Source organism: Cheilinus undulatus, linkage group 6 (genome assembly GCF_018320785.1).
Source record: "Cheilinus undulatus linkage group 6, ASM1832078v1, whole genome shotgun sequence".
Classification (NCBI taxonomy): domain Eukaryota; kingdom Metazoa; phylum Chordata; class Actinopteri; order Labriformes; family Labridae; genus Cheilinus; species Cheilinus undulatus.
The window spans coordinates 51,769,580-51,913,758 of NC_054870.1; the positions used below are offsets into that span (position 1 = coordinate 51,769,580).

At 41.6% G+C, this 144,179-nt stretch overlaps 1 protein-coding gene across 6 annotated transcripts; it reads right to left on the reverse strand.

Moving 5' to 3' along the window:
• Positions 1-27,653: 27,653 nt before the first annotated feature.
• fgfr2 (fibroblast growth factor receptor 2) lies at positions 27,654-117,876 on the reverse strand. 6 transcript variants are annotated; one of them, XM_041788783.1, is made up of 18 exons: positions 117,309-117,876; positions 108,666-108,921; positions 88,053-88,310; positions 87,692-87,766; positions 79,002-79,171; positions 71,716-71,839; positions 61,298-61,488; positions 60,940-61,078; positions 54,334-54,527; positions 53,564-53,703; positions 48,042-48,163; positions 45,771-45,881; positions 45,086-45,276; positions 42,521-42,643; positions 39,253-39,323; positions 31,999-32,136; positions 31,722-31,827; positions 27,654-29,751 (listed from the first exon to the last, which is right to left on the reverse strand). In XM_041788783.1, exons 2-18 carry the CDS (start codon positions 108,844-108,846, stop codon positions 29,587-29,589), a joined length of 2,499 nt encoding a protein of 832 aa, XP_041644717.1. In that variant the 5' UTR covers positions 108,847-108,921; positions 117,309-117,876; the 3' UTR covers positions 27,654-29,586. The 6 variants fall into 6 exon arrangements, with proteins under 6 accessions (XP_041644717.1, XP_041644715.1, XP_041644716.1 ...); XM_041788781.1 differs by lacking the exon at positions 60,940-61,078 and adding an exon at positions 58,691-58,835 and having other exon boundaries at positions 117,309-117,875; XM_041788782.1 differs by having other exon boundaries at positions 54,328-54,527; positions 117,309-117,875.
• Positions 117,877-144,179: the final 26,303 nt, after the last annotated feature.

Genomic DNA, 144,179 nt, shown 5'->3' on the forward strand with positions numbered 1-144,179 from the left:
CTCAGCATGTTTGTGTAATATCGGGGGCTACCTTTGACATATTTATCTTTCAGAAAACGCTGAAGCATCGCTTCCATGTTTTATTGATAACTATGGCATCGATCGAGGACTCAGTCAGACTTTCTGCTGTAGCTCGCTCAGGAACTCGACGTCTTTGTGGAAAAGTGAGAGATGGATGAAGGTGTCAGGCCTGGAGGAGATGGATGCTCACCTGTGAGTGAACCCAGAACTCACAGAGCGCCTGAGTTTGAGCCTGCAGCACACGGTGAACTGTTTGCCCTCGCTCTCTGAGCGTGTTCAAACCTCAGCACTCCCACCACCCTGCTTTGTCTCTGAGTGAAAGAGAAACCATCATTCATGTTGCAACACTCCAGCGAGGGCGGGCGGCGGCAGAGCTGAGAGGAGGAGATCCAGAGAGGCTTCGAGGTGAGCATGATGAAGATCGGAGCTCTAATTATTGGTCCTGCCAGAACAGGACAGAGCGGCTCGTGGTGTTTCAGAGCAGCCAGGACAGGAGAGAAGCCCGCCCACTCTCTGATCACTTTTATTCAATCACATCCTCCATGTAGAGGGAAACAGAAACTTCACTTCACCCTGGCTTCAGACTTTCATCTCTGCAAAATTTCTGCAGAGAGGAGGAGGGATATACAGGAGGGCTGGGAGGTACAGGGAGTTTAACCCTTTACTTCCTGAGTCTAAAAACTGGTGATTTGGACATGTTTTGTTATTCTGGCTGTAAAATAGTCAGGAAATGCCCTAAGTCTGAGAGCTTTGCTCCCTTTTCCCAGGAGTACTTGAACTTGACTTTTCCTATTTGGTTAATGATTATTTCACATTATATGGAATTGTCAGCAGTTTAAAAGAAGAACAACACAAAAACAGATTTGTTTTTCATGGCTTTTATGAGTAGAAATGTTGTTAATGCTCATGAAGTTTTGATTTGACATTTGAAATGTGAACCTATACATGTTTAGAACAATCAGCAGTCATTTTTTCAGTCTAGGACTCTGGGTGTGCAAAACACAGTGCAAAAGATAACTATATACATAGGCAACAATTAGTGCAAATAAAGGTGGAAAAATGCATTCTCAACATTCTCAGTAACATATTGTTATTGCACATGACAGACTCGCACAAATGCCACTATCTAACTCTATTTTTTGAAAACAAAACACCACTCTCACTCGCTCTCCTTTTACTCTCTTCCTTCACTCTCCTTTCTCACTCGTCTTCTGCCAAAGCTGCTGTTCTCGCGGTGCTGTTGGACATTACCGTAATATACAGTGCTTAACAAATGTATTAGACACCTGTCATGTTTGTCTTAGAGACCATCCAGCATCATGGAGTGCTTTAATGCGGACTCTTTCATTTTCAGTCAGCTCTCCACGTTTTACCATTTTGAACAGGAATGAGGAATTTCAAACTGAATTCACCCAAATTTGAGCCGGCTCACTGGGCTTCTCTGAGAAGTCAGAAATGAATCAAGCAAAACATTCAACCACTAAAACTCATTTTTTTGTTCAGGAATGCAAGTAAATAAATATAATTTGACATATTAATCAAGAAATATTCATGTGATTTGCTATTTTTTCTGGGGGTTTTTTTGTAAATCAGTAAATTTGAAAATTCATGGATAACAATAATAATTCTATTTTAGCATTAAAAATATCATTTGGGTTAAAGAGCTTCTACATATTGGTGTATTAACCATTGCAGAAACATCAGAAATGATTTTGGTAATTACCAGTGCTGTTAATTTAGGGCAGCTGTGGCATAAACCTGACTTTGTGTGGTGGTCTAATAAATTTGTTAAGCACTATACCACACATCATATATTGCCGGAAAGCACAGATTCTCAGCTCTCTGTCAGTGTTGGAATTTTTTAGATTGAGCAAACTTTTAAGGAGTTACAGTGTTGAGAATCCGTGTGGCGGTCTCGAGATACTTCTGGTGTTTTGCTATGAATGCCCACGTCATATGGTTGTGAGTACCGTAATGAACCATATATGGGCGCATGCCCACAATTCTCAGCTTTCCAACACCTCTAGAATTTTTCTGATCGAACAAACTTTGATAGAGTTACGGTTAGAATACTCCAGACATATAAAACACAGCACTGGCGCCGGTTCAGTAGGTAAAGGGTTAACCTCTTTTCCTGCACATTTTTGCCCCTTTGTTCCACTCCAACACCCATTTTGCCACTCTCTAACCCCTTTTCATCTCTTACTCTGGCCATTTTTGCATCATTTCTGCTGGTTTTAACCCATTTTTAAAAATATATTTACTTATAATGGCTGACGAGTGAATTTCTCTAAAAACACATCAAAATCAGATCAGTCTAAAACAATTTCAATCGTAATTGTTTCTGAGATGGATTTAATGGCTGCAAACATTTGAAGCCAAGAGATACTCCTAAAACCACAACATCTTCTTTTCCTCTTTTCCTGAATTTAATGATCTTCTGGGGGCCTGACAGGGAGCTTTGGGGGGCCTGATTTGGCCCTCGGGCCGCCAGTTGATGATCAGTGCTGTATACTTATCATGTATTTTCAGCTTTAAGATTCAGAGCTGTGATTTCCGGCCCACATTGCCCAGCCCTATCCCAGTATAAAACCAGTGAGCAGAGGTTCAAACATGTCCAGAGAAAGGAACTAAACTCTGAAAGCAGATCTGAAATTGACAAATTGAGCGGAGGGGAAACGGGCGTTTGGCGTTCAGAGGAACACTGGGCTGCTTGTTCTCTGGAAAGACTGATGCAGGTGAAGGGGGGGGGGGGGTCCTGTGGTGATTTATTTTCCCGCTGATTTATACCCCGTCTGTCACCATGGTGTTGTCATGGTGATCATTCGTCACCCAGATTGTGAAAACAGCCCACCTGACAAAGGTAGGCGCCAAGAGTCAGAGCTGAAGATGAATTGAGGTTTCTGCAGGAGGCTGGAGAGTTTTGATTCATTTCGATTCATTTTAATCCAGTTTAAAATCCAAATCCACTGCAGCATTCTGACTGCATCATCTCAGGTTTAAAGACTGTAATATTATAAAGTTCAATTTTCTTTCAATGCAAAAAGAAGTAGAAACTTTCTCTTCTGTCTGCAGAAATGCTAGGATACCCTGGAGAGATAATCCTATCAGGAATCTTTTCAGGAATCTCTTCTGGATTTAGATGGTTGTTCTGACAGTTCTGCTTCTACCTTTTTAACCTAAACCTCCTCTCTCCTGCCTCGTCCTGTTTAAGCCCCTGAGAGTCGTAGTTCTCTAACCGCTCTCCTGCACAGTTTCAATTAAACATCATTTATGGCCACTCGTTTTTACGGCGTGTTTTTTACAGCCCAGTCTGTGTTTACTCGTCACAGAAACGCTGCTCGAGTGTTTTACTGCCTTCTCTGTACATTTCAATAAATCTTTATCCAGTACGTCTGCTGGCACGAAGGCTGGAGGAACTACGGATGACCACGGATGACCACAGACCACCGCTGTCAGCTAGAGATGACTGCATTAATGCTAGCAAAGCTTTTGACCTTCAATACTCGCCACACTCCCTCTACATTCTGTTATTTTAATCATTTCAGTCAGGACACTATTGCCAAACTTTACATATTTAACCATTCTATTGCAAAATGGATCTACAGCAGCGCTCATCAAGTACATCTGCACAAGGGCCAGATTTATTATTGACAGAAACTCTGGGGGCCAGACTTTCACTACACAAAAATTAAATTAATATTTTAGTATGATTTAATTATTATTGTAGTAGTATTTGTATTTTCTTTCAAACTGCAGGACATTTTAGTCATTCCCAGTGAGATCTATCCCTGTTATCTATAATGCAGCAGACATGAGGAGACAGTCCTGACAGCAGAGTTGGCTGGACCCCTGAAAATCCCAGAGAATGGACCCTCAGCAACTGTGATTTAACACCAATGTTAACTCATTTTTGACACTTTTAACTCTTTTTTGATATTTTTTGCCCCTTTTGCCTCTTTCAGCCAATTTTTGCAAGATTTTGACCCCTTTTGAACCACTTTTCCTGCATGTTTTATCCCCTCAGTGCCACTCTTTTATCCATTTTTTCAACATTTTTTGCAACTTTAAAGTAATTTTTGCCACTTTTAACCCATTTTTGATACTTTTAGCCACTTTTACCATTTTTTTTTTTTTTTGCCATTCTTACTTACTTGTTTGCACTATTTTTTTGTCATTTGTAATCAATTTTTGAGACTTTTTGCCCCTTTTTTCCCTCTTTTACCAATTTTGCCACATACTGACCTCTTTTCTCACTTTTTCTACCAATTTTTATCCCTTTGGGCCACTCCACATCCCATTTTGTCACTTACCATCCATTTTTGCTACAGTAAATTTCTGTAAAACAGATCAAATGTTAATTCATTCTAAAACTATTTGGATTATTTTTTGTTTTGGGGGTGGCTTTAAAAGCCGCAGACATTTAAAGCCAAAGGAACCTCCTAAAACCACAACATCTTCTTTTCCTCCTTTTCTGAATTTAATGATCTTTCAGCAGCCACACAGGAAGCTTTGGGGGGCCTGATACGGCCCCCGGGCCGCCAGTTGATGATCAGTGATCTACAGTTTAACTTGGTGGAAGAGGCTCTGCTCTAAAGATGCTCCCAGGTAAGTCAGCAGCATGCTTTGACTTTCCAGGGAGTGTACCGGACCTTGGGGGATCGAGCCTTTGCCATCACCGTCCCCACCCTCTGGAACTCAGTCCCCCTCCATATCAGAAACTCTGACTCTCTGCCCACCTTCAAACAATCACTCAAAACTTACCTGTTTAACAATGCATACGACTCCTAACCATTCATATTTTTCCTCCTGTCCCATTTTTGTTTTGTTTTTGTTTTTGTTTGTTCTGTAAAGCGTCTCTGAGTTTTCCTAGAAAAGCCCTATATAAGTCTGATGAATTATTATTATTATTATTATTACTAGAAACCCCCATATAGATAGATTCATTTATGACAATGTGTACTAAATACAATAAAATTAGTTCGAAAGCATTTAATCCATAGTAGCATGAATCTGAATATGAGAGTACAGCAAGTTTAAAGTGATAAAGGAGGAGGCTGGGGTGGAGGAGGTGAAGCAGCAGCAGTGTGGTGCATCAGCAGGCAGGGATTAGTGAGAAGGACGTCATATTTAAATACACCGCTGTACTGAAAGAAAGAGCTGTGATTGGCTGTTGGAGCTGGGAGGTGATAATTGGGACCAGCTGGCCGTCAGCTGATCACGGTTTGGGCGTATGACCTCTGTGTCCTGCATGAACTAACACTGAACTTCATTAATATTGCGCAAAATGTGAACAGCTTTGTTGTCAGTCTTTTTCTGCAACTTTGGGGCTGATCCAAGATTTTCTGTTCTGTGCTAACAGCATGGACTTTAGTGCAAGATATGTGCCCACAGATGGCTCTTTTTTTTTTGCAAGTAATACACTAAAGAATTTGCGTTGATGACATGCAGACGCCAGCTCAGTGCATCCACAGGCTGAGTGGCACACCAGTGGTTGTGCACTTAGATCACTAACGCCACGATGACAGAGACGGAAGAAAAATAAAATTACATTTTTCAGACTGACAACTTGTTCCTGCAGAGACATGAGGCGAACACACACCTGTGATTATTAGAGGGTCATGTGTCATTCAAAGACTGGAAACAAGGAAGAATACAACGCTCACATCTGTACCCTGCTGTTATTACTAAACCACATAAAACATTTTTACCCAGTTTGTGTGCAGTTAGCAGGGATTTCCCCTTTGGGTGTGCTCTGTGGACCTGACACAATCTTTTTGCCATTTTTGCAGCTAAAAACACACTGATCTTTAGTGGATCTGCCTCCTAGTGTGTGCCGTTTCTGTCACATCCCCTGGTTGATTCAGTTTCGTCTTTTTTATTTTTCCTCATGTTTTCCCAGTCTTGTCATTTTATTTTGTATACTAACCTCGTGTCTCTCTTCCAGATCTCTCCTTCCTGCCCATCCATACCTGTTCCCTGCGTCTGTAATCACCTCATGTGTTTCACCTGCGTGATTACATTCAGGCCTTATTTTGCTGATAGATTCCCCGTGCTTTGACCCAGTTTTTGTCCATTGATTTCTGAGTTTTGCCTGCTGTTTTTTTCTTTTACCTTTGTCTGGTCCGATTGACCTCCTGTGTACCGAACTTTTGCCTTCATTAAACACTGTTTTGGTTTTTGTTGCTGCAGTTTTACTGTTAGTACAGGAGAGCAGCTCATCAATGGCACACTAAGAAAGAGACTTCCAGTAATTAACCCTCAGGCATCGCTTTAATTTACTACCCTTTAAAGCCATTCAGGACAAAAATGTCCACCTCCAAAAATCTGCTATAAAAACTTAACAGATTAATATTTGGTTGTTTTTTGCATAAATCTCTTAAACAACTTCAGCTGTGCTCAAAACTACCAAATATTCAATCATTTTGAGGATTTTAACCCTTTAAATGTCTGTTTGATTACTTAAAGTCAATGTTTTTTATTAAAAAGAAATGTGAAAAAATGTGAAATCTTCCTTAAACCAAATGTTGGATGGCTGGAGCATTATTTCTAAATCCAGCGTGGACATGTCCATGATTAGCCAAAATATTGACTTTGATGCATTTTTAGTTTTTGTGTAGCATCAGATTTAACATTTATTACCCTTTCCAGTCATTAAGGACAAAAATGTCCACTTCCAAAAACGGCAATAAAAAAAGTATACATTCATATTTTTTTCTGCTTTATTTGGGGGCAAAATCTTTTGATCAACTTCAGTTCTTATCAAAGCAATCTATTATTGAATTATTTTTCAGGATTTTAACCCTTTAAATGCCAGTTTGATTGCAGGATGGTCATATTTGTTCTGAAAAACACACACAAAACATTAATTATTTTCCAGATAACCAAATTTTGGGGGGTGGGGGGTGTTTTTTTAAATCAGTCCTGGGTATGTCAAACATTAGCCAAAATATTGACTTTGATGCATTTTTAGTTTTTGTGTAGCATCAGATTTAAAATTGACTACAATTTCCAGTCACTGGACAAAAAGGTCCCATTGACTCTCATTCAAACCACATTTTTTTGATCTCATAACCAATGTATGATGTAGTCATGCATTCTGTAATGTCATGGTTTCATTTTTGACAAAACTAGTCAAATTTGTGATTTTTACTGTTCATCACTAAAATCAGCCATTTCCCCATCATAAGCCTATGCATGAAAAGTCTGTCATTTCATTAGTTTTTGTGCTTGTGTTATTGAGCTTATTAGGCTACTTTAAGATAGTGTTTGTATGTGTGCATGCAGGGCTTGACATTGACACCCGCCAACTAGCCAGATGCGGGTGGATTTCAGCCGTGGAGGGTAGCAGCGTGACTCTAACTAGCCACGATGGCGGGTTGAATTGATCAGCGTCACAACTAATGCTTCACTCTGAAAGTGCTTGTCTGTTAGCCCTTATGATTTAGACTTGTCACAGAGAGGCTGTTCAGCACACAAAAGCTCAAATTTCCCTCCAAAATAACTGAAAAGTGGCTGGTCTCTTCATCCATTCGTGCGTATTTTACGCAGTGCCAAGGGCTTTGATGCTGTATGACACACACAAACGCGACACTCACAGACGTATACGGACACACACTCGCACTGACGTGCTGGTTAGACTGAAGGCTTCTATCTGTTTAGGGAAAATGTTTCAGAATTTGCCGGATAAACTCAGACCTGAACTTCCTCTTTCTGCTTTAAAGAGCCTCTCTGTCCATGTGTGTCAGCGCCGTTTATGTGTGTGTGCTCTCCAGCTGTGTGTCTCTGTCACTCATGCGAGCCAGGGCGGGCGGTGTGTCTAAATATTGTTTAATTAATACTCCATCTATACTCTTTGTTTGTTGAGGGCAATCTAAATGATAAAAACCTCCGCAAAGGTGTGCATACTTTAAATGTCGTTGAAACTTTTAGACGTCTGTATACTCTGGGTTAATTATACATTTGCCATAAATCGATAATTAACGGTTATTAAAGACAAGAGAAACTCTGAAACTTTAAATAAGTTTAAATAAGTAAATGTGAGCTTCACCGGCAAACGTAAGGCATGTATTGTTTGAAGAGATATTTTAATTAGTATTTGACACACGTATGAAAAGATTTCCTCCATACAGTACAGAGCAGAGGACAGGAGAAGTTGGACACTGAATATTCTCTGGTGGAGATTTGTCAGAGTGAAAATTAGAGATGTTCTTGTAATCTGCTGTAGCTTTTTCTAATAAACAGCCGGTTACAGTATTTTAACTTTAGCATAAACTTGATATCCATGAAGAAAATAAAAATCTAAGAGTTTTGACTCTTAGATGACTGTCTCTAACAGTCTGACCCATACCTCAGTAGTGTGCTTTTTCATATGTACAGGGAGAAGTGCTTTATTAAGAGGAGAGCTGATATTGATCATATTGGTGAGGGAAAGTAGAGCACGTGTTTCATATCATACCCTTTGTACCAAATTTGGCATATAGCTCAGTTACCAAACACCAAAGTTGTGGCTAGTGGAAATACTGAGTGGCTAGTAATTTGCAAAACCACTAGCCACCGTGGCTGGTGATCGAAAAAGTTAATGTTAAGCCCTGTGTGCACGTGTGTGCATGTGTGTGTGTGCTGTTTCATGTGTCTTTGAATTAGACAGATCGACAGCTCGACTGGTAAACTTTAAAAAGCTGTTTTAAAATTTTTAGTACTTGTTTGAAATTTGCGTGACAGCATTTTAGCTTTTGGAGCACGCTGAACATAATCACCATCACTCAGGCTCCATTCTATTTAAGACTTTGGATGCACTGGGGAAACAAAAATCAGAGATAGTAGTAGATTTTTTTGTTTGTGCATAAATCAACATTAGGAGCATGACTGCAGAGGGACACCTCCACCTGCTTGTACAAATGCTGTAAAATTCAGTCAGGATATTAGGATATGTACAAAAACAGCAGAGTCTGGTTGTGGTGGGCTGTTTCCTCTCACTGTTCCATGAAAACTGAAGAATTCTGGGTAATGTTGGAGCCAGTTTTCGGGGGTTTACCCTCAGCCTGGATACCCTTCCACTGCTGCTTTTCTCATAACTGACTGTTAAATCCCTGTCAGAGCTGAGTAACTTTTTCTAAGTGAAGCGTTTTGTTCATGGCAAGGATTTTAAAAAGTCTGATACTTTGGCAGGACATCATTAGCATGCGTCAGGGTTTATGACTTCTGATGTCATCGATGACATCATCAATGTAAGACAAGACTTGAGGGAATAGAGCTGACCGACTGGGGGGAGGGAGTGTTGTGATTGGCATGAGTGGGCAGGAGGGGACGGTATGAGTCAGCTGGTTTATAAAACACACCCAGAGCTGTGAAACATGCTGGTGTAAGGAATGAACGCCACAGCGCCATGTGACATTTCAGATTAAAGACATCAGTGAGAAAGGGTTGGCATTCAGCTGCTAATGTCTGCAGGATTAGATCTACTCTAACCTGACTAATGTCTGCAGGATTCGATCTACTCTAACCTGACTAATGTCTGCAGGATTAGATCCACTCTAACCTGACTAATGTCTGCAGCATCAGATCTACTCTAACCTGACTAATGTCTGCAGGATTAGATCCACTCTAACCTGACTAATGTCTGCAGCATCAGATCTACTCTAACCTGACTAATGTCTGCAGGATCAGATCTACTCTAACCTGACTAATGTCTGCAGGATTAGATCTACTCTAACCTGACTGATGTCTGCAGGATCAGATCTACTATAACCTGACTAATGTCTGCAGGATTCGATCTACTATAACCTGACTGATGTCTGCAGGATCAGATCTACTCTAACCTGACTAATGTCTGCAGGATTAGATCCACTCTAACCTGACTAATGTCTGCAGCATCAGATCTACTCTAACCTGACTAATGTCTGCAGGATCAGATCTACTCTAACCTGACTAATGTCTGCAGGATTAGATCTACTCTAACCTGACTAATGTCTGCAGGATTAGATCTACTCTAACCTGACTAATGTCTGCAGGATTAGATCTACTCTAACCTGACTAATGTCTGCAGGATTAGATCTACTATAACCTGACTAATGTCTGCAGGATCAGATCTACTCTAACCTGACTAATGTCTGCAGGATTAGATCCACTCTAACCTGACTAATGTCTGCAGCATCAGATCTACTCTAACCTGACTAATGTCTGCAGCATCAGATCTACTCTAACCTGACTAATGTCTGCAGCATCAGATCTACTCTAACCTGACTAATGTCTGCAGCATCAGATCTACTCTAACCTGACTAATGTCTGCAGGATCAGATCTACTCTAACCTGACTAATGTCTGCAGCATCAGATCTACTCTAACCTGACTAATGTCTGCAGGATCAGATCTACTCTAACCTGACTAATGTCTGCAGGATCAGATCTACTCTAACCTGACTAATGTCTGCAGGATCAGATCTACTCTAACCTGACTAATGTCTGCAGGATCAGATCTACTCTAACCTGACTAATGTCTGCAGGATCAGATCCACTCTAACCTGACTAATGTCTGCAGGATCAGATCTACTCTAACCTGACTAATGTCTGCAGGATCAGATCTACTCTAACCTGACTAATGTCTGCAGGATCAGATCTACTCTAACCTGACTAATGTCTGCAGCATCAGATCTACTCTAACCTGACTAATGTCTGCAGGATTAGATCTACTCTAACCGGACTAATGTCTGCAGCATCAGATCTACTCTAACCTGACTAATGTCTGCAGGATTAGATCTACTCTAACCTGACTAATGTCTGCAGGATTAGATCTACTCTAACCTGACTGATGTCTGCAGGATTAGATCTACTCTAACCTGACTGATGTCTGCAGGATTAGATCTACTCTAACCTGACTGATGTCTGCAGGATTAGATCAGGCTCTTCACAAACTTTGGCCCAGTTGGAATATTCTTTGCTCCACAGCCCCTTCTGTGCTCGGCTCGGGTCTGGTGGTGGGATGACGGCTTCTTTTCTCTTCTGTTTCCGTCCTCTGTGTGCCACCCATCCACAGCTGTTTTTTGTTTCAGTTCTGATGTTTCTACTGTCTAAGGGTAATCGGTCTGCTGTTTGGATAGGACCTGCTTTTATTTTGAAAGACAATAAAGAACTTTGAGCCCATGGTCAGTGGTTGAAAATTTTTTGAAATGTGGGTCATGACTTTTCCATAAGGAGGAGGTGGGTCCTGAGGATAGACATGTTGACATTTCCCACTGTAGCGCTATCAGAAAAGTCACATCAACATACAAGACAAGAGAAGTTCTGCTCAGGTCAAATACAGGACATCCCAGCTATTGTGGGACAGTTGGAGCCTGTCCTCTTTCTCCTGGTCGACAAACAAAAGGCATCTAAACACTACTTAAAGCTGTTAGTTTAAGAGTTCCCCTCCTCTAAACAGTTTACTTCAGCTCCTCTTTTACCAGATTGTTCTCTGAGAGCGCTCAGACTAGGCAGCGTCAGCAGATAAACTCTGAGGTTCCACCACTCAATCAAGCCATGAGTGAACGTTTCAAACAGTGTTACTCAACCCTGCTCAACAAAAGAGCCAAATTGTTGAAAAATATTTTTGCAAGAGTCACAAACTAAGTAGTGAAAAGTGGCAGAAACGGCTTCAAGCAATTATAAGTGAAAGGTGGCAAAAATGGTCAAAAAGCAACAAAAATGGGCGAAAATTGGGAGGAAAAGTGGAAAAGTGGTCAAAAAGAAGCAGAAATGGGTGAGAAGTGACAAAAAATGAGTTGCAGGTGGCATAAACTGGTCCAAAAGTGGCAAAAACATGGCAACAAAAAGGAGTAAAAAGTGACCTAAATGGGCAACAAGCAGTCAAGAATGGCAAAAGTGGCCCATGACAAAGGGCAAAAATGGGATAAAAGTGGCAAAAATTAGGTAAAAAGTAGAGGAAAATGTGGTATTTAATTGCAAAAGGTAGCTTAAATGGGCAAAAATGGGGAAAAGTGGCAAAAATGGGAAAAAAAAGTGCCTAAAACAGGCAATGAAAAGAGGGAAAAAATGATTTTACTGGCAAAAGGTAGCTTAAATGGGTGAAAATGGAAAAAAAAGCGGCAAAAAGAGGACAAATTGCACCTAAAACAGGCAAAAAAAGAGGAAAAAATTGGTATTACCGACAAAAGGTAGCTTAAATGGGCAAAAATGGGATAAAAGTGGCAAAAATTGAGGAAAAAAAAGGTGGCAAATGGGCAAAAAATTGGTATTTAATGGCAAAAAGTAGCTTAAATGGGTGATTAGTGGCAAAAAGTGGTGAAAAAAGGGCAAAAAAGTTTCCCTGTTTTAAGGTTTTCTGGGTGATTGCTTTAAATTAAAGAGCTACAAGTTGAGTAGCCTATCTCTGGTTTAGAAGATCCCAGGGGGCTACAACCAGCAAACCAGTGTTAGTTTTGGCAACTATTTTTAATTTTAGTCTTAGTTTGAGTCTTTCAATGAAATGCATTTTAGTTTTAGTCACATTTTAGTCATTTCTACCCTTTTTAGTTTTAGTCTAGTTTAGGCCATAAAGTCATCACATTTTAGTCTTTACTTTTAGTCCAAGCATTTATTTTCTTGGCTCAATCTGGAACCAAATCGTGGTAGTGTGTTCTCTGCCAAACCTGGGGTCCCTGCTTTCTACAGCTGAGAGGCAGAATAGATACAGATTTATTGTTTTTAGACAGATTTACCCACAGTGGAGAAATATCACAGATTTGGAATGCCTGACAAAAACTACATTACATTTTTGTCTAGATTTAGTCATCTTGACTAAAACTAAACTTAGTTTTGTCAGTTTTAGTCATCACAGATTTATTTTTGTTGGTCTAGTTTTTGTCTTGGAAAAAAGGCTGTCAACAATAGTTTTAGTCATAGTTTTAGTCGACGAAATTAACACTGCCACATACATGCACCACAGCAAACACACACACGGACATGCACAGAAAACACACACGGACACACAGGTACACAGCTGAGTTGTTTATCCTTCCATGCAGAACCAGACATGGAGCCTTACAAGCCCCTAATCAAACAGCGGTAGCCCCCTCCCTCTGCCGAGAGCTGACCTGGTGATGAACCGTTCATTATCTGCTGCTCAAAGCAAACGCTACAACGAGGTACACACCAATACACTGCACTGATACACACTTCAACGATACACACTTCAACGATACACACTTCAACGATACACACTGCACTGACACACACTTCAACGATACACACTGCACTGACACACACTGCACGGATACACACTTTAACAATACACACTTCAACGATACACACTTCAACGATACACACTTCAACGATACACACTGCACTGACACACACTGCACTGATATACACTGCACTGAGACACACTGCACTGATACACACTGCAGGGACACACACTTCACTGACACACACTGCACGGATACACACTTCACTGATACACTACAATACACATACCATCAGAGGCAAAAACTGTGGAGGTCAAAGGTCAAGGCTGCTTGGCCTCATGTGCATCCCTTGCTTGTGAATTCAATATTTCAGGATCACTCTGAGGGATTTTCCTCAACCTTTGCATGCTCTCAATCATGGATGCACTGATGGTCAAAGGTCATTTGATTAGAAGATTTTGACCCACCACTGTCATTTAAACACCAGGTGGTACTTCATCCTAGTTTGGACCAGAACCCCAGGATCTTGTCCTTGTGTGTGATGGGGGTCGTTGATCTTTAGGGATCTTTATGGATATTTAGAGACGCACTGATTGTAAAAAAAAACAGGGCAGATAAAAAACTGATGTTTGAAATAATATTTTCAAGTTCCTGGATGCAGAAGACAGACCTCATCCTCATACTGGAAGTCACATGATTATTTTTATAGGTAGGTATCAGTGTTTGGACTAAAGGATGTGATATCTCCTCCCACTTTCACTCATGGTAGAACCGCTGTAGTCTGATGGCGGGGGGGGGGGGTTCTGTTGAGGATTAGGCTGCGGGTAAAGCGGTCACTTGGCAGCTTTGTTAAACTTTAAGTCACCCTCTGATCCCCCTCCCTCCTCGTCCTGGTTGGTGGGGGTCTTATCTCCAGTGAATGTGGGCTCCTCTGGCTTCACACAAAGCCTCGTGTTGACATTCCTGAGGGCCGAGCCTTGCGCAAACACACCAGGCCCCAGCAGATGGCCGGGCGAGGGAAGACAGGGCGAGGGAGGACGGGGCGAGGATGACGAGGAGTGACAGGAAAAGAAGGAAGAGGACATTTAGAGTGTCAGGACAGCCTTTTGACTCAATGGTTCACCGTTCCACCAGGATTCTCCGTCCTTCTTCCTGGCTGAAATCTGCGTCTTTGTAAAAACCAGCTTGTGTGTGCAGCGGCGTCCCCGTCCCCCTGAGGTGGTTCAGAGCTAATATTTGAGGGTCAATGGGTTAATCTTGGGGGCATTAGGAGACGGTGGAGGAAAAGCCCTCCAAATGAAAAACTCATTTTAGGTTTTGACCGAGCGTGGTGGGTCGTGTTTATCAGTTTCTCTGCTCCATGAGCCCTCGGGGCTTCACTAGGAAAAAATAACAGTATTTTCATTGGGTGGTAGCAGTACGAGAGAACACCAGGGCTTCTAACTGCAGTCTGTATTAATATTGAATATGTGAATTTAACCTTTAAACATGGTTTGATACGTCTTCAGCTCATCTTAGTATGAGCTATACATTTATATTTTATATCAATGACTGTAAATCTGTTTAGACAGACACATTTAGAGAAGTCAGAGGTAAATTATCGTGTGTTGGTTTGTGTACAAATGAGTAATGAGAATGGTTCATCGTTGATTGTGCTGGCGTGGGATTTAACCATTTTTACTGACCTAATATTGGATATAAAATGACAACTTCATTAAAGGGGATATATTTTATCCTTTTAAGACCAGTTTATATCGGTCTCAGAGGTCCTGGAAACATGCCTGGAAGTCTGTTGCTAAAAAACACTCCAGTTTGGATTTTGCATGTCTAAAAACCCCTCTGTTTCAGCCCTGCTCAGAATGAGCTGTTTCTTTATCTGTGGCTTTACTGAGCTGTCTGACTCCGCCCCTGGCCACGCCCCTATCAGGAAATGGATGTGGATTAATGGATGTGGCTCTCCTGATCCTTCTCTCAGAAGAGGAGGGCAGAACTTTCTTCCAAGCGGAAAGGGACAACCAAAACCTGTGGGCGGGGCTAACTCCCCATATGACATCATGAGTGGAAAATCTGAGAATCTTTATGATTCAGGGTCTGGGAGTCTACGACGCAATTTGGAGCAGTAAATGAATCGCGTTGACACCACACACATGCAGACTACTCAGACAAATAATCGTTTGTGATGAGGCTCCAGTCAGTATACGCCCCCACAATCGTCAGGGGTCAAATCTTGCCTAAAACTGGGCTTAAAATCCTGTAGCGTGTGGCTGGCCTTAATTGTGTGAACAAGGCAAGAACGGACTAGATTCAGAGGTTGAAGAGGATTCAGGTACCTGACTAGAAGCTGAAGTCCACAGGTGTCTGATGAATCATCACCAGGTGTGCAGATCCTGTTTACCAGTGATTATCCGCAGCTTGGACTCCTAACAAGCTGCAGCTGTGACCGTCCATGAGTGATGGAGGCTGAGTTAGAACTAGAGTGGGCGTGGTTAAAGTTTTGCTCCAGCAGAATTAGTGGGGATGCTGACAAGCATCCACACTATTGATATCCACGTTGGCCATCTTGAACTTTATTATTATTCTTCCTCCGCGCCGGCTATCTCCTCCTTCATACTTTGTCGTATCAATACCGTTCAAACTTCAAAAAATCACATTTTTCCGCCATTCGACTGCTATGACTTTTCTCATTTCTAACTTTTATAATTTTTGAAATATTTAACTTTGTTCAACAATGTTAAGCAGATGGCAACAATTTCACTAAATCTGCTCTTTTTTCCACTGCTCATAACTTTGGCACTGCTTGGGCTATTTTCACTATTTTACTCTCATACTCTTCAGCTTCTTGTGTAGAATTTTGTGAACTATAATACTATTTTCTACTATTTATACTTTTTGAACTATCATGCTTTTTGCTGATCAAACTTTTTCCAAATTTTGGCTCTCTCAGACGTTTTAGAGTGAGACTTAGAGTGATGACATCACCGCCAGAGTGAGAGGAGACTCTTCAAAACTAGAGGCAGCTCTGTGAACAAACTGCTCTCCTGAGACAAATATTGGCTCCAGAGAAATAATTTTAACAGCAAAATGTAGCTACACCTCTCCTCTTGCTCACAAAAAAGATTTGAGGTCAATAGGATCAACGGTTTTGGCACAGTGATCTTCAAAGCGTGACCAACTCCTCTACAGCTCCTAATCTGCAGCAATGCATTTTTTGATCAAAGACTCCTGAGTGAGAGCTTTCGGTACCACTGTTTTTAACTCACTCTTGTAGGATGATTTTTCACTTCCCACACCTAAAAAACATATCACTGCGTTCCTCAACCTCTGCTGATTCTCATGATACCTCCTTTTTTCTGCTAGCTTTCACAACAACAGCTTAAATTGACTTTGTTTGAGTGCATGTTCTGGCCACTAAACTGAGCTTTCTGTGCAGTTTCAACAGAAACTAACACAGGTGTTTCTAATTATGCTTTGATCTCAGCCTTGATTGAATAATGATGTCATGTAGGCTTTGATCACCATAGCAACCCCGGAGCCCCTACAGACACACAGATTAACTCCCCTTAACTATCACATACATGTAGCTCCACATAGCTCCCATAGTTGCTCCTATTCACCATTTTTGATGCCATTTCTCACCCATTGAAGCTACCTGTTGCAATTAAATACCACTTGCTTCCTCTTTTTAGCTTGTTTTTGCCACTATATCCTATTTTTTGCCCCTGTTTCACCATTTTTGCCACTTTTCATCCATTTAAGCTACTTTTTGCCATTAAAAAGCACCTTTTCCTACTTTTGAACCCAATTCATTTTAAAGGCTACTTTGAGGTATTCATATGCTACTTTGAGCTATTCTAGGCTACTCTGAGCTATTCTTATACTATCTTCAGCTCCTTTTAGGCTACTTTGAGCTATTCCTATGCTACTTTCAGCTATTATAGGCTACTTTAAGCTATTCTTATGCAACTTTCAGCTATTATAGGCTACTTTGAGCTATTCCTATGCTACTTTCAGCAATTATAGGATACTTTAAGCTATTCTTATACTACTTTCAGCTACTATAGGCTACTTTGAGCTATTCTTATGCTTCTCTCAGCTACATATAGGCTACTTTGAGCTATTCTTATGCAACTTTGAGCTATTCTCATGCTATCTTTAGCTCATAGTCGGCTACTTTGAGCTATTCCTATGCTACTTTCAGCTATTATAGGCTACTTTAGCTATTCTTATGCTACTTTGAGCTTTTTTAGACTTCTTTGAGCTGTTCGTATGCTACTGTCAGCTATTATAGGCTACTTTCAGCTATTCCTGTGCTACTTTTAGGCTACTTTGAGGTATTCTTATGCTACTTTGAGCTATTCTAGGCTACTCTGAGCTATTCTTATGCTATCTTCAGCTCATTTTAGGCTACTTTGAGCTATTCCTGTGCTACTTTCAGCTATTATAGTCCACTTTGTGGTATTCTTATGCTACTTTCAGCTATTAAAGGCTACTTTGAGCTATTCTTATGCTATCTTCAGCTCATTTTAGACTACTTTGAGCTATTCCTATGCTACTTTGAGCTATTATAGGCCACTTTGAGGTATTCTTATGCTACTTTGAGCTATTCTAGGCTACTTTGAGCTATTCTTATGCTATCTTCAGCTCATTTTAGGCTACTTTGAGCTATTCCTATGCTACTTTCAGCAAGTATAAGATACTTTAAGCTATTCTTATGCTACCTTCAGCTATTTTTAGGCTATGTTTTAAGCTGCTCAGAACTTTTCTTTTGCTGTTTTCAGCTATTTTGCTCTACTTTGAGCTGTGTTTGTGCTACTTTCAGCAATTTTCAGACTACTTTGACCTTTTATATAGGCCACTTTGAACTATTTTTAGGCTACTTTGAGATTTGCTTATGCTACTTCTAGCTATTATAGGCTATTTTGAGCTATTATCAGGCTACTTCCAGCTATTTAATGCTATTTTCAGCAAATTTTTTGCTTTTTCTGCGATTTTTAGTAGTTCTTCCACAGTTCAGCTCTCAGCATCCCCATGCAATTTCAGCTGAAATTGCAATCTTGATCTAGTTACATCTGAGATTTACTCCAGCTGTGGTGGTGGCTGGTAATAAATACACTGTATCAATGTACAATGTATCAAAATGCTGCTGCTAATTTGTGTCAGTTGTGCACTAAAAGCACTAGTTTTACTCAATAGTTTTACTTTGGTTTAAGGCTAAAAAAAAAGTTAATTAATAGCAAAATTACAGAAAAACATATATAACAAATTATAAATAAAATAAAATAAAATAAAATAAAATAAAAATTAATGTTATTATTTGAATATGAATAAATAATGTTAAATATAAAATTGTATAACAAACATTTGATTTCATTATTGGAATATAAATAAATAATGTAAGACATGAAAATAAATAATAAATATTTAATTTAATTATTTAAAACTGAATAAAATATAAATAATAGAAAATAAAGAAAATAAATAATAAAAAATTAGTGTCATTATTTAAAAATGAATAAATAATATTAAAATTTTAAAAAGATAATAAACATTAAATTTTATTATAGGAATATTGATAATAACTGATATAAAAATTAAAATTTACAATAAATATTTGATTGAATTATTTAAAACCGTATTAAATAAAAATAATATAAAATATAAAAAATAAATAATAAAAATTTAATGTCATTATTTGAATATGAATGATAATATTAAAACTAAAAAAGATAATAAATATTTAATTTTCTTATATCATATAGATAAAAACTAATATAAAATATTAAAATTTATAATAGATATTTAATTCAATTACCTGAAACAATGAAATATAAATAATATACAATATAAAAAATAAATAATAAAAATTTAATGTTATTATTTGAATATGAATAAATAAAAATAAATAGAAGAATACAAAATAAACATTTGATTTCGTTATTTGAATATTAATAAAGAATATAATATTTAAGAATTAATAATAAATATTTAATTTGATTATTTGAAATGGAATAAAATATAAATAATAAAAAAGAAAAAAGAAAATTTTAATTTCATTATTTGAAGATGAATAAATAATATTAAAACCTAAAAAGATAATAAACATTTAATTTCATTTTTTGAATATAAATACATTATAAATAATATAAAATATGAAAATTAATAATAAATGTTTAATTTCATTATTTAAATATAGATAACAAATAGTATGAAATATGAAAATTAATAATAAATATTTAATTCATTATCTGAATATGGATAAATGATAATATAAAAATAAATAATACAATTGTAATTTTATTATTTGAATATAAATAAATAACACAAATAAATTACAAAAAAAGATGTGAAAATCAGAACAAAGCAGCATCTAACAGGCAAATATATTAAGAACAAGACTACAGTTGGGAACATTTCCTCCGCTATATCTGCTGCCATAAGCCTATTCATTCCAGCTTTTGTGGTAACCCATTGGCTGTTTGGCAGGTGTCGGCATCACTGAGGTATCTCACTCAGCCTCTGGGCATCTCTAGCCTCTAGCTTTGTGTTGCTGTGTTTGCAGGGGTTTGGAAAGTTTTGAAGCAGAGTTTACAGCAGTGGAGAGATGATCCAGTTTAAACTTCACCGTCACGTTCTTGTCCTTTAGACCGCCTCTTTCTGATTGGTCCGGCCTTTCTCTGACTGGGAATAAGAGTCTCAGCTGACTGATGACAGACATAGACCCAGGACTGGCTTTTTTAGGTTAAGATGCTTGTATAAAATTTATGAGATATTTTAACAGCACGTCAGACAAATAAAGCTCCACACAGTGCAGGCTGGGACAGACTAATCCAGGACTCAGTCTCCCTGGAGTTTAACCCTCCTGCCTGTTTGCCATCTATTGTGACAGAGTGTGCAGTATCCAGCGTGGATATCCGGCCTCCTTTCTCTCTCCTCCCACCTTCTAATGAGGGTGTTACTCTCTGTGGTTTATCCTGTCACTCTTTCTCCCCCTCCATCCCCCGCCTGCTCTCTTCCTCCTCATTCTATGGAAAAAAGAACACACAAATGTTTTCTGACTTTCCCTCCAGTCCTTTAAAGGATCCAGAGACATGAGCAGGCACGTCTGGAGGTGTATTTATGTGTGTTTAGTGTGTGGGTTCATTCAGATCAAGTTCAAACCTGCAGTCGATGGGATGGAGAAATGTTAAAGAGCATGTTTTGGAGGTTAGGGCTCCTCTTATAGTCGCTCTTTGTTTCACTGATTTCCAATATTAAAAACAACATACAGTGCCACAAAGGAGTATTTACCCCCTTCTTGATTGTTTCGTTTGTCTCTCTTTAGTGTTTCAGATCATCAAACTAATGTTAATATTAGACAAAGATAATCTGGGTAAAAGTCATCCAAACCTACCTTGCCCTATGTGAAACAGTCATCGCCCCCTAAACCTAATAACTGGTTGTTCCATTCTTGGCAGTGATAACCGTCAATGAGTCTTTCGGTCACTGTGGAGGAATGTTCTCCCACTCTTCTTTACACAATAGTTTTAACTCAGCCACAATGGGGGGGTTTCCAGCATGAAAGGCCTGTTTGAGGTCATGCCTCAGCATCTCAGTCAGATTTAGGTCCAGATTTTTATGAGACCACTCTGGAACCTTCATTTAGTTTTTAGTCCATTCAGAGGTGGACGTCCTGGTGTTTGGGATCATTGTCCTGCTCCATAACCCAAGTGTGCTTGAGCTTGAGGTCATGAACTGATGGCCAGACATTCAACTATATCAAGTGGTCCAGGTCCTGGTCCAGACCATCACACTACCACCACCATGTTTGACTGTTGGTATGATGCTCTGTTGATGAAATGCTAGCACTAGCACTTTTCTCCCTCATTTTGTTATAAAAATGCTTTTAAAAGACACGCTGTTATACTACCAACCAAATCTTGTACAGGTTAGACTGAAATACTTAACTTGGGGTCTAGACTGGCCTGTGTGCAAAAGGCAAGGATGGAATGTCATATTTTAAGTTTGAAGTCAGGTGTGAAGATGATGTCATCCTTTGAAGAGGATGTCAACCTTCGAAGTTGACGTCATCCTTTGAAGTTAATGTTATCTTTTGAAGTTGACGTCATCCTTTGGAGATGATGTCATCCTTTGAAGATAATATCATCCTTTGAAGTTGACGTCATCCTTTGAAGATAATATCATCCTTTGAAGATAATATCATCCTTTGAAGTTGACGTCATCCTTTGAAGATAATATCATCCTTTGAAGTTGACGTCATCCTTTGAAGTTGACATCATCCTTTGAAGATGATGTCATCCTTTGAAGTTGACATAATCTTTTGAAGATGATGTCATCCTTTTAAGATGATGTCATCCTTTGAAGTTGACATCATGCTTTGAAAGTGATGTTGTCCTTTAAAAAACATTAAAGGCTTCAACGAATGACATCATCAGAGGCACAGGATGGAATGTTCCATGTTGTTAACTTCTGGAAAAGTCTGTGGAACTGTCGTGGAGCGAGGGTTTAGGATCATCAGAATGTTTTTACTCAAATGTGAGTTGAGCCTTTGTGTTCTTTTTGGTCTGCAGTGGTTTTGGTCTTGGAACTTTCCCATGATGCCATTGTTGCCCAGTCTCTTTCTGATTGTTGAATCATGAACTCTGACATTAACTGAATCAAGTGAGGTCTACAGGTCTTTAGATGTTGTTCTGGGGTCTTTTGGGACCTCCTGGATGAGTCGCCCATGCGTTCTTGGGGTCATTTTGAAAAGTTGTCTACTGTGGCCTTCTATTTGGCAAAAATAGAGGGGAAAAGACCCCAATGCCCCCAGCAACACAGTCTCCAATGTTGATATCAAATCTTATGAAACATTGCATCTTTGTCTTTGAAGATGATGTCATCAAAGATTGTGAAACATTCCATCCATGGCTTTGAGGACCTTTAGATGTTGTTCTGGGTTCTTTTGGGACCTCCAGGATGAGTCGTCCATGTGCTCTTGGAGTCATTTGGGTAGGCCGGCCACTCCTGGGAAGGTTCACTACTGTTCACAGTTTTCTCCATCCGTGGGTAATGGCTCTCACAGTGGTAGGCTGGAGTCCCAAAGCCTTAGAAATGTCTTTGTAACCCTTTCCAGACTAATAGATGCCAGTGACTTAGATTTCTTTAGATGGCGCCATGATGTGTTGGAAATCTTTACGCCTACTTCGCTTTGTCAGACAGGTTCTATTTAAGGGATTTCTGGATTCAAAAGGTCTGACAGTAATCAGGTCTGGGTGTGGATGGTCAAACTGAACTCAGCTTTACAGAAATGTTGTTAATCTGAGTTAATTCATGCTTTAACATGGAGGGGCCGTGACTTTTCCACATGGGCCAGGTAGGCTTGGATGGCTTTTCCCCTCAATAAATGAAATAATAATTTAAAAACTGACTTTTGTATTTATTCTGGTTATCTCTGTCTAATATCAAAATTACTTTAATGATCTGAAACATTAAAGTGTGACAAATATGCTACAGAGGAGCCCATGGATTTCAGTTTTTAAAATATGGAGATGGCAACCAAGTTAATTGTCATTAATTTTTCACTAATTGTTTTCAATGAAAATGACAAATTTTAAAAGACACTAATTTGTGTTCTTGAGGGGCCCATTCATTCCCAACACAGAGTACAGATGTGGTTAAAATAGCTGCCACCATTGAACATGACCACATGCCTGTCTGTCTGTATCAGTCACTTTGGTAAATCAACTCTGATTGGCTTAAATCAAATCAGATAAATGAAGTCACTCTGTGAAATCCAATGAGAGCTCTGATAAGACAAAAAGACAATCAATCAGCTAATCAAAGGTCGTATTAATTGATCAGATGGTCTGATGGAGACACAGAGACATGAGATAACACTGAGTTCATTCATGACCACGAAAACAGCCTCTGTGTATCAGACCTGATCTGTTTACTGTGTTTGTGCTGAACGCTGCAGTTTTAAACAAAGACATGTCTAATCAGAACCATCAGGAAAACCGTCTAGCTGTATCACGTTGGCATGTTACCAGAATTTGATCTGACATTAGTCCAACCTCTGCCAGCCAAGTGAAGAGGCGAGAAACTGCCTTTTTTTTATAAAAAGTTGAGTTACAAAAGAGACGGGAGCATATGGTGCTCTGAAACTACTTAAGAAACAAACAACCAGGCATGCTCACACCTACAGCCAATTCAGAGTCACCTATTAACCTAACAAGCAGAGAACTTTGCACAGAAAGGCCCTGACCAGGATGCAAACCGGGAACCTTCTTGCTACCCCCCGCTGCTGTGCAGCGCTCCATAGGCACTAATGCAACCCCATATCAGAGATGCAGGCTTTAGAACTGAGCCAGGAGAACAAGCTGGATGCTCCCTCTCCTCTTTAGCCCACAGGACACGGCGTCTGTGGTTTCCTCTGACCACAGAACAGTTTTCCATGTTTCCTCAGTCCATGTTAAATGAGCTTTGGTCCAGAGAAGACTGCAGCGTTTCTGAATCCTGTTCACATTTGGCGTCTTCTCTCCATGATCCAGCTTTAACTGTCATTTGTGGATGGCACGGCCAACTGTGTTGACAGACAATGATTTCTGGAATGTTCTTGAGCCCATGCAGTGATTTCACAACAGAACTAGAAAAGCACTCAGAGAGCGCAGACCTCCACCATCAGCCCTATCTCCCAACAGTGAAGAATCCTTTAAAAACATTCCTTGATCCGGATCACTCCCAAAATCTAATTCGCTGATTACTCCCTCCCCCGGTGGGGTGGAGACATGGTGAGACAAAGCATTGGCTTCGCTACGTGTGGAAGTCATGGCAGAGGGTGAATATTCCTCTATTCCTCCCAGCATTCTGAGTATTCTTGCTACAATTCGCTGTCTTTCTCTCTGTTACGCTCCGACTCGTCTCCTCGACTGGGCATGCGTCTTTCAAACTCTATAAACTCCAAAACTTTGAATAAGTTACTCATGTCCACCATCTCCTGGTGTAAAATGGTAACAGCGCAGACCACTGCCATTAGCCCTATCTCCCAATCGTACAGAATCCTTTAAATAATTTCCTGGATCCAGACGGTGATCCGGATCACTCCCAAAATCTAACCAGTTCTTCCTTATGCCATTTCTGACATTTCCTGAAAATTTCATGAAAATGCGACCATGACTTTTTGAGTTATGTTGCTAACAAACAAACAAACAAACCCACCTGATCACATAACCTCCTTAGAATACCACGGCAACACAAATAGAAGTCTTGAATGTTGTTTAATTTCTTGTTTTTAATGATCAGACTCTGGTCTAAGGTTTAACTACAATTTAGCTTTTTATTGCAGACATCGAAACTGTCATTTCTTACTAGAATCACTCTGAAATGCAGGATGTTGCCATGGCAACCCTAAAAACAAACTAAACTGGATTCAGTTCTTCTGAAGTTTCTCTTAAAGTTCTGGACCCTCTAGATCTGACAGTTGAACCGCTCCGCCCGAATCACACACTGAGAGAAAAACAGTCCAAAGAAACGTTAAAATTCAAACATTCAGCTTTCTTTTAAACCAAAAACAATAATAATTCTTCTGTTTTCAGCCCAACAGCGAACCTGATGAAACTCAGAGCACAAAAAAAAGAGAGAAAAGGACGATGACGTATTTTTCAATCATTTATTTCTCAGAAGTGTGGTGAACACTCTCCAAAGAACATCATAAAGTTGGTCCAGTAGAAAAAGACATTAAAAACACTTGAATGATTAATACTTTGTTTTTCAGCTTTCATTTCTGTCGAGTCAATTTGGAGTCTAGAGTCTAAACGAGGGAGTGAATGCTAGTAAATGTTCCTCTGTCTGCCGTATAAATACCCAGAAATCATCTCCTACAGCAAATCTAGCAAAGAGTAAAACATCCGGATAGAAAATGGCATCGACACCTACGTAAGAAAGGGATTAGCTGACTATAAAATGTACAAATTTAACTTAATATTCACATTCATATATAAAACTTACAAAACCTGATCTTTCAGAAACCCTCTAAAAATATTTTTATCTGTTACTGCTGAAAGATTATTTAAATTACCATAAATTTAATGGATTATTTCATCATTAATGCCATCATTTCTGCCTTTTTTATTCCAGACGATTTTGATTCATCTCATAAAAACAAAGTCAATAAATTAACATGCTACCTCAGTCCCTGAAAGCCAAAACTCATCGTGTTACCGAGTCAGAGTAAGACACGTGTGTGCGTGTTACAGCGTGTCCTAACAGCATGAGAACGCAGCGTATCCCTTTGCATGGTGCAGAGCCGGGCGCTCGCCATCCACACGTTAAATATCTCTGCTAAGACGTTTAATGTAACCCTTTTACTGTGTGGTGTCTGGGGCTTTTATTTTGAAGGGGGAGAAACAAGTCTGACAGCTGAATAGTTCGCCTTGATACAACATTTAAAACACAGATATGCATGTTTTAATGCACCACCATCAAGGAAATCTTCCTGTAGGATGCTACCAAAACCCTGTCAACCTTTGAGCATGCTCATAGAGGGGGACAGGAAGCGAAACAGAGTGTGGCATCTTGCTAAAAGCATGCTCAAAGCTTGTTAGGACACTAACCACTGTCTCAGATTGAGTGCACTTTTGCTGTGTGATGGCTGAGGCATGCCAGCTCCAGCGTGCACATCACAGCTTTCAAACTAGGTGCATCGTCACAGCCCTGTATCTCTGCAAACCTCAATAAACCTCCCCACAAGTGACTTGATTCTTTATAGAAGTGGCTTGAAAATTTTAGAATAAAAGCTTCCTGTGCAAACAAGGGGAGACTATTTTCCATGGTACAGTTTCTACTAATGTGGAAAAGCAAATCTGTATGGCTCTTTATTTGTCAGTTTCCTCTGTATTTCTGTCATCAAGCATGCTGCTTGTGGTAAAAACAGGCGAGCCTCTTGTTCTCTAGATTCTTGGTGTAAGAGCTGCCGAGCTCGTTCACTCGGTCTGAAAGCCCTGACTTCTCAATATACACACTGAAATGAAAACCAAGCCACGATACAGCTGTTATGCTGACGCCATGCACCCAATCTGAAACAGCGGAAACCGAGAGCATGCATCATGCATGCATGGTGCACACTAAGGCTGAACCAGTTTGATCAAATATCTAACTGTGATTATTTTGACACGTATTACAAATTTAATATGGATTTTTGTATTGAAAGGAATGATCATGTTTTTAAAAAAAAAATCCTCTGGTCCTGGAGAGAGCCTGCTGCAGACATCCATGAAAACATGCACTCTTAAACATGCATGCATCCTATCATGTATGTAGATTTAAGCTGTTAATCGGTAAATCAAGATTACTCAAAGATGTTCTTTCCAGTTTGATGGTGAGTTTGGATATTTTAATCTGGTAATTTTGTGATTTTCTGGAAATAGACTTACATTCTTGAAGTATAAATAAACAAGTGCAAGCCAATATTGGCCAATAGCGATGCATGGGTGCATTTCTACCCTAAAGTTTATATCCTGATACTTTTTAAAATCACATGTATAAGACAAAACCAATCTTTTAATGATCGGTGGTTTTAAAAAGTACAAAAACTAAAAAAAAAACCTTCAAGTTCTAACACATACTTAGGAAAAAGCTGTGATGTGAGGAAAATTGCAAATATTCCAAAAAATTTTACTGCTGTTTAAGCCAGTGTTTCTGAACTTGTGGGTTGGGATCCAAAAGTGGGTCATGAAGTCCTTTTCAGTGGGTCATGGATGTGCGCCTGGGAAAAACATTGTGCCAAATTGTCTATGAGACTCTATAAAAAATGCATGTTTTGTCCTATTTCATCGTATTTTCACACATTTTTGTACCGTCTAAGGCCCAAGCTCTATTATTTTTTCATTAAATACATTTGATTGACCAAAAATTACCCCAAATTTTGGTCACAATTCTCCTTGGGGAGTCGAGAGTGGGTCCTGTGACTCAACCAGTTAAGAACCACTGGTTTAGACCCCATGCAGGGGCTTGTTTGCAGTTTTTACAGATCAAAAAACAGAACTTAGCCAGTATCAGGTACCTACTACTTGTATTTTTCCTGCTATGGTACTGGACTGGCTCAGAGCATCCATCCATCCATCTTCTTCCACTTATCCGAGGTCGGGTTGTGGGGTCAGCAGCCTAAGCAGGGAAGCCCAGACTTCCCTCTCTCCGGCCACTTCGTCCAGCTCTTCCCAGGGATCCTGAGGCGTTCCCAGGCCAGCCGAGCGACATAGTCTCTCCAGCATGTCCTGGGTCTTCCCCGGGGCCTCCTCCCAGTGGGACCTGCCCAGAACACCTCACCTGGAGGCGTCCAGAGGCATCCGGATCAGATGCCTGAGCCATCTTATCTGGCTCCTCTCAACGTGTAGGAGCAGCAGCTCTACTCCGAGTCTCTCCCGGATGGCCGAGCTTCTCACCCTATCTCTAAGGGAGAGCCCAGACACCCTGCGGAGGAAACTCATTTCAGCTGCCTGTATCTGTGATCTCGTTCTTTCGGTCACAACCCACAGCTCGTGACCATAGGTGAGGGTAGGAACGTAGACTGACCGGTAAATTGAGAGCTTCGCCTTTGTCTTCACCACAACAGACCGATGCAGAGACTGCATCACTGCCTTTGCCGCACAGATCCGCCTGTCAATCTCCCGCTCCATTCTTCCCTCACTCGTGAACAAGAGCCTGAGATACTTGAACTCCTCCACTTGGGGCAGGATCTAATTCCCAACCTGGAGAGGGCATTCCACCCTTTTCCGACTGAGGACCATGGCCTCAGATTTGGAGGTGCTGATTCTGCCCAGAGCAGTCAGCGCATAACAATCACAACCTACCAAACCGCATAAATAAGAAATAAGACCTAGTGCTTTGCATTGGCTTGTCCACGAGTGTCATTGTAGTTTCAACACAGTGACACTGTGAGATGACGTACCCCTCCTCATTGGTCAGCAGGCCTGGGGAGGGGAGGATCGCTCAGTTAGCAAGAGAGCCTCTTCACCCATCCATTAGACAGCTAATGTTAGCTCAGTTGCTAACACTATTAGTGACCTGGGCAGAGGGAATTCCCAAGCAGCTTGCAACCCCAGATCAACACCTGCAGATCAAGCATCTCAACACAAACACCATCCAGAGATCCTGCAACTTCAGGAAGTGGCAGTTGAACGTGGGCCCTGCAGCTTTTCAGAACCGAACAGCCTAATATCCTGCATCAGTGAGAGAGTTGGGATGTGCATCCACTCTTTAACAAACAAGGTGTTTCATGCTGCGGGAATGGCTACCTTGATTGCCCTAGACTTTAACAGCTCAGTTTACAGTTATGCATGCAATCTCAACCCAAAGGCAGCAGAATTTTGGTGGGTTGGTTGCACTTGAAAGACCTTGCCCATGGGCACTGTGATGTCTTCATCTAGCCCTGGACAGGCTTTATAGGATGGCTACTTTTAACTGACTTCATTATACTTCATTTAAATGTTTGAGAATCTGCACCAACTTTATTAAGGGGGATTAAACAACACATTTGACAACACAAGAGAGCCTCTTTTTTGCTCTCTGGCTGAAAACACTGGATGGCGGTAAATGCACGCCTCTACAGATGTCGCCTGTCTGCAGCCAAGCACTTCTCCATTTCCTTGAAATATTGGGATATAATTTAGATTTCATAATGAATGTATGAGGCTGATTTTGTCCTGTTGGCTCGCTCTTGTCCCATGCTGTTAGGACACACTGATAAAGTGTGTATTTGTGTGTGTGTGTGCAGAGAAATATAGGACACATCCTGTTAGCGTACCTGCCTGTAAGAGGGCGGGGTTATTTCCATACAAAAAATAATTCATTGTAAATATATAATATATATTTATACATTTTTGAATATATTTACAAATATACCCAGCACTATACATTATACTGTGTATTTATTTCTCCAGAATAATTGGGAAGTTTTTATCAAGAGAATGAAAGAGAAATGCATCAATATGACAAAATAAAGAGGAGAGGCGTTCCTATATGAGCTCTCCGATTCCTCTCTTTGTTAGTTTTGTCTCTCAGTCTGTTTCCTATTTGTTCTCCTCTTCTAATCCCTCGTTTTTTAAAGTCCTCATAGGTCCATACATTCCTCCAGGAGCAGAAAAAAAGTCTTGGAATGCCAGCGGCTGGAATGAGATCGTCGATTGTGAAACCAAACCTCTGAGTCTGAGGAGGAGGAGGTCTGTGTCCTCTCCTTTAAGACGTTCGGCGAGTGGCAGTGTGAAGGTGACAGCAGCGACGCCGCCGCCCAGCCCCTGTCCAGGTCCGTTAGTCCATCAGGAACCTTAGCAGGGCGAAGGGGGGGCAGGAGAAAGGGGTCTGTGCTGGGTGTGATTGAGGGGGGGCAGGTGGGGCTGGGGTTTGAAGATAAACAGGCGGGGTGGGGGTGTGGTCTCATGTTTTGACGTTCCCGTTGATGTGCTGGTACTTGGGGAGGCAGGGCTCGTCCGGTAACGGGTCGTGGGAAAACACCGAGTCGTCTCCGGAGGAGCAAGAGCTGCGGGTGTCGGGAAAGCTTGGGGAATACTGCTCTGTGGGGGCACACAGGTCCAGGTACTCCTGCAGACACAGAGACATGGCATCACGTTACAACGAGAGATAAAATAATAAAGTCTGTCAACAAGAAACGGGACTTTCCAGAGAGGAGTATCACCTTCAGGAGATATTTATCTAAAGCTCATAAGGATTTATGAAACAGCACAGGAAAAATAATCTTTCACTGGATACTCTATGAAAATATTTAAAGGAACAATACAGAATAAATTAAATATGGGCTGCCAGCAGAGCTTGATGGAAGACGCCTGACCTGGTTGTGGTTTTGGTTAGGGGTGTGTGAGATTAACAAGATAGCGCCTGCGTCTATAGGCGCTGCTGTTTCCTCCGACAAAACTTCAGATTTCAGACAGTTCTCACCAATGGTAACTGCTGCAAAAGTCGACAGTATGGTAATGTTTTTAAGAAGCACGATGGGGTTCAAATTTATTTTATTTTCAAGTAAATACATCAGAGAAAGCTTGAAAATGGCAAAGCATGGACACAACATAAAGGCATCCTGCAGAGGGAACACTGTTGAATTTTGTCAACTTACAGGCACCATAGAGGATACACTGTTGAATTTTGTCCACTTACAGGCACCATAGAGGACACACTGTTGAATTTTGTCCACTTACAGGCACCATAGAGGATACATTTTTGTAAGACACCTTATTCTTATTATCCTTAAAGGCTCTTTCACAATATTTCCTCAAACATTAGGTCAAAGTTCCCCTTCTGTGTCCACCAATGGTCATGTTATAAAGTCTATATTTTTTTTCATAGCGTTCCTTAAAGAAAAAGTGCTCAGTTTTGACTGTTACTGATTGTCTTTTTAACCTTAGTCTAGCAGTCTAAACACATCTATCATGCTCATTTAGCAGTATTTGCATTTGACATTCATCATCTAGGAGCATGTCTAGTTTCAGTCCAACAGAATAAGTCTTTAAGGTCAGGAGGTTTTGGAAAAAGAGGGCATGCTTCAGCTAGAGAAGTGGGTCAGAAAAGTGGCGCTGCATCCCTTCTTGTTAGCCTCGGTTTCAGCCCAAACAAATGTGACGTGTGTCACTGAAACACTCGACATCGACACCGAGGGCCGGCTGGAAAAAATAAAGAAGCTGGCAGAAGCAAACACCCCTCTTTAAAAACAGAACCGAGATGAAGGAGGCTGAAAGCCCACAGAAATCCTGTTATTAATTTCTGGCTGGGCTCAGTGTTGGGAAGTTATTTTGCTCTTTTCATGTCGACTGAGGCTTGTTTTTTTCCCCCTCCTGCTCGTCTTTCATGGCGCTCTTTGGGTCGAGTTGTGAGGAGGAAGAGCTCTTGGGGTTTTCTAGAAAATGAGCGCTGGCTTCCATTTTCCCAGCTCAACACGAGAAGGCTCACATTACTAAAGAGCTCCACATCTGCCAGCGGTTTAGGGCAAAGAGAGAGGGAGGAGGGGAAAAAGGCAAGAAAAAGACGCTTTATTACATTTCAAAAGTTCAAACTCTGAGTCGGCCTTTTTGGCATAAATTCATGAAGTTTCAGCTCCACAGCAGACGAGTCCTGACAGCTTTCCATCGACGGCCTCTTTTCAGGTCGGCATGCGGATATCACAAGAGACAGGAAGGGGGATGGAAAGAGACGCAGGCTGTTATATAGAGCGAACACCGACGTGATGATTGGGCAGCTTCACCAGGCCGTGGCGGCCATGTTGGGCCTGGATCGAATCATCTAGACATTTTTTTCAGTCACAATGCAGACCTGGAGTTAGCAACGTGGCTCCTAATGCTCCTAAAGCTTTCAGCAGCCGACCCCTGCGTGCACCGAGAGCGTGATTCAGTTTGGACCGAGCATCGTGTTTCTGTGTGCAGGAATGTGCCGTCTTATTCGACTTTATTGTTTTAAAATGACGTCTCTCCTTCTGCCAGGAAATCACGAGAGCTGAGCAGCACGAGATCTCACCGCCACGGATCCAGGGCGAGTTTATAGAAGAGAGAAAGAGCTGCTCTCACCTCGTTGGTGCTGAGGGTGAGGATCCGGTCCAGGTCCTCTACGAGCTGCTTGAAGGTCGGTCTCTGGGACGAGATGGCGTGCCAGCAGTCCTTCATCATCATGTACCTGCAGGTGACAAAAAATGTTATATCTGGTGTTTTCTCTGCACTCAGAAGTGCTGCTCTTATTTATATGTTGTTTATCTGGTCTTTAAGTTTCTTAATTTTGTGGGGGATTGATGGAGGTCAGGGGTCAGAGCTGGTGTTTCTGTGACAGTGAGATTCTAAAGACTCTTACAGCTCGTTGGTGCAGTTTCCAGGCTTGTCCATGCGATGTCCCTCTTTGAGCAGCTTGAAGAGCTCCTCTACAGGGATGCCGGGGTACGGGGACCCCCCCAGGGTGAAGATCTCCCACATCAGCACCCCGAACGACCAGCTGAGGACACAGAAAGAGAAACGTTAAGACTGTGGTAGAGAACATAAGCCAAACAGTGAGTAAACGGTGCTCAGAGGCTCCAGGCCGGTGCGGCGGCGTCCATCGGTGTCAATGTCCTTTAACCCACTGATCGTTTACATGCAGTCTCCCTGCCACGCTCCCACACAGCCCACTCAGTGTTCCCGCGGGGCGTCAATGCCTTCTTTCTGCCGGCCGGTGGCTCGTGGTGCGAAGCCGCTCTCTGTGCCACTCTGCCCTCGGCTCAATGGCGGCTTTTGTGCCCGCTGACCGCTCACACAGGCGGGCATTGTCCCGTCACACCACGCCAAAACAAACACAGGACCACCCACAGAGCATGGGGGGGGGTGGGGCTGGGGGGTGTCTGGAGATGGTTAACGACTACATTAACCGTTAACTACTTCCTCATCCGAGTGGAAGTATCAGTGATTCCTGATCTCCGTCTCTGTCCTTCAGTTTAGATCACACTGTTAATCATTACGGTTCTGACTGCACAAAGACGCCATTATAACACACTGATGTGTGTGTTCGTGGTCGGCGCGCATGCACGGCGGCTCATCAGCTGGTCCGTCTGTTTACACAGCAGCTCTGAGCTCGTCCTCTCCTCTATCTCTGAGATGAATCTCTCTCCATGTTGACACACTCATCTCTGCTTTCCTTCTCAGTGATAGTCATCCACCTGCAGCCAACCCTGACTCCACAAACAAACACGCACACCAACACGCCACGGGTCACTCTAGCTGACCTGTCGGCTTTAGAAGACGCTCAGTATGCTCATTACAAGGCTCCACGCTAGCTGTTTATAACAACATCCTAAAAAGACACTTTTAACTGTCCAGAAGACTCTAAATGTCCCTGAAAAGCTGCCTCTTTACCTGACTTATGCACCTAAATCAGTGGCTGTGGGAATTTGCACAACCATACTTTATTACCAACCTTCATCCAATCAGAGTAAAGGGATGCTGTCCATGCAGGCTCATATTTCAGACTCTTATTTGTGTCCCATTATGCTCAGATCTCTGCAGCCTAGTTGTTCATTCATGATATCGACTAAAAGCTCCGTGAAAACAAATGTCCTAAAAACAGCCAATACTTGTCCATGCATCAGCAGAGCCTCTTAGCTGTAGGAGCTGCACGGTTATATTTATTTTTCTGTTTCATTATGTTAATGGGAGTTGGGACCCCTTTGCTGCCGTGTTTCCCTCTCTGACTCAATCCTGAGCCGCCCTGTCAGAGCACCATCAGCGACTTTCATTTGGATTCATGTATTCATTTAATCTGATGTCATGTATGGATCCGGCGCTCCTGGGAGGTTTGAGTGTTAGCCCGCCGCCCCGACATCTACCGTCCTCTTCTTCATCCCGTCTGTGAAAAAGCCAATTACTAAACGAGAGTGATGAAACATAATTAGCAGTGAGCTGACAGAACCGACCACGGCAAACACTTCATACCTCAACCCCCCCGCTCCGCCTCCCCCCATCGCAGGTTATTGAGCGCTGCTGCTGCAGGAAATATGAAGGACACCATGCACGTGCGCTTATAATTGACGGCCTTTGCTAACTCTGATTGGTCCCCTGGCAAAACCATCAGGACGCCCCTCTCATAGAAACTACGCTGGGCATCTTCATATTTTCCCTGTGCCCAGTCTGTTATCGCTAAACGGTGAAATTGTAGCCTTAATTTGGACCTTTCTATTGTCATATTTTAATGATGTTTCAGTGCATCATAGCTCCCTTGATTGCAGAGTAGGAATAGGCAGTAATACTGTAACCCTGTGTATTTAAAAAAAGCCATGGTATTGCTCTAACAACCAATGGTGGTGTTTGATGAGGAAATAATTAGGCTACTATAAAAGCCTCAAGAATGTCTGTTTCCAGCAGCAGCACTACTACCTGTGTGAAGATGTGACAAAAGAAAAGGACTTGCAAATATGCCCGTCACGGCATGGTGCTGCTTCACATGTGGCACAGCGTTCTCCAGAGTCTAACTGTTAAATCTGCATTACTGGTTGTAATGACGCATGGAAAAGAGTCTTTTTTAGGGTTGAATCAGTGGTGAGATATAATCAGAAGTGTATGGTTAACAACCATACATGCTGAAGCAGCAAAATCTGGTGCAATTAATAATAAAAATACACTTTTTTGGTATTGCAATTTGTAAAACAAACAGTTCCAACGTGCTCCACAAATCTCAGTACAGGCAGACAGAATAGAAAACTACTGTTTAATCAGGTATGGGGTTCCATTTGTGGATACGGCGTGGGCAAATGAGTGAAAATGGACGGTATCATGAACAAAAACGTCTACCACAACATCTTAGTGCATCATGGAATCCCTTCTGGACTGAATCTGATTGGTCGTGGGTTCATATACCAACAAGATAATGACCCCAAGCATACTTCAAAGCTGTGCAGAGACTATTTGACCAAGAAAAAGGACTCTGGAGTACTGGAACTGATGGACTGGCCAAGTCAAAGTCCGGATTTGAATCCTATTGAACAAATTTGGGATTTAGTAGATTCAAAGATTGATGGCAAAAAAGTTTCATCTAAAGCAAGTCTGTGGGAACAGCTAGAAACTATTTGGAACTCAAAAACAAAAGAGACTGAGGAAAAGTTCATAAAAACAATGGCAGCAAGAATGCAAGCTGTTACCAAGGCCAAAGGAACCATACAAAATATGAAGTTTTTTGGTTATCATGTGCGAAAAAGGACTATTTAGTTGTTTCAGTTTGTTATTTGCCAAATAAATAATAACATTTTTAGTTTCAAACAAGTTTTTGAAAGATTTCTAAAATATTTATGGTTTCTCGTTTTTATGACAGGTGGTCTAAATTTGTTAAGCACTGTATACAAATGAAAATATATAGATAGTGTTGTGCCCCTAATAATTTTTCGATCAGGAGAGCTGGGTGTGGGTCCTTATGGAAGTGTCCTTATTTTAATCTTGGAAGCACTTTGTTAAAGGATTGAATGAAACGCCTGCTCGGCTCGTTGTGTTGCACATGCATGCCTGGAAGTGCTTGGCCCGACCTGCTTCTACCTGCATAATGTGGTTTTAAACACAGTGGTAATATCGTATACCTCAGGAACATTTTGGGAAGGTTTAATGGTATTAGAGGATGAATATCGCCAGCATTTTAAAAATCACCAGTGGTAGAAATGTCCGTTCACACTGTTGCATCTGTCTACATAAATGCTGTTAGTGATGACTGATGACGTGTCAGGAACATAAAGAGTCGCTTCTTTCAGAGGAGAACTCTTCACCACTTCTCCAGTCTCTCTGTTTGCAGAGGGCACTGGACATCGAGGGTTAAAAGTTACAGAAAGGACTGAGCTTTTTTCTACTGTCAGTAAGCAAGCAGGGCAGGCCTAAGCAGAGGTCCATTTCCTTAACTGGACTGCTGCTGTCTGACTCTCTCACAGACAATCTCCTCTCCCGCGGGTCAGTGTGCGAGCATTTATCTAATTGCCACACGCACTCCCCGTCTGGAGGAAAACTTCAAACGCTGCTGTCAGAGCGCATGAGGCTCAAGCGCAGAAACAGAGACGCTCTTCCTTTGTTCTGTTTTTAGAACGAGAACTCTGAAAAAAGAGAGACAGAGACGGGTCAGCAGCTCGCACAGCAGATGAATGAAAGTAAGAGTGAGCGGAGGAAGGAGGAGAAAGAGGAGGAGGTTGTATTGATCAGGACGTCTCCGAAACGATGAGCCACATGTTCAAAGTGTTTCAGAGTCAGGACAGGACAGGGTGAGGGTTGAAGGAGACGCTTCAGGAGGAAGAGGAGCACAATCAGAGGCCCAAAGAGGAGGGGGGACTTCCGAGCTGAGCCGGAGGAGTAAGGGGTGAGCCTGCTGGGGGGAGGACGAGGTGATGGTGGGCTCCTTCCAGGCCCTTTGAAGCTGCTCAGATTAGTAACACGGCATTGGCTCCAAGTCTAGCGTGAAATCCTCACTTCTGCCAAAGAGCGGCCAGCGCTGGACACACAGACACTCCTAACGCCGAGCAGTGCTGCAGCACAACACCTCAGTGAAAAACAAGCCTCAGAGCCTGACAGCTGGGTGCAACAACACAGCCTAAAAATGGGGAGGAAGGTGTGCTTTTCTGGATGTTTCTGCACCACTGATGAGAGCTGGCAGCAGGCTGTGACGCTGCAGATGTAGAAACTCATGCAATTCATCCTAAAGCCTCTAACACTGCAACTTGCATCACATATTTCAAAAAAGCAGACTCCAAATCAGGAGTTTACATGAGGTTTGATGTTTCTGTGACAAAGGAATTCAGCCGAAAAGATAAATAGGTTGCAAATAATTTCAACAAAGGTATACAAAAACACCCCCCAAAAAACAGATTTTCAGAGTCAAAATGGTCTTAAATTTTGACGTTTTCTCTAAGTCTGTACGGTGATGATAATGTGATACTCCTGGGCTAACCTCGCTAGTGTTTCCTTGTTGATCAGTCCCAAAAATGCAGGACTTGTGTGAGAAAATCTGGTAGAATTTCCTTCCATGCAGCAGCTTTTTCTTCTTTTATAATTAAAAAAAAACGAAGTTTTGGTTCTCATAATGGCAACTTTTTAAACTTGAAAATTTTGAGGCTTTTTCTTTTAAATATGTGACTTTTGAACTTGCAAATTTGATTTTTTTCTTTCTAGAAAATATTTTTATTCTTCATATTTTATATTCTAATTTTTTTTTTTTTTTTTTGTTAGAGTGGCTCTAAGGGCGCATTCACACCAGAGCTGTTTGGCCCGCCTTAAACGAACTCTGGTCCATTTTCCCGGATAGTCCGGTTCGTCTGGAGTGGTGTGAAAGCTCACACAAACTCTGGTGAGGACCAAACAAGTGGACTCCGGTCTGCCTGAAAACAGGGGGTCTCTGTCCGCTTCCAAACAAACCCTGGTGTGAACCAAAGACAACCAACTTGTGAACCAAAGACAGGAAGCGGCATAAAGCGCAATGATATAAGGATTTATATGTGATTTAATACACTCAAATACATGTCGGTAACTCCCTTGGCGTCTGTGTAACCATGGCAACACGTCGTAGTCCATGCTTATTTATTCGTCTCGTGTAAAGAACAACATGTTCGACAGCTCACCGTCTTGCTGACTGCTCCTTCTGCCCCAGAGCAAGAGCAGAAAAACCAAGACAGCGTAAATTCTGTTTTTTTCATTGTTTATGTGGAAAAAAGACCGGTGGAAGGAGCTGGAGTTCCCTGCTTCGTCTTCTTCTACGCCGGCTTTTCTTCTTGGTCGCCATTTGTTTGTGACGACAGTGCCCCTAGTGGGCAGATGTTGTAGGTGTTCAGGCGGTTTGGTTCATTTGACAAAGAGCAGTATGAATGCAAACCAAACTAAAGGAAAGTACAACAATGCTGCAAGTCCCCCAGACTATCAGGTGTGAAAACAACCTAAACTGCCTTTGTGAGTTCCAGAGTGGAGTCCTGTGCAGGACTGTTATCTTAATCACTCCCTTAATGCATGCCTACCTGCAGGTCCTCCCAATGGCTATTTACCTTGCTTTCCAGGACCATCCTGCAGGAATTTCTTTTTCAGCCTGCTCCCATCTGCAGCAACACTAAAACTGTCCATTCCTGCAGGTTTTCCATGCTTCCGTGCAGCCATCTATAGAGCTCAACAGTTTGGCCCCAGTAGTTAAATTCCTGTTCATTTTCCTCATGGTGGATTTAATTCTTATCCATGAATCATCCAAGTTAGACTGTCCAACACGAGTCAAAATGAATGTCCGACATGACAATTTAGGCCACTGCTCTATTCTTTAGCAGGTGATGTGTTTCCACCCCAAGAACAACTGTTCTATCCATCTCAGCTGCCGTAGAAGCAGCTCTGTTTGAGAGCACAGAAGAAGAAATTTAGCGCCATCTTCCATTCTGCATGTAGAATAAGTGGGAGGCCTCGGCCACTGCTGAAAGACCACTGTTTTTTTCCTTTTGATTCTCTCGGTGAGGTGAGCCCCAAGCTGGCTCTCACAGCACATGAGGTGCATTATATGGTGCGACTCTGCAGCGCTGGTGTGTTTTGGGCTTTATGCCATGGCATACACCGTAGGTCTGTGCAGCCCTGAACTCTAGGCAAAGGCCTATGCACGTAGCCGACAGCAGCTTCTCAAAGATGCAGCGATAAGTTTAAATGATGCAGACTGCAAGCCCTGTGATTGGTCAGCTGGGTAGCACTGTTGACTGCCAGTCTCTGAGTAATGTCTGCACACATATTGCTGTGAGATAAATGGCTGCAGATGGAGATACATCGAGTCAAATCTACTCACCATGCATTTCCTCACCCATGTCAGCTGATGCAGCGGCCGCACCTTCTATCTCCTCTAATGTCTCCTCTTTTTTCTTCAATGTGATAACTGCAGTACAACTGATCAGTAGTTATCTGTACTGCTCCTCCTGCTTTTTCAGCCTGCTAACTGTCACCAACCGGGCCAAACTCAATGGTATCACCAACACCGCTTCCAGAGTAATCGGTCTCCCCACACCCAACCTGTCTGCACTAAACAACAGGGCCATCTCACACATCGCAACCACAATAGAACAGGACATTACACACCCCCTCAACCAGTACCTCACCCCACTGCCTTCAGGGCATAGGTACAGGACACTAAAGTGTAAAAGGGCTCGCCTTGGGAAAAGCCTGATCCCCGCAGCCATTGCTGCTTTAAATAACAGGCCGCACTGAGTGTATACGTTTGTTTACCTGTGATTTGTGGTGTGATTTGTTGCCGTCTGTGTTTGTTGTCTGAATATGTACAGTGCTGTGAAAATGAATTTCCCTTTGGGGACAATAAAATCTAATCTAATCTAATCTAATCTATCAGCTCCCACTCCAACAAAACAGGCTTGGTTTCTGCTGCCATGGTTTGCAGCAAGTTGGAAATGTGGAGACAGGAAACTTGCACTGCAGAGTAATGTGGACACACTAATGTATAGATACTGTATGTAGTGCTCAAAACGGCATAGGTCACAGCAGTTTAGATTTAAAGCAGACGAAGAGGCCAGGCTTAACATTAAAAAAAAGCATGCAAAATCCTGGATGGACTGCATTTGAGTGTATTCTGAGTTTTCAGTGTACTTACACGTCACTCTGGTGCGTGTAGACCCGGTCGAAGAGAGCCTCTGGAGCCATCCATTTCACCGGGAGTCGACCCTGAGGACACAGACACGAAGGTTAAAAGTCACATTTATACCATGCTGTCGCTCTGATTCCTTTATTCCTGTCCTGATGAACATGTTTGAATCTCTGTGGGGATCTGATCCGTCCCACAGGCCGACAGGAGAGCAGCATGGAGACAACAGCGCTGTGTTTGTGACGATTTCCCAGAGGAACGTTTAGATCAGAGTTACTCAACCCTGCTATAACAAACAGCCAAACTGCTGAAAAAGACCTTTGCAAGAGCCACAATCTAAGTGGGGAGAAGTGGCAAAAATGGGTGGCAAATGGCAATAAAATAAGTTACAGGTGAAAAAAATGGTCAAGAAGGGCAAAAGATGGATGAAAGAGTTAAAAATAGGCATAAAATGGAAAAAAGTTTGAAAAGTGGCAAAAAAACTGGGTGAAAAATGACCAAAATAGGCAAAAGACAGCAAAAAGTGGGAAAGTAGGTAAACATGAGAAACAAAAGTGGCATTTACTGGCAAAAGGCAGGTGAATTGGTGAAAAAGTGGCAAAAAGTAGCAAAAAGGGGGTGAATTTGCATATAACAAAAAGCAGAAAAAAAATGGCCAAAACCAGATAAAAGTGTCAAAAATGGATTTAAAGTGGCATTTAAATTTGTTAAAGATGTTAAAAATGGGTGAAAAGGGAAAAATAGGCTTAAAATGTCAAAAAGCATTTACTGGCAAAAGGCAGCTTACATGGGCAAAAAGCAAAAAAAAAGTGGGCAAAACCGGATAAAAGTGTCAAAAATGGGTATAAAGCGGCATTAAAATTAGTCAAAGATGTAAAAAAAAATGGGTGAAAGGGGAAAAAAATAGGCAAAAAATCTTTGAAAAGTGGTAAAAACTGGTTGAAAAGTGACAAAAACAAGTGGAAAAATGACCAAAATAGGCAAAAAAACAGCAAGAAGATGTGAAAAATAGGTAAATATGAGAAAAAAGTGGCATTTACTGGCAAAAGGCAGCTTGAATGGGCAAAAAAGTGGCAAAAATGGATTTAAAATGGCATTAAAACTAGTTAAAGATGTAAAAGGCAATTAAGGCAGCTTAATTGGGCGAAAAGTGGGAAAAAATGTCAAAAAAGGGGGAAAGGCTGCAAAAAACAGGAGAAAGGTGTCAAAAACTTGTTTAAAAAGGGGGAAACTGGACAAAACCGTCAAAAAGTGCAAATAAGGGCAATGGAAATTTGCAGACTAAAAGAAGTGGACAGTTAAGTTTGACAATTTAAGCCGACTGCATAAGTGTGGGAACAAACGGATTAATGTGACATGAGATAGATCATTTCTGAGGTCAAACTTTTCTTTTTTTTAGGTTTTCTGGGGGAATAAAGAGCCACAAATCATCACAGAAGAGCCACAGGTTGAGTATGACTGGTTTAGACTGTTGAAGAAGCAGAGCTGATAAACAGGGTCACAGATAAAAGGAGAGGTTATCTCACTGAGAGCTCAGCAGCTAGAGCAGTGTGGTCGGTATGAGTGGGATATAAATCTGAGAATAAAGTCTCAGAGAAGTACTGATACCCTTTAACACCATCAGGAAAATAAACAACACAATGTAATCTGGCGCTGCTGTGATTTTCCAGATCATCTCCATCAGCATCATCACATGTTGTTGTTGTTGTTGTTCTCTGCGTGCATGCGATGAAGACCCATCCATGCATACTGAATGAGGACGAGTCCACGCCGCTTTGTGGTGGGAACAGCAGAGAAACTCCACCAAACCAGACCGCAGTGAGTTCCCCTCTCTCTCTCTCTCTCTCGCCCTCTCCCACTTTGTTTCTAATTGTATAAACGTCTATGGGACTAAAGGAACAAGAGGTTGAGGGATAAACACGCACGGTCTCCAGAAACACCACATTCAGAGGCGGCCTGGGAACCTGCGGCTTCTGCCAACACGCCGACCCGGAGAGAGCGAGACGGGACGATGAAGAAAGGAGAGAACGGGAGAGGAGATTTCACACTGCTGCTCTCGAAAACATCCCTCGCCTGACAACCCGACATCTTTGGATGGGAGACGGAGGGTTGTCATGGCACCAGAATTTAGACTTTGACAGCAAAAATAAAACTTTAGAGGTACCTGTTGATACCCCTGCAATGAAACTAGAACAGCTACACAGCCAATGCTGGGTAAGTCATTGTTTTAAATCAACGTAAAGAAATGTTGCAAAAATGAACGACTTTTGAAAGCTTTGGTGCTTTTTGATACAACTAAAATAACTGAGCATGCTAGTATCAGGGCACAGGGCTCAGGAACACTCCAGAAATCATCATCATCGTCACCATCCACAAATGACAGTTTAAGCTGGATCATGGAGAGAAGAAGCCATATGTGAACAGGATCCAGAAACACCGCCGTCTTCTCTGGACCAAAGCTCATTTAACATGGACTGAGGAAACATTGAAAACTGTTCTGTGGTCAGAGATTCAAATTATGACATTTATTGTGTTTCCTGTGGACCAAAGAGGATTTGGAGCATCCAGCTTGTTCTCCTGGCTCAGTTCTAAGGCCTGCATCTCTGATGGTATGGGGTTGCATTAGTGCCTATGGCGTGGGCAGCTCTAACATCTGGAAAGAAACTATCAATGCTGAAAAGTAGAGAGAGCTTTTAGAGCAACATATGCTCCCATCCAGACAACGTCCCTGTCAGGGAAGGCCTCGACTATTTCAGCAAGACAATGCTAAACCACATACCACATCCATTACAACAGCATGGCTTCACGGGAGAGGAGTCCAGGTCCTAAACTGGTCTGCCTCACCAATAAAAAAATATTTGGAGCTTCAGAAAAGAAAACCCAGGACTGTTAAGTAGCTAGAATCCAACACCAGACAAGAATCGGACAACATTTCTCTCTTAAATCTCCATCAACTGGTGTCCTCCATCCCAGATGTTTGGACTGACCCTGTCCCAACTTTTTTGAGAGTACTGCCATCAAATGCAAATGGGGCAATTTTCCATGAATGGTAAAATGTCTCAATTTCAACATCTGATATGTTGTTTATGCTCTATTGTGAAAAAAATATGGGTTTGAGATTTGACAATCACTGACTTGTGTTTTGTTAAAGTTCTACACAGCGTCCCAACTTTTCTGGAATTGTGGTTGTACATGCATGCATGTCCTTCTGCAATCAGGTACTTTTTAAATATGTTTCTCCTGTCCAGTCTTTGCAGCGTGTAGGTGGAGGACTCACATTGGTGGTCTTTTTGTAGTAGTCGATGTTGTGGACGTCTCTGGCCAGACCAAAGTCAGCGATCTTCATGACGTTGCTCTCTGTGACCAGAACATTCCTGGCTGCCAGGTCTCTGTGTATACACTGAAGATGAAGAGGGGAGGGGGTAAAGGAGTGGAAAAAGAGAAGAAAAAGAAAGAGAGTTACCTCATCTCATACATAAAGCAGGTCTAAAACAGGTGTAAACTTCACGTGGAGCCGTGTGGAGATGTTTGTGTCGGATGTGTTCATGCAGAAATAGGCAGCGTGACGCCATGATGACTGAGAGCGCTCCGACATGTCTGCATACGCTCACATTCCTCTCATACTTTAACACATACACGGTCAGAGGGATGTCTGTGTGATCTGTCACATTCCTACAGTGAGAGCGAGCGTGAGGCTGCATTGGCCAACATGCCCCCCCCCCCGCTGTGACAGCCTCACCATACTCCCACACAGAGGGGCTTTGTGGTGGGATGAGGGACAATGCAGAGAAGGGGGTGGGGGGTGTTTTTTAGGGGACAAGATTCCCACAGTGACGCACACAAGAGCTTTCTACGTAAACTCTCCAGGAGACGGCACGTTAGAGCGGTTTGAATGGCGGTGTGGGACCAGCGGGTAGGAATCAATGGAGGAAAGGTAGTCCATTAAAGCTCTAGGTGGACCTGTACGCTGCGGTTATCATCAGAACATGTCTTAATCCATCGGCTATGACCTCTACACTTTTATAAAAAATATATATATATTTACCACAGAATAACTGATTTACCTGGAGAGGAGTTCAGACATCTTACCACATGACTTGTTAGATGAAGGCAGACCAGAGTCTAGAGGAGTCTAGGACTGAGCTAAGAGGCTAGCTGAGCCTCTTTAACAGCTTTTCTCCCTCCTTTTGTCATCAACATGCCTATAACCTTCATGCAAAATAAAAGTATGGAATGTTTTATAAGCTTTGATGACATCATCTTCAAAGGCTGAGGGTAGAATGCTATATAAACTTTAAAGGATGACATCATCTTCAAAGGCTGAGGGCAGAATGCTGTATAAACTTTAAAGGATGACATCATCTTCAAAGGCTGAGGGCAGAATGCTCTATAAACAACAAAGGACAACCACATCTTCAAAGGCTGAGGGCAGAATGCTCTATAAACTTTAAAGGATGACATCATCTTCAAAGGCTGAGGGCAGAATGCTCTATAAACTTTAAAGGATGACATCATCTTCAAAGGCAGGGGATGGAATGTTGGTGAAGCTGGGGATGTTGGTGGCTTTTTCCCTTTAGTTTTGCAAAATAATAGGTCAGGGGTGGCAACTTTTGGCTTCTCACCAGTTCCATCCACTTTCTCAAAAGTTGCAACACACTTTTAAGCTGAAATTTGTGTCAAAATACCAGTTTAAAACATTTTTTTGCAGCAGTGATGTCATGAATTACACATCATGCAATCATTCAAGTACCATTTTTTTTTAGAATAACCTGCAAAAAAATCAAATTTTCTTCATTTTTGTACATTTTTATGATTAAATATGAGGATTTAATAAAAATCATAACTCCCTTTAATACAACAATTCCTATCAAATTACATAATTACATATTTTATCAAAAATTGTCAGCCTTAGTTCATTATTATATTGTATTGGTTGTAATATAGAATGATTTATTGCTTTTGTTTGTTGGAAAATACACAAAATGTGTAAGAATAATCGCATATCAAATCACAATATTGGGGAGAAATACCGCAATAAGATTATTTTCCTTCTTTTTCCCTATCTGTACGAAGCTGAGTCATGGTGTTGCGTTAAGGAAAGGGGCATTTCTGCGAGCCAGCCCATTCATATAAACAACAGGAGCTGGATTCCTTTTGAGAGCTAGTTTCCTTTCCGAACTGGTACCAACTGAAGAGCTGTGGGGGCAAAAAAACCTTGTCAGTTGTGATCCGTCTTTGGCGAGCCAGCCAGGAGAACCAGAAGGCCGGCTCTCATTACTGAGCTGAGTGAAAAAATTATGGATCTCCCATTACATCCAGTGAGGCTGGACAAACACTGGCTGTGGAAGCAAGACAGACCACTTGGTGGAAACGGACCACAAATGAGCATTGTCTAACTGCTGCTCCAGATTTTAAATGACGGCTTTTAATCATTGACTGCAAGTTTTGAACCTTTTTTTTAACTTTTGCCTTAATGTACCACTACTTTTAGGACTTAAAAGTTTTGCAAGTTTGTAGAAAGAATTGATTGTAGACCAAATCTCATCTCTGATGATGACTACAAGCTTGAAGGGTTGCATGCATCACATTTGTGCCATATTAAAAAAAGGGTACAGTATGTTTAAAATGTGCAAAGTTTAATGCCATTTGCATCCGCTTGCATAACCATGCAAACTGATTCTACCTCTGGTCATTGTAGCGATCCAATTAAACTTTCACCATGACTTCACTTTACTGTGCTTGTAAACATACAGAGTGATGCTTGAGAGTTTAAACCTTCCTGGTTACGCACCACTAAAGTGATGCTGTGAGAACAGAAGGGCATAGTCGTGACTCCTCTTACCTTCTGTGAGGCTAGGTACTCCATCCCTCGGGCCACCTGATAGGTGCAGGACACCAGGTCTTTGAAGGTGAGCTGTTCGTCAGAGACTCGGGCGATGTCGTACGAGTACTCCATGCCAGGAGGCCGACGGGCACGCAGGTACTCCCTTAGGTTTCCCTTAGAGGCGTACTCCACGATTACGTACAGCGGTCCTAGAGCAGAGAGACCACATGATATGATCACCTGAACTCTGACATAGACTGTTGTCTTTGAAATAATTACCACTTTCGTTTTTTGCATTAGCATTAGCTTTGTTTAGGTTTTTCTGCATGTTTTGGATATTCCTGCAAAAAATGCAAAGCCTGGTAGTCCAAACTACCCACTAAATCATCAATCCATCATCTACATCCATCATCTCATTTCTGCCATTAACAAAAGCTCATGACCAAAGGTGAGTAAAGGAAAATCGACTGGATTATCGAAAGCTTTGGTTTTAGGCTCTTTCCTGCAAATGCTGCTGACTGTGCACCAGTTTGCTCATCATAATGCATCAGATCATTGAAGTTAAATCTCTAAACCTTTAATAATAAATCACTAATCCATTGTTTTACTCAAAGTTAAGCTTCCCCCTCCTTAAAACTATACTTGCAAATGATACAGTTTTGATTCATGGTGTTTTTTTGTGGTTGTTCTCCTTCTTACTCACCATCTTGTGTGCACGCCCCCAGAAGATTGATGATGTTCTTGTGTTTCCCGATCATCTTCATCATCTCCATCTCTGACACCAGGTCAGACAGGTCCTTCTCCGTGGCGTCATCTGTGGACCGAGGACATTAAATTAAAGGCTGTCTCAGCTAAACGTCCAAACACGACTCTCTCTCTACTTTAACCCTCAAACCCCGACATCAGTGAGACACCTTCTTCTTTAGCTGCTCTTTATTAGGTGCAGCTGACAGACAATCAGGGCTACAATTACTCCTGACAGACCACAGAGGGATTCTTTCAGAGTGGGAGGAAGGAGGAATTAAAGACGCTGGATTCATTATCAGCAGCACAGGCTCCTTTTTAATGAGAGCCACTGAGTCAATAGAAACATCCAGACAGTCGGAGCAGCTTCACCTGCATTCCTCTGATAAATAAGTCTTCTTAAAAGCTGAACTTCAACTTTTTACTTCACCTGAGAACTTTTAGAGAAACCAGACTCCTCGAAAAAGCTGCAATAATCATCTTCTTTTTCCAAGATCTTTAACCTCTTTCTGACGCTTTTACTCATCATACATTTACTGTTTAATTCTGTATGATTTTATTCAATGTACTATTTAGTATTTTTTTGCATGCAGGTACACAAAGCAAATAAATCTCTATCGCAATTAGATTGTTCAGCCTTATTTCAGACAGGGTGCATGTTGGCAGCTGCATGGCTAAGGCTTTCGTACCAGGCATGTGCACGCTCCATCTCCCTGCCTCTCTGTCAGTGTAAATACAAAAAAATAAACTCCATTGGAGAATTTCCTGCTCGTTCATTTACTTTATCAAAGCGGGGTGCATCAGAAAGTGATTACAGCTGTTGTCATGGTAATTTAGGACGCTGTCTGACCGTTTTACAAAGGAAAACAATCCCCCAAAGTTGTTCATTCTGCTCGTGTTCCCGCTTTCACTGTGTAGTGTTAGAAGTCGTGTGACCAAAATATCAAACATGCCAGAAATCCTCCCGACCAGTCGGGAGCTGATCGTAAGGTTGTGCAACAGGCTGTGGTCAGCCATCGTATGCCCCTGTACACGGCACGAGTAATGACGCCGATCTGACTGAGAGTCGCACGACTCCGACTCCAAATTCGTGGCAGGAAAACTGCACAGTGTACACCTGGCTTTACATGCATTTATCAAACTTTATCGAACACTGGAAAATTTTAACATGCAAAAAAAAATACACATTTAATTATATAAAAATTGTATATTTTTAAATAAACACAAATTAATCTGAAAGCTAAAATAAAACCACAAACAACTGCATAGCAGAGTCTTTGGACAAAAGGAGCACAACATTCTGTGGCTCAGCTATGACTGAATCATGACTATCTTGTTTTCATGATCGCCAATATTAAGACTGAAATTGAAACTTGACTTTGTATTCTAAACCTTACTGTTTTATTCTGTCTGTGACATAACCCTCTAATGTGGACATACATCTCTGCTAAAACAGGGAGAACATAACACAGTTTTCTATTTTCCTCTCTTTTTTGGCTGAATTATGCTCTTGGCTTGCAGAAGAATTTAGGCGGACCCTCTATCCTCCAGATTTTCTGTGCAAGACGTGGTGCTCATGCAGGCAGTCTGAAAGCCCTGACTTGTTAACAGCATGAAGGAAAATCAAGCTGTGACTCAGCCAGCACACCCTGTCTGAAACAGCTGTCAAACATGCTGTAAAGACTCAACCTGCCTGCAACCTTGTCAGTGATTTGACCTACGTATGACAAAGATTATTAAACAGATTGAGATATATGCATGAAGTAACTGAAATAGAAAAGTAGATCTGATGCATTTTACATCAGCAAAAAATAAGTTTGTATTTGATCCTAAGTTTTAGAGGTATAAAGTCCAATTTTCCATTTCCAGGTTGATCTGTTGTACCTGATCCCCCCTCCTCCTTCATTAATCACAGCGCTGTGACTCCCGTCTTTGTGTCGGCGCTGACGGAGCTCCAGCCAGCTGCTGCTCTGAGGTCAGGTATGTGACCGCCCCTCACCCTTACCTACACAGCCACCCCCATCAGTCAGCAGCCACCAATAAGAACCATAATGACGGCCTCAGGCTCCTCCTCACATCTTCAATGAACTCTCTCTGCAGCTTAAATGAACTTTTTAAAGTTCTCAGGTTTCCCACGAGACATAATGAAGCATCTGATCCCACAGCTCTGCTGTTTATTTATTAACAGGAAGACTTCAGTGCATTTGTGTGCAGCAGGAGAACCGCTCACCTTTCAGCATCTTCACGGCGACCGTCACCGCCTCCTTGGGTTTGTCTTTATCAATGCCCAGAGCCTCGGCCATCACCACCTGACCGAAACAGCCTTCACCCAGAGGTTTACCCAGAGTCAGCCTGCAGAAAAGAGAAAGAAAGGAGAGTTTTAGCTGCTGAACTGTTTCTGAGTTAGCGATGCAGCATGCACCAGGACGTTTTACCACACCAACAGTACAGTAGAGTAGAAAACATCCGACTACTGAGACTGCACACCACATTTTGAAGGTTGCATCCCAGCTTAGCTCAGACTTCCTACAGCAGGCTGCAGGAGAAAGTCTTTGCCAGTATATTTCATTTGAATACATTCAGCTCCTGTGAGTACTGTCCCAACATTTTCAGGAGTGAACGTGTGAAAGCAGCCTCAAACTCACGGAGCTGATCTGACAGTGACACAGTTTTAATCTCCGTGCAGAAACAAAGAGAGAGTGTGAGCGGCAGACAGAATGAAACCAGGCATAGAGCCAGGTTCTCAGCCTCACCCTGCGTGTGTGTTTTTACTACACCACTCTGTTTCATCAGATTGTGTCTGTGAGAGAGCGAGAGAGAGAGAGAGAGAGAGAGAGAGAGAGAGAGAGAGAGAGAGAGAGAGCGCTTTATTGGCGCAGTGACGGCAGCCCGTGCCAGGGCAGTAGGTAGAAGGCTGACATGGCAGCGATAATCGCCTGATAAAACCCGAGAGAGACACTCGTCTCTAAACTGTTTACCCTCTGCTGGCATGTTCTCATATACACTCCCTGCAAGTCATTACTGAGGGCTTAGCCTGGCCCACACAGCTCTGCCTGTGATTCACTGCTGGATTTATGTGCCTAAACAGGTGTCTGGTTTAAATGCACATTAGACAATTCATGGCCTGATTCATTGGTCAGGGTGGAGGCGTCGGGGTGTTTCTACTGATTATTTATTCAAATAATCCCGGAGTTACAGCTGCATGACAGACTGGAGCATCCCCAAACGGAATCATCAATTAAATATTTACAGGGCAAGTATGGGCTGTGTATGACTAAAACTGTCAGGATTATGGATTAGCCCCTCTTCTACACACTTGTCTTATGAAAAACATGAAGATTCTGTAAGTTTCTGCATTTTTAATGAAACTGATGAACAAAATAAGCATGATTATCTCATTTAAAAACTATCAAAACATTCAAAACTTTGCAAACCTGCCTCCCTTAAAGTCCTTAAGGGTTTAAGATCGGCCCGGGACATTAGCCTTCAGTGATGCATTGTTTGATTGATGCAGCACAAACATTGCAAAAGTGCTTGCCTTTGAATATTTGCCTTAGAAGTGTTAGTACTCTTCAAAAGTGTGTATAACTTAAAGAATGGATTTTCAGTGTTGGGGTCAGGACCCCATTGGGGGTCGTGAGACACTGAGAGAGGGTCTCCAGTGCCTTAATATATATATATATATTAAACTACACTGTTGCTTTTACACCAATTTTTCCAAATTTTAACTCATTTTTGCCATTTAAAACCCATTGTTTTTGACAATTTTAAACACTTTCTACCACTTTATACAGCACATTTCAGTTTGAGCCGCTTATTTTTGCCATCTTAACCACTTTCTGCCTCAGCTAACCCTTTTCAGCCAGTTTATATCAATTTTCCATCCCATTTCACCAAATTTTCACCTATTTTTGCCATTTTTTTTGCCCAATTTCAGCCAATTTTTAATCCCCTTTTATCACCTAATCTGCCGTTTTGTTGCCACTTTAACCCATTTTTGCAATTTTTTGCCACTGTCATCAAATTTTTGGCTCTTCTAACCCATTTCTGCTACTCTTAAAATCCAGTTTCACCACCTTTTCCACCATTTTTTTGCCATAGTTAACCAATTTTAGCTATTTTTAATGTATTTCAAGGGGCAATAAAGCAGGGGTTCTCAATGTTGTCACGAGACACTGAGAGGGGGTCTCCAGATGCCTTAAAAAAACTAAAAAACATTTTTGGGTTACACTGTTGCCAATTTACACCAGTTTTGCCTAATTGTAACCCATTTTTATCACTTTTCCGTCACTTTTGCCAATTTTAAAATACTTTTGCAACTTAAAAACCCATTTTTTGTCAATTTTAAACCCTTTCCAACACTTTTTATTTCTGCCTTTTGTTGCTTCTTCGAAAAAAAATCTTGCAAGTCTGCCTATTGTTGGCTCTGTTGACACATTATTGACACTATTAACCCTTTTACCACTTTTAAGCCACATTTCAAAATTTGAAAAGCCAATTTTTGCCCATTTCTGACTATTTCTGCCTCAGCTAACCCTTTTATGATTGTTTATATTAATTTTCATCTCATTTCACCAAATGCCCATCTATTTATGCTACTTTAATGCCATTTCAGCCACTTTTGAACCTCCTTTTACCACTTAACATGCACATTTTTGCCACTTTAACCCATTTTTTGCTATTTCAGCACGTACAGGTACAGTGGGGGTCCCTGGTCTCTGGCACCTTTATTCTGGGGGTCATGGGCTGAATAGGTTGAGAACCACTGACTAAAAGAACAGGGGTGCATTGTGGGATTGCTCTGGTACTGAAGCACCACCAGTGTTTTTGCCTCTATATCTGCACTTCTTCAGTACAGTATTAGTGACTAAAGCACAGGGATGCATTGTCTAAAAGTCCAGTTTCTAAAGAGAATCTATTAAAAACATTTAGACAACATTCCCTTAAGCACCCATCCATCACACCTCTGCACTCATCTGACCCCTTTGTTTCTCTCTGATTTGACTGACAGCTGTAGCTCCGCCCCTCCGGCCGTGTCCCGGCTATGTAAACAGTCACACTGCGCTCCGCGAAGCCAAGAGCCCGAGGCCGGCGCCCTGCCGCTGTAACACAATCCCCTTTCTGTCCACACAGACTCTCCACGCTCAATGGCAGCCATTCTGGTTGTCCAGCCGCACATAATCAATGTTATTTTTCCTCCACGCAAACCCGCTAACGTTAGCATTCCTCCACTCAGCGCCGTCCCAACATGATCCCTGAGGCGCTGGGATGACAGCGGAGGAAAGAGGAGGCAAACAGAGAGGCACGCTCAGAGAAGACGACGCTTCTTCTGCGGCCGCTCCGTCAATTAAAATCAAACTTTTCAGGCTTCCTCTGGGAGGAGTACTGCAGCCACGTTTCTCTCTCTGAGCAGTGCTGTTAAAAACTATCATCCCACTTATTTTTATTAGTTTGGATTTCTTCTTTTCTTCTGAAGCAGAGGCCTGCAGTGGGTTTCAGACCGGTCTGACCTTTGCTGTTGTGTAAATCCTCCCTGAAGCGTCTCACACTGTGACTAAGTGAAACCTCAGCCGTGATAATTCCTCTGGTATGAACGCCAGCAAACAGTCCTCGGCTAAAACATGCAGATAAAAGCTGCAGAGCCAACCGATAATTAGCACAGCTTCTTGCATCAGAGAGACTGTTTATGTGTGAGTGAGTGACGTAGCCGTGAAATCAGGAGGTTTTATCTCAGCCTTTATTCTCCGTTAGCCATCTTTAGCGGCCAACCGTCATGGTTTATGTCTCTCTGCACCACAAACTAAAGTTATCAGATCACTACCAGCACTGGTATGATCTCACACACATCCTTATTGTTTCATCTCACTGAAGACAGATCGATCAGGGAGAGAGCGAAGGCCGTAGTGAAAGTGATCATTCATCAGCTCAAACAGGTCAGACGTGCGCATCCTGATTTCTTTGGGGGTTTTGAGACCGAGTCAGGCAGCTTTTTAAACCAGAGTGTTTCCTCCTCTGTAGAAAAAATCCCAACCACTCCATGTTTATAAAAACGTCTTTGTAAAACACAAAGGGCACTGTTATGCGCAGTAAAGCATGCCATGTAAACAGTAATCCAAAAGAGCCAATGTTGGGGGGGGGCGCTGTGTTAAGGTCTTGGAGTGTTGTGTAGTGGAAGTCAGCAGTGACCTCTGACATCATTTTCAAAGGAAAGGTTGGAATGTTTGAAAAACCTTACAAGATGACATAACCTCAAAGGCAAAGGCTGCGAATGCTTTATGGACTTAAAAGGATGACATCATCTTCAAAGGAGGAGGCCGGAATGGTTTATGGACTTAAAAGGATGACATCATCTTCAAAGGCGAGGAAAAAATTTTTTGGGCATAAATGGATGACATCTTCAAAGGCAAAGGATGGAATGTTTTATGGACTTAAAAGGATGACATCATCTCAAAGGCAAGGAAAAAGTAGACTTTAGACTTGTCAACTTTAATGGATGGCATCTACAAAGGCAGAGGATGGAATTTTTAATCAGCTTAAAGAGTTACATCAACTTCAAAGGCAAAGGATGGAATATTTAAAAGAATTCAAAAGATGACATCATCTCCAAGGAAAGGCAAAGGCTGGCAATGCTTTGTGGACTTAAAAGGATGACATCATCTTCAAAGGCAAGGAAAAAAAAATGACATCAATGGATGACATCTTCAAAGGCAAAGGATGGAATGTTTAAAAGAATTTAAAAGATGACATCATCTTAAAGGCAAAGGCTGGGAATGCTTTACAGACTTAAAAGGATGACATAATCTTCAAAGGCAGAGGCCGGAATGTTTTATGGACTTAAAAGGATGACATCATCTTCAAAGGCAAGAAAATAGTAGACTTTAGACTTGTCGACTATAATGGATGGCATCTACAAAGGCAGAGGATGGAATTTTTAATCAGCCTCAAGAGTTACATCCATTTAAAAGGCAAGTAGGGAGTGTTTGATAGAATTTAAACGATGATATCACCTCAAAGGCAGAGGCCGGAATGTTTAATGAACATTAAAGTCACGTTTTTTGAACAGAACGTTTTAAAGACTTTAAAAAATTAAGTCATCTTCAAAGGCAAATGCTGGAATGCTTTTTAGGATTAAATCATCTTCAAAGGCAGTGTACAGAATGTTGGTGATGCCCGGGATTTCAGGGGCATTTTCCTTTATTTTTGCCAAATAGAGTGCTGTAGTTGGCAACTTATGATAAAAATGGGTGGACACCCACTAGTTACACCCACTTTCCCAAAAGTTTCCAACAAAGGGCAGTCACCGCTCAGGAAAGATTATTGGTATATTTGTAACCTCAGACAAAGTGAGGACAAATATTTACACTAGAAGTGGTCTAAGCTGAGTAGTGCTTGAATTAAAAAGATTCAGTCCGTCACATCTGTTGTATATCCTTCAAATACTTCATGTTCACAACTATATTCATTGAAGTTTCTTGTCCAAAACTAAATTTTCCATTTTTATGTGACATTTGAACATAACATGGAATACAGTTGTCTAATTTACTGAGGTTACCTGAATGCATTATTTTTTCCCTCTTTCAGCTCGTTAAGTTCGCTAATTACACACTTTCAGCATGCATGGAAGTAAAATGCTGTTCTCCTAAAGTCAGACTTACCCAGATTCACTCAGATCCTGGTTCCTGTAGTAGGACTAAAAAAAGAACCTCTGAATGATCTCTGTTTCTGCGGTTTAGAGCGACCGAGGGGCCTCACCTGTCTCGAGCGAACTCCCAGCGTGGATCTTCCGGAAGGTCGTACTCCGGGATCGGCTCGTCGTGCGCCGAGCTCCGCCGTGTTGTGATGCGTACCAGCGGTGTGCTGGAGTTCATGGATGAACTCGAGTCTGCCGACACCTGCAGGGGGAGAGAGATTGGCTGATCACCGCCGTCTGGGTTCAAAGGTCAGAGAGAGCTCTATGGCATCAATAGAGGAGGTCAAGGTCACGTGTTTGATAGCAGTAATTTAACATTTCATGCTTTAAAAGCACATCAGGGTCTGTTTATGTACAGAAGATGACATTCCAGGAGAATATTCCAGCTGATCTCCATCCGAGCCTTACCTTCAGACAGGACTCAGGATCTCTGCAGGCTCTTATCTGTTACTGTGGCTATTTTTTAAGGGAAAAGCAAAAGAAAAATGCTGCTGCAATTCTGAACACACATGCTTTACACCAGGAAGGCTAGAGGCCAGTTTGCTCCAGGCTTTTTAACTTTTTTATAAAGATAAGTGTTTGGATGTGCTCATGCCTTTCACCAAAGAGTGTCTTTTTATGTTTTATCAATTTGACTAGTTTCTAGGAGCTCTCAGTCCCTTGATTTTTCATTGTAGGCTTAAATCAGTCTTTGGCAGTGAGGGGGGGTTCTCTCCAACCCTCTAAACCCCCCGGCCATGGCATTGACTTAATTGTATGTCATATTAATGTTTGTGTTCGCCTCCTCTAAGGTGTTAGATGCCATTAGAACTCTTTATCTACTTTCTGTTACCTGGCGGCGCAGAGGGATCTGTTTGCTCAGTTTGTGGACCGCCGGTTGGCCCCCGAAGTCGGGTTTCTTCGCCGTGTTCCTCATGCGACACACGACCACGATCCCCACCATGCAGGCAATGAGGAAAACACCAGCACAGTAAATGGCGATCTCCACGTAGTCCGGGGAGAGTGGGCCGAGGGGTTTCTCCGGGGCTGAGGGGAGTAGAGGGTGAGCGGTGAGTTTACACACACAGGCAGTCTTCATTCAGACACAGAGACGCTTAAAGATGGACAGATTTCTGCAGCTGACTCGTGAATGTGATGACCATTTGCAGACGAAGTAAACACAAAACAGGCTTTAACATCCCTGCAGGTTTTAAATCTGTGAGTTCGACCCGTCTGCATCTGTGTGCATGCTGTGCTGATGTTTGACACGACTCAAACAGACGCCCACGCACGGCGGAACAAAACGCTCCACTTCAGATTACAAACAAGCAGAGCACAGCGCTGTCCTACGATACGGCCCGGACTTCCTGGAGAGGAGACGGGCTGTGTTTGCTCCATAATGCTTCGACCTTCAAACCACAAACAGAGCTCTTTAGCAGCCCGTCGGCCAGCTGGAGGTGAAGCTTCACGTTTCTCTTCTCTACTCTGAAACTGAAGAATATGCTCACACTCAGACACACGGAACTGCAGCCTGAAAGGCGCCGTCACTGCAGATACTTGAGCACATCCGTGGCCATAAATGTAACGTATTACCCCCCGAGGAGAAGGCCGGCCTGTGATCTTTGGGTTGATTTGTTTACAGACAAAATAAAACGGTCTCTGGTTAGGACATTAAAGCAGCTTTAATATCGCTGCAGACCGTCTATCACTGACCTAAATGAATGCTCGCTCACTTTAATGAGAAATTAGATGATAATTAATGTTTATTTGCCCTGAAATCAATCTCACATTCTTAATCACTAATCTTAATCTTCGAGTAAATATCTGCGGCAATATGTTTTAATGCCTGTTATTCTCTGGTAGTTCAAGGCAAAAGCGTGAAGATGGGAATTGAAAGTTGACATTAACTGCAAGAATCTGAAATGCATTTAATGCATAAACATGTAAATGCAGATTTTTTAAAGGCCAAATCATGATTCAGATCTGAGCTAATTCTGGAAAATTCTGGAGGACCCAGCAACATTGTCGACAGATGGGAAGCAACAAATCGTGCACCAAAAACTCTTTCAAAATGTGTTTGTTGTGGTTTTCCTGCGCTAAAATCACACAGAAAAAGACACTTAATTTGATGTTTCTTATATTTTGGTTTGCATAATTACAGGCCGGAGTTCAACAACTAAAAACAGCTTCAAATAAATTCAAGTTCTGCAATGAAGGGAGGAGGATGGAGGATAGGGATTGAAAGATAAAGTCAATGGCAAGATTCTTGAATGCACGCTAATTAAATCCTTTAGGACATATTCTAAAAGGCCAAATCAGTGAAATTAAAGAAGATGCCTTGTCTTGTTGCAACACAGCTGTTTTCTTGCACAAAGCTCAAGAAAATTCTTGTAAACGAAACAAGTCCATCAAACAATAAAAACAGAAAAAACACCAAAACCCACTCCTCTTTTGACAGATTCCTCAATCTTGCAAACTGTGTTTGGAGTTGTTTTCCTGCAGTAAAATCATGCAAAAACACACACCTGATTTTATGTTTTTAAGCGTTTGGTTTGCATAATTACAAGCCAAGAAAAATGCATGCATAAATCTGTTATGCATGATTCTAAAGAAGCCAAATAATCATTTACATTACAGCTGATTTCTTCATCCAGTCACCTTATTTGCCTACAGCCCAGCAGTTTTCCTGTATGTAGCAGAGGCTTGTGCAAATCTGCAATCTGTTCCTGCAGTAAATCATGCAGAAATGGGCACTATGTGTTTTTAATCTTTGGGTTAGCATAATGACAGACCAGAAGCACAGCAGCTAAAAATGCTTCAAATGATAAACGTGCATAAGTAAAAAGGTTTGGCATTTTTACGAGAAAGGATGGGGGACGCTGAATGCACTTAAATGCATGAATCTGTTTAGAGCGATTTTAAAAGACAAATCAGAATTCGGATAATTGCAGGCGTCTTCCTCCAGAGGAACGGTTCTAGTAGAAAAAAATCGTTCCCCTTTCACAGATTCTTGAATCGGTGCTTATTCTGTCTGTGCAAAATCTATGCTGCAGAAAAATTCTGCAGAAACAGGCACTTAATTTTGTGTTTTAACCCTTTGGTTTGCATATTTAAAGGGCAATTTCAAACAAATTGATAAATAAGATCGCTAATGGAAGCATTGACGTCATTGAGCCTTAATGTGCAAAAAGGCTAAAAATGTTTGTAAATTCCAGCTGACAGGATAGAGACAACGATAATGGCAGGATTCTTAAAGTTTAATAATGTCAACTTCAACTTGATTATTTAAAATATCCTTGTTTAGCCATAAAAATCTGAGAAAGTAAAGAGTAAGAAAAATAAGATAAAAGTCAAGAATGTGGGGAAAAAAAAAATTATTTTGTTTTATTTCATATTTTTAATTTTGCATCTTGTGATTACGACTCAAAATTATGATTTTGAATTTTTATTATAGACTTTGACCTTTTCAACTCATAATTTGGGCTTTATATTTCACATTTTTATCTTTAAGATTCCCAATTTTAATTTCTAAGTCATAGTTTAACTTTTCAACTCCTTACTTTGGCTTTTCAATCCCATATTTTGACTTTTAAACACATAATTTCATTTTTTTCTCATATTTGACACTTCAAAGTCATCATTTTTACTTTTTGTGTCATATTTTGACCTTAAACACTCAATTTTATATCATATTTTTAGATTTTTAAGTCATCATTTTGAATTTGAACTCACATTTTGATGTTTTTGACTCATAATTTGGACTTTATATGTCACATTTGTATCTTTTAGAGTCCCAATTTTAAATAATTTTAAGTTATATTTTGACCTTTTCAACTCATTATTTTGGCTTTTAAACACATGATTTCCATTTTGTTCTCATATTTTGACACTTTAAAGTAAAAATTTTTACTTTTTATATCATATTTTGACCTTTTAGATTCCTAATTTTGAATTTAAATCATATTTTTAACTTTTTAAGTCATCATTTTGAATTCTAGCTTATATTTTGACATTTTCAAATCCTAATTTTGACTTTTTAATCCCAAATTTGAACTATGAGAGTCACAATTTAAAATTTTAAGACAATTTACTTTCAAACTCATTATTTAAAATTTTATCCCATATTTTGACCTTTAAATCTTAAGATTTGACCTCCTTACATATTTGTTCTTTAAAAACATCATTTTTCTATTTTAATATCGTGTTCTGATTTTTTCAATGAAAAGTTTGATTTTTTATCTCAGATTTGATCCTTTAAACCTATCAATTTTATTTTTTTGAATCTCCAAATGATTTATCATCAGTGCTGTTTTTTCATATTTTACCACAGGTGAAAATGAGGTTGACAGTTTAAGGTTGTGTTGACCCTGTTTGGCCCCCAGGTTAGACCTGAATCCAGAATCCGGCCCCTGCTGTGATTGAGATTTAGATTATAGAAGTCGTCTTCTTCCAGATGTCTTTTTGAGCTCGCGGCACAAATGTTTTCCTGCTGGAAGCCAAAGACTGAAAGATTGAAATCAGTAAACTCTCCATGTCCCTTTGAAGGATTCTTTACTTTTGCAAAATCTGTTTCTGAAACATGTTTTTTCCTGCAGAAACAGGCACTCAAGTTTATTTTCTTATTTTGGTTTGCATATTTGGAGGGCAGGAGTGCAACAGCTTAAAAATATGAGCTCACTAATGGAGAAGCTTTTCACATTCACGAGTCTTTCATGTGCTGAAATGAAGAAGTTTGGCTGATAATTGAGAAAGCTGAGCCAACTTGAAGTGGGTGTTGACTTTAGCTTTCGATCTTTATTTCAAGGAGAAATAAGGATCTTAAAGAAGGCAATTATCAGCACCAGGAGAGGAGAGGAGAAGAGTGTGAAGAGGGGAAACACTGAATCTGACGTGCAGATGTAAAACCAGAATGCGGCTTTGACAGATGTGAGAGAAAATGGGCGACAAGTCCTCCCCTCCTTCAGGAGACGCTCAAGATGGAGCTTCATTTCCATCTAAATCTTAGACAGAAGTGCTTTAAACGGCCTTGTTGTCTGCTCCCATGATCTTATATAAAATATTCTCCTGCACTTATGCTACACGTGTTTGTTCATTGGTAAAATCTAAAATCTGTCTCAGACTCTGAGGGGAGGACTTGTCTTTAACAGAAGTCGTCCAAAGACAAACTCCAAAGTTTAAATAAAATTTTCAAAAGAGAAGCGTGTGTATACCTGGAAGCACCGTCAACCAAGCAGTGTGAAAGGAGATCCCAATAGAATTACCCGCCAAGCACGTATACTCCCCAGCATCCTCAAATGTGACATTGGGGAGGTAGAGAACTTCTATCTCCTTATCTGTGGTGTTAACACCTGCAGTCTGGGGAGAGGAAGAAGAGGAGGAGGAGGAGGAAGATAAGAGAGAACGGAGAGAAGAGGAGGGGAGTCACAGAGGAAGACGGGGGGAGAACAGAGAGAAAAAAATGAGACCCAAAACACCAGAGAGAGGAAGAAGAGGGGCTGGATGACGTCCATCGATGAGGTTCCTGCTAGGGCAAAGGATGCTGGGAGTTTCAGGATAGAGCCCAGTACACCACAAAAACAGCAAGACCAAAATAAAAAGGTTCCCATCACCAGAACGTCAGCATGTTGGGGTAAAAACATGCACGAACACAGAGAGCATGGAGAGCGCTGCATCTTCATACACCTGTGGCAGTCAGTACGTTTACATGGACAGCTGGTTTTAGATCACTTTAACTGACCGCTGAACATTTCCCAGTACACAAGCACCAGCGGAGAACCAACGTATCTGCAGAGCATGTCTGATTCTGCTGTTCAAGGCAGCGGCATGCTCCCTTCCAGCTCGTACTTCTGGATCTAGTTCCTGTCAGCAACCGTCCTCCACGCAGACCACCACATCATCTATTAATCCCCGATAGTTGGACACCACATTAGGCATTAATCCTTACCATAGTCAGTACATTTAACCATTTTTAATCACCATTAGTCTCGTGCTTTATTGCAGGGGTTCTCAACCTTTTCAGTCCACGACCCACAAAATAAAGGTGCCAGAGACCAGGGACCCCCGCTGAACCTGAAGGTGGCTGAACACAGCCATGCACATTCAAGAATAGTCATGTGCAGACATGGTCATCCATTAGAGCAGGGGTTCCCAACGTTGGGGTCACGAGACACTGAGAGGGGGTCTCCAGATGCCTTAAAAAACTAAGAACATTTTGAATTACACTGCTGCATCTTTACACCTGTTTTGCTTAATTCTAACCCATTTTTATCAGTTTTTCCCAACAATTTTGCCAATTCTAGCACATTTTTGCAACTTAAAACCCATTTGATGTCAATTTTAAACCCTTTCCTGCACTTTTTTCTGCCTATTTTTGCCATTTTGAAACCAAATCTTGCAACTCTCTGCCTATTGTTGGCTCTGTTGACACATTATTGCCACTATTAACTTTAACCACTTTTAAAATCAGATTTTCATAATTTGAAAAGCCTATTTTTGCCAGTTTCTGACAATTTCTGCCTCAGCTAACCATTTTTTGCCCATTTTTATCAATTTTCATCCCATTTCACCAAATGCCCACCTATTTATGCCACTTTAATGCCATTTCAGCAACTTTTGAATCCCCTTTTACCACTTAACATGCCCATTTTTGCCACTTTAACCCATTTTTGCAAGTTTTTGGTTATTTTTTGCCACTTTTATCTAATTTCTGGCATTTCTAACCCATTTCTGCTACTTTTAAAATCCAATTTCAACACCTTTCCCACCATGTTTTGCCATTAATAGCCCAAGTTGCGAGTTGCAAGAGAGTTTAGTTTAGAAAACAGGCAAAAAAAAAAGTGGTGGAAAGGGTTTAAAATTGCCAAAAATGGGTTTTAAGTTGCAAAAATATGTTACAATTGGCAGAATTGGTGGAAAAAGTGATGAAACAGGTTACAGTTAGGCAAAATTGGTGTAAAATGGCAACAGTGTAATTGAAAAATTTTCTTAGTATTTTTAAGGCATCTGGAGACCCCTCTCTGTGTCTCGCGACCCTTATTGGGGTCCTGACCCCAACGTTGAGAACCCCTGCTTTACTGTCCCTCATCTCCCTGCAGCCACAGTGATGTAAAATGAGTCCACCTCGTCAGCTGTTAGTCCAGCTTTGATTAGCTCTAAGATCATGTTTCCACATGCTTCAAAACCCCGTCTGTAGTTGGACTATCAATAATTTTTCCACTCTGCATGTAAACGTACTGAACGCCGGTGTATGCATGCAGGCCAGCCTCCATGTCTGCAGCCGCCTCAGCACCACAGGGAGCAGCTGAAACACAAAAGGGTTAAACCTCAGGGCAGAGAAGGACTGTGAACCCAGGACCACCAAGAGACCACCAGCAGGACCACCACAGCACAGCAGGATGGGGGCAGAGCCCAGGAAACCACAGCAGGAGGGAGGGAGGGGGTCAGGTGTCTCAGGGTTTACCTGGGATGACCGTGAGCCAGCCCGACTGGTTGGCCTCGCCTATATAATTGGAGACTTTACAGATATACTCTCCGGCGTCTTCCTCCGTCACGTTGGTGAGGGTGAGCATCTCCACGTCGGAGCTGTTAATACCTGAGCGCTGAAATCCACAATCACAGGCTTCAGACATTTACAGCAGACATTACAGGCATATCAGAACATTTTTTATGGATCTGCTGGAGAGGAGAGAGCAGACATCACTGACACCTGCAGCATCCAAGCGGGAGGAAATAAAACAGATCAGCTCCTTTTTCGACTTGTGCAATTCCTGCAAAACAGCTGAAATAAAATCTGAAGAAATGAGATGCAATGATTCTACCTTTAAGACTCGGACATAGGGGTGCCCATCGGGCCCGTAGCGGCTGCCGTTCTGAGTGATGTGCTTCAGCCACTGGATGTGAGGTTGTGCGTCGCTGTAAACCTTGCAGACGAAGCGCGCGTCCTCCCCAACGTGCACGGTGGTGTTGGCGGGAAGACCGGCCTGGAGAATGGGCCGGTGAGGAGAGCGCTCTGCAGAGAGAGAGAGGGAGATATAAGGTTTAACCTGAGCATTCAGGAGAGGAGGTCAGTTTTGTTTTATCTGCTTCTGCTGAAACCAAGAGTGCAAAGACTGATGCTCATGGATCACAGACTTCACCCTCCTTTTTCTGAATGTTGCATGTGTGTAGATGTTACTGAGGTTATCCATGTTTTTATACTTAATGTCTCTTTTCTTAAAAAGCAGCGATTGCATGACAGAATACTGTCTATGGATTTAAACCAGGGACCTAGGCTGGGATCTGGCTGTATTTTAAAGTTGAAAAGTCTGGTCTGATATGACTAATGTGAATAAAAGCGTACTGTATGAAGGTACTGAGTCTGAGTCCACCTGACAAGGCGGTCTTAGGCATCATGTAGAACCATGCAGTAAATGTGAATGCAACTATATCCAGGTGGAGTTGTTAAGGTTGTAAACATCTCCTGTCTCTTCATAAACCATTGCATTTGTGCAGCACAGGCTCATTTCATCCTCTGAGCAGCAGGTTGATGTGGAAGTAGGAAGAAGAACATTTTTAAATCAATATAAACATCTATAGTAGCAGGATGAACTCCACTCTCTGCATGAACAATATATTTATTATATTATTATATATTATTATATTGTTACACGAGTGTTTCTTCTTCTCTCTTCTTCTTCGTGGGTCTGCAAACTAAAAAAGTGCAAATGCAATTGCACCCATGCATGATATAGTGTGAAAACACCCTAAATCTGTGATACCCAACATGTGGATCCTGTGGCTCTGCTCTGCTCTCTCACAATTCATCCCAGACCTCATGCTTTCTGCTAAAACTCAAGACCTGAAAATCTCATCAGCAAGAAAGTTGGCTTAGGTATCAAAAACAAGGCATCAATATTAAGGATGCACGATATTCTCTATCTGCAGATATGCAAATTTCTGCAGATATTTACAGCCAATATTTATGTCAAAGATATCAGCAGACTGAATCATATATCAGCCAGAAATATCAGCAAGATATGCAAATGTACATGCAGGTATCAGTGGTTCCTAGGACACTGCTCACAAAAGATATTGTTTGATTTCTTCTGGTATGGAGTCAAAATGAAAGAATAATATAATAAACGTCATGCATACTTCATCTAGGAGCTTTTTAGTCTTTTTGAGTGAGACTAATCATTTACCAACACCAGTAAGAGGTAGATAAATACCAGAATGTTTAAGGTTAATATGCACAGAGGGCTCTGGATCCTTCATACACGGGCTCTAAATTCTGCTATTTCAGGCTGTGCATCACTTTAAGAGTCGACCTCTGCAGAAAAACTTTAGTTGTGAACTTTCCCAGCATGCCTGACGGGTAAAATCACGGCTGCTCTACTCTGTTCTTATCTCAAAGAAAACAAAGAGGAGGAGGAATTTACTATTAAAGATAAAATGCAGAGGTGGAGGAGGACTCCATGAGGGAGGGTGTAGATGTTTACCTCGTGTAAAAAGAGGTGTCGGAGCCGGACCACCACCCTCCATCTCCTCCTATCTGCATTCTTTAACACGCAAACATTCGGTCTGAGAATCCAAACAGAGCGAGACCTGCTGAACAATGCCCCCCTTTCAAACACAAGCCGGCCTCCACCATGGAGCCCCCCAACCCCCGCACTGACAGCGCCCACCCCACAGAATGACATCACTCTGCCCCGCAGCCAAACAAAGCCTGAAGGTTGGAGCCATGGATTCAGGCTTTCGCAAGAGTTTGAGAGTTGCTGTGCTGATGTCACAGAGGGTTTAGAAGGGTGAGGCCAGGCTGTGTCTGAAAGCGTTAAAAAGACTTTTCTAAGGCTTTGGGACACCAGCCAACACAGTGAGAGCCATTACCCACAAAAGGAGAAAACTGTGAACAGTGGATAACCTTCCCAGGAGTGTCCAGTCTACCAAAATGACTCCGAGAGTGTGTAGACTAGTCATCCAGGAGGTCCCAGAAGAACCCAGAACAACATCTACAGACATGCAGGCCTCACCTCAGTTAAGGTGAGAGGTCATGATTCAACAATCAGAAAGAGACTGGAAAAAAATGTCATCATGGGAGAGTTCCAAGGCCAAAACCACTGCTGAGCAAAAAGAACACGAAGGCTCGTCTCACATTTGACAGAAAACATCCTGATGGAACCATGCATTCTGTTCTCCACCAGAAAATCCAGAAGGAGAACATCCAGATATCAACTACAGACTCGGTTTGACATCACATTTAGTGTAAACGGAGTGAAAGTCTGCAGAATCAGCTAGATAAACATGGAGGGTGACTACATCTAACAGTCTGTCCATCGCTATCTCTCTATCCGTGTGTTTTTACCTTCCTGCTCCATCTTTCTGAAATCTCTCAGATCAGACGATTCCCACCCCTCCCTCCTCCCTCCTCCACATTCCTCAGGCTCAGCTTGTTTATTGTCTCTCTCTCTCTTCCCCAGTTTTCTCTCCATCCTCCATCTTTCACTGCTTTCACAGTTTTCTCTCCTCCTCCCCCCTCTTCATCTTTGACAAAGATTTTTCCAAACCCTACGAAACTAAGGTGACCATACCTCCCAGTTTGAGCAGGATGGTCCCCTTTTAAAGCTCTAGGACTGAGTCTGAAGATATATATGCCAGTCAAGGTTGTTGCCAAGGCTGTTGCTGGTTTAATTGCACAGCAGTGTGGCCTTACAGTGTCATTTAATTCCAAAGAAGTAGATTTGCCCTGGTTATTCTGAGGCCAAATCAGAGAGTATGGGTGAAGGAGGTGATGCTGAAGAGGGTGCTGCTGATCCCTATGGAATGGTACTGAATTCGGTACTTTTATAGGTACCGACCAAATTCCATCGGTACTTCAGAGCAGGGGTTCTCAACGTTGGGAATGGGGTCTCGAGACACTGAGAGGGGGTCTCCAGACGCCTTAAAAAAACTAAGAACATTTCTGAATTACACTGCTACTTTACACCAATTTTGCCAATTTTAACACACCTTTTTTTGTTGTAATTTTAAACCCTTCTTAACCTTTTTTTTGCCTGTTTTTGCCACTTCCAAACCAAATTTTTCCACTCTCTGCCTATCTTTGGCTCTGTTAACCCATTATTACCACTATTAACCGCTTTTAACACCTTTAAGCCACATTTCACAATTTGATTTGCCCATTTTTGTCAGTTTCTGACTATTTCTGCCTCAGCTAACCCTTTTTTTTTTGGCCCGTTTCTGTCAATTGTCATCCCATTTCACCAAACGCCCACCTATATTCCACTTTCATGCCATTTCAGCCACCTTTGAATCCCCCTTTACCACTTAATATTCCCAGTTTACCACTTTAACCCATTTTTGCCATTTTTCAATACTTTTATGGAATTTTTGGCATTCCTAACCCATTTCTGCTTCTTTTAAAATCTAATTTCAATACCTTTCCCACCATTTTTTGCCATTATTGACCCATTGTAGCCATTTTAATGTATTTAAATTCTGTTTTTTATCAAAGGATTTACATTTTAAGAGGACTACTTACTACACAAATGATTTTTTTTAATAAGAGTGGTTATTATTCAGGTTAAACATAAAATACCACAGTTTAACTTGATAATGGACCATGATTTTGCTGGTCCCCAGTTTGGCTGGGCCCCAGAAAGCTCTCCCATTTCCCCCCCTAACGGACAGCCTTGTCTCCACATGACTATTCCTGAATGTTCATGGTTGTGTTCAGCCATCTTCAGGTTCAGTGGGGGTCCCCGGTCTCTGACACCTTTATTTTGAGGGTCGCGGGCTGAAAAGGTTTAGAACCCCTGCTCCAGAGTACCGATTCACGTAAAATCGGTAATTTCGGATGGTTTGGGTACCTAAACGTATCCTTGTGACTGCATGAGAGTGGAAGAGTCTTCAGTTTTCCATGCCAGACACTCACGAGGGTAATGACGTCGGTAGCAGCTAACTGAATCAACAAAACAAGCATGGCTCCACTTTTAAAATACGATGCAGGCTACGCTGCAATATTTATGACATGAAGTTCAAGGTTTACCGCGGCAAAACTTCTAATCTGAGGAAGCAGTGTGACGGTTGATGATTCAAACTGGCTCCCACCGCTTCCTGCTCAATCGCCCCCCTCCCTCTCTCTCTCCCTCTCTCGTACCGAATCCTCACTTGATTTGCCCGTGAATAGGTACCGTACCGGTTCAAATGTGAAAGGTACCCATCCCTGCAGATTCCTCTGCAGATGTGGGGCTAAAGCAAACAGACTTGAAGCTCAAGCTTGTGCAAATAGAATTTAGGAGGATATTAAAATATCTAGAGAGACAAAAATAGCCGGCCATTTATTTCAGACAGCTTACCTTTCAAGAGCTCCGTATAAAGTCAACAATCCATGCCTGAAGAGTTTAATTTAGCAGTCTTGAGCCACCATTAAATGATAAAGAGGTGTGTGAGCTCACACTTTCTAAGTGGGCTGAAGACACCTTTACAAGAGAACAACAGAATTTGTTTGAGCATTGGTGTTAATCATGAACATCTGCACCTAAGGCACCAACACCAGACATTGCAAAAAAACCTCTGATCAGCTCTAAACCCATTGCAATAGTTGCAATATTTCTTTAACTTGAAATGTGTCAAAACACCAGTTTAATACATCATATTTCTGCAGCGGCAGAGATTTTATGAACATTATGCAAACAATAAAGTGTCACTTTTGTTATGATGGTTAACTTTTTGTGTTTTAAGAAAGTTTTCCTTAAATAAAATGAGGGATAATGAAATGATAATGCCCTTAAATAAAGCAAATGACAACAAATTTCCATCACACTCTGCAGGGTGAAAGCGCCGACATCTGAAGCCAACCTTAAACCAGCAAACACCAGAGGACTGGTACTGTGGAGTCTGGAACAAAAATGTTTTTTTCATCAATGCATCTTTTGTTTTTGTCCACTTTTGGAGGTCTGAAAATCCAGTCACTCTGTAGCAAACAGAACAATAAAACTAGCGGGATGCTGCCATTTTTTCCACATTTGGTTCTAACAGCTGATCCAAATACGAGCTGCAGCGTTCAGAGAGAGACAGACTGGGTGTGCATTCTGAGAAAACAAGCCACATCATGATCATGGAGCTGCCCCAGAACAATAAAAGTTTGTGGAGCAATTCCTGCTTAAATTAGAAAAAGGACCATCGCCTGAGCGTGTGTGGCCGAGAGCAGAGAGTCAGCAGAGAGAGGAGGAAGGCTTTAAAACAGTGGTTCCCAACCTCTTTTCCTTAGGGGCCCTCTACTAGTGTCTAAGCAAAGCCCCCCCAAGACCCACGATGAAAAAGAACACATCAGTTTTAACTGGTTTCACTGATAAAATCCCAACATAATAGGCCTACAGACACTGTTCTTAAAAAAAAGTTTAACTAGCCATTATTATTATTATTATTATTATTAATCATTATTATCACACAAGAAAATAAAGAAGGAAAAGAGAAAAACTGGAGTATTTTTTATTAAACAGTCTTTAATTGTGTGAACCAAAAATGTGCATTTCTAAGATTATAAAACGTGAGTCAAAAAAAATCCACCCTTTTTAAATGTTTGGTTTTATTGTAATTTTTGCCTTTACAATGTTAAATTTAGGATTTTAAAACTTTAAAAAATTATTCTCTAATGTTAAAGTTCACAACTTGATAAACTTGAAAATTTCATTATTTTTCTTCAAATTTTTACACCTTATAAACTCAGAAATTCTGAGATTGTTTCCTTGTAAATATCTGACTGTATAATCCTAAGAATTTATTTTTTACCCTCAAATTTCCACTTTTCACAGATCCTCTTGATTTATTTTATCTTTAGGGGCGACCCTGATCTGCCTCTACACCAGTGAGACTCAACGTGAGGCTCTTCTGTGATGATTTGTGGCTCTTTTATGTCTTTATTTGAATCATTATTCTCCCAGAAAACCTTAGAAAGGAAAAATTTGACCTCAGAAATTATCCATTGCAAGTTACATTAATCAGTTTGTTTCCCACACTTACACAGCAGGCTTTAAATGTCAAACTCTAGATTTTCTCTGCATATTTCCATTGCCCTTATTTGCAATTTTTAAATACTTTGCTTCCATTTTTAATGCTTTTCGCCCTTTTTTGACACTTTTATCCTGCTTTTTGCAATTTTTTTGCCCCTTTTCTCACCTTTATTGCCCATTTTGCCTTTTGCAATTAAATGCCACTCATTTCCCAATTTTGCCACTCTTTCATGCTTTTTGCCCATTTTCCCACCTTTATTCTGATTTTGGCCCATTTTAGTCACCTTTCACTCATTTTTCTCCAGATTTTTGCCACTTTTGGACCAGTTTTGCCTCCTGTTACTCATTTTTTGCCACTTTTCTCCCAGTGTTTGCTACTTTAAGCCCATTTTTGTCACTTTTTTGTCACATTTATCCTGCTTTTTGTAATTTTTTTGGCCATCTTAGCCACTTTTTGCCCATTTTCCCCACCTTTTTCTGACTTTTGCCCATTTTAGTCACTTTTCACTAATTTTTCTCCAGGTTTTTGCCACTTTTGGACCAGTTTTCCCACCTTTTTTCTGTTTTTTTGCCACATTCTGGCCACTTTTCTCCAGGTTTTTGCCACTTTGAGACCAGTTTTGCCACTTTTTTTGTCACTTTCTTCCCTTTTTGACACTTTTATCCTGATTTTTGTAATATTTTGCCCCTTTTTGCCACTTCCTCCCCTTTTAAGCTGCTTTTTGCAATAAAATGCCACTTTTGTGCCCATTTTCCCCACCTTTTTTCCTGATGATTGCCCATTTTAGTCACTTTCCACTCATTTTTTTTTATGTTTTTGCCACTTTTAACTCTTTTAATTTTGGTCACTTCTCACCCATTTAGCCATTTTTCTCCAAGTGTTTGCAGCTTTTTGACACTTTTTTTGCCACCTTTAACTTATTTTAATTGCCACTTTTCACCACTTGGATTGTGGCTCTTGAAAATTTATTTTTCAACAATTTGGCTCTTTGAGCAGGGTTGAGTAACACTGCTCTATACATTACATTACTAATCATGATATGTTCATCTAATTTTGACAAGGTCAGAGCAGACAGGCTCCCACCCCCCCAGGGAGCCCGGACCCCAGGTTGGGAACCACAGCTTTAAAACACGTCAGTAGAAGACATTGAAGTGCACTGGAGGAATGCTTTAAGACAAGTTTACTGTGCATTTACTTAACATTAACGTTTACATGGTAAGGTGATTTATACGACGGATTTCCCTCCGATCTAGTCATCAGAATGACATTTACCTAAATACCGCATATTTAGACGGTTTATTTTATTCACACCAGACCTTCGGCTCCCTTTTTCCTGCGTGAGTCTTTAAAAAACAAAAGAAAACAATAAAAAAGATTTAAACTCCTCAGATGGTTCCAATATCTTCATTCTGCAGAGTTTGACCAAAAAACAAACATGAGAACAAAAACTCGAAACAGATCTCCGTGTCAGGCTTTGTTTTCTCTGCGTTCCTCTCCCATTAATCTTCTCACGACCCCAGAGATTTATTTGGTGACCCTCGGGAGGCGTCTGACCCAGAGGTTGGGAACCACCTGATGCAATAGTTTAAAGCATTTGCACCTTCAGAGGCTGCAAACGTAAAAGAGCGAGGGAGGCCTTAATCTAATCAGTTTTATGGCTAAAATGTGCTGAAAACTTTCGCTGACACCGCAGAGGTTGTTGAGGATTCTGTGACCCGTTTCCAAACCAAATCTGATATTCAATTAATTTATTAGAGGATAAATTTGATGGGACAGAAGTAGAGAGAGGCGTTAGGAGACGGACCGGGACATTCCATGGTGTCCCATGCGAGACAGATGAACTCTGGGTAACCTGGCGCCCTGGCACACGGGGGCCGGACGGTCGGGGAGCGGCGGAGGCAGAAGAAGAGCGCGGCATGGCACAGGATGGCATGAAACGGCCGACAAAGCGCCTGAAAGAGCCGACTGTTGTGACTCGGCGTTTGTGTCTGACTGTCATGTGTCCGTGCCCCGCTGGGACCTTTTCTCTTGGGGCCAGTTTGAACCAGAAACAGCCAGTTAAATCTCCGTTTTAAAGGCTGATCCTGCAGGTCATCTGGGTGAAAAAAAAGGGACTGATAAGAGCAGCTTTTCAGGCTCTGTTTCCACTCCTCTCCCCTCGATTAATGGAGGAAAATGAAGCAAGAGGTTGCAGGGGGCAGAGGCTGCAGAGCCAGACGTGAGGGGGGTTTACTGCTCTGCAATAAAACCGAACAAAAACAGAAAAACGCAGACTGAAGGGGAGCTTTAGGGACTCCAGAGGGGAGCGGGGCAGGAGGCCCGAGCTGGGGGCCATGTGCATGTGTGAAAAAAAGCCTCAGGTATTTAATCTCCATCTGATATAATGGAAGTAATACTCCTTATTACCATGGAGACGCTAATGAAAACAGAAGAGTGCAGCTACAGTAGAATAATTCCATGCTCCTGTAGCTGCTCAGTGATTCAACCGGCTTTAGTTTGTGCAGCTCATGGTGGATTATTGATCAGATTTTAGAAGAACAACAGTGTCAGACAAACTTTGATCTGCCGTGTTGTGGTCGTACTGAGGTCAAAGGAGTGTGCTTTATTATCAGGCCAAACCATGCCAGCCATCGATCTACTATCTGTAACCTCACCCACCCTTGGCGTCCCTGCCGTGCATCGATCCTGCAAACCAAGCAGAAAAACTATTTTGATTCTGGAGCTCCAAAGGTCGCAGAAGCAGGGTTACTGAGTTAGACTGAACTCACTGAAACGCTACCAGAGCTCCAGGTTCAAGTCCCCATCACACCTCTGCACGCCTAAAACGGTCAGCTCATGCAAAGGAAATGTTTATTTCAATTAACAGTTATGGGTTGGGCCACTCAGGAAGTGCAGGTTCAATCTTTTTTGGTTGTTTGGCACAGCTAACTGAGGGTTGCTTTCAAAGTGAAAGACTGGAATGTTTTAGTTTCCTGCCCTCCAACACTTAACTTCAACTTGGACATTCAAAAGAATTCAGTCCCGGCATTTTGCTGTGGAAATGTTGTTCAGTAACACTCCAGGTTTTGGCTGAAAATTCAATAAGCTACAAAGGATTACTTTGTAATACCTCACATCATAACCATCAATTAAACTGTCTTAAACAACCCAGACATCATCTTCAAAGGCAAAGAACAGAATGTTTATAGACTTCAAAGGATGACATCATCTTCCATAGGAGAGGACGGAATGTTTGATAAGCTATAAAGTATGACGTCATCGTCAAAGGCAAAGACAAACTTTTTATAGACTTCAAAGGATAACAATTCCAGAGGAGAGGATGGCATGTTGGAAGCTATAAAGGATGACATCATCTCCAAAGGCAGAGGATAGGATGTTTTGTAGACATCAAAGAAGCACATAATCTTCAAAGGCAAAGGACGGAATGTTGACAGAATTTAAAGGATGACATCACCAACCAAAAGAAAAGGCAAGGATTGTTAGATAAGCGATGAAGGATGACATCATCTTCAAAAACAAGTATGGAATGTTTTATAGACTTCAAAGGATAACATCATCTTCAAAGGCAAGGATGGAATGTTTAATGGACTTTAAAGGATAACAATTCCAAAGGTGAGGACTGAATGTTCAATAAGCTCTTAAGGATGACTTCATCTTCAAAGGCAAGGATGGAATGTTTAATGGACTTTAAAGGATAACAATATCAAAGGAGGGGACTGAATGTTCAATAAGCTCTTGAGGATGAAATCACCTTCAAAGGCAAGGATGGAATTTTTGTCAAATATTCGGCCATTGTTCACAACTTTTGTAAAAGTGGATGGAACTGCTGAGGAATGAGGGAAACCTTCACTCCCTGAAGTTGCCATCTAAAAAAGTCACATAAAGGAAGGACTTTTGGTATTTATGTCTTCTAATAATGACAGAGAGATGAAGTAAGCTGATTTTTTAAACTTGTCAGTTTTGGTTTGAAGAAGTTCCTAGCCATGCAAGCATTATTACTACTCCCGATCAGCCTCATTTACTAGAATAATCTAAGTCAACATTAAAGCTGTTGACACATGCAGCTTCAGCTTCCACTCTTGGCAGCTCTCTTTTACCTGCACCTGCAAGCAGAGAGCACCTGGACGATCACACAGACACGCATACAGAAATCTCACTGTGAGAACTCTTTCTTTCCTCCACCTCTCACTCCATCCCTCCATCCTGTAGCCTCACGGCTCTAGTCTGAGTATGTGCATCTGTTACTGACCCACTACGTCCAGTGTGTAGGTGTGATTGATGGATCCAAACTCGTTCTCCACCAGGCAGGTGTAGTTCCCCTTATCCGAAGGCACCACGCTCTCCATGATCAGGGTCCAGTGCTGGCTGCGCACCTGAGCATGAAAGGAAGAAGTCAGGTTATATTTTGGACTGAAATAAAAATGTGCTCACTCATAATGCATGCAAACAATAAAATGCAGGAAAATGCAGACAGAGAGAGTGAACTGAAAAAGATTTAAAGATGCAGAGAATCCATGTCATGGCTGTTTTGACTAGAATAACGCCACAATATTTCCTAAATTCAGGCAAAATCCATCAACTACAGCCAATACAATGGCCCTCTTGCTGTCTAATATTTTATTCAATATTCTTATTTTGCATTAACAGTAGAAAGGAGCTGTTTAATTGCACGTTATGTTAAATTAGTTTATATTTATTAATAAGCAGCATAACAGCATAGTGGTCTGTTCTTGAGTGTAAACAGACTCTGCATAATGGCACATTTAGGATCCTGATTCCTGCTCAAATCTCCCCGATACAACCCCGTTATTTGTTTATGTCTCCAGCCAGTCCCTGCTATGTTGGGTAGGAAACCCCGCCCCGTTATTGGAAGCCCTTTCCAACACAGTTAATCACATTATCTGCAGTAACATTTGCATTCTGTGTGTGGAATCTACAGGTGTGAGCCAACAATAGCGTTTCCGTCCGCAGGCTGAAGCGAGACTGTATCTGCTGCTTGTTCAGGCCGACCTCGCACACAAAGGAGAGATTAGAGCACAGGGCTGGGCTCAGGTACGCCTTTGTCCCGCGACTGTTGACAGAAAAAGAGGAATGATCTGCTCACAGAGTCTCTGACAGCACCACTGTATCGTTTCTGTCACGTTGAGGCCGTGTTTTTGTTGTCTGCGGTGTAATGAGCTCGCTGAATGACGGAGGGAAGAGACATTAGCATGATCGGCTCTAAGGACATCAACGTTTAAAGGGAATACCAGGCATTTTTAAATAAAACAATATCTTTTATTTTAATGATTGATAGTATCACAAAGTACCAAAGCTTAGGAGAATTTTCAGATCTCCTGTTAATTTATTAAACTAAGCATTTTTGCAGTTTAGACAGTCGGGAGTTTGCCTGTAATTTCAGCAGCCAAGAAAGTGAGCTACCCTGGGTATTTGACCATGGGCCAATCGATCTATGAGGCTACGTGCTAAGCTAAAGTGTGTTTACAGTAGGCACAAGCATGTGCAATGCTTCTAGGTCTGAGCATAGTATGAAGCACTAACACCAGTGGCTATGGATTTATTCCACACTCGTTTCACCAACAATGACAAGCAGCATCTGCAAAAGAAAGTAGCGGAAAGGAGGCATGACTGCCCATGTCCTGCAGCTGGGCCAAGGACGGTGGACTAGTTAGTTATCCTAAAAAAGCTCTAAAACAGTGTTACTCAGCCCTGCTCAACCAAAGAGCCATATTGTTGAAAAATACCTTTGCAAGAGCCACAATCTAAGAGGTGAAAAAATGGCAGTTACAATAAGTTAAAGGTGGCAAAAATGCTCAAAAATGCTCAAAAATGAGTGGGAAGTGACCAAAAATTGTCCAAAACTGGCAAAAAAAAAAATCAGAAAAAAGGTGGGGAAAATGGGCAAAAAGTGGGATTCAATATCAACAGGCAGCTTAAATGGGCAAGGAGTGGCAAAATAGGCAAAAGGCAGAAAACACTGAGGGAAAAGTGCTAAAAATGGGGAGAAAAAGTGGCATAAAAGGGCAGAAAGTGGCAAAAATAGCAGAGAAGTGGCAAAAAAAAAATTGAATACAGGGGGCAAAAAAGGACCATAAGTTGCAAAAACGTGGCAAAAATGAGTGAAAAGTTATTCAAATGGGCAAAAATCTGGGAAAAGGGTGGAAAAATTGGAATTAAGTGGAACTTAACTGCAAAAAGCAGCTTACATGGGTACGAAGTGGCAAAAAGGGGCAAAAGTTTGCAAAAACAGAAGAAAAGTGGCAAAAATGGGCTAAAAATGGAAAACACTAGGAGAAAAGTGGCAAAATGGGAGGCAAAAAATGAGTGAAAAGTGAGTAAAATGGGCAAAAAACAGCAAAAAGGTGGGGAAATGGGCAAAACGCATCAAAGAGTGGCAAAATGGGAAATAGTAGGTGGCATTTAATTGCAAAGGGCACCTTTAATGGGGAAAAGTGGCAAAAAAGAGGCAAAAATTGCAAAAAGCAGGATAAAAGTGGCAAAAAGGGGAATAATGTTTCAAATGAAGACATAAAAGAGCATCACGTTGAGTATCACTGCTCTAAAAGTTGGATCAGAGCATCACAAGAGACAACCCTCATCTTCCCTTCAAACCCTCCATCAAACATCCCTGGATCTCTGCAGTTATTCCTCTCAAATTGTGTTCTTTCATTCATCCTTATCAGAGCGTCTCCAGCATTCACAGCAAATTCTGCTTTTTAAGAGAAAATCCAAAGAATTTATGAGGAGCAGAGCCGAGCTAGAATCTGAACAGACTCTGTCACAGTGAAGGAATTCTTTATAGTACATCTAGCTGAAGCTGTTTCTACGTCTTTTTTATATAAAGAGGAAATAAAGCACAACCACAATCACTTTACTTTCCCATGACGTGCAGAATCAGGTATTTTCAGCACATATAAATCAACTCAGGCTGTTTATTTCCCAAAATGGGACCAGAGCGGACGGCTGTTTCACAACTTTAACAAAGCTCTACTGTGGAGAGTCTGCATGAAAGGACTAACAGCTTTAAGCTTAAAGAGATAACCTTTGAAAAAGTATTCTCCTGGGAATGCTTTGAGCTTTTTCTTTAGTTTGTAGTTTAGGTTCTTTCTGCAGAAGGTTTCTGAAACGAGTAAAGCTGCAGCATGTAGAGCCTCATTGGTTCAAACTAGGGCCGGCAATGTGGACAACACTCATATCATCATATCATACATTTATGTTTTCCTTAAAAATGACAAATGCTTGTCATAATACCAGAAAGATAAACTTTAGATAAAGATAAACACCTGTTTGATACCACAGCAATAAAAATGAGAGTCCTAGACACACAATGTTGGGCAATTTAATCTGTTAATTATCAAAAATTGCAAACATGGAGCTCTGGTGATGGTTGGGTTGTTTATGCCACTTGTATGAGACCTGTCATCCTGGCGACTGGACCAAGTTCAAGCCCCAAGTGTTGCCGTTACCAGCTCTCTATCCCTTATCTTCTAAACTGTGCAAAAACATTGTCAACATCTCCAAAACTTAAAGGTTGTCAAAATGTTCTGTCCTCTTACTCAGCATGAGTTTAAAATGATTGAAGCATATTTTAGTGGTATCTAAAAGTAATCGTCAGTCACATTCAAACCAAAAGAGAGAGAGAGCAATGTCTTAATTGCACAAATATGCTGGCAACTTTTGTAAAAGTTGGTGGAACTGACTGGGTAAAATGATTGGTATCAAAAGCAGAGATTTGTAATGATCTTCAGTCACGTCTTAACCAGAATATAAAGTGCGAGCAATTTCTAAATTGCACAAATATGTTGGCAACTTTTTAAAAAGTTGGTGGAATTTGCAGGAAATAATGAATGATTGGTATAAAAAGTAAAGAAACATTATCATCTTCAGTCATGCTCAAATAAAAAGGGAGAGAGCAATATCTAAATTGCATAAACACATTGCCAACATTTGTTAAACAGTTGACTTGGCTGACTTGGAATAATGACTGGTATCAAAATGAACAGAACCAGAATCACTACCAGTCATGTTTGAACCAAGAGAGACAGAGAGAGAGCAATGTTTAGTTGCACAAACATGTTGGCAACGTTCGTAAAAGCTGGTGGAACTTTGTAGAAATAATGACTGGTATGAAAAAGCATATAAACGTAATTAACTTTAGTCACATATTAATTGAAATAAAGAGGGAGAGCAATTTCTAAATTGCACAAATACGTTGGCAACATTGATTAAAGTTGGTGGAACAAGTCAGAAATAATGACTGGCATGGAAAAATCAGAGAAATACAATTGTAGCCTGTCACATTATAACCAAAATAAAAAGGAAGAGCAATTTCTACATTGCAAAAGTATTTTGGCAACTTTTGTAGAAGTTGGTGGAACTGGCTGGAAATAATGATACGCATCAAGAAATACAGAAACATGACCACTTTCAGTCACACTTTAGGAGTGGGGGCAATTTCTAAATTGCACAACAAAGTTGGCAACTTCTGTAAAAGTTGGTGGAACTTGCTGGAAATAATGATTGATATAAAAAAATCAAGAAAAAATTACCATCCTCAGTCATGCTCAAATCAAAAGAGAAAGAGAGCAATATCTAAATTGCATAAATACATTGCCAACATTTGTTAAACGGTTGACTTGGCTGACTTGGAATAATGACTGGTATCAAAATGTACAGAACTAAAATCACTATCGGTCATGTTTTAACCGAGAGAAAAAGAGAGAGAGCAATGTTTTAATTGCACAAATACATTGGCAACTTTTGTAAAGTTAGTGGAACTTTGTAGAAATAATGACTGGTATGAAAATCACAGAAACATTATTAACTTTTGTCACTTATTAACCGAAATAAAGAGGGAGAACAATTTCTAAATCGCACAAAAACATTGGCAACTTTTGTAAAAGTTGGTGGAACTGGCTGGAAAATAAAACTTGGTATCAAAAAGCAAATAACCATCATCATCTTCAGTCACAATTTAAGAGCGAGAGCAATTTTTTTAATTGCACAAAAACACTGGCAGCTTTTGTAAAACTGGTTGGAACTGGTGAAAAGCAAAGAAAACTATACCACTTTTACAAAAATTGCCAACATATTTGTGCAATGTTGACAATGTGCAGGATTTTTCGTGCAATTTTTAAAAATTAAGTTGTGAAATTGCTCTATTTTGATCGTGTAGAACTTTTCCTTTTGTTGCTGTGGTTTATAATTTCACATAGATTATCTTGGGTCCAGTAAGGATATTACTGTTTGGGATTCTTCCTCTTAAATGATCCCGTCTAACCCTGTATCTTGTTTTAAAATGTGCTGATTTATGGTCAAATATTGCCCAGCCCTAGCTTAAACTTTAACCTGCTCTGCTCAGCGTTTGTGAATCCCGCTCCATAACAATAGAATCACATGTTCAGTCACAAACTACTCTGCAGCCTGAGCCAGTGGGACCTGTTCTCCCTGATTGAGTTACCTCAGCTCATTCTGAACTCACTTCAACCCCGACACTGCCTTCCTTCTCTATACGTTACTGTCCGGGGGCATTTAACCCTTCAGTCCCGGGCTTAAGTTTCTAATTGTTGGGGGTAGAGAAGCATTTCGAGTTACAGAGAGAGCCTCTGCAAAGTATCCCGGTGAGAGGAGGTGCACGGATGAGCAATTCCAATTTCACAGCAGAAACCCTGCCTTGGTTTCCTCTGTCCGCTCTCCTCCATCTCTCCAGTGAAGGGTGGAAAAGGGGTGAAAGGACGAGCGGGGAATGATTGGAGAGAGGGCTGTCGGTGCTTGTAAACATGTCCGCAAACTGGCCACACAAAAACCAGAGCACACAAAGCAGAAGAGAGCAAGAACAGGCTGTTTATGGGCTTTTTTATCTATCCTTAAAGCCTTTGCAGCACAGGATCCTGGCATTTTAATAAAAAGTCTTTAAAGTGGTCAAGTGCTGCTTTAACGCTAAACCAGCTCTACATCTAACACTTTGGGGATTGCAGCTTAAATGAGTGAAAAGGGAAGAAGAGTAAACTTAAGAAAGTGTTTCCAAAGGAAAGGAGGTGTCCTGGTCTACCCTGGGGTCTCCTCCCTGTAGATGCACCTGGAAGACCTCCACAGGGAGGCGACCAGGAGGCATCTTAAACTGTATCTGTGATCTCATTCTTTCAGTCGTTACCCATAGTTCATGATCATAGCTGAGGGAACAAGAATCGATGGGTAAACTGATGGTCTCAGTTCCCTCTTTGCCACAGCGGGCCCTCCTTATCGATGTGGAGGGGATCGCGTGAACCTGGGAGCCATGTGGTTGCAGGCACTAGCTCCTGGTAGGGTTTCCCAAGGCAAACTGGTCCTGGGGGAGGGACAAGAGCATTTCAACAAACACTTAAAAAGTGGAAGAGGGAAGCCAGGGCATCTGGTGACTGGCCTTCTCTCTGGGGCCCGGGTGGGAACATGGAGCCACCACCATGTGGGTGGGCCCAAAGGGTGGAGCATAGGATAGGGTGCATTGCAGGCTGGGCAGCAGGTGAAGGTGGGGTCCTGGGTGCTCTGAGACTGGTTCTTGGGACTTGAAAATTTGTGCTTCATTCAATCTAATGTGGACTTTTTAAACCTCGAACCTTGTGCCAAGGGGGCGCAGGTGGCCTAGTGGTTTAAGGTGCGCCACATGTACATGGTCGGCCTGGGTTTGAATCTGGCCTGTGGCACTTTCCTGCATGTCCCAGCTATCTTATCCCTGTTTCTGATTCTGTCTCCTGTCCTCCTCAGTTGATTATGGTATAAAAAACAAAAATAAATCTTTAGGAAAAAAAAAAAATACTTGGAGAGACCAGACTGCAAAATCTGATTCACCTGCTTGAGTCTAAGAAATCAGAATTAGCCAGTACCTGCTTTTATAGGTCACTCTTTTAAGGATCTCTGTTGATGAGTTTTAAGTTGTCGTTGCCATTTTTACATTTACATGTATTGTATTGTATATGTATTGTTGCTGTTTAGTTCTCTATGAAGAGAGCTTTTTGGACATTGTTTTTAAATGGTGCAATAGTAAAAGGAGCAGTTATAGCTATGAAAGTCAAATGTCTGCCTCCGTCTTATGCTGGGCTTACACCAAAAGATTTTCACAGTCACAGACTAAAAACTGAAAGTCTTCAGTAAATTTTAGGAGTCTTACTGGAGTCACGGCGCACTCCTGTCATCTCTGTCGTGGTAATCTGTGCTGTTATGTATCAGTCTTTTCCTAGTCTCGCACATGCGATCATATCAAACGTGTTCGATATGATCACAAGTCGCAGTGACATAACACTATCAACAACCAATAGATGAGCTCTGACAAAACTGGAAACAGGACACCTGCCGGTCAAAACAACTACAAAAGCAGCAGAGCGGCATCAGCCCAATAGTGACCCTGCATGATTCAGTCTTTGTAAAATCTCAGTCTGAGACTAGGCTGTGACTAGAAACTCTAAAAACTTGTCTTGAGATGTGAGCAGGTGTGAGCTGATAGTTTTCCAAGAGACTTTTCCAAATCTCTTCAGTCTTCTGATGTATGGGTAGCATTACCTTGTACCCTCCCATGCGGTCCTCCTGCCGGAACGGCCGGCTGTTTTTCAGCCAGCGTAGTCTGGGTCGGGGGTTTCCTCCGGCAGCACAGCGAAACTTCACCGTGTTGGCCGCCGGCACCGCGTGCAGCTTCTTCTCCATCTTGGCTGACGACGTCCAGTACGGGGCGCCTACAAGGACAAAACAGTGGGTGATCAGTCAGGGTTGGATCTTAGATCTGATGTTAGATGTTACACTGATTTCACACAAACAAGCAGTGCTGCAGACATTCTACTTAACAGGATTCAGGCAGACCTTTTCATGTGAGAATGTTGCGTACTGTAACTTTAAATCTAAAATCACTGGGCCATCGTTAAACACAGGGGCCCCAAAATTTTCAGCCTGGGACCCACAAAATATCTGCGTCAGAGATCACAGACCGCCAACTTGACTTGGGAGGGATAAAGTGCGTGATCTTGCACAAAGCATCATGCACAAACTTGCATTTTTGATCGTTTTTATAACTTTTACTTACATTTAAGCACAAATATCACTCGACTATAGTTTTTATTTTAAATTGGACTCATTTTTACATATTTTTTTACAATAATACATAAAAATAATAATTTTAAATCATATTAAATTTCTCTTTGTTTTTTGAAAAGCATCTCCTTCACTGTCCCACGACCCCCCTGCGGGTCCCGACCCCCACTTTGGGAACCACTGGTTAAGCAAACTAGCAAATAAATCATCTATTAAATTGAATGTAGTTAAATCTGACCTTTACAATGCCTAAAAGGCAAAGTTCATTAAGCTGTTCCATATTTTTCTTACAGTTCAGTCTTTTTCAGGTATTCAATGTGATTTAGTGTACATTTTTTCTGCAATAAAGCTTTGAAATGTGTCAATAATACATGAATTACCATGCACATTCTGTCTAGCACGATCTAAAGTGAATTATAATACTTTTTAAATGTTTTATAGTCCATTTTAAAAAGTGTTTTAGTCTGATTTTATCAGTCCAAGCCTGCAGACTCTCTCTAAATGAGCTCACTGAAATGGTTATTCTTTCAGCTTTTGGAGCGGTTAATGCAGAAATATAAGGAAGTCTGACTGCAGAGCAGCTAAAGCTGAACCATTCCTCACACCCTGACAGACCCCCACCCTCAGGCCCCACTAGCTGACCCTCGGTCTGCGTAACACAACCCAGAGCCCCACACTCACACCGTTAAATAAAAACACGCTCTCTCTGCAGGCTCGGCGGGGTGTTGCAGAGGAGAATGTGGCGGGGCGTTGCCAACGAGTAACTAGACCATCACATTCAATTTCATCTCATTTCACTTAGCAGCTTTTTTCTCCTCTCCCTCCACTTCCTCCCATTACCACAGCTCCGTGTTTATCCGCCGTCACAGGCTGGATGAGGACGGGACGCTTATCACGGCTGGAAAATCATTAGGAGCCGTCGGGGGAGAAAATGAAGGAGCTCTCAGCACACTTTGGTCCAGATTTTATCAGCACCAAAGACCCTGTTTACATTTCACATTAGCATCTGTGCTCAGCAATCGGACACCGACATGACTGCACTTTCAGTGCATTGGTTCACTCTGCAGACTCTCTGCCCCCTTCTTATACAAACAGCAGCTCCAACATCATTCCCTCTACACCCAGGTTTACCCTGGCCAAACTAAGGGTGTTAACAGTGCAATTGTTTAGTTCTGCGCCTAAGCTAGATTGCTCCCTCTCCTCTCACATTAGTAGAATCGCTTCGTGCCTGTGTGGACAAAAGTATTTGGCCATGCCTGTTGAATTCAGGCGTTTCAAACAGACCCACAGGTGTATAAAATCATCACCTAGCCATGCAGTCTCCACTCACAAACACTTCTGATCCATGATGGGTCGATGGATGCAATAAGGTGGTTGGTGAAATTTCATTCCAGCTGGATATTCCAGTCAACTGTCAGTGATATTATTAGAAAGTGGAAGAGTTTAGGAACAACAGCAACTCAGCCACGAAGAGGAAGACCACGTATGATCCCAGAGCGGGGTCAACGGCGGCTAAGATGCATGGTGTCAAAGTCTCCAGAGTTCTAAACTTCCAATCCAACACCTTTGGGATGAAGTGGAACAGAGACTGTGAGCCAGGCCTTCTCATAAATGCTCTACAGCAGGGGTGTCAAACTCAAGGCCCGGGGGCCAAATCCGGCCCGTGGTGCAGTTTTACCCGGCCCACCAGATCATATGATATTTTCATTAGAACTGGTCCACCAGTATGAGGTCTGCAGATTTCCTCCAGCATAAAAATGTAAACTTAACCATGAAGATTTATATCCTTGTTGAGTCATAAAAATAATACAAAAATTTCATATTTTAAACTTTACATCTCATAACTTTGACTTTTTATCTCATATTTTTACCCTTAAGTTTAATCATTTCAAATTTAAAATCCTATTTTGACCTTTTAAAGTCATGATTTTGACGTTGATCTCACATTTTGACCTTTTTCAACTCCTAACTTTAAATTTATCTAATTTTTTTCCTTAAAAACTCATGATTTTTAATTATATTTCATATTTTAACATGTGAAACTCACGATTTCGATGTTTACCTCATATTTTGACTGTTAAAAATCATGGTGTTGAATTTCATCTCAGTTTTTCATTTTTAAAATTCATGGTTTCAGTATTCTATATCATATTTTGCCTTTTAAAAACATTATTTTGACTTGAAATGTCATGTTCTTACTTTTAAACTTTTAAGTTTGACTTTTCATCTCAGATTTTAACCTTTACATCTCATTACTGACTTTTTATCACATTTTTTTACCTTTTAGTTTAACAATTTTAAATTTAAAATCCTATTTTGACCTTTTAAAGTCATGATTTTGACTTAGATCTCATGTTTTGACCTTTCTTTTATTTTTATCCCATTTTTATCCTGTTAAAAATCATGATTTTGAATTTCAGCTCAGTTTTTCATTTTAAAATTCATGGTTTCAGTATTCTATCTTATATATTGCCTTTTAAAAACATTATTTTGACTTTAATTGTCATTTTTTTGCCTTTTAAACTTATAAGTTTGACTTTTTATCTCAGATACTGAGTTTTTTTAACTTATCATGTTCACCTTTTAATCGCAAAATTATTTATCATCAGTGCCAAGTTTTTTACCCCCATAGTTGATTTCTGGTGAGAATAAGGTTGACATTTTATGGTTAAATGTTGACCTGTTAGACCCTCAGGTTAGACCCGAGTTCAGAATCCGGCCCCTGCTGTGACTGAGCCCTGCTCTACAGAATGAATGGGCATAAATTCCCACAGAAACACTCCAATATCTTGTGGAAAGCCTTCCTAGAAGAGTGGAGCTGCAAAAGAGGGCCAGTTCCATATTAAAGTGTGTGGAGTTGATTATTACAGTGCCTGTTAGTGTAGTACAAGGGCGGCCGAACACTTTTGTCCATATAGAGTACCAAACCGTTTTCAGTATGCACTGACGTGCTTCCAAACAAATCCTTCAGGATCACGCTTGTTTCTGACTACCCTGCATGGATGTTAATGTGAGGTGTAAACAGGGTCTGAATCTGTCACCTTCCTGGTGTTCGTCCGTTCCCCGGTTCCTTTTTTCCCACAGATCTCTCTCTCTCTGTCAGCTGGATCACCCCAAGCCCCCGCCCCCCCCCTCTCTGCACCTGGGAACGTGATGGTCGGAGCAGATGGGACTCAGAGGGGAAGAGGAACTCAAAGTCAAACAACAACCCAAACGATCGCTTCTTTAGGAGCAGAAGGAGGGAAAACCCGCTGATAAGACGACAGCATGACCTGAAGTTTTAAGTTCACGTCCCCGGAGAGCGCTCGCTCAAAGCAGCATCCCTCCAATAATCTGCATACTATCTGACTCCGCCCATCATTTCTCTGGCATGCAGAGCCGGACGTGTCGTTCATACTTGGATAGTAAAATCAGTAAACAGAGCTCTTCCTTCCTGAATAAATGCGTGGACTCTAGAATACGTCTCTCCTTTTTCTCACTCTCTGCTCCCGCTCAGACAGAGATAGATGAGGTGGAGACTCGCCGTCTCTCCGAGTCGACCTCTGACTCCAGCAGGCAGCAGGTCGGAGGACGAGGCTGGGGACATGAAAGGTGAGCGGAGCTGTTTCCCATGCTCTCCGTCCGGAGGGGCAGCACTTCAAACGGGACGACCCTCAGACCTCTGCAGATGAAGACGCACTCTCACTGCTGCAGACTCCCAGAACCCCCCTCCTCCCCCACCTCCCCCGTCTCCCCCAAAGCCCTGAGCATCCGGATCCCCACACGGCTGTTTATCCTGGGCTGACCCGGGTCAAATGAGGTTATCTGACTCCTGCAACAAGAGTCCAGATTCATTCTCACTGCTCAAGTTTGTCCAGTGAACATGTAAAGGATTTCTTACAGCTGAAGTATCTCCCTTTTAACTGACTTTGTCTGGTGCGTTATTAGGAAAACAATATGTATCATTATATACAAACCATTTCCCTCTGACCTTGCACTAACATCCCTGCTGGATATTCAGACACCAATAATCCTTCTTCCAAGCAGAAAGCGTGATTCATTTAGATCCACCCAGCCTCACTGGAGGAGGAATAAACTACTAATGTGAGCTCAACAGTCGGCCATTGTCATGTCAGTCCAGGATTGTTCACTATCGGTGGAGCCAGTTGGTAAATCAAACTCTAGCTGAAGCAGGTCAGGAGAAGACTTCCTAGCTGTTCTTCAATAATGAAATGTTGTCCAGTTCTCATGGAACAACACCAGTGGTAACTTCTTCATCCTTCAATGATGCCGATGTATCCGCTCACTCTCAAACCAGGAACAAGCGAATCAGCTGGAAGCTTTGACGGACAGATCAGAATGATGACAGACAGGGAATCTGGCAGTCTGTCCCCTCTCTGAGGTTATAATACTGTTTCTTTTTAAAAGCATGTTAGGAGTTGTTAGGAAAATTCTGACTTTCATCTCAAAATTCCGTAACCTTGACACGCCAGATGGATTTGTTTCATACACCCATCTGGGAAAGCTTCTATAGAAAAATGTTTGAGAAAAGGCAGAGGCTTTGAAAAAAACTCTGAGTGTGATTGGATGAAAGCTCTGTCACATCTCTACGGGCCAATCAGAGCAACAAAACATGTGACATAGCCGCTATCGAGCTGCGCGTGCGCGGCACAACGCGGAATAACGCGAAACAGGGCAGCTATAGACATGTTAGTACTCAACTTTTGTTGTTTTTGAGAAGAAAACAACTCACTGCTGTTCTTTGTTCTTCTGTTAACAAAGAAATGTCGTCAAGTTCTGATAAAACTGACACTTTAGCAGAATCCACGCTAAGCTCTTTTGCCATAATTGCACCGGCCTCTGCTGCTTGTTTACATCACGACTCTGCCACGCCTGAAAGTACCGCCCCTCGTCGCTGATCGGTCCTGTCACTTTCTAACCAGGCCCAGACGGTTCAGATGGGAGCTTTGCAAGATGGATTCGCCAGTGAAAAACCAAGAAACAGGCGTATCCATCTGCTTTGCAAGGTTAACAATTCTGACTTTGATCTCAAAATTCTGACTTTGATCTCAAAATTCACTTTGATCTCAAAATTCTGACTTTGATTTCAAAATTCACTTTGATCTCAAAATTCACTTTGATCTCAAAATTCACTTTGATCTCAAAATTCACTTTGATCTCAAAATTCTGACTTTGATTTCAAAATTCACTTTGATCTCAAAATTCACTTTGATCTCAAAATTCTGACTTTGATCTCAAAATTCACTTTGATCTCAAAATTCTGTGACTTTGTTACTAAATGTTTTTATTTCTGACACTAGTCTTTGAACTCTTGCTCTCAAAATTCCCTCGTTGATCTCACAATTTTGACTTTACTTTAAGAATTCTGACTTTGATCTCAGATTTTTTTTTCTTACTCTCATCTTCAAATTCTGACTCCTTTTTTCTGACTTTGATCTCATTATTCCCACTTTTTGCCAGAATTCAAGTTTTAAAAGTGAATTCTGACTTTAACCTCAGAATTGTGATGTTTTTCAGAATTCTCCATATTTTTCAAAGGTCAGAATTCCATTTTTAACACTTCAGAATTCTGAGAAAAACGTTCAAACACTGAAAGGAGCTTTCCTGCACACGGCATGCTGGGAAATGTAGCCATGAGTCTCTGAGTGGTGGTACCATTCCTGCATAAAGTGTAACACCTTTATTTTGTTTTGTTTAATGATCTCTTTTTTTTTTTATTTAAGATAGAAGACAGATGATTGAGTCAGAAACTGGGGGAGAGAGTGAGGACCGGCATGCAGGTGTACTGGGCCAATAGGCTCTCTCCAAAGGGACACCTGGACAAAGCCAGCACCTTCACCTCTGAGCTCACATTTGCCCCACTACAAACACTGACCATCCTCTGGGTCCTTGGCTAAGATCAAATCTTAAGTTGTGGGTGAATACAGCCTCTTTAGAGGTATCTCTGGCACTAGTTCTCCCCCATTGCAGCTCCACAGCATTCATACTGAAGGACTGACATCACACGGGTGTAAATATCCCGCCTTGAAACGGTGAAAAAACGGTCAATGAGAGCTGATGTAAGAACAACAAATAAAGTCTTCATTGGGACTGAAGTCAGAGAGCAGAGCTCCACGTGGCTCTTAAACTTCATGACATCAGAGCTTCTCTTCATCAGCCCTCGACTAAACATGACTCCCCTTAGAGACCCCCGTGGAGGATCCTCCATCTCTGCTCCAAAAGCCCCACACGGCCCATGATGGATCAACTTTTTCCCTCCAAAGTCAAATCAAATCACTCTGTTTCAGTCTGAACGCAGGAGAAGAAGAAAAGTCAGCCCCTCTCTCCTCTCCCAGCCTCCCCCATCGCTCTCCAGTCCTCGGCTCGAGTCCAAGGCTCCACGCCACGCTCAGAGAGGAGCTGGTCCTCGTCCAGCAGACCCTCCCCCTCCTTCCTCCCTCTCTCTTTTAATAATAATCTCAGTTTGGAGTTTTCAGAAACACACACGGCGAGAAAATGCGACTGTGCTGCCAGAACAGCTCTCTCTTTGTTTTCTTATTACCACCAGAACGCCTGGATCTCTTCCCTCTCCCCCGTTCTCCCCTCTCCCTGAGCCCCCCTCCCCCTCCTCCCACATGTTTAATGGATTTCAGGCAATTACACTTTCTTTTTTCTTTTTTTTTTAACAGTCAGCCCAAAAATGGAGGAGGAGGAGTCAGCACGAGCGCGCGGAGAATTTTAACAAGAAGTGGAAGCCCTCGTCTTCATGCGTACGCTCATTTCTGCCACAGAAACCCACAAACAGCCAAACTTTCTCTCTCGCTCACACGAGGTGGTAAGTGGGTCCAGATGGGCCTCGTTCATAATGGATGAGCCCAGCTGATTGGCTCCAGGAGGGCCGACTACCTGAGGGACGCTCGCTCCAGGAATGCCAGGAATCTGAGTATTCCCCCAGGACGCGAACGCCGTATCCCTCAGTAAAGGTGTGGACAGGAATGTCGGTGCAGAGCTCACAGGAGTTTTAGTTTTACTAACAGCTGTCAGGTTTCTCTGCTGCTTTAATCAGAATCATGCACAACCTTTACCGGGATTTAGTCTCGCTTTATTCGGAATGACAGTACGAGAAAACGCACCGACTCAAAATCATTCATAGAGGTCAGAAAACCAGCCTGTCATCACGACAGTCATACAGATCAATATCACTCGATTTAAACTGATCCATTCTTCTTACTGTAATGATTTAAAGCCATATTTCTCTGGTCTAGAGTCAGGAACAACTATCACAACCAGATATCTCACATTTTTCAATCAAGCATGCAAATGAAAATGCATTTTGAACATGAGAAGGAATGAAGGAGACATTTCCTTCAAAATAAAAGTATACGAAAGACTTTTTGGCACATATATGTTTCGCTGGGACACAATCATGACCCACTAAAAAATGGATTTAAGACCAGATTTGGGGTCCCAACCCACCAGTGAAGAACCAAGGATCTACAGCAGGGGTGTCAAACTGAAGGCCTGGGGGTCGAATCCGGCCCGTGGTGCAGTTATATTCATCACTAAAATCTGAAATTCAGATTTGTCATCGCTAATGAACCTGAACTCAGAACTCCAATTTTCAATTTGGAGTTGCAAAAACTGGAAAATCTTGGTGCAACAGAACAGTGAAAGTGGTCAGAATCTCTCAGTCTGATCATCGAGGTTAATCTTGAAAAGTTAAACAGATTTTTTAACTTTAGGATTAAGTCTCTGGAGGTGTTTGGCTTTTATAAGCAGCTTTGCAAACTTAAGATATGACATTTCTAGAACTGCACAATGCAACTGTAAAACAACCGAATACAAACTGTACGCAAGATTTAAAGATTTAAAGCTATCTGTGTTTTTAGATACTGGAATGTGATACCCTACAAGTGTTCGATCTCTGCTGGTTTCAAACCGTTTTAGCAAAATGTTCCATGTGACACTGATGGTTAGTTTCACTAGACTGATGGAGATTTAAGGATGGCCCAGGAAAGCGTGGCAAATTAAGGTTAGGAATCTCATAGAGACCGTTTATAAGACAGAAAAAGTTGCTTTTTGTCACTACCACGCCTTCTGTTTACACTAAATGCAGCTTTCTCTGATCTACAGGAGTTTGTGAGGACGGTTAGCTCATGCATCCCTCCTTTCTTTCCTCCGTTACTCACTCAGCTGCTCTCCGTCCGCCCCCGTGTCCTCCGATCGCTCTGTATCGTCCTCGTCATCCCCCGATGAGATGGCATCTGCACAGAGTAACCACGGTTACTGCCACCCTCCGTATTCACACACATAATGCTATGCATGCAGACATATCATGCAGCTGGTTTCACGCAAAGATTGCACGCTCAAAACTGTAAGGAAATGCAGAAGGAGGTGGCTTTTTGGGGATGAACTACCAAAGATTAAAAGCCATTGTAGTGTCACAAACATAAACAAAGACTCATCAGGTCCTCAGAGCTAAACTCTCTTCTCCTCCATGGCCTCTATGAGCTCCGTCCCTGATCCTGCCCTGGCTGCGCCCTGACTCACCTGTGACATTGACTATGAAGCAGACCGTGTCTTTGCCCACGCTGGTGCATGTGTACAGGCCCGAGTCCTTGGGCGTGGCATCACGGATCTGCAGCACCTCCTGCTCTATCAGCGTGCGGTTGTTGGTGCCCAGAGAGCTGCCGTCTTTGGTCCAGGTGATGGTCCCCGTAGGCGGCAGAGGGCAGCTCAGCTTCAGCACCTCCCCAGGGTGCACCGAGCACACCGTGGGCTTAGATATTTGGTATTTGTTGGATGCGTCTGCAGAGCGGGTGGGGGGGAGGAGGAGGGGAGGGTAAAAGGACAGATAAAGAGGGTGCACAGGAAGGAGAAAGGAGAGGTGGGAGAGGAAAGAAACAAGCCAAAGTTTAGGAAACAAAAACACCACAAAACCCAGGATGGATGCACTTCAATCGGCTTCTGCAGAGGAAAAGAGGAGGCCCATTTTAGAACCGTCACACCAACATGTCACCACCATCTCCCCGTCAGATATTTACAGCGCCCCAGAAGAGTACCACAGTGACTGAGTGCGTTAACATGGACTTGAGTTTCCCAGTTCTGGTTGAGGTTTTTAAGATTTGTTGAAGTTTTTGTCCTTAGGCATAAAAAACGAATCATATCCTGATTTAAGATCCCCGGATAAACCTGCATCCTGCTTTTGAGAACCTTGAATGTTCTACCTGGAGAACCTGGCAATGATTCAGATACTGAGGCATGTTTACGCCAGCTTCCTGCACAGGTGAGGCCTCAGCCAATGAATAAACAGCAGGGATGTTCTCCCGTCAGAGTAGTTACAACCAACAGGTTTTTTATTTGAAATCCAAAATCGAGAAACAAGCGACTTCCCAATAACTGCTTAAAAACTGGAAAAATAAACACAGGAAAAAAAAACTGCTGTTGGCCCAGGCAGTTCACAATAAACTGGGAATCAAAACAGTTTTTGTTGGTTGTTTGTCATTGTAGTCATCAAGTAATGGAACACTGGTGATGTAACATTCTTCTTCATGTGAGCCACTGCTAATGAAGATCAAAAGAATGGAACAGTGGTAAAGTAACATTAGAGAGCATTAGCAGTGGCTCACATGTTACATTCTTCTTCATGTGAGCCACTGCTAATGCTCTCTAATGTTATTTTACCACTATTCCATTCTTTGATCTTCTTTTTTTTTTTTGATCAGAATAAACAACTCTATTAGGAGCCAACAAAAAAACAAAACAAACAAAAAAAAAACAAATTAAACTTATTTTTTGTTTGTTTTACATTTTTGGATTTCCTGTTTAACCTGAGCTGTTGGACGTACAGCATGTTCGGTCGTGTTTTTATGGCCAACGGATCTTCAATGGGGAAAGACAAATCTAAATTAAGGCACGAGCCGTTTTCAAAAAACTTTTTTTTTTTTTTTTTTTAAATAGGGCAGTTCATGTTCAATTGGCCATTTCTTGGTTTCCATTTCTCATTTCTATATTTCTGTTTCTGTTTCATTTTTGTGTTTAAAAAAAAAATCGAAAAAAATCAAAACCGCTCATTTTTCATCAGTGAACCAAAGATCATAGAACAGAACACTGCTGATGTAACATTCTTTTGTTTGTTCTTACGTGGCCCACAGCAGTTGTTACGAAAAAAGAATGTTATATTACCCGTGTTACGTTCTTTGATTTTCTGTTTTTGATAACAACGCAAAACAGTACGATAAAAAAAACACACTTTTTTTCTTTTTTTATTTCTTTTGGACCAAAAAAAAAACACAAAGAGAGACACTGATGATGTAACATTCTTTCGTTTCTTCTTATGTGGCCCACAGTAAGATTAAAAAAAAACACACACAAAAAAAATATTTTTTTCCTTTTTAATTTCTTTTGGAACAAAAAAAAAAGACATTGCTGATGTAACATTCTTTTGTTTCTTCTTACGTGGCCCACAGCAGTTGTTATGAGAAAAGAATGTTATATCACTTGTGTTATCTTCTTTTATCTTCTGTTTTTGATAAAAATACAAAAACAGTAAGATTAAAAAACAAAAACATAAAAAGGGACAGTGATGATGTAACATTCTTTTTCACAGCACCTAAAGTTGGTTACATTTATAGGGAAAAATAATGTTACATCAGCAATGTCCTCTTTTTATGTGTTTATTTATTCCAAAAGAAATAAAAAAAAGGTTGATGAAATTTGATGAAAAATTGACCGTTTTATTTTTTTCAATTCTTTATTGAAAACAGAAAAGGAGAAACCGAAAAAAAAACACAGAAACAGCAAACAAAAAAAAGGTTTTTGGTTTCCAATCTAATATGAACTTCCAGGGCAAAGAGCGTGTTTTTGTGCTGAAACCTGTTCAGTTTTTGTCAAGAAGACTAGAACATCAGAGCTGGACATTCAATGATACTTCACATTAGGCATGTTTAAATATTTAAAATATTGTTAATGCATTAAAAAGAGTGTTTAATATTAATTTTACTGTTTGTCTTTATAAATTAGTTCAAAGAGAATAATGGCTTGATTAAAATAAAAACTGCAATGTAAGAGCTTTGAACATAGTGTTTTTGCGTTCTGATGACCATGAGGGTTAAAATGTGTCTAAAAATAAACATTAAACAGACATTAATTTAAAACAGCTGTCAAAATTAACACGGTGCAAAATGTAGCTGATATTATCAATACCAGCAGGACCTCCGGCCTCTGACCTTCTTTGCAGGTCGCCATCCACCCGTCTGAGCTGAATGCCGTCACTCAGTAATCAGGTTTTATGTGAGTATAACCTAACACAACGTCCGGCTACTTAACTGTTTTCTAGACCAAATTAGAACTAAACTGCGAGATGCTATCAATGCTATCAGTTTAGCCTTGTCTACATAAGGTTAAAGAACATTTAGTGGTAATTAGGAACAGCTACATGCGCTAATAGTGGCGGGCAGCTGGGTTAAAATTTAGATGGAGAGTTTGACGGGATTGTGGGCTTATAAAATGTAATAGTTAGTTTAACAGATGACAAAGGGATCTGAATTTTAGCCGGTTAATCGTTCACATCCCAATCACACCTCTAGTTCTGCAGAAATGGAGTTTAATCTTTCAGTGATGACAGACTTAAATGGGAGGAAGCATCAAAAAGCCGGTCTAGTCACGTATGTAATGAACAAGCTGGTTTCTGAGCAAGTCAGACACCAGTCAGAGGCGAGGACGAGTTCATATTTGCTGTTGATTTCTTCGCCTGTTGCAGGAAATGAGGCTGAAATGCCAAATCTACAGTGCATAGCCTGTCATAAGCAGGTCTGATTTTTCTCCAGTTTTGTCAAATATACAAGGATATGAAGGATGAAAATGTAATTACCACAAAACTGGGATAAGGTTCATAACCAGGAGAGTCAAGTCCATGTAAATGCACTCAATGTTGTTATCAGTGTGTTTGAGTTTATTCAGAGAGCATGCAGTTACAGCCAGCAGCGTGTGTGGTAAAATAAATCCTTGTTGTTTGCAAGCAGGTAAGCATTTGACATCGCTGTGACCTGTACATCTCCACCCCACCCCCTCACAGCGTAGATGCTCAGCAGCCAGTGTATGTGAGTAGCAGTGCAGACAGATCTCTGCAGCCTTATAAAAAAGGCCAATCAAACTCCAGCTCGACCGTCCGTCAGAGAGGAAAGCAGCCAGAAAGGTCGAGGACAGAAGCAGTTGTCAGGCAGGGGGGAGGGGGGTAAAGGGGCGGGGAGTGGCTCTCTTTTTCATTTTTTTTGGCATTTCTCTGGTTTTGACTGCGAGCCTAAACTTGGAAAACCTGGCCCTGGCTGAAGCCTGACTCGTCTGTTTTCCTTCTTCTCTTCAGTAACAGCCATGGAGGATCTACAGCCCTGCTCACGATCTGCCGCCAAGGCCAACGCAAGAAACTCTGCTCGACTCCAGAAAGCATAAAACCTTCACTTCTGGGAGAAAATCCAAGTCAGACTGTGAGTGCATGTGTGCGTACACCGAGTCCTCAGACTTGTGGAGCTGCACGGTGAAAACGAGGTGAATGTCGAGTGCATGGTATTGAATTTGGACTCTCCAAAGCTGAGACTTCACCTCTGCTACAGGATGGATTTTATGTCCGTTCATGGACTTTAAATCTTTGATACAAACTGTGAAAGTTGAGTAAAGGCAGAAACCTGCAAGAAATACAAGCTGTTCCTGCAAAAATGTAAACTCAGGCCAAATGCAATCATCCCTGAGGCTCCTGCAGACTTTAAGACATACCGACACACTCATTTATGCACAATAATATACATTCACTCAGTTCAAACATGCACTGATATGATAGGATTCGACCTGATATGATCTGATTGGCTACATTATAACATGCTACATCATGGGTTATGATACGATATATTGTATCATGTTATGATATGATACAATATGTTTCAATCTGTTACAATAAGATATGATTTGATACAATGTGATTCACTCAACAAGGAATGTTTTTGATTATTTAAGGGTGTTTTCACACCTGAAAGTCCGGACCAAGGTCCGTGTTTTTGTTACATCACAGATCGTCAACGGCAGCCCGGGGGCCACATCAGGCCATTAAATTCAGAAAAGAAGGAAAATAAGATTTTAAGAGTATCCTTTTGCTTTAAATGTCTGGAGCTGTTAAATCCATCCAAATTAACATCGAAATAGTTTTCAAATGACTAACCATTTCATCTGTTTTCACAGAAATTTACTGTCAAAATTAGCTGATATTTAAAAAATGGTTAAGGTTGGCAGAAGTGTTGCAAAAATTGGCAGAAAAAAGTTGTGAAAAAAGGTTCAAATGTGTGAAAAAATGGTAAAGGAGGAAAAAAGGCGCAAAAAGTATCAAAACATGGTTACAAATGACAAAAAATAGTGCAAGTAAGCAGAGAAAAGGGGTTAAAAAGTAGCAAAAATCGAAGAAAAGTGGCAAAAATTGATAATAGAGTGGCATAAAGGGGATAAAACATGCAGACAAAGTGGTTTAAAGGGGGTTAAAATCTTTAAAAAATTGGGTTAACGCGGCAAAAGGGGCAAAAAGTATCAACAATGGGTTAAAAGTGGGAAAAATGGCTTTAAAGTTGCAAAAATTGTAGAAATAATTTAATAAAAGGGGTTAAAAAGTGGCAAAATAGAAGAAAAGTGGCAAAAATGGATAAAGGAGTGGCACAAAGGGGATAAAACATGCAGGAAACCTGGAATAAAAGGGGTTAAAATCATGCAAAAAATTGGGTTGGCAAAAAGTATCAAAAAGGGGTTAATAGTGTCAAAATGGGTTAATATTGCTGCTAAATGACATTTAGGGAGGGCCCATTCTCTTGGATTTTCAGGGGTCCGGCCAATCCTGTTGTCAGGTCTGTCTCTTTGTGGTCTGCTGCATTCTAGATAACAGGGATCGATCTCACTGGTAACGACTAAAAATGTCCTGTAGTTTAAAGGAAAATACAAATAATACTACAATAATATTTCAATCAGACCAAAACATTTATTTATTTTTTTTGTATTTGAAAGTCCGGCTCCCAGAGTTTCTGTTGAGATTAAATCTGGCTTGATGTCCTTGATGACCCCTGTGTTACATTGGATACATTTGGTTCGGTCTGTTTGGGTTTCACACTGTCATTATTGCAAACGGACTAACAGACTTTACATGACGAACCTGCGTGATATCATCATCAACTACGTGGTTTGCGTGTCTCTGTAGTTTACATTAATTGGTCATTTGGCTGGCGGGCGTCTGACGTGAACACGTTGAATAACGCGAGTCTTGAATGTAAACAATGAATGAAATCGTCATTCCCACCATCATATTATTGTTGATTTTCTACTGCGAAAAGCGACAACTTGAAGAGCTGTAAATAAGGCTGGTCCAAGTCCGTCTTATGAGTTTTATCATTAGACGACAACTTTATTGTCGTCGACAGGAAAGGAGAAGAAAGTATGCAAACCTGCGAGCCACTGCAACACTGACTCAGGAGAGAAGGTATGTGTTGTAAAACTCTTGAAAAGATGAGCTGTCAGTTGTGAGGTACAACTTTATCTACAATTTTATGAAATTTTCCGTGCTTGGACAATCCCCATTTAACATAATAATGCACACTTCTACTCCTAGTGTAACGTAAAGCAGCTACCGTTAGCCCACCCTGTCCAGGCTGCTGGTTAATTTCCGTCTGTGAGATTGTTGTGGGCTCTTCTGCGGCTCATTTTGTTTTGGTGATCTGTTTACTTTGCCGGTAGTCATGTCGTAACTTCCTGTCATTGATACGAAGGTCCGAACCTTTCAAAATAATGCTTTCACACTGGGCATGAACCAGACTGTGATTCCATTTGGTCCGGACCAAGACCACCTCTTTTGGTCGGACCAAGGTCCTGCTGTTTGGTCCAGACCACAGTCCAGGTGAGGTCTCACACCTATAATTTTAGTTCGGACCAAACAGAAAAGACAGAAAGTCCGGACCAAACGACGTAGGTGTGAAAGCCCCCTCAGTCACATTTAAGTGGCTTTAACAGCAATTACCCTAGCATAATATAAGCACAATGAAGCCAGCACACTTCACTTGATTTGAAATAATTCCTACTTGAAGGTACTATTTTGGTTTTCATTTTGCAAGCTCCAGAATTTTTTGAACACTTTACATTGACAGAAAAAAAATCTGGATTTCACTTATTCCTGAACCCCGGCACCTAGTTAAAAATATTAATCAAACTCTACAGGGACTGATCAGCCATTCCTGGGGTGAAAACTGTGAGAAACTCTGCTGTCTTTAAAACCAAACAAAGATGTCTAAAACTACATTTCATTCCGATAAACTTGAGGAAAAGAGGGCTGAGTGGAAAAGCCTGGACAATGTGAATAAAGAAGAATGTCTGACTGAAGGCTGATGCTGTAATTACAGAGGCGGGGAAACACCCAGCCCTTCCTGTACATCAATACACCTTTTCAACAGCATTCCTCCCACATTATGTTCTCGACACGTGTGATAAATACGGCACAAACACACACACACAGAGCCTCCACAGGAAGGGAAAGTCATTCCCGCAGCAGTCCAGGCATGTGTGCGAGCCTCTAAACGCTCCCCCCGGGCAGGTAACCGCACAGGTACAGTTCCTGTATTGTCTTTTTTTTCGTCCTTTCTTTCCTTCAATCCGGAAATAATTAACCCCATCCCTCCCCCTCCCCGAGGTCTGAGTGTGTGGTCTGATAAGAGGCGGAGCTCCTGTGCTGATTGACAGGAGCTGTCTTTACCTTTTTATGACCTGGTTTCCACACCGCAGGGGGAAGACTTTACCGTAACGTTCTTACATTTTACTGTGGAGAGGATGCTCCATGACGGCAGAAATCACAACCACGATCAGGATTATTTGGACGGATATCGAGATCATGTTACATGTTGCGTTGTGTGCTTGCACCATCATTCCAGTACAGTTAACCTGTTTTAGGCTACAACTTCATTTGCACTGATAGTTACGGCTGCTCCATTATGGCAAAAATCATGACTAGGATTATTCTGATTGCCCACAAGAACTCTAATACCGCTGGATGGAATGTCTTCAAGGTTTTTAGTGTTGCAGTTTAATTGCAAAATCTGCACAAAGTTTGCAAATTTTTCTGATGAGCTTAGGAGACAGAATTCAGGAGTCAGACAGAGATCAGACACACCGTGGTCAGAAGAGGTGAGAGTGCAGCAGAGGAAGATAATCCTGTTTAAAAGCCTACATTATTCTGCTTTTTTGTTGTTTTACCAAGGTATTAACACGTCTCTCCACCTCACAAGATAAAACAGACTAATGAGTGAAACTATAGGGTCCTTTGCATGATTGATATCAACACAGTGTTTTAATCAGTCATTCATTTCCATGCATTTATTCACATCTATTACACTCTTCTTGCTCAGTGCAGAAGGCAGGATAAAACTAAAACAGATTTCATAACACACAAGTAAATCAGAATTCTAAAGCGGTGCAGAAAATGCACAAACTGGCTGCACAAAGTTGATAAATAAATAAAAGCTTGGTGCTTACAGATTCTTGGAGAAGACCTACAAAACTCTTTTCCTGGTGGTGCAAACAAATATTAAAGTATCGCATGCACTGACCAACAGGTTGCTGCTAAAACAAGAAAAAATCCGGCTTGGCTTTTAATCTCAGTGTCTGCATTTAACACTAGAACTGCCAATGGATCAAATCTACCCAAGGCTGTTCTTTCATTGTCTCTTACTTGATGTGTGTACAATTTTAAAGACTGTCAGTCTTTGACTTTTCCTAAGAGTTGGATTTACCTCCGATTTCCATATTCAGTGTGCACGCCGTGCACCAAAGTGCTGCGGGTTTGCTCCGACCGAAGGAGAGTGACCTCGCCCACTGGAAGCGAGTCTAGAGCGCAGCACCGCAGCATGCAGCCCTGATCAACAGGAAGAGCTCACGGGAGAACTGCGAGTTCACGCAGGAATAGCATGTCAGCAGTGGACTATTTTACCTTTTGGGGTTAATTTATCATCCTTCCTGGTGTAAGTCCATGATATTATTACTTCCGCCACTGAGTGAGTACATCAGGAAGTTAAAGGGTTAATGTTTGCTTAAAGGATCTGTGGTTTTAATGCTTAATTCTTTGGCTAAATATCCCCAAAAGTTAACTTTTCCTCCTTTTGCACTTTAGCACTACAGCACTTTATTATCTGCCTTACGCACGTCAGCTGCAATGGTCACTTTATTTCTTGTCTGTCCTAAGCTAAGTATCGTTATATTTGGGTCCTTGTATTTTATTGTACTGTCCAAACTGTCTGGTTTTGGTGTTGTCTACTTTTTATGTAGATTTTTAATGTATGTTTAGTTGCATACCATCAACCTGCCAGGGACTACAGATGGAAATTAGCCTATGGCTACAATCTGGCACATTTACATGTTTATGTACATTAATGTGCATTGTCCCTGGTTAATATATATATATATATATATATATATATAAATATATATACATATTTTTTTTTTTTTTTTTTTTTTTTAATGGCACCATTGTAGCTCTGTGACCCACTGACCTCTCGGTGACCCTTCACTCTCGCTGCAGGATGAGAGGTAATGTTGATAAAGTGATGATTTCTGATCAGGAGTCTGTGAATTGTGTTTTATTTTGAAAGAACCGGATGTTCTACGCTTGTGACTTCCATGGTTGATGCTTTCTGAACGACAGCGAAGTTACGAGGTTTGGCAGCAGCCGGTGCAGAAAATAAAACTGCAGCGTATCTGAAATGAAGCGGAGCGAAGTGTCGGTTCAGGAACGCTCTGCTGCTAGTCTGGAGCGCCGGCTGTGGAAATGCTCTGATAGACTAGAGAGGGAGCAAAGTGTTCCACATTACGATTCACTGGCGATCTGCGGTGCGCACGCTGTATATGAAAATTGGGAGTTAAAGCACCCAGCCTCATAAAAAAAATCTTTGTCTAAACCCAAATTTTCTTAATGGACATTTACATCTAGAACCAGCATGCAGGTCAAATTTACCCCATAAGAAAGCCTTGATTTTCCAACCATCTCTCTGGTGCAGTAATGCCTAATCAGAAGTCCATAGATCAACCTTCAACATGGATACAACAGAGAAAAAAGACATTTACCATTGTTAAATGTCAAAAGGTAATCTCAGTGCTTTTAATGAAGAAGAATCCATAGATGAGGAAGTTTCCGGATTAGCAATCAGTCTAAAGGTGATTTTCTATGTGACGGATCATCTTCCAGCAGTGATCTCTCTCTGTGGTTGATAAGCTGTTCAATATCAGTGGTTTATTAACAGTCTTTGATCAGTAAAATTCATGAAAGTCAAGGCACTTTAATGACAGGTCAATTTGACCCATTGGCTGTTTTAGGTATATAAAGATCCACCGGAGTTCTTGTGTTAAAGACATATAAGTCATGAGTTATAAGGGAAACAGGTTTGGGTTTTTTTAGCTGATGGATTTGGGAAAATAATCTTTTCTTATCCAATATTATGATTGCAATTTGATATGCATTTATTTCTGAAGTTCCTCATTTTATGCATTTTCCAACACAAGCAATAAATCATTCTATATCATAACAAACACAGAATGAGATTAAACTAAGGCTGAACAATTAAAAATGTAGCTTACTGTGGTGATTTTGACTTGTTTTGCAACTGGATATGAAATGCTGTATTAAAAGGAGTGGTCGTTTTCATGTTTTCTCATATTTATTACAAAAAAAATGAACAAAAATGAAAGAAGTAGGATTTTTTTGGAAACTATTCTAAAAATGGCACTTGAATAATTGGATGATATTTAATGCATAACATCTCCGCTGCAAAAACAACGTTTTAAACTAAATATTGCACCTTCTGCAATTTGAAAATTGCCACATATTAGTTTCAGTTTCAGTTTTTGATTGGTAACTTCAAAATCAGTCTAAAAAATCAGATCTTGAGATCGTGATCCAGCCATGTGACACGATTTTAAAACTGTGATGTGATATTTTTTCCATATCGCCATCCCCAACCCTAACTGAGACAAAGTCGGAGGAAGGAGCTGCTGTGAGGCTCACAGGTAACAGCCAGCGTCAGCACGGTGACTGATGAAGCAGAAAAGGGAAAATAAAAACAGAGGAAAGAAAATAAACGCTCCAAATGGTGATTTAAGAAAGCAAAGATGTTTGTTGATTGTGTTCCTATCTCTGCTGGGTCCATCTGTCCCCCTCCATCACCCCCTCCTCTTCCCATCAGTTCTGCCCTCTCCATCCCTTTTTCCCCATACACCTCCTCCCCCGCTCCCACCCCTGCTGACCCCACTAACCCTCCCGCGACCCCTCCTGGACCTGTTGACACCTCCAGCATGCCTAATTGTTCATGGGAACCTTGGTCACATAGACAAAACCATGCACACAGTAATGGAGGATGCAACATTAGAATGGTGGAGTGTCGGGGTGCTGGGGTGCATTTACATCTATTTAATTGTGATTAATGTACATTTCCATTATTGGATAAAGAAAACACATCTCAGAGAAGGCTTGCAGACTCTGCAGAAACATGCAGAGTTTCACCTTGATGAATGCATGTATTAAACATGCACTCTCACACACACATAGCTCCATTTGTGGAGGCTTTATAAGAGTCCAGGGATGTACGCTGAGGTGAAGAGTTGAAACACTTCACTGCAGATTTTTCATCTCTGCAAAGTTTCATCCCCCTCTGCAGCACCAGAGGGGGCGGGAAAATCTTTAGCTCTCACACAAACTAATCCAGGCACAAACACTCTCACACTTCTGCTCGATTTTCTCTCCAACAGCTCTCCGCTCTCCCCTCCCTCCATCACAGCTATCATTTCGTCTCCACTCCTGGAGCACGTCGCTATCTAAGAGCCTCCCTCCCTCTCCGATAGGTATTAGTCATGTCTATCATGTGTGATGGATTCAGGCGGTCCTTCCTCGCCGCCTCCTTATCCTCATTCACGCCGTCTCGACTGACGATAATGAGTCTGGCAGCCTGAATGTGAGGCGAGCAATTCTCACCAATGTTACCCAGCGACTACCCATCTGTCTGCTGTGTCGTGATGTTATGTTGTCAAAGTGGCGAAGATGGAGGAGTCTGAATCTACTATCTTCTGCAGAGGCTCACTTTGCTGCAGATTTTTCCCTCCATCTCATCTGCATGCCAGGAGACGTGGACTTCATGTAAAGACCGCCATCTCTGAGTCACACTGAGCATGCACACACACATCATATCCACATATCAACGTCAGGGGATATATGTCGCATCCACCTGGGCAACACCCCATAAGACAGTGAACGTTCAGTCTATCATGTTCACTATAGACCAATCAGAGACACAGTAGCGTGCAATCTCGACACCAGCCGCCATTGTCTATGGCAGGGATACTCAACACGTGGCTCTGGGGCCACATGTGGCTCATCTGTGATGATTTGTGGCTCTTTTATGTCTTAATTTGAATCATTATTCCCCCAGAAAAGCTTCAAAAGGAAATTATCCATTGCAAATGACATTAATCAGTTTGTTTCCCACACTTAAACAGCAGGCTTTAAATGTCAGACTTCATTGTCAGCCTCTATTTTTGTCTGCATATTCCCATTGCCCTTATTATTTTTCACTACTTTAATTCCATTTTTACTGCTTTTAGCCCATTTTTGACACTTTTATCCAGCTTTTTGCAATTTCTTGCCCCTTTTTGTCACCTTTTTTGCCACTTTTCACCCATTTAAGCTGCCTTTTGCAATAAAATCCCACTAATTTCCCATTTTGCCACTTACTTATGCTTTTTAGCCCATTTTTCCCACCTTTTTTTCTGATTTTTGCCCATTTTAGACACTTTTCACTCATTGTTCTACACGTTTTTGCCACTTTTTGACCATTTTTGCCAACTCTAACTTATTCTTTTGCCACTTTTAACCTATTTTTGCCACTTACTCATGTTTTTTGCCAATTTTTCCTACCTTTTTTCCGATTTTTGGCCATTTTGGACACTTTTCAGTTATTTTTCTTCAGGTTTTTGCCAATTTTGGACCATTTTTGCCACTTTCTGCCCTTTTTTCCAGTTTTCTCCCAGTGTTTGCCACTTTAAGCCCATTTTAGTCACTTTTCACTGATTTTTCTCCACATTTTTGCCACTTTAACTCATTATTTGGTCACTTTCCACCCATTTTTCCCACATTCCTCCCAGTGTTTGCCGCTTTTTGACCATTTTTGCCACCTTTAACTTATTTTAATTACCTCTTTTCACCACTTAGATTGTGGCTTGATTCTCAGCTGATCGGCCATAGCGCCCAAACCCAAACATGACTGAACAAAGAGACAGGACAGCAGAGCTGAGAGGGTGCAGAGGTTTGCATGCAAACATGTTGTTTTTCTGCTGAGAAATGACAACATTATTATGGAAAACCAACTCTTTTCAAGATATTTCTATCTAAGTAAACAGGATAAATGAGTCCAAGTCTCAGTAGAAAGACTAGAATTAACTCCTTGTCCAAGAAAAACAGAGTAAAATAAAATATATGGACCAAGTCTGTGGAGAACATTGGATTTGAACCAATTCATGACCCACTTTGGGGTCTTAATCCAAGAGAGAAGAAAAAGTCACACACTGCTGCTAAAAAACATCAATTTTAGGTGTTTCTCTGATAAACCCCTTAAAAACGGCCTATGCATGCTTTTCTGATAAAAAGACCTTTGTATAGACAGTTATCAACTGCTCTATCGTGGTTTTAATCAATATTTGTAAATCTGTTTTTCGCAGCCTCAGAGCAGACAAAGCCTGGCCACATCTCCATGACTCTAAGGATCCATGGTATCAGAACTTCATGATCTTCTAACCGGGACAGAGAAATGACTAAATTGCACAGACAAGTCAGTGTGAAGGAGTTTGCATGAACTTTTGACGACTGAAACACTAAAATGCCCATTATTGTGTGTCTCAGACTCGTATTTTGCAGCTAAACATCCACGGGTCTGTTTTTGGTCCACATGTCCCACATGTTATACCTAATCCCATTATCTCTGCTGCTGGTCTCATCCCTCCGTCCTTCCTCTGCATCCTCCTCACGCCGACTTTTCTCCTCTTTTTTCTGTCTTTTCTGAAATCGGCCTCCTTTCTCATTCAAATCCCTGCTCGGCTTTTTTTATGATGACAAAGGAGCAGCTCGGTGAAGTGGCCCCTGCTCCTGCCGACGTCCATGGCAACGGCCCCTCCAGCTCCCCCCGGCTCCTAAACCCCCTATCGTGGCTTTCCCTGAACCCCGCCCGACCCCTTTTACCCCCCGACTCCCTCTTATCAGCAGAAATCTTCAGTGACCCTCGGAGTCGAGTGTCCTCTAAGCTTAAAGATTAACCAGAGGAATCAATATTTTATCAAGGCTGAAACTAGCCATTAATCCGCGTCAAACTCAGGATTTAGTCAGAAAGCAGGGAGAGGGTGCAGCTAGAACAACATCAGGTAGTATTTCTGTGGTGCAAACAGAAAAATCTCATTGAAACAGAAGCTGGGTTCAAAGAACCAAGAAGGATTAGCAAAGTTTCTACAGTTTCCTAAAAAGCTGCACATTTTCCAGAAAAGTTAGGACACTGGAGGCTCACAACCATCCACACAAACAAATTGATTATGGATCTTCCTGGTGCTATCAGCACTTATACATTTATCACCTCTGAGATTTAAAAACCAACAATCTTCAAACACACATGAAAACCAGACTGCAGAAATGTTCCTTTAGGGTCAGGACTGTGTTATAGTTGATGCATTTGTAAAAGTTTACAGCAGTGAAATCTCTCTGCTGTAGAAGAATATCACTGGTATAAATCCAGGGTTAGGACCACATGGGACTCTACTAGTAGATTTGATCAGGACCGTCCCGTTTTCAAGCTCTGACAGATTTTATGTCCTGATTTTTGAACAGCCTCGTCCTGGTTTTAACCAAATGAAACACCAGAACAGTTCACCGCTGATGTCTGTAACACTCAGTGTGATGCTGCTGCCAGTGCTGCTGCAGTTCTGGAGTATTCTGGGGATAAACTGAGTTTCAGCTACACACTGAGGACGTATTATTAGAAATGCACTCACAGATGCAGGATCAGTAATCATGTTCAATAATCAGGATCTCAGCATCATACATAGTAATCCTGATGATGTTGTTGCCATAATGGAGCAGCCTAAATCCACCACTACGGCTGTATTTATGATTGAAATGTCTTCCCCCTCTCCATCCTCCTCTCTACAGAAAGCCCGCCCACCCCCAACCCCGGCTGACTCAGGTAACCTTCCAGCCTCTTATCACCCAGGTGTGAGACTGAGCGCTGCAGCGGCGGGGCAAACCGGGTTCATCGGCCAAGGCAAACAACCACAAACAGAGTCAGAGCCGTGACATTAACGCCAGCCGGCGGCAGGCTAATAAAGCGACTGTGAGGAGGTCGTATATCCAGACCTCAGACGCTCACGGTGTTTGTTTGGAGTTCACTTCCACTGCCACAGCCACAGCTACACACTCAGAGCCATTAACTGGCCAGCTGACACTTTTACACTTTTACAGCCGCTCTCCTACTGTGGAGATAGCACCGAATTACAGATGGGAATAAGCCTGCAGCTCCTGCACATTCCCACCTTCACTGCTACACACTCACAGCTACACTGTCTCTTAGGAATCTCATACCTACTTTAAAGTCAGAGCTGGAGCAAATTAGAGCATTTATCAGGGTTCCTTCTTTATCAGATTAATTCAACAATCACACACAGCGGTGTTTAGAACAACCATGATCTCAGTTTCAGTACAGATAATCACGATAGTGATTTTTCACCTTAACCGTGCAGCTTTAGTGCCCTGCCTTTGCAGCATCCAGGTGTTTTCCATTTTCCTGTGCTGTTTCGTGCCTGAGCACTTGTGTGTGCACTCACTATCTCAATCTGTCTTTTTTCTCAAGATTGCAGTTTCGGTATGTCTTTTATTCCCAAGATAACAAGGCAGTTTCTCCCAAGATAATGAGGAAAACATTTGAGAATGAACAAAGTTCCATGCTTTCCATTAAAATGGAGCAAAATGAACGTTGCAACATCGTGATTGTAATTGCAGTTCGATTAATTGTGTAGCACTAAACCCTCTTCTTACAGCTCAGAGGAAGAAATGTGCCCATGCTGCAAGGATGCAATGGTTTTTGAAACTACAGGAGCCATTCAGAGTTGAACTCTAGGTTTGCGCCGGAGACCACCTCTTGAAGCGGACTTGCGCTTCATGGCTGAGTTTGGTACGTTTGCATTTACAGCAACCAAATGGAACCTGACTTTGGGGTCAAGTATACTAGGATCCAGGTCCTGAAACCAGCCCAAAATACCCTAAAAGTATGTAACTCCTTGGTGTCTCTGCTGGTGTATTTCACTGAAAACATTACATAAAGGAAAGGAGACAAAGGCAGGGAAAAGCAGACGTTGAGGGAAGCTGTAAAAGAGGCATTCAAACCAAAATAAATGTCCATAATTTTCACTCTACTGTGCTGTGATTTGCAGCTGTGACATTTCAGAGCCGACACTGCAGCACTTCTCCTGCAGGACTGCAACACTGACGCCTTTACAAGACATCTGTACTCCTGCTTCAGTAAAGAATGCGTCCACTTCTTCCACCTCAGGTAAACACTCCCATAGATACTCTCCAGTGTCTGTGGTAACAATAGTCGTGTTGTACTTCTTCTGTTTCACCTCTGCAGGTAAACAAACTCACAGAGCCACCAGGGGGGCAGGCGGGGGCCGAACAGACAACACTGATATGCAATGTGATGAATTTACAGCAGCTACTGCCCACAAGCACACAGGTAATGTATGACCGAGGCTGCAGGGCATGGGGGGGGGGAATCCTAAATATCTCTGTGGGGGGGTGGTTATAAGGACAGAGAGGGCGGGACCAGCCAATCTGTCTCCGTGACATCTCCAGGTGACAGCAGAGAGGCTTTAGAGGTGATAGCAGACTGATTCAATCACAGACAGCTCTGTGGGGTTAGGGAGAGGGCCGGTTATATCGGATTAATGATTCTGGAGGATTCACATACCAAACAGGGTGCTTTAGTCCGGGTTAATGGTTAGACTAGTCTTACTGTGACGTTCACAGAGGAGCTGGCTCTAAGAGCTGGCTCCTGTTCCACAGACCGGCTCTTTTATTCCTATTTTGTTGTTTTTAAGACAGAAAAATCCAAAATGGCAGCAAAGGGAGCAGAAAGACTGGTGGAGCAATAAATCCAGCTAAAACAATAAATCCAGCTAAAACAATAAATCCAGCTAAAACAATAAATCCAGCTAAAACAATAAATCCAGCTAAAACAATAAATCCAGCTAAAAACAATAAATCCAGCTAAAAACAATAAATCCAGCTAAAACAATAAATCCAGCTAAAAACTGCAACAAACACTTAAATGGAGCAAAAATATCATACCCAAACATTGGTCTTTGTTTTTGTGCAATTTAGACCGCCTACATGAGACTGCAATTTTTTTACTTTATAAAAATGTTGCCAATATTCTCGTGCAAATTACACACTTTGAGGGAGTGTATCTGCAATTCTACTCTGTTGCCAACATTTTTGTGCGATTTAGACACAATAAGGGAGTGTATCTGCAATTTTACAATATAAAAATGTTACCAATGTTTTTGTGCAATTTAGACACTTTGAGGGAGTGTATCTGCAATTTTACTCTATGAAAATGTTGCCAACATTTTTGTACAATGTAGACACAATAAGGGGAAGCATCTGCAATAAATAAAAATGTTTCCATTGTTATTGCGTAATTTAGACACTTTGAGAGAGTGTATCTGCAATTCTACAGTATGAAAATGTAGCCAGTGTTTTAGTGGAATTTGGACTTTATCGTAGAGTGTATCTGCAATTTTACTATATAAAAATGTCGCCAACATTTTCATGCAATTTAGACACAATGAGGGGATGCATCTGCAATTTTAACCTTTGTATTTTACAATACAAAAAATGTTGCCAATGTTTTTTAGCAATTTGGCTACTATGGCTGAGATTAGCTTCAATATTGTTCTGTAAAAATGTTGGCAATATTTTTGTTTATCTACAATTTTACTAAATGAACATGTCATCAGTATTTCTGTACAATTTAGACACAATGAAGTGTATCGACAATCCTACTCAATGAAAATGTTTCCAATGTTTTTGTGCAATTAAGGCACTATGAGGGAGTGCATCTGCAATTCTACTGGATGAAAATGTTGCTAAAATTTTTGTGCAATTTGGTACTGTGAATGGGTTTAGTTGCAACATTATTCTGTGAAAATGTTGCCAACATTTTTGTGCAATTTAGACATTATGGGAGAGTGTATCGGCAATTTTACTCAATGAAAATTTTCCAATGTTTTTGTGCAATAAGACACTATTGGTAAGTTTATCTTCCATGTTTCTCTATGAAAATGTTGCCAGTGTGTCTCCAGGAAACTGCATTTTTTTCCGTATGGGGTCAAGAGTGTGTCAAAGATTCTCTGTAGGTTGTCATGATGGGAGAATCCTGAGATTTGATGATTCTTTATATTGATATCTGTTTGATACCACAGGAACAAAAATAAACATCTTCAGAGCCAATGATGGGGGATTTCTTGTCTTGCAGAAATTGCAGGCTAACTCTTACACACCGTCTAAATTGCACAAACAAAAAAATGATGGTCCAGGAGTTTTTGGGCAGTTTTTATGATTTTCTAGACAACAGGTTGAACTTTTTAAACTTCTGATGAATTCACCCCTCTCTTACACTCTGTCCTATGAAGTAAATGTTTTCTAACACTCAGGTAAAGTTTCCATAAGAACCAAAGAATTCAACCGTCTAACAGCCGTAGCTCTGAGCTGCAGGTTAAACTGACTCAGGGTCAGATTTCAGGCCATGCCCCGCTGATCCCTCATCATGTGACCCCACAGGTCCAGCTACTTAATCTTAGTCACATGACTTCACCGCTGCAGCGCCCTGTAATCTCTGAAGGAGAAGTCAAATGTGCACAAATCCTCTCAGAGCAGGATTGTGTAACTTTTAAGGTTACTTTTGGATCCCATGTGATCTGAAACAGTTCAATCATTCTAACCCTGGTGTGAGCTCACTACTCCTGTCCAAAGGGTCAAAAATGCTCCACCTTTACTCAACTCTGAAAGAAAGCAGCTTAACTGAATTTGAAACAAGATTTTCTTTGTGTTGCACTGAGAAATAAATCCAGCTTTAATCAGAAACATCATTATTTATGGGGTCTTGTGCAGAAAAATGACATTTAATTCCTGGAAAGCAGAGATTTTCAGTTTTACTGTTATGAGCATGGCTGCTAAAGTCGCATCATCAGTTAAAGCATGATTTTGGCTGAAAGAGAAACTAGTACAGCCAACAAGGTGCAGATTTTACTAGAATTTACCCTACCAACATGTTGTGTATCTACAATTTTGATATATATATATAAATGTTGCCAACATTTTTGTGCAATTCAGACATAATAGGGGAGTGTATGTGCGATTTTACTCTATGAAAATGTTGCCAACATTTTTGGACAATTTAAACACAATAGGGGAGTGTATCTGCAATTCTACTCTATAAAAAAGCTCCAAAAAAGGTGGTTCGCTGTGTGAGTTGAGAGGAAGACAACAGATGCAGAGCAAGATCCTGCAGAAGATCGTGGCGGTTACCGCTGACCTCAGACAACAGTGCCAGAGTTTAGGAGTTCTTAAAAACATGAAATTGCCAAGTATTGGGCAACTTAGACACCTTAAAGAGTTGCTGTGGTATCAAACATCAATAGTCCAACGTTAGGACACTTTCTAAACCTCTACAGAGCCTGAGCCTGAGCTGAGGGGTCGCTGCACGGAGCCAACCAGGCGAGAAGCAGAAGCACACCACAGAGAGGAGAATCAGACAGCCTCTAATCAAGGTAAGAAGGATCCACGACCTTCAGGGCAAAGGGCACGGCCAGGTACACAGTATGAGTTTAAGGAGAGGGAGTCTTTAAAGTTTGTCAGCCAAACTTACAATTAGCTGATTAAAGCTCAGGAACAAAAGAGCCAGGAATGTGAGCTAGCATCCATCAGCAGCTCTAATTAGCTCGTCTCTACGCCGACGGAGCAGGGACAGACACTTCAAGAGTGAATCCAATAAACAAGAAGGATCTGTCCAGTAAAAAACTTCAGCTAAAAGTTTCCGTCTAGTCCAAAAAGCAGAAACCTGAACACCCAAAGCTCTGTTTTCTAAGTCTTCGTTTTCCCTCTTCTCCCCTCTTTGTGCCTCTTTCCAGGCGAACGTTTGGGCATGAGAGAGAGATGCCAGCATAAACATGGTCCCACCCTTCTTCACAGCTCGCCCTCCTCCTCCTCCTCCCACACAGGGTCACAAACCTCCTCAAACACTCGAGTACGACAACAGCAGGAGAGGAAAAACAAAAAGTGTAAATCAACTGAGAGGCACACCATGATCTGATGACCAGTTTCATTTCTGTTCATGAGATTTAGTCCCTAAAAGTTGGAGATAAACGCCTCTCTGTCTGCTTTTTAGGCCCGCTTCACACCAGACAGTTTTAACTCAGGAGGCCGTGAGGCTCGAGTGCTTCTCTGAATCCTGAACATGACGATGCATGAAAAGATTTACAGGAGACTCTTCAAACTCTGCACAAAAAGTCAATCCTATGCCATATGGTGTGAGATATCAGCTCTAAACTGATGCAACACAAAAAACATCTACTGACACTGGTCCATGCTGCTTTATTTGCAGATGTTCTGATGTTTGTCTAATATTCGATTTTAAACCAATGCATCTTAAATAACCCCTTTTCTTTCTACTTTGCAGCACTGTTCTTACATTTTAGAGCTGCTCCACAACAGATGTCCTCAAAGGAAGTTTGACTAAAAAGTAAGAGTAGGAGAATGCCTTGCAGGGAAATGATTCATTCTTGTGTTATTTCTGCAGAGATGAAGCTGTAGAATCTGAATATCATGCTTTTGCAGGAGTCCCGTCTTGACTTTGGCGTCCGAGTGAAACGAGAATCTTAAAAACGCTCTGACTGGAGATCTCAGAAGGTAAACAAACATGTCCGACCTCCACCTGCTCTCTACAAACAAACCAAACAAATGGTCCCCCCCCCCGCCCCCTCATGTGTTGTTCCCGTCCCCCGCTCTCCTCTTACCTTCCGGTTGCAGAGTGGCCTCCTCCTCCTTGGTGGCGGTGAGGGGGGGCCGGGCCACGCTGACGGTCAGCAGGGACAGCAGGACAGCGGCCAGCAGCCAGGCCCACGAGGCCATCCCGTTAGTGGAGGCCAGCGCTCCCCATACCCCCCTTCTCCTCCTCCCCCTGGACACTGATCCCATCTGAGGGGGTCTGCCCAACCATCAACTGCTTCCGGGCCGGCCTGTCACTCAGCAGAATTCACCCAATCACCGGGGCTGGAGGGTGAGAGAAGAGAGGGACAAAGTTAACGCCATGAATCACTGAAAGGCCGTCTCTGTCCTGGATCTGGTTTCAGGATTGGTGCTTGTTTCAACTATCATCCTTTCTTTTTTAATTGTGCATTTTATAAATCTTTTTTCCATTTAAAAAAAAGGGGAACCTGAATGATTTCTGAGAGTAAAATGAATAAATCTGAGTGAGACAGAAACTGAAGAACAGGGAGACACAGAGAGAGTTTCACAATCCCGTCAAACAAGCCGTGCAGCAGACATACCAACGCTGTGAGACACAACCAGCCTGCAACTCCACACAGGCTCATCTGTAATTACATGCATTCAAATGTGGTTTAGTGAAACCAATTTTAAGATGAGCCTTATTACAGTTTGATTTCTCAGAGTCACACAACTGCAACATCTGCAGATCACTTCAGCCTCTGCAAAGGTGAATCAAAAGGATGCACGATAGTACCGGTGTATCGGTCTCTGCAGCTAAAACCATAAAAAGTAAAGAATTTCTTAGAGTATGTATGAATATTTGTGCAGATGTTTACAGCTGATATGTAGCCTGAACATAAGGGCACAATGTGCAAATGTACCGCAGTGCTTCCTTCACAGGTGAAGCATCAAGATGATGAAGATTTACGCAAAGCCAACAGAGCTATGTCAGCTTAAGTTTGCTCTTCCATCCTCTTTTTTTAAACTACATTTTTAGCTAGGGATGCACAGCATTGTCAACATGATATTGGTGCAGATCTGAACATTTCTGTAGGTATTTACAGCCAATATATCAACATATCAGCAGCATGTATCATTTCAGGCTTAAATATCTGCAGAATGCACGCCTGCACCAGCAGGTAAGGATGGCTGCATAGGGCAGGGGTTCTCCACCTTTTCAGCCCGTGACCCACAAATTAAAGATGCCAGAGACTGGGGACCCCCACTGTACCTGAAGGTGGCTGACACAGCCATGCACATTAAAGAATAGTCATGTGCAGACAAGGCCGCACAGAAGGGGGGAAAAATGGGAGAAATGGGAAAAACTGGGGGCCAGCAAAATCATGGGCCATTGTAAAGTTAAGCTGTGGTATTTTATATTTAACTTGTATAATAACCACTCTTATCAAAGAAACACATTTTAAGCCCTCTTAAAAATGTTAATCCTTTGTTAAAAACAGAAAGAAGTATATTTAAGATAGCTAAAATTGGTTAATAATTGCAAAAAATGGTGGGAAAGGTGGTGAAACTAGATTCTTAAAGCAGCAGAAATGGGATAAAAATGCCAAAAATAAAAAAAAAGTGGCAAAAACTAACCAAGAATGGGTTAAAGTGGCAACAATGGGAATATTAAGTGGTAAAAAGGGATTTGAAAGTGGCTGAAATGGTGTTTAAGTGGCAAAAATAGGTGGAAATTTAATGAAACGGGAAGAAAAATGATATAAACTGGCAAAAAGGAGTTAACTGAGGCAGAAAGAGTCAGAAACGGACAAAAGTGGGCATATCAAATTGAGAAATGTGGCTTAAAAAGTGGTAAAACGGTTAATAGTGGCAATAATGTGTCAACAGAGCCAATAATAGGCAGAGAGTTGCAAGATTTGGTTTAGAAGTGGAAAAAAACAGGCAGAAAAAAGTGGTGGAAAGGGTTTAAAATGGGCAAAAAATGGGTTTCAGGTTTTAGGGTTAAAATTTGTTCTTAGTTTTTTAAGGCATCTGGAGACCCCTTCTCAGTGTCCTGCAGCCTCCAATGGAGTCCCAACCCCAACGCTGAGAACCCCTGGCATAGGGCTCTAAACATTCAGAGGGGTCCACTGAAGTCCCAAACATTAAAAAACTACCAGACTGTCTAGACCCACAGTGCTGCGTGATTTTAATAATATTATGTAATTATAATTACACTGGACAATATTTCAGTTTGTGATTGTAATTCCAGTTTAAGTCTGGAGTCTACCTGCTTGGTTATCAGTGAATAAAGAAAGAAAAAATAAAAGAAGTTCTGAAGTCTCTATTTCTAAACTCAAAACACACAAATATTAAGCTGCATTAAAAAATACAAAACCTGAAGCTTTTACTGTAATGCTTTTAAAACAATTAAATATTTTCCAAAAACACAAGTTTAAAGAAAATTCTACAAAGTGCACTAGTGATTGCAAACTTACAGGCCTTTCTGCGGGCATTTTAGTAAACTTTTCAAGCACTACTAAATACTAAAATGTCTGCAGACTTTAATGCAGTTCTGCTGTTAAAATATCTTGCATCCTTAGTTTTAGCTCCTAATTTCAAGTTGTTGTTTTTTTTCAGGATAGTCCCTGAATGGGATCTACAAAGTCCCACTGCTGGGTGCTGGTTCATCTGAGCTGGTAGAGCCTGCACCCACATTCAGAGGCTACAGTCCTTTCTGCACAGGTCTGAGGATGAAATCCTGGTCCTGGTGCAGTTTGCTGAATGTCTTCCCTGACTCATATTTCCTGTCTCTCTTCCGCTGTCCTCTCCAATAGAGGAGGCATTTTAATTCCATGCTCTGGGTCTCCTGTGTGAGCAGTAGTATCTGGAGCTTTTAAAATGGATAAATGATGCTGCATTTGACTCTTCTCGATAAAAGTACATTATAATCAGGTGCACTCTAAGGAAAGGCTGCTCTGCAAATGTTATATGTGAGCATTTCTCAACCTTCTTCCTGTTAAGATAACTTTGACAAATGTTCAAAATCACCCTGATCACTGAGTACTAATAGAAATGAACATTTTCCATCCTTGACCTTTGAGGAGTTTACGTAAAAATAGAATAAAAGAAAAATCTCTGCAGCCCTCTCCTAGAACACCTCTAGTTTAAGTTCAGTCTGGACTATGACTTTACATTTTCCATCATAGCTCACTTCTAACTCACTAAAGTCCAGCTCTCATTCTTCAGAGGTGTCACCCTCTATGGGACGTCCCGTCACCGGGCCTCTTCTAATCAACAGTGTGGTTCCTCACTCTGCTCGTTAGCCAATCATCTCTCTGCTCTCCTTTTGAAATATGCCTCTCTCTCCTGTTATTACTCTCATGCTAACATCTGATGTGCCCCTAAACCTCCTCATCATTGCCCAGCTCTGCAGAATCTTGAGCCATCCAGTCTTCAACCATCCGGTCTCTGCAGTTCTTCAGGCCAACGCCGGTGTCTGTACTTACACTGATGCTGCTCAGACCAGTCAAAAATCTGCACAAGCGACAGAAACTTCAGCCTAGATTGATTTCTTTCCTCTATCACTCGTTGTAAAGAACAATCCTTTTTCAGGTTTGACCCCCCTGATTTTCAGGGAATGGTCCTGTAGACCTAAAAACAGGTTTTGGCGCAGTCCTGCACACCTGCCAAAGAAACCGAACATGTTTTTAAAAGGACACTGCATGATTCTTACACAGAGGATATTGATGCATCATTCATGATCCCTGATGCTGACATGGTTTCAGGATAAAGGGTTTGTGAGACCACTTTGATCATTTATGCCAGGTTGATCTATTCGTGGTAATCCTTGGTTGAATTTAAAGCGTTTTAAAGACCCCGATGATGCTAGAAGACCCCCGAGGGCCAACCTGGGTAAGACAGGCTGTTATATGTCAATAAATGCATGTTAGAGCAGTTAGCTTGGCTTCTTACTAACTTTCACCTCCTCCGCCTGGCTCCATCCAGCTTTTGAAGGTGACTGAAACAAGCTTTTATCAGGCAGTGCCTTTGACGGTGCCTTTGGGGATGTTGGTGTCACTAGGAAAGATTCTGTAGAGTCACAGAGCAAAGAGACGACTACTGAGTGACTTTACAGTCCTGATGAAAATAAAACAGTGGGTTTGGTAATTATATCATGTGGCTCTTTAAGTAACATTTATGCCTCTGTGAAGAAAACATCTGCTTTAAAATTCTCTGTTCATGCAGCAGAAATGTGGAGGTAAACACTCTGAGTCTCATGTTGTGGTTGTTTGGTAATTTTTAAGCGGCTGTGGCGTACCAAAGTTTGGGAAAGGCTGGAAATGCCCCAAAATCCAGTTTTAATCAGGTCTTCTTGGTGCGCTTCTTTAGACGTTTAATTCTCAGTTAATTTAAGGTTCAAGAAGATTTCTGCCACATACTACCTGAGAACGACCTTAGCTTAAAAGCTCAGACAGCATAACTAAGATTCACACTCATCAGATAAAATCACACAACTTTGACAAGTTCATAAAATAGTAGAAGCGCGTGCGTAAAGTGCCTTAAAAAGCTCAAGCTGGAGCTCTTGTGTGTTTTTTCAGTTATTAAAGAGATCTTTTCAGCTGATGAGTCTAAAATGATCATTTGCACAGGTCAGTCTGTCCCTCAGCTCCGCGCACCTTCCTGGTCCTCTATTTTTCCCGCGTGAACTTGCAGCGCTGCTGTTCGTCTGTGCGTAAAAGGCGTAAAGAGCTCCGTGACTTGATAATGAAAGCAGTGAGGCTTTAATTGAAATGCAATCTCACATTATTGGCTCACACAAACATGAGATGAGTGTGATTCTTCCCCAGCCATCTGCGGAGCCTCTCGCTCTCTCTCTCTCCCTCTGCTACAGTCACGCTTCTCTGCCTCCTTCTGCTCCAGCTGCACGGATCGATCCGTTTGACCCTCGCGGACATATGTAGTTTGACTTTTAGAGGGACGAACTGAGCACCTGATTTGGCATTAATTCGCCCCCCAGGGGAGGGAAACGCACTGTGGGCACACACAATCCAGCCTTCATCCTAACTTTGTTAGAGAGATGCGTCAGGTTTGATTTGAGCAATTAAGGCGAAACATTCAGCGCAGAAACAGCTCGGAGGATGAATTATAGATGCACATAAACCAATCAGCGCGACAATACGGCTGCTAAAGTTAACTTGTGCCACAAATTCACCAAGAAACAACCTCTCCTTCTTGTAGAACTCTAATCTATGGTTGTCTTTAGCACATTTAAGGAATCTTGGATGACTCTGCAGCTTCTAGAAACAAGTAACATCTGAATCTCAAACACAAAATGCAGGAGAAAAGTGGTTCATGGAAGGAAGCGTTCCTCGTTTCAAGGTGCTTTTTTCCATGTCCAAGACTGCACATTATTATAAATATTCACCAAATCCCTGCCTGGAGTCTGGAGCACGTTTGGGAATCTTGGATTTACTCTGCACCTTTTCCACAGGAGGAAACACTCCAGAATAGGATTTTAAACTAGATTTAGAAAAAAATGGCTCGCGTAAACGTGCGTAAAAAGCCTTCCTCATTAAAACGAGCGCTCCTGACGGTGTTGATTTATGCAATTAAGGCGAAAAAGTGCGCACATTTACAGCTTGGATGATAAATAATGGATGGATCGTAAACCAACCAGTGAAACCATCACAAGTTTGACCTCAACAGAGCCTGAAAATGCACCAATCACATCATTTTAATTATGTGATTGTCTAAAGCACATTTTGGAATTTTGGATAACTCTGCAGCTCTTCCACTTTAACAAATACTTCAACATTTAATTATAAAATACAAAATTTAGAAATAAGTGTTTAAAAGAGCACCTGAAGTGACACTTATAAAAATATCTCTTCCTTTCCATGCTGATTTGTGCAATTAAGCCGAGAGGTTTTGCACAGTGACAGCTTGGATGATGAATTATGGATGGACTGTAAACCAATCAGTGCATCCTCAAATCACCACATCATTTTCAGTCAGGATTGTCAAATACACTTTTGGAAATCTTGGATAACTCTGCAGCTTTGACATTTTAATTTTAACACAAAAAATAGAGGAAAGTGCTTCATAATGTGCGTAAAAGTGTTCCTCAGTGAAATAATCCTGCTTTCCATGTTGATTCGTGCAATTAAGAATAAAATCCTTCACAGCAACAGCTAGGATGATGGATTAAGAATGGACTGTAAACAAATCAGTGCAACCATCTCAAAGTGTAACTTCAGCAGATTCCTAAAAAGTACACAATACCCAGAAATCTTGGCTTACTCTGCAGCTTCTCCACAAAAAGGCACACTTCAAAATGGAAGGAAGTGGTTCCAAATGTGCGTAAAAGCGATCCTCGTTAAAACGAGCGCACTTGATTTGCGCAATTAAGGCGAAAAAGTGCGCACATTTACAGCTTGGATGATAAATAATGGATGAATCGTAAACCAATCAGTGAAACCATCACAAGTTTGACCTCAACGGAGCCTGAAAATGCGCCAATCACCACATTATTTTCAGTCAGGATTGTCTAAAGCACATTTTGGAATTCTTGGATAACTCTGCAGCTTTAAAAATTTTGATTTTAACCAAAACAATCAGAGGAAAGTGCTTCATAATGTGCGTAAAAGTGTTCCTCAGTAAAATAAGCCTCCTTTCCATGTTGATTCGTGCAATTAAGAATAAAATCCTTCACAGCAACAGCTAGGATGATGGATTAAGAATGGACTGTAAACAAATCAGTGCAACCATCTCAAAGTTTAACTTAAGCAGATTCCTAAAAAGAACACAATACCCAGAAATACCCACATCACTTAAATGTTATGATTGAAGCACATTTGAAAATCTTGGATTACTCTGCAGCTTCTCCACAAAAAGACACTTGAAAAATGGATTCACAAACACAAAATTTAGAAGGAAGTGGTTCCAAATGTTCGTAAAAGCGATCCTCATTAAAAAAAAGTCTCCCTTTCCATGTTGATTTGAGCAATTAAGGCGAAAGATTTTGCAGAGCAAAAACTCGGATGATGAATTATGGATGAATTCTAAAACATCAGTGCAACAATCAGGCAGTACCCAGAAACCACCGCTCCGTTTCACAGCATTTTAAAGTTCTGACCAAAAGTGGGTGCTTGGGGGGGAAAGTGTGATATAAGAGGATAAACATGCTTTTATTTGATTAAAGCATTCAGCCAGGATAAGGAGGGAATTCTGGTTATTTTCTTCAGATCTCGCGTTATCTTGGGATGGCAAAGTTGGTTACTCATGCAACTTCTGCGCAAATTTCCAAAGATCTCTAGAAGACAAACGTTACACTTCATCATGGGGAATGGATGCAGGCACGTCCCTCTCCTCGTGCAGTCATGTTTGTCCCATTGAAGGTCCAAACTGCAGCACTTTTCATGAGGATGGAAGTTTGTGGAATTTTTGGCCATGAAAGTCTTTTGTTAGAGCCAGGGATACAGAGACTCGACTGACAGAGCTGAAATGGATCTGAATCACTAACCTGATAAGGGAAGGATCCAGATTAGTCCTCCTCATCAAAGCAAACTTCATGTCTGGTGTAGTGGAGCTGACATGCGGACGCATGAGTGCAGGCTTCATTGAAAACAGCTCTGAATGAATTTTCTCGGCTCTGATTGAAATCTATTGAAATTTAAATGAGTTGGCTTTTCTTCAGGAGGGTGGTGGTGGTTGGAGGGATGGGTGGGGGGTGTGGGGGGGGTTGATTTAAGGCTCAGGCACCAAGCAGAGAAAAAACAACTGCGGTCACGGGATAATTGGCCCCATAAATGCGGTAGATGTAGAAAATGAAGCGCAGTAATAAATAACCAGGACACAGACTTGTTAATGAGGCTCAAAGTGATGATGGTGCAAGGTGCTGCGAGTTTCTTCACCTTTAAGACAAACACGGAGGCTTTAGGAGTCAAAAAGGGGGTTCAAAACTTTGCCTAACCTGTTGGATTACAGTTAAAACGCTTCCAAAGGAGATTTTAATTCTTAATAGACTTTTAGGATGGATTCTTTAACTCCATAAATGCGCAAAAACAACAAGGCGTCAATAAACTCCAAAACAACGCTGCGTAAAATGAATTTTAACCCCCAAAATAGTTTCTGCATGAAGAAAGAAGCTCTGGCTCACCTCGTATTTACGAAATATTGAGGTTTTCTGTCTTCACTGTGCAGGAAAACTGCATTTACTGCATGGAATTTCTTATTAAAACACCTCAAACATTCATTTTTCCATCATCGTTATTGCTGCATGGTTTTAAAATATTTGCGCAGTCTAAAGGAGCAGAAAGCTGGAGAAATGAGCCTTAAAAAGCATTCAAAGTTGAACTTTTTTATGCATATAGTGATATTGTGCATGGGTGTTAATTGCACAAGGAGGAATTCACGCGCAAACAGCAGCCTTCTAACATTTTCAGCATCGTTCCATCCACATAAACCGCATTAGATCAGTGTAAAACCAGGTAAAACCAGAATCAGCATCAGATCAGTCTGGGTTATTCTGGCCCTTAAACAACACCAGGGTCTAAAGAAATCCAGCTCTAGTAGCTCTCTCTGTCATGGAGCCGTGTGGAGAAAAAACGCCACATTCCCAAAAAGCGCAGAGCCCCTATCGTCTTTTCCGCCCGCTGGTCGTGACAGCAGATGTCTGTCAGAGCACACGGAGGGATTTTAAGGCGTAAACTTGGTGGAAAACTTACCAGGGAGGACTCGGGTCGTGGAGATCTGTGTTTTGGCATGCACGGAGAAGGGAGGAGAGAGCATGAGCCGAATCCACAGGGAGGAATGTCTCCAACTCCACAATGCAGCAAAAAAAAACAATCTACGAGGCGCTGCTGCCGCGGCTGCTGCCTTCTTCTCTCACTTATTCCACAAGCACAGGAGCAAAATCAGATATAATCCAGCCTCGACAGGCGGCGTAGTAAAAATGCCATGCAGGGAAATCCGAGTTTTGACGCGTTAACCCTCCAAACCGAGCCGAGAAAACCGCAGAAACTTTCCTCCACCGTCACCAAGTTTGTTCCAGGGCGCAGAGCAGAGCCAGCTCTCTGACAGATTCTCAGAAAGTTTGCAGCTTCCACAGAGGAAGGTCGAGCTTTGAAAAAGTAGCAGGGGAAAGTTTTCCGGTGCACAAAGTGCTAAAATCCATCCGTGTGCGTCCGCGCGCTGACCGGAGCGTCTCTCTGCTCTCTCTGCTCCTCAGACGCTTTGTCAGGTTCTGATTTTTTCTCCTCCTCACGTCTCCTCTCTCTCTCTCTCTCTCTCTCTCTCTCCTCCCTCCTCCTTCACTCTGGTGGGTGTCTCTCTCCCCCTCAAAGCTCCCCCAGTGTAATCCGAGCCTCTTCCTGGCCGCAGTGCCTTTGGGCCCAGCCTTCCTCCGCCCCTCTCTCTGCAGCGCTGCCTGCCTGCGCTGACATTACTCACAGAGAGCAAAGGGACAGCGCCCCCCAGCGGAGAAGGAGCAAGCTCTGCTGCTACACACACACACACACCCCCACACACACACAGAGCAGGGTGTATCAGAGTACTGATGCTGCAGTGATGGAGTCAAACATGGAATCAGGAAATCTGAAATCAAATATAAAACAGTTCTAAGTTTTCTAGATATTAACCCTTGTGCCCTCCTCGGGCGTTTTTGGCCATTTTTCTCAATGTTTTTTTTTTAAATTTGTGATCATTTTGTCAGTTTTACAGCTGAATTTTTACAAGAACTTTTCTTTCTAGTTAAATTTTTTAAATCCAACATGTTTTACTCTTTAATGTCATTCAGACTCTCTCAGTGAATTTTCTTCTCTCTACACACCTTCAGGGCCAAAAATGTACACGTGCAAAAAAAAAAACTGCTATTAAGTCAGCACACGTCAACATTTTTATACAATCCTTTTTTTCATAAATCTCTTAAACCAGGGGTTTTCCACCTTTTCAGCCTGTCACCCCAAAATAAAGGTGCCTAAGATGAGGATCCCACCGTACCTGAGAGTGGCTGACACAGCCATGCAGACATGGCCGCACATAAGGGGGATAAATGGGAGAGCTTTCTGGGGCCCAGCCAAACTGGGGACCAGCAACATCATGGTCCGTTGTACAGTTAAGCTGTGGTATTTTATATTTAACCTGATTAATAAAAACTCCTATCAAAGAAACACATTTTAATTCATTTATGTAGTAAGTAGCCCTTTAAAAATGTAAATCCCTTTGTTAAAAAAATGAAAGAAAATACAATAAAAAATAACTAAAATGGGTTAATAATTGCAAAATATGGTGGGAAAGGTGGTGAAATTAGATTTTGAAAGTAGCAGAAATGGGTTAAAAATGCCAAAAATTAGAAAAAACTGGCAAAAACTGACCAAAAATGGGTTAAAGTGGCGACAATGGGAATATTAAGTTGTAAAAGAGGGTTCGAATGTGGCTGAAATGGCGCTAAAGTGGCAAAAATAGGTGGAAATTTGGTGAAATGGGATGAAAAATGATATAAAAGGCAGAAAGAGTCAGAAATGAGCAAAACTGGGCATATCAAATTTTGAAATGTGGCTAATAATGTGGTGAAAGGGGTTAATAGTGGCAGTCACGTGTCAACAGAGCCAACAATATGCAGAGTTGCAGGATTGGGTTTAGGCAAAAACAGGAAGAAAAAAAGTGGTGGGAAGGGTTTAAAATGGACAAAAAATGGATTTTAGTTTGCAAAAATGTGTTAAAATTGGTGGAAAAAAAGTGATGAAAAAGGGTTAAAATTTGGCAAAATTGGTGTAATTAAAACATGTTCTTAGTTTTTTTAAGGCATCTGGAGACCCTCTCTCAGTGTCCCGCGACCCCCAATGGGGTCCCGACCCCAACATTGAGAACCCCTGGCATAGGGCACTAAACACTCAGAGGGGTCCACTGAAGCCCCAAACATTACAGAACTAACATTAAAGCACCCTCTGGACACCTTCGAGGCAGAAATGTACGTTAAAAAACTGCCATTAAATCAGCATACATCAATATTTTTTCTCCTTTTTTTCATTAATCTCCTCACCGTGGCCGGGGTGGGGACATGGTGGGGGTTGCAGGGGTGGCCCAAACACGAATAGTGACAGAGGTAGAGGGAATGAAAACAACCCAGGAGGTAGCGGCAGACGTGGAAGAAGCCTTGGCGGTGGAGGCCGCCTGGTGACGTCAGAATATGCAAATTAGATGACTGAATTTACTCCCATCACAAACTTTGGGTCAACCTGAAGATTTTTCTCATTTACAGTATGCCTTTATCTCTGACCACTTTCAAGCTACAGCCTTTTGAAATCTTGATATCAAAATTGAAAAAACTCTGGCGCCCAAAGGGTTAAAAAGGGTTAAAAAGGGTTAAAATGGCTCAAATCAATCTAAAGGTGGTGAAATGGGATTTCTAATGAGCAGAAATGGGTTGAACTGACAACACTTACATAACAATGGCAACAAATAAACAAAAGGTGGCAAAAATGGGTTTAAAGTGGCAAAAGTAGGAGGCCGTAAACACTACTAGATTTGAAAAATGTAACAATCTGAAGGTTGACCTAATCAGAGCACAGCTGCCAGAGAAGAGACAAAGTCTGTTTCCTGTTTCAAATCTCTGTTCTGATGCTTTCAGCGACCCACAGACCACTGTGGCTGATAGATTTGGTAAATTTACCTCACAATGAACAAAAAAACAGCATTTAACTGAATGTTAACTTTCAATGAAGGCAGAGGCATCAGCTAACAGACTGGACTGAGAGGAACTGCTCTGTGGTTTTAGATTGGAGCGTTAGAAGGGCGGGGTCATTCCCCACTGTGGGCTCATGACATCACCAGTCCACGTATTGGCCCCGCCCACATGAAACCCAGCCAGGAAAGAGGTGATAAACTTTGTGACGGTCTAAATTCAGTCACATGTGGACCTCAGTGGTTTCATGTTTATTCTATTCTATTCAATTCTAGAGGGTTCAGACACAAAGTCTGGTTTCCACCTTACAGCGTCTTTAAGCCGCATGCATGGGTCAAGCCAAAACAACAATGGCAGATTACAGTGCCGTGTTGGTACTGCAGAAGCTACTGAGCCTATTATGGCTTTTACAGCAAAACCTGCTGCTCCTTTACCACCACTGAGAACAGCACGCACCCTTTTGGTGCATTTCCATGGCAGCGTACAGCACCACTTATATACTACAGCTGTGTTTTTCAACCTTTTTCTGAGGCACAGCACATTTTTAGATGACCCAAGGCACACCACAAGCTAAAAATGTTACAAAAAGACTCATTACAGGTTCAGCTTCTAAGTAGCGAGCTCTGAGAGCTCTCTCAGACTCCAAACTTCTTGTTTTGAAGTGACGGGTGTTTGGTTTGAAGATGGCGTTAAAGCTTTTGGGTCATGGCTCTGTTAGATGGCTTTTCCCACACAGCAAGCATAACGAAGTTGCTACAGTCGGATCTACACTGAAATTAAATCCAAATGAAAGGTAACTTTCACTGCACTGCCTTGAACTTACCGCTTTTGGCTTCTTCTGACCACCACTCACACCGGGACCCTGGTCAGAGTCTTCATTTTTCCTTTTCAAATACTCATCCATTGCTGTCGCTCTTCTCATCCTCGCCACATTTATCATGCAATCACTCATTCTGTTGTCTCAAATTAATAAGGTAATTACTGCGCTCCCTACTGCCACCCACTGACACGGAAGAGTATTACTCTCACCAGCCACCACACTGCCGCACAGGTGCTTAACAACCACTGCAGTGACTAATATATATATTTGAACCTATCAAGTGAAATTGGATCATTTTCCACGGCACACCTGGTGAACATTCACTGTACACTAGTGCAGTGGTTCTAAACCTTGGGGTCGGGACCCCCTTCAGGGTCATGAAACACTGAGAGGGGGTCTCCAGATGCCCTAAAAAACTAAGATTATTATGTTGCCACTTTACACCAATTTTGTCAAATTTTAACCCCTTCTCATCATTTTTCCCACTAATTTTAACACATTTTTGCCATTTAACACCTGTTTTTGTCAGTTTTTAACTCTTTCCAACACTTTTTTTCTTCCTGTTTTTGCCACTTCTAAACAATTCTTGCCACTTATGCTGACTGTTGCCTCTGTTGACCCATTATTGCAACTTTTGACCACTTTTTATGCCCACTTTTCCCATTTTAACACAATTTCTCCATTTGGTATGCCTATTTTTGCTAGTTAAACTAATTTCAGCCAATATCTGCCTGTTTTTTTTTTTTCATTCTCGGTTAACCCTTTCTGCTAGATTTTTAAATATTTTCATCTCATTTCACCAAATTTCCACCCATTTGTGCAAATTTCAAGCCATTTCAGCGACTCTTTAACTCCCTTTAACCTCTATTTATGCCTGTTTTTGCACTTTAACCCATTTTTGCCATCTTTTTTGCCATTTTTGTCCAATTTTTGCCACTTCTAACCCAAATTCGGCTACTTTTAAAATCCAGCTTAACCCCCTTTTCCACCTTTTTTTGCAGTCATTAACCCATTGATAATAGTGGTTATTTTTTTCAGGTTAAATATGGATATTACAGCTTAACTTAACAAGGGACTACGGTTTTGTTGACCTCCATGGACCCCCAGTTTGGCACGGCCCCAGAAAGCGCTCCCATTTACCCCCCTTTATGGATGGCCCTGTCTGCAAACGCCTATTCTAACGCCTATTCTGAAAAGGTTGAGTGCAGCAGTGTGCTGTGGAGCAGTGGTTGAAAATCACTGTTCTATGGCGTGCTTCGGTGCTTACACGGACATTTCCTGGAACAATCCCGTGTTTACAGAAAACGTTTTCAAAACAAAATGGAAAAATATCGTTTTCATCTCCATGTGGACAAAGCCTCAGTCAGGAGCGCAGATGACCTAGTGCACTGATCATCAACGGGCGGCCCGGGGGCCATATCAGGCCCCCCCAAGCTTCCTGTGTGGCCCCCAAAAGATAATTCAATTCAGAAAAGGAGGAAAAGAAGATGTTGTTGTTTTAGGAGGTTCCTTTGGCTTTAAATGTCTGCAGCTTTTAAATCCACCCCAAAACGAAAAATTATTTCAATAGTTTTAGAATGACTTAACATTTGATCTGTTTCACAGAAATTTACTGTCATAATTAGCAGATATTTTAAAAAAGAGTTAAGGTTGGCAGAAATGCTCCAAAAGTGGTCAGATAAAGTGGTGAAAGGGGTTAAAGAGTAGCAAAAATGGGTGTAAGAGGCAAAATGGATTGTGGAGTGGCCCAAAGGGACAAATATTGATAGAAAAAGTGGTGAAAAGAGGTTACAATGTGGCAGAAATTGGTAAAAGAGGGGAAAAGGGGGCAAAAAGTATCAAAAAAGTGGTTACAAATGACCAAAAATAGTGCAAAAAAAAGTCATGAAAAGGGGTGAAAAGTGGCAAAAATAGAAGAAAAGTGGCAAAAATGGTTAAAATAGTGGCCAAAGGGGATAAAAATGCAGTAAAAGTGGTTAAAATGGGTTAAAGATTGGCAAAAAAATGGGTGAAAGTGGCAAAAGTGTCACAAATGGGTTAAAAGTGGCAAAATAGCTTTTAAAGTTGCAAAAATGTTGAAAAAGTACTGAAAAGGGGTTAAAAGTGGCAAAAATGGATAAAAGAGTGGCACGGAGGGGATAAAACTTGCAGGAAAAGTGGTTCAAAAGAGGTTAAAATTTTGCAAAAATTAGATGAAAGAGGCAAAAAGGGCAAAAAGTATCACAAAAGAGTTAAAAGTGTCAGAAATGGGTTAATAGTGGTGCTAAATCACTACTGTGGACGGCCCATTCTCTGGGATTTTCAGGGGTCCAGCCAACTCTGCTGTCAGGACTGTCTCCTCATGTCTGCTGCATTATAGATAACAGGGATAGATCTCACTGGGAATGACTAAAAATGTCCTGCAGTTTGAAAGAAAATACAAATACTACTACAATAATAATTAAATCAGACCAAAATATTCATTTAATTTTTGTGTATTTGAAAGTCTGGCCCTCAGAGTTTCTGTCGGGACTAAATCTGGCCCTTGTGTGAATGTACTTGATGAGGCCTGGCCTAGTGGTTTGGGGGTGCCCCGTGTGGATGGTTGGCCCAGGTTCAAGTCCGGCCTGTGGCGCTTTCCCACACGTCTCTCCCCAGCTCTCTCATTCCTACTTCCGGTTCTATCCACTCTCCTCCTCTGTCAATGGAGGCGTAGAAAGCCAGGCCTTAAAGCGGACCGATCAGTCCCTTAGACAGAACAGAAAGTTTGGAAATAGACCTGAAACTGCAAAGAAGGAAGGGTCAAGATTGTGATTTTTGGACAATCAGTGGATGATGAATGAAAACGTCTGTACTCATGCTGATCTTCATTATCACACGTAACTTGGTTTAGTTTACGAACCTGCTGATTTCTGCACAGTTTTCAACAACTGACCAGCAGGACTCACTGCAGAGTTTGGGAGTTTACCGTAGAGAGAGAATGAGGAGGATGACTGTACAGCAGCAGAAGCTACAGGCAGGTGCAGCCGCAGAGTTTCTCCTCTATAAATGTACGTAAACTCTGCAGCTGCATCGAGCTCATCTTCCTCATGGAGTAAAGGCCACTGATGAACATTCCTCATCAGATTTTTGATAAAATGCTGCAGTAGCAGAGACATTTATCCACGTTTTTAGCATCTAGCTGCATACATCAGAGTGAAGGTCGAACTTCTAAGAGGAAAGACAATGAGACAAATGTTTCAGAGAGAAGGGGGCTTAAAAACAAACCAATTAGGCTCTCATGGACAAAGGGAGGTAACGGTGGGTTGTTGATGAGCTAACTTTTAGCAGCATGTTGGATTTGCATATCAGCAGGAGGTGAGTTTAATGATGGGAGAGCCTCAGCGTTAATCAGCAGAGGGATTCTCATCATTAAAACCTCTTGATAGTTTCTATCAACGACGACACCAATCACCATGTCAGTGTTAGTAGTTTGTCACTGTTGCTGCGTCCAAACGCCGCGTCTGCTCCTGCAGGAAGGATTTACAAAACAAGCGAGGGAGAAAAGATGGAGATGAAGAGTGACGCTGACAGTTTGACGGATACCTCAGAGACGGGGCACTGAGTCCACCCAGTCCTCCGTCAAAGGCCGCCGTTTGATGAGCTTTCTTTCAGATGTGGGCTGTCTGAGCAGGAGAAAATAAATTGGGCGGTTGTAAATGGAGGAAAGAGAGGGAGGAACAGCAGGGGGGATTTTGTGCCACTCTTGAAAAATGAGTCAGACTCTCCCTCCTCACCTCTCGCTACGTCTTTCTAAGCAGCCTGTCAGCCGCAGCGTTATCTGATGGCTTCACTCGGGCAGGCAGAGGCGAGAAAAACCGACGTGGAGCTCTCCATTCAGACGGTGAACCTCTGCCTGCCTGCGCCTTGTTAGAGCTTCTTTTCACAATGAATGGAAGAGTAAAAAAAAAAAAAAGAGATTCAGCAGTGGAAGTGAGACAAAAATAAAAAAGTCTGTGCAGATTAGAAGCTTCCACCCTCCCCAGTGTTTCTTTCAGAGCTCTTGAACGGCTGAACCAATGCAGGAGACAGCTTGAATCAGGAGGGGACAAGCTGTGGGGGGAGGGGGGGCTGCCTTCAGTCGCTCTCTAGGGAGCCCAAGAAGGATCTGTTGGTTTCAGGAAAAGTTAAGAACTACGGTTACTCCTAATTCTGCATCAGCTCTGCAAAAATGCACCAGAATGCATGACGCAAAATGTCCCTCTGCAGTCCTTGCAGCATGCTTTCTGCATGCTCGTTGCAGAAGTCAGCTCATTTATGTGCATCATGAAGTCAAGTAGCATTTGTAGGACAACTGTCTTTGACCTCAGAAATGTCAAACTCCATATTCACTAATCACTGCAAACCTTCATTGGTCTTTCTTTCTGAAGATTTATTGTTGTAGCTCTCTGTCTTTATTCAGAGAGGGCAGGGTCATGGATAATGAGACAGAGCCTCGGTTACAGGACAACATCTTGCTTCAATTTCAGTTTTCCTTTCCGAAAAGTTCCACGTTTAGACGGCAACATTTTCAAAATGATCTCCATTCACATGAGACTGCGGGAAACACCAAAACAAGGTAGTCTACATGCCAGGCCAGTAGATGGCGGTGTGATTTTCGTTCGGCGTATGGGTCGAGTCACAATCTGGTGCAGGCAAAATGCGTCTCCGCTGATCCAAGTGATGGTGAAGTAAATCAACACTTTGTTGGAGAAGTACTGTTCATTCTGTTTTAAGAAAAGGGATTCACATTTTTAAGAGGGTTATTTACTACAGCACAAAAGAATAATAAAAATATTTGTTTATTTGATAAGAGTGGGTATTATTCAGGTTAAATATAACATAGATACCACAGATTAACTTTACAATGGACCAGGATTTTCCTGACCTCCATGGTCCTCCAGTTTGGCTGGGCCCCAGAAAGCTCCCCCACCTTTATCCCCCCTTATGGCTGGCCTTGTCTCCACATGACTGTTCTAGAATGTGCATGGAGGTGTTCAACCACTTTCAGGGACAGTGGGGGTCCCGGTCTCTGGTACCTTTATTTTGGGGGTCACAGGCTAAAAAGGTTGCGAACCCCTGATCTGCAGACCGTACCAACTAGATGGAACAAACTGGAACCATCACCACTGACAGGTCAGGATAATCAAGACGGCAAAACTGAAAGTATGCAGACCCCAATCCTTGGTGCTTTCTCCTGTTGGACCGATCTGTGACCCCAAAACCATGAAACCACACCTTCAAGCATGTGTGTAGATTGTTCTTCCTGTTTCTGACTGAATGATCAGGACTTTTTTAACTTCTCTGTTGTTTTCATTCCAGAAAATGATCAGAGCTCGTCTTGTCACACTCCCTCAGTGCTAACAGACGTTGTTTGTGGCCAACGCCTCTATCAGAGCCAATCAGCCATTATACGGTGTTTTTACACACAATCCCCTCCCTCACAGCGACCCCTCCCTCTCTCCCTGTGAAAGCTACAGAAGCCTGAAGGAGACATTCTCCCAGTACAAAACCCACTTGTTCTCCTCAGTCCATCCTTCTCTCTTCTTCCTTCAGGCTGCTGCTGTTAATCATGAATGGCAGTGATATGTTATTGTAGCTTCACGCTGCCAAAGTCCCAGAGAAGCCCCTCCTTTTTCTCCCGATATATCACCAACACATATAATTAAAACAACAAACGTGGCTGAGTCATATCCTGAGCAAAAATATGAAACAAATGCGTGGAGCTGTGAGCACCGGGGGGAGGGGGAGAGTGGCAGGAAAAGTTAGAAGTAGACTCACGCCGCAGGGTTTAATTCGAACCATACCGGAGCCTTCTGCTGCCATGAGGGTACGAAGAGGAGGCTACAGAGTCAAAATACCACGTTTATGTACTTTATTACATTTTCAGGAGTCTGGACTCCACTTTTCTTTAACGCCACACACTTGAACACAAATGTTTCTCCAATTTTCTTCAAACACAGGCTTCTGTTCTGGCTTTTAAGCATTTGCACACATGCATTGATTGTTTTTGTTGTGCAGCTTTCTAACATGCATACTGGTTTACGTGTAAATGGTCTGAACAAGAAGTTACAAAAAAGATGGTACAGGCCAAATGTAGCCTTGAGAAAACTTGGTAAGAGATGTGTAAAGAAAAAGAAATTAAGGGGAGCTGGAGCATGGAGAAGAGGCATCTGAATGTGTTATTAGGATGTGGAAAGATTCAGTTTTAAACCAATGCAATCTCCTTTGTTTTAATGGATGATAGTATGAAAAGTGCAGAAGCTTTTAAAAAGTACATTATTTCACCAGATACATGCATGCAAGAGGAATGAATGCATAACAACTGCATGAGAAGTACAAAAAAAGTTCACAATATTCAGGCACGTATAAAGCTGGAGAGACGGGATGATGCTGAGGGGTACCTGGCTGCAAACAGCTGACCTTCTTAGGTACATGTGTACCTGGATGTTTGCAGGCACCACTTAGTTCAGTGGTTCTCAACCTTTTCAGCTTGTGACCCCCAAAATAAAAGTACCAGAGACTGGGGACCCCCACTGTACCTGAAGGTGGTTGAGCACAGCCATGAACATTCTAGACTAGTCATGTAGAGACAAGGCCGCCTTTCTGGGACCCAGCCAAACTGGGGGTCAGCAAAACCTCGGTCCATTATAAAGTTAAGCTGTGGCATTTCATATTTAACCTGAATCATAATCATTCTTATCAAAGAAACACGTTTTAATTCAGTTGAGTAGTAAGTAGCCCTGTTGAAAATGTAAATCCTTTTGTTAAAAACAGAATTAAAAGATGTTAAAATAGCTAAAACTGGTTAATAATGGCAAAAAATGGTGGGGAAGGTGGTGAAATTAGATTAAAAGTAGCAGAAATGGGTTAAAAATGCCACAACTTAGATAAAAAGTAGCAAAGAATAACCAAAAAGTGGCAAAAATGTGCATGTTAAGTGGTAAAAGTGGATTTAAAAGTAGCTGAAATGGCGTTTAAGTGGCAAAAATAGGTGGTACTTTGGTGAAATGGGATGAAAATTAATAAAAAACTGGCAAAAAAGGGTTAGCTGAGGCAGAAAAAGTCAGAAACTAACAAATTGACATATCAAATTGTGAAATGTGGCTTAAAAAGTGGTAAAAGGGGTTAATAGTGGCAATCATGAGTCAACAGAGCCATACACAGGCAGAGAGTTGCAGAATTTGGATTTAGGCAAAAACAGGCAGAAAAAAAGTGGTGGAAAGGGTTTAAAATGGGCAAAAAATGGGTTTTAAGTTGCAAAAATGTGTTAAAATTGGGTAAAATTGGTGTAAAGGGGCAACAGTGTAATTCAAAAATGTTCTTAGTTTTTTTAAGGCATCTGGAGACCCCCTCTTAGTGTCTCGCGACCACCAGTGGGGTCCCGACCCCAATGTTGAGAACCCTTGGCTTAGTGCATGAAGCCCACCCATAAGAGGGGATAAAAGGGAGAGCTTTCTAGGGCCCAGCCAAGCGGGGGAGGGTGGGCCATGGAGTTTAACAAAATCATGGTCCTTTGTAAAGTTTCACCACTTTTATCAAAGCAACAAATAGATTTTTTTATCAGTTAATGCAATGGTATGTAGAAATCTTCAAGACGTGTTTAAAGTGGCAAAAAATGGTTAACGTGGAAAAATAGGTGGAATGTGGCAAAAATGGGTCAAGAGTGGCACAAATGGGCACAGCTAATGTGGCTAAAATTGGCAGAAATGGGCATAAAGAGAGGGGTTGAGGGTGGTTATCAGTGAGAGCACCCACTGCTCAGAGGCAGGTGAAGGAATCAACTCACCTGCAGAGTCAGGTGTGTGAGGCTGATTGGTCTTGATCAGAACCAGGTGTGGGAAGCTTACTTGTACTCCTCATCTCCAGAGCTCTGTGCTGACTCATTATCTCACCATCAGAGGTAGTGAGGGCATCGCTCTGCATTTCCTCATGATTTCAACCAAAGCACTTCTTCAGACTCTTCCTGAGACCCCCAAAGTATTTTAGTTTCTTATCAGCTGCTCTGCAGCCGTGGTTTAGTTCCTCATTTCTACCCAGTGTTATTCAAAATGAGAGCTTTTGGTTTGGGATTTCTACCATGTTCTTTTAGTTTGTTCCCCTCTCCCAAATATCCTTATCCCTTTGGGGTAACTTTTATACACACAGGTCTGTGATTGAGTCCCACCTTACTCTTCCCTGACAATGCCAGGTAGAAAGTAGCAAAAGTGGGTTTAAAGTGGAAAAGTGGGTAAATAAGGTGGTAGAATAGGATTTAACCAGTGGCCACAATAAGTTTATGGTGCTAAAAATGTCTTTAACAGGGCAAAGATGGATAACAAAGGCAGAAAGAGGCAGAAAAGGTGTGTAAAATTGATGGAAAGTGGCATCAAGACTAGTACCAATGCTACTGATCCAACATATGCATAATCAAAACATCACAAATGAGGAGGACCCATTCTCTGGGTTTATCAGGGGCCATTCTCTGGTTTATCAGGGGCCATTCTCTGGGTTTATCAGGGGCCATTCTCTGGTTTATCAGGGGCCATTCTCTGGTTTATCAGGGGCCATTCTCTGGGTTTATCAGGGGCCATTCTCTGGGTTTATCAGGGGCCATTCTCTGGGTTTATCAGGGGCCATTCTCTGGTTTATCAGGGGCCATTCTCTGGTTTATCAGGGGCCATTCTCTGGGTTTATCAGGGGCCATTCTCTCGGTTTATCAGAGGCCATTCTCTTGTTTATCAGGGGCCATTCTCTGGGTTTATCAGGGGCCATTCTCTGGTTTATCAGGGGCCATTCTCTGGGTTTATCAGGGGCCATTCTCTGGGTTTATCAGGGGCCATTCTCTGGTTTATCAGGGGCCATTCTCTGGGTTTATCAGGGGCCATTCTCTGGTTTATCAGGGGCCATTCTCTGGGTTTATCGGGGTCCATTCTCTGGTTTATCAGGGGCCATTCTCTGGGTTTATCGGGGTCCATTCTCTGGTTTATCAGGGGCCATTCTCTGGGTTTATCGGGGTCCATTCTCTGGTTTATCAGGGGCCATTCTCTGGGTTTGTCTCTTCATAAACCAACCTATCTCTGGAGCATGGATCCATTTTATCTGTGCTGCACAATAGATGTGGAAGTAGGAAGATGGTTGTTGCCGTCAAAAATAATAAAAACATCCATCGAAGCAGGATGGACTCTATTGTCTACACAGGGCAAAACAAATGTCGACCTGAGTGGCTGCCATGATTGCCTCCACTTCTTCTCTGTTCTTGGTGCATTTAAAAACTGGCCGCATACAGACCACCACCATGAGACAGTGTACATACTTGTGTGCTCAGGCAGAGAATAATGCTAGTTATGTGAAAGCAGACCAACAGGGGAGGGGAAAGCGGTCATATTCAGGCATGGTACAAAGCAATCATATCTAACTCTTAGCTTTGATGTTACTTTCTAATTTGCTTTGTTGGATCCAAAAAGTGGGCAATAAGAGTAAAAATATGACTTGAACCCATTTCAGAGACGACATTACCAACTGCAGGAAATTCTTCACACCTCTGCATTTACCTCTGCCAGTATCTGAGGAGAGAGAAGTGTCTCCTCCAGGAATCTGCCCCAGAGAAATGTCTGAAATGGTAAAGTTTAGCAAGGAACACCTCTTACTCTGCTAATGTGAGCACTTTGGGCTCTTAGCTGACCCCCTCCTCCCTCTGCTTTAAGCTCAGGATCCATCACGCCATAAGTCAGCGGGCTGTCCTCCTCGCTGTCACTGATACGCTGTAATAACCTCATCCAGACAGCCGGGCCTCCGCTGTCCTCTCCTCCCCCTCAGCAGGTAACAGAGAGCAGGGAGGGATGGGGGGAGTATGGAGGGTCAATCACCCAGATTCCTAACATGTTTCCACCTCAGAGCTCCAGAGTGGTTCACATAGCTGGGATGCCTCCACATCTAGCAGCATGGCGAGCTACAGAGGAGCGAGTGGAGGCGGTTCCATGGAAACAGAAAGTTTAGAGTGCTGGTTTGGTTCAGATTGGAGCAGACGCCCAAATACAGTGGTCACAGTTACACTGCTCTCATGCGCTCTATAGTTGGAGTAGTTTCAGTCTGTTTAGTGACTCCTCTTGCACGCCATGTTTCCCTACCTTAGAACAAAAGCAGACATCTTTGTTGATCTTTACCTAACTGTGAGCTCTGACATGTAACTTCATCCAAAGCAGGCACTTTTCTGTGTTTACATGAACCCTAGGGAAGCGGATAAACACTCTTCATTCTCTGAGGATACAACATGACCCTGGTTTGACCCTTTATCTCAGATATTATTGGGTATATTTCAGTCAAACTGCAGGAGAATCCTCATGTCTGGTCACTCAGTTGTTGCATTATACTGTTGGTCATGCACGGTAAGATTTCTGTGTGCTCTCTAGCATGTTCAGAAACATTTGAACCATGCATCCTGCAGCAGTTGAACTGCTGATAAAATGTCCGCTCTCCCTCCCACCTGGCTGGCACCGCTGCTCCTCATAAAAATTACCCAGAGGCCTTTTCAGGGAGAAACTCAGAGAAACTCTGAGTGGAACTGACAACTTTATACTTCCACATAAACCCAAGAATGAGCAGGGATTTTTTTCCTGGCATTTTAACAATGACCAGAATCTGTCTTTCTTTGTCTCTTGAGTTTTTATTTCCACCTTTTCCCACAGTTCAACGGTCAAACGGCGCACGCTCCACAGCTGATTTGGTTCAGGGAACAGGTCGCTTCAGCCGTTCTGGGAATGATTCAGGACTTCGGCCCATGCTGCTGACACAGTTTGTTTTTCTCTGTGAGCTAACAGTCCTTAAAGAGTTAATTACAACGGCTCAATATTCAACTGTCATGAGCCAATGACTCCGCTTTGACTCAACTTCAGGGCACACTCAGCGAATGTGAGTCAGCGTTTAAGACCGGGTCAGTCTGTGTCTCTATCTGAAGTCCTTATATGATGTTTAATCATCCCTAAAAGTCTGCAAGGGTATTTTTTGTCCTTCATGCTGTTTTGTCTTTTAAACTGACATTAACAGGACGACTGGGAACTTCTTTCAGCAGACATGATGGTCAAAAGTCTCAAAATGTGCAGGAATATGAAAGCAACCACTAAAACACATCACTCAATTCGTCAACCAGCTTTATCCACACATGCTCAAACATTACCAGGAAGTTTCAGGGCAGCTGTAATCCAACAAAATTGTCCAATCACGTTCCAGATTTTACACAGCATGAAGTCAACAAAACAGATTGGAGAGAGGCGTCCAACAGGCCAATCAGACTACAAAAGTTTCACTAGATTCAGATCCAACTGTGTCATTGTGTCCTATCATCAAACATCAGACTGGAATAAGAACCTCAGGAACCGTGAACGCTCTTGTAGCGAGACGTAAACAGAATATGTCATGTGATATATTGCAATAAGGATAGTGTGCCAGAATTGTTCTTGCATTTCCCATCTAGTCTGACACCCTGGCATCAAATTTATAAACCATAAGGCTGATCAGTATACAGTGTCCAATTTCTCCAGGTCTCAGAGTCAGGTGTCAGACCTCAGATCCTTGTCTCAGTTTTTTTGAGACCTTTACGTCTGATTCTGATGCCTCCTTTTTGTCCATCCATCCATTTTCTATTCCGCTAATTCTGTTCCGGGTCGCAGGGGGGCTGGAGCCTATCCCAGCTGTCATTGGGGGAGAGGCGGGGTACACCCTGGACTGGTCGCCAGTCGATCGCAGAGCTGACATATAGAGACAGACAACCAGGCCCACTCATATTCACACCTACGGGCAATTTAGAGTCCCCATTTAACCTAATGAGCATGTTTTTTGGTGGTGGGAGGAGCCTCTTTTTTGTCTAATGCCTTATTTCCTGTTTCATGTGATACCGTTTTAGCTGAGATCTTCTCCTCTCACGCCTTTTATTGCCACCTTTGCTGAGACCTTTTCATCTGAGTCTTATCCCCTTTTTCCTGAGACCTTTCCGACTGAATCTGCTGCCTATTTTTGGAGACGTTTTTTGTCTCGTACCCTAATGAGACTTTTCTTCTCCATCTAATGCCGTTTTCCTAAGACATTTCTCAGTCTGACGCCTTTTGTTCCTGAGATCTTTTGAGTTAAAGACTCTGTAAAGTGAAAATAAATCTGTATTTAGCTTTTTTGTATGACAGCTCACTGTGTTATGAACCCCCAGTTCAAATTTCAGTCAAATAAAACATCTCTAAGTTTATAAAATCAAGCTTCAAAATCATGAAAAATGAGGCAGTAAAATCTGCTCCAGGATGGTGTGGGCGTGTCTGTTGAATAAGCTGAAGCCACGCCACTCAGGAGAAATATCATCCTCTCAGATTAAAAAAAAAAAAAAAAAAAAAAAAAAAGAAGAAGAAGCTACAATCTGAATGTTGACCTAATGGTCAGAGTGCAGCTGTGATTTTATATTGTAGTGTTAGAGGGGCGGGGTCATTCCCTACTGTGGGCTCATGACATCATGAGCCCACATATTGGCTCCGCCCACTTGAAACCAAGCCAGGAAAAGGTGAAAAACGTTCTAATAATCCAAATCCAGAATTCAGAGTGGGAACAGGTGGGCGTCAAAGTTAAAATATTTCAATCTGGAGAGACTTATATTAGTTTAACTGATTTATTTTACAAGTTTGGATTATTTGGAAGTTTGCAATATTTGGAATTGTGAAATGTCTTTGGTATAAAGCAAGCTTTCTTTCCTACGACCTTTTTGTATGACGCCTCTTCTCCTGAGACCTCTTCATCCTGGTCTTACACATCTTTATCTACAAGTGTACAAATGCACCATGGGACCTTTTGCATTTGAGTCTGAAGCCTTTTCTCCTGCGACCGTTCATCTCAGTTTTATGCCTTTTTCCCCAGGACCATTAAGTCTAATCCCTTTTTTTCCTGAGACATTTCCCTCTGACTCTGATGCCTGTTTTCCTGACACCCTTTTTGTCTGACACCTCTTTCACTGGGACCTTGTCATCTGAGTCTGATGCCCTTTGTTCTGAGGCCTTTCATCCGACATGCTTTTTTTCCTAAGACCTTTTAAATTCAAAGCAATATCTCATGATATCTTTTTAGAGGTTTTTGCACATATATCTGCTCCGACATAACGATAAACTGATTCGATTTTAGAGGTCAGATGTCAAGGTCATTGTTGTCCATGTTCATCCCTTGCCTATTAGTGCAGTATAAAGGGTTTGTCTGTCTGTGAGCATGTCTGAAGTATCTGAGGTAACATAAGTACTAAAACATAGTTTTAGTACTTTCTAAATTAACTTAGAGTAAAATCCTTCACATTGCACCTTTAAATGTTTGGTTGTGCCTGGTTTTCAGCCTGTTCCTGCTTCGTTCTCTCAGATGGAGTTAGACATTAGCGCTGACGGCGGTGTTCTTCTATCCAAGCAGCAGGAAGTCAAGTTAAACATTACACCGTGTTCCGAGGAAAACTGCTACCCTGAGCTATCAGCTCCAGGTCACAGATCACAGGACGTGTTTGTGTGGTTCCTGTAATCCAGCTCCATTACTTCTCTGAAACGAAGAGAGGCCGGTCTAATGACGTCCTGGTGGACTCTGCAGAGACCGTGTGGCGTCTGAGCGACTTTGGGCCGACTCTCAGCAGCTGCTTCTCTCTGTGTCCGTCTGTGGATGATCTTTTTGACACAGACGGTGATAAAGTGAGGACTAGAGACACACCAAAGCATTCAGACTCTCCTAAACATGCCCACCTCAGAAGATATTCCCAGCATGCACTGCTCTGTGTGATTAAAGAGGAGGGGGGTCCCGAGGTGTAAATCAGGAGGTCAGTGAATGGGGCTGTCTGACGTTTGACCCCCGGGCTGAGAAAAGCCTCTGCTCTCTGTCATGATGTCATCAGCGAGTCATTACCGGCGAGCTCTCAACACCTCCGCCGCCCCGCCCTTCCCTGGCCGATGCTGCGCCCTGATTGGACGAGCCCCCGGGCTCAGCACCTAAATCAGCCAGCGGAGCGGCGGTTATAGACTTGACCTTGGAGGGTCTGCCCCCCTCATGCACATATTTAACCGTGTTTATTGTTTCTGTGCAGCAGCAGGAGAACAAGATGGAGGGAGTTGTGGGAGCCGTAAACAGAGTGTTTTATTTGCTGCTGTTAGTCACGTTTAAATACTGCAGCCTCATAATCATTCTGTCCTGTGGCATGTTAAACTTCAGGGCTGTCCAGTTCTGCTTTTATGAAGAGAGGTTATAAATAATAAGCACTGAAATCTTGTAAACTTCTGACTATTACAACAATGAACCTTTATTCTTAGAAAGACGGCTGTTTTCATCAACACAGAACTGCATCTAAATATTGAGATCCAGTTTCTTCATGCTGGTTAAGCCAGGGCCGATATTAGCCGCTGCTACTGCAGCATCCTGAGACCGTATCTCTTCTTTAATGTGAAACAAGTTGGGACTGAAAAAACTCATTGTGCAAAGACCATAAGGCTGCATTATCAGCAGGTATTTCTTTCACAGGAAGTAGGGGTGCATCCATGCATCGGTATCAGCTGATCTCTAACCCACCAATATCACCAGGCCCAGCTGTTTGCAATTAATGTGGCCACAGAGCTGTTTGTAGCTAAATGCAGACTGTGTAGATGCACAAGCCCCAAGAGCCACAACGCTGAATGTTCAGCCTCATCTGAGGAGAATTAAGATGGCCCGTCTTTATCCCTCATATTCTTAAGAATATTAGTAGAATATAAGAATTGAATAAGCTGAAAGCTGTGGTTAGAGACTTTTATGGCATTATTTATTCAAAATGGTTGAGCTCCACTGTGACAGTGACAGACAGGTACCCACAGGACACAGATGACAAACAGTGTTATAGAATCAAAAAGAAGTTTTCCTTGAGTCAGAAAACGTACGAAGAAAACAGAGGAAAAAAGAGTCGAAATATAAAAGTCAGGCATTTGTGATGTGGGGTGGATGGGGGAGGAGTCACGCTGAGTTTTTAGCAAGTTTGTATGTCCTGCTAGCTAGCTCAGCTAGCCTTGGATAAATGCTAGCTAGCTCAGCTAGTCTTAAATAAATGCTAGCTAGCTCAGCTAGCCTTGGATAAATGCTAGCTAGCTCAGCTAGCCTTGGATAAATGCTAGCTAGCTCAGCTAGTCTTAAATAAATGCTAGCTAGCTCAGCTAGCATTGGATAAATGCTAGCTAGCTCAGCTAGCCTTGGATAAATGCTAGCTAGCTCAGCTAGCCTTAGATAAATGCTTGCTAGCTCAGCTAGCCTTGGATAAATGCTAGCTAGCTCAGCTAGTCTTAAATTAATGCTAGCTAGCTCAGCTAGCCTTGGATAAATGCTAGCTAGCTCAGCTAGCCTTGGATAAATGCTAGCTAGCTCAGCTAGCCTTAGATAAATGCTAGCTAGCTCAGCTAGTCTTAAATAAATGCTAGCTAGCTCAGCTAGCCTTGGATAAATGCTAGCTAGCTCAGCTAGCCTTGAATAAATGCTAGCTAGCTCAGCTAGTCTTAAATAAATGCTAGCTAGCTCAGCTAGCCTTGGATAAATGCTAGCTAGCTCAGCTAGCCTTGGATAAATGCTAGCTAGCTCAGCTAGCCTTAGATAAATGCTAGCTAGCTCAGCTAGCCTTAGATAAATGCTAGCTAGCTCAGCTAGCCTTGGATAAATGCTAGCTAGCTCAGCTAGCCTTGGATAAATGCTAGCTAGCTCAGCTAGCCTTAGATAAATGCTAGCTAGCTCAGCTAGCCTTGGATAAATGCTAGCTAGCTCAGCTAGCCTTGGATAAATGCTAGCTAGCTCAGCTAGTCTTAAATAAATGCTAGCTAGCTCAGCTAGCCTTGGATAAATGCTAGCTAGCTCAGCTAGCCTTGGATAAATGCTAGCTAGCTCAGCTAGTCTTAAATAAATGCTAGCTAGCTCAGCTAGCCTTGGATAAATGCTAGCTAGCTCAGCTAGCCTTGGATAAATGCTAGCTAGCTCAGCTAGTCTTAAATAAATGCTAGCTAGCTCAGCTAGTCTTAAATAAATGCTAGCTAGCTCAGCTAGCCTTAGATAAATGCTAGCTAGCTCAGCTAGCCTTGGATAAATGCTAGCTAGCTCAGCTAGCCTTGGATAAATGCTAGCTAGCTCATTGTTGTGCAGATGCCGTTTTTGTAATTGCCCAGTTAAAGTTGTTTCTCAGATATTTGCCACTAAACAGAACCAGAATATCACAAACTGAAGCATTTATTTAAGTATTTATTGTTCTATTGTTTTTGGGGGGTGAGAATTTGTGTTGCTGTGAAAACCTGAGTTGTGTTCTTGCTTTCAAATTTAAAGTTAACATAAAAAACACTCAACATGTGTTTTATGGAGGATTGTTGTTTTCCTTGTTTTATCACTTTTATCGCCTATTTTACGTACACGGCTCAACTTGAGATGTTTAATTTTAATATGAGAGGTTATCATGACTGTAGCCTGTTTTTCCTCATGAAGTGTAAAAGACTGGGGCTCATTCGTGGATCATCTAAAGCCAGGGTTTCAAACTCAATCACAGCAGGGGCCGGATTCTGGATTCAGGTCTAACCTGGGGGCCTAAACGGGTCACCCTTTTAACCATAAACTGTCAACCTTGCCTCACTGGTAAGAAAATAAAAAATAAAAAAAACAGTACTGATGATAAACCATTTGGAAATACAAAAAAAGTAAAAATGATAAGTTTGAAGGCTCAAATCTGGGATAAAAATTCCAATTTAGTTCAAAAGATCAGAACACAATATTAAAAATAAAAAAATATTTTTTGTGGAAAGCAAATATATGAGTAGAAAATTAAAATCATAAGTTTGAAAGGTCAAAATATGAGATCAAATTTGAAATCATGAGTTTAAAAGTCAAAATATGACTTAAATTTTAAATTGTGAGTCTGAATGGTCCAAATATTGGATTAAAAAGCCAAAAATAGGAGTTGAAAATGTCAAAATATGAGCTAGAATTCAAAATGAAGACTTTTTAAGTTAAAAATATGAGTTAAATTTAAAATTGGAAGTGTAAAAGGTCAAAGCATGATCTAAAATGTAAAAATTATTAATTCAAAATGTCAAAATATGAGAAAAAAATTGAAATTATGTTTTTAAAAGTCAAAATATGGGATTAAAAAGCCAAAGTAAGGAGTGGAAAAGGTCAAAATATGACTAAAAATTTATCTTGGGAATTTTAAAGATAAAAATGTGACATAAAGTCCAAATTCTAAGTTGAAAAAGGTCAAAGTATGAAATGAAAAGTCAAATCATAAGTTTGAGTCGTAATCTTGAGATGCAAAATTGAAAATATGAAATAAAACACAAATTATTCAGATTTTTATGGCTTAACAAAGGAATTTTAAATATTTAAGTTGAAGTTTATATTTTTATGCTGGAGGAAATCTGCAGAGCTCATACTGGTGGGCCAGTTATAATACTATTATCATATGATTTGCAGGCCGGATATAACTGTTCCACGGGCCGGATTTGGCCCCCGGGCCTTGAGTTTGACACCCGTGATCTAAAGGATTAGGAATCTCTCCAACATATTTTGGCAAACTCAGGGCCCCCACAAAGCTAGAAACTGCCCTGCATGAACAGGACTACTGGGTCCAGTCAGCATTATGCTGGCTTCTAATAAGAGATTTCTACTGGACAGAAGATCAGACAAACAGCGGACTGTTCCTTTAAACGTCAGCCTTTATTTTCTGTCTCCAATAAGAGGATTTTTTAAGTATCTTTATTTTTTCAGAATGATTAAAAGTCCAGATTAAGGATGTCAAAGGGCCTTATTCAGCCCCCAGGCCACCAGTTGAGCATCATCTAAAGTAAAATCAATATTTACGGTCACATTAGAACCACACTGAGCTACAGCATATGTTTTCTTAAGGGACAGCGAGGTGAGCCGGGGTTAACTGCTCTGACCGTGAACGACAATCTGAGGCCTCATTTAGGCTGAATGGTCTCCTGAGGAGTCACCTCCTCACCAGGACCCTGACCTTTGACCCCCACAGGCCGCTCCTGCAATCCATTCTGATGTTTAGACAGAGAGAGGGGACAATCGTCTTTGGTGGGGACGTCGCTGTGATTTAAAATGATTTAATAGATCAATTATTGGTTTAAGATGGAGAGAATATTTGTACATAAAAGAAAAACTTCATGAATGTTATCCTTCAAAATAAAAGCATGTAAAGAAAATTATAAATACAGTTAAAAAGCAGCTGCTTGTAAACACTTAAAACCTAAAAATGGTGCTGCATATTGAAACTTGAATTACACATTTGTCTGTAAATGAAGTAAGGAAAAAATCTGATATGTAATTTTAAAAAATCAACATTATAATAACAGTTGAAAAAGTCTGAATAAAAGTTTGACTAAAACCAACATTAATCATCTCTCTAAGACTTGTACTTCAGCCTTCTGTCTTCCTATATCTAAGCCTCTTTCTCTCTAATTAAATAGAAATAGAAAAAAATCCAGTGTGAGTAAAGAAAACTAAAATCTGCAGAATTTAAAATGGATGCAGTGTTGGCTGGTGGTGCAGTGGTCGGCGTTGTGCATGTTGCATCTTCACAACCAGTCCAGTCCAGATGAAGACATCTCAGACCACCTCTGTACAGTCTGAGCTATCGGATATCTCTTTGAAGGATTACCCCTTTGGTACCTGGGTGTTTGAAATGGACCCGTGTTCACGTGAGGTATAGACCTAAACCACTTCCACATATGAAGGAGGAGCGGCCTTTGAATGAAACCTCTAACCCTGTAAACTCTCTTCTCTCTTTCTAGCCTGTTTCTGCGTTCTCCGTGATTCCTTGCTGAGCAGTGAGCGATCTGGCTGCTTCGTCTGCAGGCTTCATGTTGCAGCATGCCCCCCTCCTGAGCTCACACGCTGACAGATTTACGCGGTCGTCTTCCTCATTGTTCTGCACTTACAGGTCCTGATCACACGCCCTCTGAGAGAGCCACGTCTCTCAGCGTCGACCAGTTTCTCTCTCTCCGCCCTCTCGCCTGCAGCGATGGCAGAGCTGCAGATTAAAACCTCTCAGCAGGACTGTAAAATTAAAAAAAGCTCCTCTGAAGGCACCTGGATAGACTCCTCTGCAGAGGTGAACGCCCCCCCGGGACAAAGGAGCCTTTCTCTGTGACATTTATATAAAGATTATTCTCCACAAACCTGAGAGGCAGGAGGGGAAACCCTTTACTACCAGCCTTCATGTAAACAGACGTGAACATGTGCAGACTAATGGACATTTCTCTCACCATCATAGAAAAACTGCTCTGTACAAATAAATGAATCAGGCTGAGAGCTACGTTTCCTCTCAGAGCACTTAGCAGCATGTGTGCCCTCTTAGAAAATATTCAATCAATCATCGTCCAATCACAGAGGAGCAACAGACGAGGCCAGCCGGCTGAGCTCTCAGTGAAGGAATAATTAAAGAAATATGAAGTTTGCCAGCAAAAGAATGACAGTTGTTGATGTAAAAGTCAAGAACAATCACAGAGCATCTGAGAAATGTGGCTAAAAAATGATTTTTGTTTCAGTGAGGTCCAGATAAGTGCACTTTATATCCTTTACTAGCATCAGTAGGATGCATTCTGAAAATTATTGATTTATTCATGATGTTTGAATGATTCTGTCTGTCAGTGATGTAAGATGTTTGCTGACATCAGTTTTGGGAAGTTCATTTCTTTAGAAGAGATTCTTAAACTTGCTGAGGTTGTCCTGGTCTCTCTAAATGTCTGTCATGGCGGTCTTATCTCTCATCTTTTTTTCTCGTTATTTCTCTGAAGGCAGCGGACTACACAGCTTATATCAGAAGCGTGTCTTCAACAACATACCTTTCTATCACTCTGCAGCTGGCAGTGAATTAAATCCAGTCTTGGTTTGTTTGCATGGGGTGGCTCCTCCCCGCTTGGTCTGCCCAGCTAACGTGAGCTGTACCTGGGTTAGCGGTGTTTGTAGCATCCAGCTCTCTGGAAACTAGCTTAGCTGAAGCGTGTGTGTAACTCAGTACTTCATGAGGTTGGAATAACTGTTCTTGGTGGTGGAAAACTTTTCTTTCCTGTTCTTTTTTGTCATTTATTCTGAAGATAGAAAAGTAATTCTTGTATACAACACAGAGAGCTCAGGCTCGGATGCTCAGCCATGATGTGTGTGTGCGTTTCAGTGCCTGTGTTTGTTTGTGTGTCTAAGTGCTGCGGCTGTATGCTTCCTCACAGGATGCTGATGTGCTTAAGGTCCTGTCCTGTCGTCCACAGAACTAAATGTTTACTGACCTTCGTTGAGTTGTCGGCTGCAAAAGTAACGAGTAACGTGTGATTTCAATTCTTAGTAATTGTAATAGCTTTAATCATTTTTAAAAAGAAAAGCATTAAACTACTAGTTACCATAAAAAGTAACAGAGTTACTGTAACGCGTTACTCCCAAAACTGTGTGTAATCGCTGGGATCCTCTGACTGACTGGTGACCTGTAGTTTATTTCACAGGATGAAACATTAATGCTGATATTCTGATGATTTAAATGTCAGGAGTCTGTGCATTGAGTTTTATATTGAAGTTGATATTTTGCATGTTTCTCTGGCTGTTTATGCAGAATGATGCAGTTTGGCTGCAGCCAGCACTGAAAACAGACTTGGCATGTATCTTGGGTGGAGTGGTGCTTCTTTGGTATGCCAGAAATGGACTAGAGCAGCGGTCCCCAGACCTTTTTTGTGCCACGGACCGGTTTCATAAAAGAAAACATTTTCACGGACACTCATCAATGTGTGCGGGATAAATGTCACAAATTAAAACTGTTTAAAAAATGGCATAAAAGCAAAGTGCAGAAAAAAACAACAACTCACCATAATGCTGAATTAGTGGGAGCACTGAGCTTGTTTCTGTCCCATCTAGGGGTAAAAGGAGACATGATACCCGAAGTGTGTTCCTTATGTCCAGTCTGCTCTGTAATGTTGTCTTGGTTGCAGTCACTTTAAAAACTCCAAAGGCTTGTCTTTTAATGCGGGGTGCTTGGTCTCCAGGTGCTGAAGGAGTTTTGAGGGCGTCAATGCCTCGTTTGATAGCTTGTTATCACATATTACACAGAGGGGGCTTGGCGCTTGAGAATCACCTGTTGCAATAAACCCGTACTTTGAGTAGGACTCCTGGTATTGTCTGTTAAATGCAGCTTTCTTTTTCTTAGCAGTCGTAGGCTCTTCTTCGGTCTCCTCATTGGGCTTTTTCCCCTTTAAAAGAAGCTTTCCAGTGACGTTTGTTTCCTACTCATTTTTGCTAGTTTGTGCACTTAATTTTTGGGTGTCATGTGATCAAAGCAAGCATGTTAACGTGTGTCAAGAGCGGTCAAAAGGTCACGAGGTACAGGCGGAAGACATGACAAATAAAACTTCTTTCAGACTTTGTTAGCCAATTCATTATTTATGTGCAGCCCGGTACCAAATGACCCACGGACTGGTACCAGTCCCTGGCCCGGTCGCTGGGGGCCGCTGGACTAGAGCATTGATAATCACCTGGCAGCCTGGGGGCCACATCAGGCCTCCCACAGCTTCCTGTCTGGCCCCAAAATCATTATGAAATTTAGAGGAAAAAATGTTAGTATTTTAACACTCCCTACGACTATTAAAACAACTTTAAAACAACAGAGATTGAAACAGTTTAACCCCTTAATGCCTGTTGTATCATATTTGATACATACTTTTATGATACCTCTATCTAATCAATATGATCATAAATGACTTAAAACAACCTTCTGAATACCATCTGATAAATGATAAAAATGCCCTAAAGTGTAGTATCAGTTACCAAAAACCCCTAATGTATCAAATGAGGTACAGAAAGTTTCTACAAAAAAAAAAATATGTTAAATTTTGGATTTTTTGGATTTCAGTAGAAAGTGAAATAAATATTTCAGTTCCAAACATTAGAATTTTCTGGCTATATTTTGTGTTTTCAGGCATTAAGGGGTTAATCAGGAATGGTTTTGATTCATCCATTGTTCAGAAATCCACCAGTAGCAAATATAATGCATATTTAACAAATTCCATTCTTTCTTCATAAAAACTGCAGGTTTCTGTGAAAACAGGCGTTTTGGGAGTGTAATTTTCCTGCTTTTTTTCCCACTTGCTACTACTCTGCATATTAGCATCAAACTGTGACAGACATGAGAGCCACAGAAATATTCTACTAAAATTTCTCAAACGCCCCCTTGTGGCTGGCTGTGATAGAGGGACTGATCTCAATGTTAGAGCCTCAAAACTACATGCATTTGAAATAGAATAAAATATTTTAAAAATATATATGTTAACTTGACCATTTAAAAAAAATGTATTTGGTTTATTTAAGAGGCCGGCCTGCCAAAGTGCCCGATTAGGAAAAAGCCGGCCCTTGTACAAATACAATTGATGACCCCTGGACTAGAGCATGTGCGGTGGAATTCCAAAGACCTCCTGGAAATGGAACATTTTGCTCTTGGATATGGTTTGGGAGTGGATATATCACACTGACATCAGTGTTCAGAGACTTTATAACAACTCTGTAAATGTAGCTCAGGTTCATCCATGTCTAAGATCTTTGCTGAGATGTTTCTACACCTTCACTGGAGTCCACCTGTGCTAACTTAAACTGATTGTGCATAATTTGGAAAGGCAAACACACCTCTCTATAGAAGGCCTCACATCTGACAATGATAGAGGAAAAACCAAGCCATGAGGTCAGAGGAGCTGCAGAGACAGGATTATTGACAGATATAGATCTGGGGAAGGCTACAGAAACATTTCTGCTGCTCTGAAGGTTCCCAAGACAACAGTGGCCTCCAGAATTCTCACATGGAAGAAGTTTGGGCCAACCAGGACTCTTCTAATGCTGGTCACCATCAGAGGAGAAGGGCCTCAGTAAGAGAGGAGACCAGGAACCTGATGGTCACTCTGACTGAGCTCCAGAGATCCTGTGTGGAGATGGAACAAAGATCCAGAAGGACAACCATCACTGCAGCCCTCATTGTTGTGGGCTTTATGGAGGAGTGGATAGACGAAAGCCTCTCCTCAAAATCTCCATGTGAAAGCCTCACACACTCTATGTCTACAGTTTAATATCAGAACCTGTAGTGATAGATTCTAATAG

What these genes read in the sequence shown, in the direction of transcription:
- fgfr2 (XM_041788780.1), bottom strand. Translation starts at nt 108,846, where the DNA reads ATGGGATCAGTGTCCAGGGGGAGGAGGAGAAGGGGGGTATGGGGAGCG. An exon ending in ACCGCATGGGAGGGTACAAG is followed by an intron (nt 71,840 to 79,001) that starts GTAATGCTACCC and finishes TTTCATGCTCAG; the next exon opens with GTGCGCAGCCAGCACTGGAC. An exon ending in TACACGCACCAGAGTGACGT is followed by an intron (nt 32,137 to 39,252) that starts GTAAGTACACTG and finishes CTGTGTCCTCAG; the next exon opens with CTGGTCGTTCGGGGTGCTGA.